Source organism: Miniopterus natalensis, chromosome 5, assembly GCF_054644295.1.
Source record: "Miniopterus natalensis isolate mMinNat1 chromosome 5, mMinNat1.hap1, whole genome shotgun sequence".
NCBI classification, from domain to species: Eukaryota; Metazoa; Chordata; class Mammalia; order Chiroptera; family Miniopteridae; genus Miniopterus; species Miniopterus natalensis.
In genome coordinates this window covers 35,845,453-35,989,631 of record NC_142085.1, presented here as the reverse complement: position 1 = coordinate 35,989,631, position 144,179 = coordinate 35,845,453, and the positions used below count along the sequence as shown (strand labels likewise).

Below are 144,179 nucleotides of genomic sequence, written 5' to 3'. Positions count from 1 at the left end.
CTGGGCAGGGCATAATATGATTTTGATATTAAATAAATTTAGAAAATCTGCATAACTCAGTGAAATATTATGTTCCAAATGACCAATACATCATGTTATAAAATAATTCATGGGTAAAAGATCCAAAGTGCTAAATAGACCAATGGACTGTAATGTAACAGAGTACAAAAAGTTCACCGATAGGTTTAAAGATTCTGCTTTGGAACATTAAGAAATTACCACCTGCTGAGTTTGGGTAAAGGATCAAAGAAGAATATACTGAATTATCTGAAAAGGTTAAATTAATACTTCCTTTCCCAACGATCTACTTGTGTGAGGCCAAATTTTCTTCAAATGCAACAAATTGAACACATAAGCAGATATGACAATCCAACTATCTTCTATTGAGACAGTAAAGAGCTTTATAAAGATGTCAGACAGTTCCACTCTTTTCACTAACTTTTGTTTTTGAAAATAGTTATTTTTCATAAAATATGTCATTTCTGTTAACATGCATTTATTAATTATTGTTGTTTTATTTTACTTATTTTTTAATCCTCACACAAGGATTTTTTTTCCATTGCTTTTCAGAGAGCAGAAAGGGGGGGGGGGGAGAGAGAGAGAGATCAATGTGAGAAAGACATTAATTGGTTGCCTCCCGCACATGCCCCAGCCAGAGCCTGGGATCAAGCCTGCAACCGAGGTACGTGCCCTTGGCTGGAGTCAAACCCAGGACCCTTCAGTCTGAGGGCCAACACTCTAACCACTGAGCAAAACCAGCTAGGGCTAATTATTGTTGTTTTAAAACGAATTAAATAATTTTTAAATTTTAACACAGTAAATACTGATAAATAAAACCAAATACATAAAATTTTTATGGTGTCCACAATAATTAAGAGTGCAAAGGAGTCCTAAGACCTGAGATCTGCTGATCTACATAAAACCTTATGAAATCTTTTGCTAGGCAGTTCACACTCTCTAGTCCTATTCACAATCTAGCGAGAGTAGGGGAAAATGAAAGAAGATACACATCACATAACCTGTGATAAATATTATAATAGAAGTGTAACTCCAAACAGTAAATTTGGAAAAGCTTCTTTCAAAGATTTATTCAAGCAGGTACTGAAAGATGGGTAAGACTGACTAAAAGAAAGTGTATTTCAGACAAAGGTCTGTCTGAGTAAAACCACAGAGATGAGAGAATGGGGACACGTTTGAGGAACAGGTCGGTCAGCAGAGCTGGAATATAGTACAATGCAAAAGAGAGCAAGGGCTGAGGTGGAAAAGTGGGCAGAGAGATTAGGACACAAAGGGTTTCAAATCCAACAATAAATGTCTGGGCTCCTGAATGTATTAATGAAGGGCCAATGTGGATTCTTACTGAGCTAGAGAATATTACAATCAGATTTCTACTTTGAAATATAACCCTAATGGCAATGCACAGGACAGACTGTACACTGAGGAAAGGGGTCAACTACAGGGAAATGTGTATGGAAGGAAAAGTAACAAGGCCTGCTTTGGTCAGAGAGGGTAGAAAGTGAAGGATGACCTCCCAGAAGCAAAAGAAGGTTTGACAACTGACAAACATGCCAAGTGAAGAGGGAAAACAATGAGTGAAAGTTCTGAGCATGAAAAACAACAGTAATGAGAGTATCATAAGGGAAACAGAAGAAAAGTTTCTAAATGGAGGTGGATGTGATGGGAATATATGCAATTTTAAGATATTTGTAGAGCAGATTTTCTTTTTTCTTTTTTATTTATCTTTATTGTTGAAAGTATTACAGATGTCCCTCTTTCCCCGCACTGATCCCCTCCACCTCGCATCCACCCCACCCCCAGGCCTTCCCCATATCAATGTCTGTGTCCACGGGTTATGTATATAAGCATATAAGTTCTTTGATTAAGCTCTCCCCACCCACTCCCCCACCCCCACCTTCCCTCTGAGATCCCTGATTCTGTTCCATGCTTCTATGTCTCTGGGTCTGTTTTGTTCATCAGTTTATTCTGTTTATTATATTCCACATATGAGTGAGATCATGTGGTGCTTATCTTTCTCTGACTGGCTTATTTCGCTTAGCATAATACTCTCCAGTTCCATCCATGCTGTCCCAAAGGGTAAAAGATCCTTCTTTTTTACAGCTGCATACTATTCCACGGTGTAAATGTACCACAGCCTTTTTATCCACTCATATGTAGAGCAGATTTTCAACCTTTTTCATCTCGTGGCACACATAAACTAATTACTAAAATTCTGCAGCATAACAAAAAATATATCTTTGCCAATCTCACAACAGGAAATAGATATCATCTTGATTCCTTCACATTGAACAGCTATTGTAGTGGCTGTTGTCATTTTTTTATGACAATCTAAGGGAAAAGAAGTCAGTGCCCCTAACCAAATAGGTATTGCATGTTTTAAAATTTTTTGCGGCATATAGGTTGAAAATCATTACTGTAGAGTATCAGTTTAGAAATGCCGGTCAAGATGATATAGAAAGAAATTTTGTAGAAAATATGCATACAAATAAGAGCTGGAACCACAGGGTTGGTAATAATTATCAAAAATATGGACAGTGAGTAGAGCAAAGAGCAAAGTGCAAAGTACAGGATTTTATGAGACATGAACAGCAAAGGCATAGGCAGAGAAAATGAAGCAATAAAAATAAGGAAGGAAAAGTCAGACACCTGAGAGAGTGCATGACCACAGAAGCTAAGAGGAGAGAGATCAAGGAGAATTAGTTGGTCAGTAGCTGAAGAAGTTGGAAAATAATAATGATCTAAAGGAGGCTCCTGGATCTATTAATTAAGAGGTTACAGAGTAGTCTCCGTTTAATGTTTAGGGACAGAACACAGATTACAATGAAGCTGCATTCATGGCCTCATTAGCATGATATTAGGTAGAAGAAATAAATATTTTACCCAGGGCTACATGAAAGTATGTTTTCCAAACAATAGTTTGTCTGCTTCCAACTATAACAATTTTTAATAAAACTATATCTCTAAAATTTGTGTTATTTTCAGAGGATTTATTTCAGAATAGTGTAAAACACTGATTTAAGCATTTAAATGGAACACTGGCATTAATTTACCTAATAAATTTTGTGACAAAAACAATTTACTGTTGTGCTATATATTAGACCCCAATCTATCACTTAAAAAATTATTCTTAGTATAGATAAGGTTACTAAAGTACATTTTAGTGCAAATCCAACAAAAAAGCATTTCTTTAAGAAAAATACCTATTATCCAATCCCTTTTTATTAATAATATCAATCAAAATATAAACTCAAACTTAATTTAGGAATATTATATGAAATGTGTACACAGCCAGACCTATGTTTATGTAAAGGTAATATGTACGATAGCCATATTATTAGTGTAATTTAGAAAACAATCATTTGTTTTACAAAAAGAGTCTTCCCTTTGCAAAAGGAATCACTATTGGGATTCTTTAAAAAAATGTGAAGTTTTCCCAGGAAAATACAAAGTTACAATTTAATTCTTTATTTAATTTACACAAACCTTTACAAAAATACATTTGTTTAAAGCAAATTTATGAAGTATGAATTAAAGTGGGTAGTTGTTACGGGGTTTGAAAACCATAAGGAATGGTTTAGGCTCTGCATGCCAGAGGTCTCCCTTCTCTCATCAACTGGCAGGGGAAGCTGGGGAACTGCGGAGAGCAGAAATCGGAGTGTGAGGAGAAAAGGGGGTGCCCCAGAGGAGGGATCTACCTTAGACTTGAAAACGGGCAACAGCTGCATGAGTGTCATGACGTCATCATGCTTGATTAGGCACTGAAAGACTCCAGGGTTTCATCTCACTTTAGTTCCAGAAGCACACCTTTAATAAATAATAGGCCGTTTCCCGACACAAACATTCTGCACGTAGCCATCAGGCTCTCTCCATTTTTGCTAGTAACACACTGAGTCACCAAATTAAACAAGTGGTTTATATATTCCTAATCTGTGCTGTACCTCCCCTTCCAAAAGGCAAACTTATCAGCAAAATATATTTCTATGAAATACAAAATTCTAAGTGAAATAAAAAAAATTTTCTGGTTTCTACAACATCTGTAGTGATAACTGGTCATATATTCAAACGCATTCAACACCCCTCCTCCTCCCCCCTCCCCACCACACCCGTTAGAAAAATCCTTCTCAAACTAATATACAAGTCCCCAGTTAGCCACTGAGCACATGATGACTGGTTTTACACCTCACACTCATCCGCTGTCTCCACTGTCTCCACGGCAGGCACAGCCAGTGTTGTCTGAAAGCTCACGCACGAGCACAACGGCTACTTCAGTCACCTCGCTCTTCTCGTCGTGAGGTGGACGAGGCAGGCAGGAAAGGCAGAGGCGGGTCCGCTCCCCTTCAGAGCGCACACACACGCGTACACTTTGTTCTTCCCCAAGACACCGAAAGGGCAGCAGACAGCAAATCATGCCCACAAACCAAAACACAGCTATTTCATCTAATTTTAGAAAAAGAACAACAAGAAACCAGAGAAAAGTTCTCTCTGGAGTAACTCAATCCTCCAATCAGGGAATTCAAAGAGCATAACATGGAAAAACCAACAGCCTCCACTCTCTCCTGCGGGATACGAGTTCTGTCAGCGTCGAATCAGAACGAACAATATGTTTTTAGAAGATACCGCAAAAGTCTGAAATCTCTCCTTTAAAAAAAAAACAAAACCCCCCACTTACATAGCACATATCTAAATGTCTGAATTCCAAGCACAGGTGCTATTTGGTTGTTATGTATTAGTCGGACATGAATTCAAATTCACTTGCTCATGACTTCAATCGTTGTTTTAATGCACTTGTTTATGACGAGACCAAAAAAAGCTGTTTCTAGAAGTTGTTTTGATAGAGTTGCCATCATCTGTCTCATCTGTTGCCGTCGAGGGGCCCCACTGGGGAAGCAGCCATGGCAAGGGGACACTTAGACCATGGTGAGAATTTGTGAGGACTATTGGGAGGGTTTGAGGCTGGGCAAGGCAACCCGTTGCTGACATCAAGAGCCCCCTGAAGACCACTGGGGCATTAGCTCCTGTCTGGGGGAGGCAGTTCCTCCTAGACGGCCGTGAAAGCCGAGAAGCAGCCCAGGGAAGACCGTGCTGCTCATCCACAGGGGAGCACGGTTCCCTAGCAACGCGCCCCAGCAACCAGGGCAGCCGGGTGTCAGCTCCACTGGCCAAGCCCTCTCTCCTGAGTGCCGCCTCACGTAAAAAGGGACACCTCACCTAAAGTTGGACTTTATTCCTTTCATCTCCCCTTGCCTGGAACAACCATGTACTAACCTATCATTTACTTTATTAACATATTATTCTATGTTAACTATAATTTTTTTAAGTGACATTATCCTGTATGCTGTTAGCTTATGAAATTCAGTGAACCTGCGTTAAACAAATTGCTGCAAGGACAAAATCAGTCTCTGAGCATAATTTTGCTACCCAAAACAATACAAAGCATTGGCTTACTCCAAACCTGGTTTTTTTCCCCCACCATACTCTTCTAAAGACAAGATGAAAAACGTATTTGTTCAAAAAAAAAAATGACCCAATTACATTTACATCTAGAAGCATCCTTTATTTGTCTGTTAAAGTCTCATAGCTTGGTGTTTGTTATATGATTAATTTGCTCAGCCCCAAACAATATGGTTCTTCCTTTTCTGGAAGCTGTGAACAAGGCCCCGTCTAGCTGCTGCTTAATCTGAGCAAAACTTTGTACTTCTTGCCTGGAACCCTCGAGAGAAGAAAAGACAAACCATAATCTAACCACTCATATACTAGGAATCTTCATACCTTCTCTTTCCTTTAGTAATCCTCAGGAATCTGTCTAAAATAAAGGGCATGGATTTAGACTTTGAACCAAAATTCAGGTTAACTAGGTAAAATTAGCATTAGCAAAAGACAGCTGAATAACAGCAAACTGCAACAGATCTATACAAAAATTTAACATGTCTTTGAAAAGATGTGGGACTAGGAACAACTGTTTCATAAAAGTCTTATTTAGTACACCATGCCTGTGTTCTGGGGTTTTTTTTTTTTTGCTATCAAGAGTCCAAGTGAATAGAAGCATAAATTCCAGAAGGCAAAGGACTACTCTAGCCAGAATTTTTGAAACACAGTCATTAAAAGATTTTTTAATGAAAATCAGTTATTCTATCAAACCAAGACTACCCAGTGAAGAAAAGTTCAGAAAACCTCATTAAGGCCTAACAATATATTAAGAAAAACAAATTGTGTTAACAAACCTAAAGTATGTTTCTCATTGGGTAATACAGATCACCAAAAGTTCCTAAAATAATTCTTCAATTAAATGAGAAAATGAATAAACTATCTCAAGAGTTTTTCTGCTGTATCACAATGCTAAAAGCTCTTTTAAAAGCACCAAGGAAATACTACAAATTCCCAAGGGTTCTAATCAACGTCCTAGTTATTTTCCACTTGCTCCACAGCACCCCAAAATCCCTTCTCTGCCCTGCTCCTGCCCAGGGGAGGTTGAGCCTGCACAGATCATGACCCAGGCTCCCCAACTGGGTCCTAGACATGGAAGACCCTGGCAGAGACCTAAAGAGGGAAGAGAGGTCAGAGAGCTTCCCCTCCCTCCCCGCCTGCCTGCTGCCTGCCTGCTGCCTGAAAGCCACGGCTCCCCTGGGCCCTCCTCCACAATGCCAGTTCTCTGCCCTGGTAATCTCTGGAGAATTAAGGGCTTCTTGCTGCTGCTATTCCCTGGGTGCTTCCCCCATCCCTTGTTTGTTCCCTAACCTCTACAATCTCTTCATTTGCACCACCAAGGATGAAATTTCTTTTCTTGTGGGGACTTTGTGTGATGCAGCTAACAACCCCAAGTCTGGTTATTCAAAAACAGTTCATTGTCTAAAGAAATCCAATTTAAAAGTTTAAAAAGGTATTAAGACCTATATGAACATTATTTATATATTATTGCTATCTGTATAATTATTTAAAAATTAAATATAACTAGCTTACTTCCACGGGAAGCTGGTTAATAAGCTGAAATATTCATTACAATTAAATTCAGGTGTGTAATTTAACACTCCATTGTCCTCTCAAGATAAATGCAATAAGCCTCAAACAAGCTCAAAAGAAAGAAAAAATCAATGAAGGGATTCTGGTAACTGATATTTCACTCCTATCTACCTGGTTAATCCCAGCAATTTTGTTGTTGTGGTTGTTATTGTTGAAGCCCTCTCTCAGCACAGGTTTAAACCAGTAGTTCTCAAATCTTGGTGTGCAAGTAAACAGACCGAAAAGCTTATTAAAATGCTAATACCCAAGCCCCGCCCACACCTCCCTGATATGTGTTTTTACTAGCTCCCCAGGTATTTCTGATGCAGACCTAAATTTTAGAACTACTTCAAGATTCCACCCAAATTTCCAATATATTGCTTTTTTCTTTTGAATTAACATTCCACATTAAACATGGCAAAAACAAACCACAGTAACAATAATAATGCACACTAACTAAATGCCAGCGTGATATGTGCTCCACATGTAATATTATCTAATTCAGTCCTCACAAGAACACCGGGTAGGTAATCTTGTTGCCTCCATTTTACAAATAAGAAAACTGAAGCCCAGAGAAACTAAGTAATCTGACCAAAGGTAATGAGTGGCAAAACCAGGATCACCTAAGTCCGACTGTCCTCTCACCCAGGAGCTGGACAACCAAGCACTCATGCATTTAAGGATTAAGCCTGAGGGCCAAGCAGCTAGGCAAACAATAACCCTCCCTGTCCCCTCCCTCCTCTCAACTCCAACCACTCACCCAACAAGCTCTCCAGACTCTCCCCACCCATCCCTCACTCACCAAGGTGTTCCACCTACATGGTGTGCCACCACATAGTGGTAGAGCGGGGAAAGTCTGTATAGATACCAGCACTCTTTCCACATGAGTACCTACTACGTGCTAAGTACTATAAGGGATCCAAATTCCAGCTCCAAGTATTGAGCTTGAGCAAATTTAACATCTCTGGGCTTCAGTCTACTAATCTGTAAAATGAGGGTCATCATGCTAAATGCACTGAAATGACATAGTGATTAACTGAGCTAATGAGTTAAAGTGCTTGTCTGACATAGGACCTAAGCAAGAGCTCAACAAACAAGAGCTGCTATTAAAATTATACTTTGCCAACCACCTCTCTTATAAAATTCAACATATCAGTACAAGGTCTCATTTATTTTCTCTCGGCTCTGTGTCCTGCAACTATGAGAAAAGATAGAACATACTCTTATTTTCAGGAGTAGACTGGTAACAGGGTATAGTAACACAGTGAACTGAAGGCCAGAAGTAGAATATTTTGGAGCAAATGAGTCTTTTAGTAGCCCTGAAACTGTACCACTTTGACAACTATCTATTTCCCATCTTCAGAGTCAGCACTGTTGATTACATACTAGTATAGAGTCTATAATTAACTCAATTCAAAACAACAATAAAATGTCACTCAGTACAGGGAATTGGTCTTAATTTATCACTGTATCATCAGCACTTTGAACAATGCCTGGCTCACGGTAGATACTCAAATATTTGTTAAATGAATGAAGGTATAAAAGTACCAACACAGACACACCTTAGTTCATTAGTGAGTCTTTATAAAAACAAATATAATCATCAGATGAATACCAATGTGCCAATAACTTGTATGTTATTTTCAAAATTCCCCCAGAATATTCTTCTTCTTTCTTTTTAACTGTTGACTTTTCTTTAAAAACTCTTCAACTAGAAAAGTTAATGACCAACCTTGGTTCCATTACTCTATTAAAAACATTGAAGTGGTTCTATAATACAGCACACTCATCTTCTACCTGACATTTAAAAAAACCCCAACTATTTAACAATGAGTATTTTAGTGACCCTAACTTATCAGAATTTCCTGAACCATACGAATTCAAGCCATAAAATGAAATAAGCACTGCTAAGAGACTAACCCTAACTAACATCTTGGAGATGGAGAACTGCGGGAGGAGGGATTTACTATGGGAATATACAGATAGAAGTTCCATTCCCAGATATGCTTTTAAGCAGCCACATATGTGTCCCTGAACAGGTACTTAACTTTGGTCTCCATTTACTCATCTGCACTACAGGAATAAGTTTACCACATCTACTTCATCAAGCTGATTTAAGTTCCAAATATACACAAAATAAATTCCAAAACAATAAAGCACCATACAAAGGTATGTTAACCTTTGACATAAACATCTTCAGATTTTAAATGAATGTTTCTACTATCTTTCTTTTTATGTCTCTGCCACTCTATTTCCTAGATCCAAAGATCTGCCGGTACAGGGAAGATCCAGTTCCCACCTCTAGTCATACTGCAAACACTGTAGGCCCTCAATAAATAGTGATTGAAAAAGATGCTCATCCACCTCTAATAGAAATTTTAGATTCTGCTATATGCAATACTTTACCCTCACCTTGTAAAGTTTAAGCAACAGGTTGCTTTCAAATAAAATACTAAATGACATCACACACCTAAAAGATGCCTGTGGTTTTGTCCGGAACATCGCCTTCCTTTGCGTACTTTATTCAGTGTGAATGTGAACATGAACCTATGCAAATGTCACCCAAGGAATGTGCTTCAGTATTTTGGTTTCACTGCATAGGAAAGGACACCCCTCTCTTTAACATGAGCATAAGATTTCTAAAGATGCCAGATTTGTTCTTCCGGGTTTACTTCTATGCTACAGTACTCAGAGGGAGGACTTTTGGTGGACTTGTGGTAACTTTTCAAACCATTATGTCATTCTTATAATACTCAATAAGAAAAAGTTTAGTTTTGAAAACCATAGATAGATAGTCTAGTACTTATATGTTAAGATTATTAACAGTCCACTATATTTGTCAAATAAAAGCATAACCGCTTTTAAATGCAAAACATTCTGGTTCCTCGGAACACTCTACAATGCCTCAAAAATAAAATTTAAGCTTATTTAACTTTAGTTAGTTCTTGACTATCTACACACGGGCACATACTTGCGCGCACACAGGTGTCCTACAGATCCCCCTTTAATAATTTATATTAAGCCCTTGGATGGTGGTTTTCTATTTACAGTTGAATATCCCTGCAACATTGAGATACAACTGAATATCCTTAAGATACAAAATTCTTACTAGTTCAAACCAAATAATGAAACACCTGTAAAAGTAGCCACCCAACTCAGCCTTCCTATCATTTTTCTTCCTATCATTTATACAACTACATTCTGCTGCTGAAGTGACTCCTACTTTGTGAGGAGTCCAAAAGATGGGCTGCGTGTGCTCATTTCTGTCTTTATGTCTATGATAGCTGAAGGGACATTCCTGAAATAAACATGGGCCATACAAAAAAAACTGTCCAAATAGTACAGGTGACAACTTAATCATAATCTGAAAACAAGTCTTTTTCCCCCCTAGGATTAGAGAGTTATGTAACATTTAAAAGACAGCTACTGCATTTACAGGCAGCAATCTGTCTAATTTAAGGAAAAATTTTAAGTTCTCTCCTAACCAGTAACATTATACTATTCATTTTAGCTACAATGAAAACCAGCGTTACATTACAGCCTAATTCTAGTTCCTATAAAGCCATCAAAATTAATAGTGCACTCTATGTATAATATTCTGGAATTTACACCAGAAATGATAAAGCAACATCATATCACTGTTCAGGGCTGTCATCTTAAGAATTAAGCAAATGCATAATTCAAAATTAGTTCCAGAACCACATTCCTGGCCTATCTCATCCTCACTCCTGTGTGCCTTCTTCAAACCTCAAGCTACATTCTTTTACACAGTATCAGTTCTGCAGATTTATTTGAACAATCTACCAAATGCACTGAGATCAAAGCAACCTGGTCTGTTGGAAAGGACGGGGGTTTCAAGGTCAGAAGACTTGGGTGTGAATCCAGCCTTTGTCCTTCTGGTGTTTCATGACCTTGGGCAAATATTTAATATTTAGAAGTAAACCGAAATTTCCTTGTGTAAAAGTACAAGACCACCAACCTTGGATTATTTTGTAGGTCAAGTCCCTCAGTTAGTGTTCTGACTATGGCAGATGCCTAATAAAATGAGCGACAGTCTTACACCACTAAAGGGCCAGTTCACAAATTATGAAGTGTTTCATTAAGGCTTGGATCACAATTAAATTGTATGAAATTTATTAAAGTTGTAATACTTTTTTGAATCACTTACTTAAAACGTTTTAATATATAGAAATGAAAAATTCACAAAGGTTGAAAATCCTTTTTAAACTAACATTTTACATATCAAAGATGGAGCTTCAACTATCAACAGATAATAAAAATTGGTTAATTTTTTAAAAAATGTTTCGGGTGCTTCCATGGTCAAAAGTTTTAAAACTTTCTGAAGAAAGTTGTATTTTAGAACCCAGCGACAGCCCAGTTATCTAAACAATGGGCTACATGATCCACCACAGTCTCCAGGCAAAGTCACAACAGGATGAGAAAAGAGCCTTCGCCTCTCTCAGATTTCCTGGCCACTGTTATTTTAAAACTTGATCACATAAACATAAACAGAGGGAAAAAATCCATTTCAGATAAGCCCCATGGGTTATGATTTATGATCTCTGTTTTTAATACCTTGTATTAATTTACATTAAATACTGCAATAGTTTATTACATTTTACTTACTCATATTTGTACACAATAATGAAAAATATATTTGTTATATACAGTTGTACATATTATATATTTAGAGTTTTTAATCATGATCATCTTTTCTTAAAGTCATTCACTTTTGTAACTCCCTTTTAAAATTAGTTTTTGCAAACAAAAATGTAGCACAAAAAGATGGAAGAACAAAAAATGGCATGTCACACACAACATACAAATGCAACGGGAAAATCTGCATAGGACTAAAATGACTTCTGTTTACCACTGAGCATGTAATTCCTGTGCCACTGAAATACTCAAAATGAACTGGATATTTAAAAGTCAATGAGTTATTTTGAACAGTTGCATTGTTTCGAGCTCTGGCTATAGCTCAATTTGCGGTGTTTCTAAAGTGAATGATAAAAGACACCAAGGTAATTTTTTCACTAAACAATTTCCAATTGGGAAACCACAACCCAAGACATCTATGAAGTTTAGTTAATTTGTACAGAAATGCCGTTTTGCTGCCAACCTTTGTACCATGACCACTGCTAGCACAAGTTCAAGATTCACATTTTATGGTGTGCACAGTGTCAGCTAAATCTTAAGAGTATTAATTTTTAAAACTCTCAAACCCTGACTGTATTTAGATATACTGCATCTACACCACCAGAGCGTAACAGCAAATGAAACTTTAATTTAGCATGTACAGCAGTCTTTCAAGCTGGGGCAGTGTTTCCAGTTCCTCACTAATACCTGTGGATTCTAATTGAAACAAACTTTGTGCCAGGTAAAATGTAACGTTTCTGAAACTAAATGGAAATATTCCTGACCCAGATGTCCTGGAAGTAACTCTATCAAATGATTTCCTACTTCAAAAATCCCAGAACTGAGCATTTTAATTGCGTTAAGGAGTTTTTGTCAATTAACAAAAACGAAAAGCTAGTGTTAAGTAACATATACAAATTAACATACTCGAAGTCCTGCTCCACCTAAAATACAGATTCAGACCGTCCCAGCCGGGGCTCCTACGTGATTCAACTATTAGTAGATGCTCACGTCCCAGGACGAACAAACGACCCTATTCCTGCCCTGAATTTCAGGCTTGTTTACGAAAGAGAAAGCTGCCACGGAGTGTCGAAGCCGGGGTCGGCCACCTGAGCGACCCGCTGCCACCCGGGGGCCCAGCAGACACACCGGCATCTGGGCGATGACAAACCCGGGAGAGGACACGCACCGTCCCGTGGGAACGAGGCGGCCCCGCGCCCCGGCGCCCGCCGCTGCCCGGCCCCCCGCCACCTGCTCCACCTATGCGGGTCCGCGGGCGGGGAAACCAGCCTGGGCGTCCCGGGCGACCCGAGGGAGGCCTCGAGCCGGCACCGGGGAAAGCGGGGCCCGGGGCTGGAGCCCGCGGAGGGGCCCCGGGACACTCACCTGTGCGGGCACGAAGGCAGGTGCGCGCCGGCCGGGCTACCTGTGGCCGCGCAGGCTGCAGGGCGGGTGCGAGGCGCTGCGGCGAGGGACGCGGCCGACGACGCGGACGGGCGCGGGCTCGGGGCGGAGGCGGCGACCGGGCTGCGGCTCGCTTCCTGCTCGGACAGATCCCGGGTCCGTCTCCGCCCGCCGGCCGGCGCCCCACCGAGTCCCCGGCCCCGCCGCGCGCACGTCACGGCTACGGAGCGCCCGAGGGGGCGGGGGCGCCGCGGGCCGGGGCGGGCCGGCCGGGCTGGCGGGGCGCGGGGCGGCGATCCGGGAGGGGGCGCTCGGCGCCGGGGCCGCCCCGCCCGCGCGCCCCGCCCCTGCGCTGGCCGGGCTCCGGGGCGCAGAGCTCTGCGCGCGGGGTGGGCGCCGCGCGGGGAGGGCCGCCGCTGGCCTAGCCGGGGCCCGGTCCTCCCGCGCGCGGCCCTTCGCGGCCGCGGCTGTGTCCAGCCCTGCAGAGCGGGCCCTCTCCGGGCTGGGGGCGGTGGCTGTGCGGTCCGGCCACGGGCGCTGTCGGTTCGCGGAGGGCGAACGCTGTCCCCCGAGGGGGCGGGGACCCCGACTGGCTCTGGGGGGCGCGCGAGGCGACGCGGTGCCGTCCCGGAGGCGAGAACCGCACGGACGCGGCTGCAGCCCGGCGGCTGGGGCTGGGCTGCCCCGCGAGGGGAGTACCCTTCCTGCGCCACAGACTTGGGCTCCTGCTTTGGGGAGCAGGGGGTCTGAGATGAGAATGTCTCCCGCCCCCCGTTTGCTTATTAAAGCCCCGATCTCCTCTGTCGTTTGCATTTTATTGTTTCTGTAAATGACATACCTGTGAGTCATATTATAAAATTAAATATGAAGTAGCTGTGCAAAATCGAAGGCTATGATGAAAAGGTGCATTGCCCTTACGACGGAAAGAAGCTTCTTTTAAGAAAATAAAGCGGTAATTTACTGTAATGCTAAAGGTCTCCGCTGGGAAAAGCTAGCGTTACCTACGTGGAGAATTCCACTTTTTCCTGCAACATTTCTGAGTAGCAGCTAGAAAACTTCAGGAAGTCTACAAGACTCTGATAAGTGACAAGTTTCAGGTATTCAGATGTTCCAGTTCTTTTGATGAAAAAGTGAAGTTATGATATCTTAGCATACAGCCAAAACCATAAAACATTAACCAAATAGGGAAGTAAGAAAAAGAGAAGCGAAGAAGGGAAATGATTTACAGCAATCTCGGAAATCTAATTTCAGATTGCCAGGAGGTAAATCTCAAGTGTATAAAATTAGATTTTTAAAACGAATTGGGGGGAGCGCAAAGAATAAAGAGAGGACAGTCTCAGCTCTTCGGCTTCATTCTGAATGTAAGAGTAAACGCTCTGACAAGCCAATAGAAGCCTGTACATTTTATTGTAATGACTGAGATTTTTTCTTCTTTCTCGCCTTTGTCCCACGCTTCTGAGCCACTGCTGAGTCCCTTTGCTTCTGGGTCCTTACTTCTCTAGTGTATCCAGTTCCTCTTTATAGCCACTACCATTGTCTAGCTTCAGGCCACCATCATTTCAGGCTTCGCATCCTGTTCTCGCTGTCTAACCAAATCTGAGTTTTCCAGGCTGCAATCTGGTCCACTTCCAATCCAGTCTCTACAACGCCACCAGGTTTGTTTTATAAAATAAAAGCCTGACTGTGCATTCCTCCTTTTAAACTCCTACAGTAGCACTCCACGACCTTAGTATAAAGTTCAGACTCCTTAAGATGTCTTACACGCCCCTCCGGCTGCTTCTGTTTAGCTGGCAGAGCAGGGATCTCTTAAAATACAATTAAATGTGAATGTCCTGTGATGGTTCCCGCTCCGTCACTGTCCGAAGCCCCACACAGCTGTCCTAACCAGGCCTCTTCACGCAGTGTGACCTGCCTGCCTTTGAAATTACTTGCATTGTGAACCACTTCCTTAGCCTTGCTTATTTTGACTCCGCTCTCATTTCCACCCACTGCCCTTCTCCGTTTCTTGTGCTTTACGTTCAAGCCATTCTGAAGTGCTGACGTGTCCAGAACAGGCAGCATTACTATTATTACATCGGAGTGCTGCCAGGGGAAATCCAATTAGTCCTTCAGAACAAAGCCTTTTTTGCTCCTCCAAGAAGTTTTCCCTGACTCCCTTATTCCAAAACTTAGGTGCGGCCTGGCGCCCTTCCCCATCTCTCTCTCAGCACCCACCGCACGTCTGTTCCAACACGCGTTTCATTATTGCTGCTCTAGCTTACTCGTGTCCTCCAGCTAGACTGTGAGGTCCTGGAGGGCAGGGTAGGGGGCTTGTCTGTCTTCGTGTCCCCGGTGCTAAGCATGATGGTGTTCACATGGTAGGTACTCATTAAACAGCCTATTACTATTATTATTGAATAAATGGGACAGATGGGTGAACAAACAGCAAGGGAATCGACAATTTGGGGAAATTGTAGATGCTGTTGTTAAGCATGGTGGATAGAACTGTGTCATATTTGCTGCCAAATCGCATCTTAACAATTTATTCCACATTTACATTTGTAGGTTTTTCTAATTTATTGTCACCCTTAAATATTTGTAAGACTCTTCTCGGAGTATCCATGTGCTATACCCCCTCTGAAACCATATGCAAAATTTTGTGATTTTGTTCCTTCATTTTTATAGAAATCTGTATCATAGGCATTTTATTTTTTAAGATTTATTTATTTTTAAAAATATATCTTTATTGATTTCAGAGAGAGGAAAGGAGAGGGGGAGAGAGAGAGAGAAACATCAATGGCGAGAGTCATTGATCGGCTGTCTCCTGCACGCCCCCAACTGGGGATCGAGCCCACATGTGCCCTGACCGGGAATTGAACCCTGATCGGTCTGGATCCTAGGTCAACGTTCAACCGCTGAGCCACGCCTGGCAGGGCCATAGGCATTTTAAAGAGTCTCTACACTCTCTCAGGCTGAGACCCACTTTAACAGCTTCAACTGAATCTGTGTTACCAGCTCCTAAAGTAAGGTGGGCTGAACACCCCAAAGAAACTCATTCGCTTTTCCCTTCCAACTGCCTCAAATGATCCCCTTGCCAATAGGCCCTATTATGATTATGGTATTGCCAGTCACTAGTCTCAAGAAGTTGTGGCTTTTAAGTCACCCAGCACTCCTTCCCTTCTTCACTCCTAATTCTGGAGTCACTAAATTCAGTTTATTCTATGTCATAAATTATTTCTGAACTGATGGTTCTGTCTTCCCTTAGGCCATCTTTTTATCTGAACTCCCTCTCTTTTTTTTTTAATCATCACCCAAGGATATTTTTCCCATTGCTTTTCAGAGAGAGTGGAGGGGAGAGAGAGACAAAGACAGACAGACAGAGAGAAACATTGATGTGAGAGAGATACATCTATTGGTTGCCTCCCACACGTGCCCTACCTGGACCAGAGATCGAGCCGCAACTGAGGGCCATGCCCTTGGCTGGAATAGAAGCCGGGACCCTTCAGTCTGAGGGCTGAGTCCCCAACAACCGAGCCAAACCGGCCAGGGCTGTCTGAGCTCCAGCTCCTGACGTTGCCTCTGCTCATTCTAGTCCATTCTTTCACCACTCCTAGAGTGCTACTCCTCCCTCCAAATCTAAGTACGTCATCCCCTATACCAAATCCTGGTGACTTTCAGATCCATTAAAACTCACTTATGCCCGGCCGGGCATGGCTCAGCCGTCGAGCGTCGACCTAGGATCCAGGAGATCATGATTCGATTCCCTGTCAGGCCTCAGGCCCAGGTTTCGGGCTCGATCCCCAGGCCGACCGTGCAGGAGGCAGCCGATCAATGACTCTCCCATCATTGATGTTTCAACTCTCTCTCTCCCTCTCCCTTCCTCTCTCTGAAATCAATAAAGATATATTTAAAGAAAAAAAACTCATTTATATGATGTACAGAATCCTTCACAATTCTGAACCTACTGGTGTCATAGGAATTCAAACATAACAAGCCCTTCACGGTACTTCTGTCAGTCTTCAAAACTCAGTCTATTTTCTCTGTCTTGACTCTGGCAGAATTGGTTTTTCTTTTCCCTACTTTCTAGAGCACCCACTTCATACCTATATTGCAGCACTTAAGTGATTTTATAATTATGTATTTATATTTGTTTGCTCAGTAACAACTCTCTAAAATACTGAGCTTTTAAAGTTCTGCCCTGTTATTTTTTATCCCTAGAGATTAGCACATTGCTTGTCTCATTGAATTAATGAGGCTGAAATTTATTGAATGCTTACTATGTGCCAGCACTGTGCTAAGCACTTTCCATATATCATCCCATTAAATCTTCACAGCCCTTTGAGGTAAGGTGCTGAGCATTTGCTTTTTGCCTCTCTAGCTTCTGAACTCCCATCCCATTTGTGGAGAATTCTTAATTTTGAATCTTGGTGGGAGCAGGGCCCACCTTACACTTTGGTAAGTGAGTTTGGGCAAAGTCCTTCTCCCCGCTATCTGGCAACTAGGGGTTAATTAAGTCCATTGGATGCTCTCACCTGAAACTTGGAATCTGGACAAATTGATACAAAGATGCAGAGATAGAGATAGTGATACAGACACAGATAATTTACAGTGGTGTGGATAATTGTAGCTACCAGGGTCTGCTTGTGCCAATGCCAGCAGCGATATTCTAAACGATGGCCCTGCACGTCTTACACACCTAGTTCACCACCATCCTCAGTGATTCTGTGAGCTACATGGATATTCTGCCCATTCATTCTTTTTCTGGATAATTTAGCCAGAGTTTGTTCCTGTTATCTTCAACCAAGAACACCGGCTGACACAGAAAAGTTCTATCATTATTCTCATCTTACAAAAGAGGAATGAGTAGGTGCTCAAGTGTTTATTTAGTGAATAAATAAGTGAATACTTACGTTTACATCTTCTAAAAGAAGTTTTGATCATTGCCTCAGTTATTCACAAGTTTACACTAATGGTAACCATCTGGAATTTATAGGGAAATAAGTGACAGGAAAATAAGCAGGTCCCTAAAGAGATAGTCATGATTTTTTCCTTAGTGTATTATATTAGTTCATCCTCATACACCACCACCACCGTCTGCATCTCCCATACTTTATTTAAAAAAAACAACAACTGTGTCATGTAATCACTGTAAAATCATAAATTATTTCTGTAAAATGATTGAGTGATGTTTTAAACATCATTCCTGAATTTACTCTAGAAAGTAAGCTAATATCTATTTAAAATATTTTCAATATAAAGGACTCAAATTAAAACTGAAATATCATTTATCAATGATATTTTTTAAAAACAATTCTTAACCAGATCACTACACATCTCATCATTCTAGCTTCCAGAAATTTCTGTACCTATAGTTTCTCTTGTTTAAACTCCCAGCTAATTTTTCCTGAATTGTCATTATAATTAAAATTGAAACAACAGCAAAAGTGTAACCAAAGATCACTTTAAATACTTTAAACTGTCAAATGTCTTTAAAATAATCTTTTGTGTAATTTGCCATATCTTGTGATCTTCAGTCCGAGTGAAGTAATTTGAAGAAAGGCAGAGAAAGCTGACTACTTTTCTCAGACATAAATGGGTCAAACTGTAGATATTAAAAGAAAGCAAATGAGTGAAGGCCATTCTGAAGGTGCAGAATTGTATTAAAACTTATGTAGTATGAAGTGAATAGTGTGAGGAGAAACCAGGTTCCAGGCCTGACCGTCCAGGCCTGTGACCTGTATAAGTCACTTAATCTTGCTGAGACTCAATTTACTCATCAATAAAATAGCAATGATAATAATACCTCCTCCTTAGAGAAAGGACTAAGATAATGCAAAAATGAAAGCATTTTGCAAACTAAAACAAGGTTTATAAACAGCATATTATCAACCCCATGTACAAATAATGTAAACAAATGCTTTAGAAAGAATACATTCACATACAATCTTGAACTTGTCCCATGCTGGAAGAGTTTGTAAATATATTTGAGCAAGAAAAAAATAAATCTTTAAAAATAAAACCAACGATAAAACATTTGAAATTAGCTTTGTTTTAAACAGAGATTAATACAAGAAGTCAATTATAGAATTTCTTTTTATATGCAGTTTTGGTGAAATTTGAATATTAAAAAACTCATAGTAACTTATATAAAACATAACTTCTAAAAATGTTTCCTAGTCTAGAAGCCTTTCTGCTATAGCTCTACTACTTCTAGAAATATAAGGAAAGTTGTTGACTATTTTTGTTACATATTATGAATAAATGATCAGTTGAATTTATAGATATCACTTAATTTTTAAAATCAAATATAAAATAAAATTTAAAGAAGCTTTGAGAAAATGGAAAAACAAACTTGGATTAACTTCAAGAAAGAAAACCATAACATATTTATAACATATAAATATATATGTTATAAATAGATAATTTGCATAAAAAATTCTGTAACAATTCAGAAAGGTCACAGCCTGCATAAATAGTCCCGAAAATACAAGAAAAAAATTAACGGTGTTTGAAATCTGCAAAATTATATTTTTACAAATAAATCCCAAATTAATAACAAATTAAAGTTAATTATTTTTAGTGATTAGTTTACCCATATTTAGATATTAATATCACAAATATAATTCAACCCTCAGATTGGATTTAACGTCTACTGAAATATCCTGTGCAGATCTATATGTTAGCACATTCCCTCTTTTGTTGAACATTTTATTTACATGTCTGGGAGCTCGCTGAGATCTTAACTATCTCTGGACACCCAGAGTCAGCTGGCACATAAAACACATGCACTCAGGAAACATTTGTGGAATGGAACTGAGCTGAATGCATTTGAGCTTTGCCAGGTCCATGTTCCTGACAGTGGAGGTCCTTTAGAACTGAATATCTTTTGAACATTTTAGAGCGTTGTTATAGGAGAGAAGGGGATTTGCCCAATTCTCCATGGAATATAAGTTTAAATTTAAATCAGTATTCCACAGGTAATTCAATATTTATAAAGATTTACCTCATTTTCTAATATGAATTTTCACAATATTTTTATTTTCACCAGTTATCCTTCAGTTTCATCTCAAGATTATGAATGAAATATTCAAAGTTGATACTATATAATACAAAAATATAATATTTTAAAACAGGAAAAGACTGGATATTGGGGGTACTATTTAAACAAATCAGTGATACACAACATTCTCCAGAAAAATGGTTGTTAAATAAATGTAAAGATCGGTAGTGGTTGATTTTCCTCCCTTAAAAATAGTAGTATGTTAAACAGGTCAAAGGGGTATCAAGTAACCACTGACCAGGAAGTGTCTAAATGTGTGGCAGAGTTAAATATTATCCTACAGTTAATAACCGTGAGTCTGAATGTATTCACAGAGTAATATCCTGAGTTCATTCCCTTAGGCTTTATTGAGATTTACCAAATGATTATTATGTTAGCTAGCCTTTGCTGTGTAGCCAATAAAATCTCAATGACATAAACATAAAGCATTTATTTTTCTCCCTGGCAACTATAGGTCTCTGGGGGTAACTCTACTGGTAAATTCAGGCTACTGGTAAATTCAGGTCTGGTCTGTATGTCTCATTCTGGGGTTCAAGATAAAGGCCCAGTTACTACCTGGGGTATGTTCTTTTGGTGCCAGAGATCAGAAACATGCTATAGCCCTTCAAGCCTAGGCTCAGAATTAGCACATTGCTAGTTCTGCCCACATTCCGTTAGTCAAAAAAAGTCAGGTGACCAAGCCTAGCCTCAAGGGGGCAGGATGAATAGTCTTTTATGGATGTGTAGGTAGTGAATGTTTGCTGAACAGTAATCTAATAATCTAAATAATCTATTCTACTGTACTTGTTCAAAACGATATATTAAAAAGGGTTGGAAGGTAAAGAAGAGGCATGTGAAAAGCTTCTGAGATGCTGATAATTAATGTTCTATTTTTTAACCTGAGCAGTGTCACACAGGTGGGTTCACTTGGCAATAATTCATTGAGTTATATACATTCAATTCATGTTCTGTGTACTTTTTATTTAAGTAAATTATACTTCAAAAAGAAGCTTATGTTAAAAAATGCTCTAGTTGAGACTTTCAGTATTTTTTTAGTTTTCTGAATTTTTACTTTCTCTTAGAAGAGTCAGATTAAAATGAATGTCATGATTCTTGAATAGGAAAGTCCGTTTTTAAAAATTGCTGTGAGAAAACCTGTGTCTTTCCAAAGAAATAATATGTATTTCTGAAGTGAAATAAGTACTATATTTGCATATTGATTAATAATGTGAAGATAACCAGTCTATGTTAATTAGGCCATACAAATTCATAAAAGTGTCTAAAGTCAGTTTTGGGTAAAATCAAAAGTTTTAATTTTGCTTTTGGATATTTAAAACAAATGTTTTTAGAGAAATGTATTGATCATACTATTTTCATCATGCCCATAACGATTATAATAAACAGAATTAGAAAATAATCTGCCTCAATATATATCCCCCCAAATTTCCAAAATTCATGATTTTCAAGTAAGTGTGACATATTCCTGAAACGTTCAGTTCTGTGTGTGAGAGCCATAGCGGGGGTGCGAAGTAGGGGGAGGCAGAGAGGGAAGGTAGCGAGGGAGGGGCTGTACAGACAAGTGGGTTTTTACATGGGGGCAAGCCTAAAATATATGTATCAGTGACGTCATTGTCAAAAACCCTGACAGACAGGAAAAGCCTGACATCCATGCTCTCTCCCAGAAGGGACGGAGTCTCCAGCCCATGAGCCTTGACTTGCCCAGGGCTTTTAGGTTCCTTGGCAACTTGAGAAAATCATGAACAGTTTCTCCCCAGGAGTCTTGTGGTTATCCTATTTACAGCCAAGTGTCTAACGGTTTAAGGATTAAAAACAAATGGACGGTTATTATAACATGCTCATTAGTACTTCAAATACTGCTGAAATGACAAGCAGCAATTAATTTACTCCAAAGTCACAACCTAAATGAACAGCAGGCAGAGGGGTGGTGACAACTGGATTTCTGGCCTCCTTCAGTATTTGCTAAATCCTTCTCACCCTTTATGTTGTTGGGGTCTCTGGCCCGTGGTCTTACCTGTCTCCTCTGCCTCAGTCTGTTTTTGTGTTTTTTTTAACATACCTCATTCTGTCTTCCTCTCCAGATTCTGTATTATTTACAGTGGCTTTGTCAGACATTCTGATTATCTCTTTTTCCGACTCAACTCAGGCATTTTTCTTTTATATAAGCTTTGAGATTTTAAAATCTAAAACAGTAACACTACTGGAATTATATAAAATTCAATTACAGTGATATATTAGGAAGGAATTGAGGTTTTTACTGTATTAAACCTTCCCATCAAGAATGGGATTGTCTCTCCATTCCAGCAGGTCTAATCAATGAAATAGTGTCGTTTTCTCTTTCAGGTCATGTGCTTTTGTTATTAAATTTATTCCTAAGTACTTTATAGTTCCTGGTCATTCTTGGAATAATCCCCCCACCACCACACCCCACCACCAATTTCTTTTCTAGACGCTCACTGTGTATTTATCCAGGCAATGTACCAATTTTTTTTCTTCCTTTACAACAGGCTTCCTAACTTCTCTAGTTATTTCATCACCTACTCAACAAAAACCATTATCATTTACCTCTTATTTTCCAAATTTTACCAGTGATTTTCTTGTATTATTACATCTGCTATAAGTGTAAAAACAATGTTGAATAATATGAGAGACTGTTTAGTGCTTGATATTAATTTAATTGGTTTTAAGTGTTTCACCGTTTAGTATGTTACTAGGAAGTTATAGTCAATATTATTTTTTAACAGCTTCCTCTATTCTCATTTGAAAATTGTTATGAAGAACTGAATTTTTTTGTTATATAAATTGCCTTTAATCTTTGATGTCATAATTACTATATTTTTTGATACTGAATAACCTTGAACTTGGTCATAGGGTATAACTTATTTGCTATTACTGGATCGTAACTGCCAATATTTTTAGATTTTTGTCCGGAAACATGTTACATAATCTGTTAGTTTTCCTTTTTGACACCATCTTTACTAGAATTTATTAAAAGTATGCTGGCCTCCTAAAAGAACTGGGAGAGGTTTTCACCCATTTTTATGGTGTGGAATAGTTGACTGTTAGTCAATTTTTAAAGCCTTTCTGTATCAGATGTGTCTCCTTTCTCCTTTTTATTTTTTCTCATTGTCTTTTCTCCTTGATCAGGCACAAGTGTTTTATCTAATTTATTTATCTTAAAAAACAAACAATCTTGTGGGTTGTTTTGTTTTTGGACAGGGTATGGCAGTGTGAGGAGTAAGCTCTAGTTCATTAATTTCCGTCGTCCTTAACTTCTTCCTAGTTTTTAAAAATGTATTTTATTGTGCTGTTTCTAATTTCTTAACACGAGGTTTTAGTTGCTTTATTTTTTATCTTTGGGTTTAATAATGAAAGTGTCTACATCTATAAACTTCCTTTGGGTACAGCTTTCACTATGTCTTATAGCTATCAGGCAAAATGAACCAATTAAAGAAAAAAATTGAAATTTCAGAAATAACTATTAGTAACATAATTTATAAAAAAGATATTATTTTAATGCCAAAAAGTATTTTTTTTAAATCCTCATCCAAGGATATCTTTTCCATGGCTTTTCAGAGAGAGTGGAAGGGAGAGAACCATCCATGTGGAAGAAACACACCACCTGGCTGCCTCCAGCACGTGCCCCGACCGGGGCTGGGGATGGAGCCTGCAACCGAGGTCCATGCCCTTGGCCACAATCGAACCCAGAACCCTTCAGTCCGCAGGCTGACGCTCCAACCACTGAGCCAAACCAGCGAGGGCCAAAAAGTATTTTTAATAAATGATGCTGACACAAATGACTCTCTTGAAGAAAATTAAGTATATAACATCCACATCTTTTGTCATACACAGAAGTAAGTTCCAGTTTGAATAAATTAAAAAAAATACCGCACTTTGTAAAGTACGATTGTCTAACCACTATGCTGTACACGTGAAATTAATACAAAATAATACTGAATGTAAACTGTAATTAAAAAATAAAATTTAAAAAAATCTTGCAAGTATGTGACTACTATCATGAGTCAAGAAGAAGACTCTTAACTGATTGAAAACTCAGAAAATACATAAAAATAAGAATTTTGGTACGGAAAATATACTATAAACAATGCCTACAAATACTGGATTATGAAAAGATAGTTAGATGATGATGTAACATGCAGAAGGCTTGAATATTAATAGAAGAGGGGAAAAGACAACTACCAATTCAATGAAAAAATGGACAAATGGTAGGTACATCTGTCATGAAATTTAAACCAAAGATAAATTTAAATCAGAGATAAGGGAAATGCAAATCAAAGTAATAATGAAAAGAACCTGACATGCACAAGACTTACAAAATTTAAAAGAGCTATAATACCTATTGCTGCTGGGGATGTAGAAAATTTTGTATTAAAAAAAATGGTGGAAGAAATATATCCTTTTAGAAAACAAGGTGATAACATCTGTAACAATTTAAAATATATAGGCTCTTTGATCCAGCACCACCTGGGAATCTATTCCAATGCAATAAAACTACCACCATATAAAGAAATCAAAACAGAGAAATATATTACGTGCTCGTGTTTACAAAAAACTGGAAACAAAGTGAACGCCTATTAGTAGCGTGGTAGTCACTTATGTTGCTGAAAAATATTTCTCCCCTGAAAGCACAATGAGTGAACTTTCCTTTGTTCCTTTTGCAATCAGGAGTGCTGTGTGCCTAGGTCAGGCCAGCGCAGTGTGAACGGAAGCAATGAGCCCCTTCTGGGTTGAAGTTGAGTCAATGTGCTGCTCACCAGGTTCCCTTCCCTCTGTCTAGTGGCCATGAACTTCTTGTATCAACCTAGAGCTGGATCAGTCTGGATAGCTGAGTAACTGCAGCAGGGCTTCCCTGCTTTCCTCTTTTGGACACGTAGCATGACCACACAAAAAAACCAAAACTTTTTTGGGAGGGTAAACCACTGAGATTTTGGAATTGTTACTATAGCATAACCAAGCAAATCAGGACAGAGTGAGGGAATGGCTAAATAAATTGTGGCCCATCATACCTGATGGCTTGAATTGATTTTTCACAAGGTATTGCTGAGATAAAAGAATCTGAAAAATGTTTATATTATCCCAGTTTTTATAAGAAAAACAATACATCTTAAACATATATTACTATAAAGATCATATGAGCATGAGGGGGGATATCAAAGAATACATACAAAGTTGTTAAAATAGGTTATAAAGATAAAGCCAGATTATAAGTTAAAAAAAAAGCAAAGTTGTGTGGTGTGTTTACATGCCTGAGTTATTTACATGCTTAATTATAATTACAAATATTGGATACGCTAAAAGAATTTCATGCAGTACTTTACCGGATCCATGATTCTTTAATGCTTGGTGCTTTCTCTTATCTGCATCAAAAGGTTCTCACACACCTGGCCAAAAATGCTCCTAAGGTGAAATACATTGGTGGTTCTCAAAAGTGTGACCTTCCTGGGAACTTGTTTAGAAATGCCCATTTGCAGGGCGCACTGAAAACAATCTTGAATTAGAAATTGGGGATGGGGCCCAGTAGTGTTTTATCAAGCCTCTCAGGTGATCTGATGCAAATTTACTGGGTAAGGTATAGCCTTAATTCAGAGGTTAAAATATATTTATAAAGTTTATCTTAGAAATAAGGTAACTTAGTAGACTGTCATTTTAAGACTGTCCTCTCCTTTCTCTCCTACATCCAATTTTCAAATATTTCTTACTTTCAATATAAATTCCCAATGATCAGATCTGACTAGCTTTCTTTTTTTAAAATCTTCTGGGTCCTATCACTACAAACTAACTTTCTGTGAGGTCAGTTGTCAATCCTAAATCCAATTAGCTGTGACAGAGGAGACTGGGATGGAGAGGACTAGCTATGCCACAGCTGTTTTGGGCAGTTTCCCTAAGACGTGTTTGGGAATCTCAGGCAACAAATGATCTAGTATAACTGGTTTAACTTTACATTGATAAAACACTTTTTCTGTGATGGAATGTTGATATTTCAGCCTATTTTATACTTTATTATGTTTTTTAAAAAATGTAATGCTTTTCCTTTGGTAAACGCACATGTTTCATAATTGTTTTAAAAATCAACTGTCAATATCTTCAGTTAATCATTTCTTGTCCAATTTTCAGCTATATATTACTTACTTTAAGTATCTTTGACAATAACTTGTTCATTAAATAAAAAAAGGAAGTTCTGAGGCAAAGGAACATTCTTTTCTGCTGCTGCATGTTTTTAAAAGGAACATCTCATATGAAATATCCAAATTGTCATTTTTTTTAACATCCTTTAATGACAGGCATAATTGTATCTTTTACCCTATGGTAATTCCTAATTAAATTACCATAGAAAAGGCCTGCACTCATTCTTGCCCCCCTGTAGTGCTTCCATTACTGCAGTTGCAGTCTTTATAGCATTCAGTCGGTCATGTTATTCCTGTTTGAAATGTGTCAGGTCACTTGACTTATAGGGTAATGACCAAAATCTTGAACATGGCGTCCAGGCCCTGCATGATGAGGCCCAGCTTACCTTCCCATCTTACTCTGAGCTCCAGTTACACAGGCCTTAATTTTTTTTTTAATTATGAAAATGTTTAAACATACTATAAGAACCCATACAACCATTTCCCATAGTCATCAAGATTCACCCACACTGCATCTCTAAAAAAATATGTACATCTTATTTCCATCTTCTTTTATCTAGCCAGGTTAACCTAGCTTCTACGGTAAGGTGGTGTGTTCAGCGCCCAGCCTTGCTGGAGAAACTATTTCTTTGGACCTCAGTTTGTCCCTCTGTAAATTCTGTAATAACAGATGTCTCATATTGTCATATAAGAAATGAATTCATATATTCAAAAAGCTTACAACAGCCTGGCTGGCATGGCTCAGCGGTTGAGCACCAACATAGGATCCAGGCAATTGGGGTTCGATTCCTGGTTGCAGGCTCGATCCCCAGTCAGGGGCGTGCAGGAGGCAGCCGATCAATGACTCTCTCATCATTGATGTTTCTCTCTCTCTCTCCCCTCTCTGAAATCAATAAAGATATATTTAAAAATAAATATATAAAAAATAAAAAGTTAAGAAAAAGCTTACAACAGTGTTTGGCATACAGTACATACTTAACAAGTGAAACCATTATCATTTAGGAAAAGTCACACATCTCCCTCCCTCAGAGCCCTTGCACACACTACAAACACAATTCTTCTCTTGCCCTTTCAGACTTTGTTGAGTTTCTCAATACCAACAGTTTAAGTGTCACATTTTCAGGGAAGATTTCCCCAGCCTTCCCAGATTAGGCTACATTTTCTGAATACATGTTGTGCTTTTCCTACATGGCAGTTATTTTAAATTATTAATTTGTGAGGCTGATTAATGGATATCTTTCCCATTACACTATAAGGAAGCACCATGAGGAGAGAAAATGGTATGTTTGACTATTTTATTTATTAAATTTATTGGGATGACATCGGTTAATAAGAAGTTCTGCTTCACTGTTTTAAATTTCTAGCACCTAGTACAAAGTGGGTACTCAAAACATTTATTCAATATTTAAGGATCAATTTCTTTTCAGCTAATGTGCTTTGGATCAAAATCTTTCCTGTCAACATGTATGTAGCTAATTATGATAAATTTAGTTTCACTTGCTTTCAGTTATTTGAGGGAATAAAAATATTGAAAGTATCCCTGGCCAGGGTACTCGGTGGTTTGGAGTATCTTCCCGTCACCAAAAGGTTGTGGGTTTGACTCTGTGGTGGCACATACCTAGGTTGTAAGTTCGATCCCTGGTCGGAGCGAGTACAGGAGACAACCAATTGACATCTCTCTCTCCCCCCCCCTTCCTCTAAAAATCAATAAAAACATATCCTTGGGTGAGGATTAAAAATATATATAGTTTGAAAGTATATTCAATTAATAAAGTGCTGTTTTGCAAATTTCTTAAGAAGAAAAAAGCTTCTAGGTATAAAGTTCATCTGCTGCAGTTTAATTCTAAAGGGTGAGGGCATGGAAGTATGGAGAGGGGTAAGCTAGCAGTTAAAATGGGAAAAAAGCCTCTAGATAATCCTTCAATTCATATTCATATTTTTGCACAATTTCTATTTGTTTGTTTAGGTGATTTAGCGACAAAAGATCTGTATCTTCAAATCTTGACTTTTTTCTAGAAGAATCCACTTATATACAAGAACTAGACTGGTAATATTTTCATTACAATGGTTATAGAAAAATGCCTCTATAAAACTTCATTTTCCCAGGACACTAGTCATTTACTTTCAGGTTTCCAAATCACATACCCAACTATTAGTGAAATAAAATGTAAATAAATAACCAACCTCAGAAAGGTTTCAAAAGCATCTTTTAAGTTCAGTTCACAAACACACCCCAAAAAGTTATTTCTGTCTTCTGACGTGGAGCATTTATATAGCAGTTTAGAGAATCAGTCCAGAAGAGGAAGATACGGCCAAATTCTATTATCTATCATGCTGTGTTCTGTAATTTCCTCTTGTTAAATCATTCTGCACATCAGCATACTAAAAGCTCCAAAAAACCTGCTTAACTTGGTTTAAATATTTTACCAACTTATTTGACCAAAGAACTTATAAATATCCCTCAAAACTAGAGTTATCAAGCACTTAGAGAATTGCTAGTCCGGCTGCATTCTAGATTGACTAGACCAGAATTCTATTAAAAACATAAAACAACCTTGACTGTAGTGGTTCCGTAACTCCTAGTGACCATTAAGAGTTCACACACCATTTAATAATTCACTTTAGAATCTTATCAAGAGTTGATGTGTTTTATGATTTGCAGAATCTTTATTCCTTTTGAAAAACAAGATTTATCTGCTAGTTTCTAACCTTTGAGTACCTTAATAATTTTCTTCATAATTTATCAAGGCTTAGTAACAGCAACATAATAATTCCTTCTATCAAGTTCTTAATGAGAATTTGGGGGGATGAGAGTAAAGTGGTGTCTAAAGCACTTGAAAGAAGAAAATGCAGACAAGCTTTATGACCTCTGGGACTGGCAACTTAAAAGCTGTCAGGGACATATATTGATCCTTTCAGATAAGTGGCTTGACAAAGAAGATGCAAACCAGAATTACTTGAGGAAATATTTGAAAATACATGGCACCACTGGGGTTAAGACATGAGGTATGTGTTTTCTGAAGAGCATCCCAGGTGATGTTGATGCATATTTCTAGATAAAAATCATTGTTTTGCATAATATGCTCTTCATTGTAAGCATTTGCAATAAGGGCAACTTAACTGTTACTTCCAATAAAGATAGTGAAGACCTGTATGTTTTTAACCTTTTTTCTTTCTGTTTCAGGCCATAGGTCTACGGTATTTTCCTGAGTGTGTTGCACTCTGATTTCCTTAATAGTAGTTTAGGGTATCCTACCATTCCCTTGATCTGGCTTATCAGAATTAAGATGGTAGGACTAGTTCCCTCCAAGGTACACATTTCTTTGGCTTGATCAACCAATTCTTTCTGTGATTAAATTTAAGTTCGGAAGAGCAGTTTTTATAACCCTTTTTCTTTTTCCTGACAAAAATAACAAAGGTACCAGAAAGTCCTACTGGAGTCTTTCAGCACATTCTTAGTAGATTACATTTCCCAATGCAGTCAGGTGTTGCCCGTGTGTTGTCTTACTGATAAACTACACATTTACATTCACTTGGCTAGGCAGCCTGTAGTATGCCTCCAAAATAATCTCCTCTCCCTCTTTTTGTCCTCAAAGGAATCTCTAGAGCCAACCTTGTTATCTGTATCTCTTCTAAATATACAGCACTACACTACTTTATCTTTTAAGGGTTCTGTTTCTGCTAAGTTGTTCCTTCTGTCATATTCTAGTAGCTTTACTCCACCAACTCTTGATCATATATATTTATATATTAAAATATATTCTTGGCTGGAACTTGCCATGGGACAGACTGACAAATCTCAGAGGAAAGGCAGGGGAGGAAGGGTGGGTGGGGAGAGATTAACCAAACAATTTATATTCATGTTTGCATAATCCATGGGCACAGACAATACTGTGGTGAAGGCGGGGAGTGGTGGGGTGGTGGAGAGGGTCATTTGGGGAAAAACGGGGACATCTGTAAAACTTTCAACAATAAAGATAAATTTGTGTGTGTGTGTGTGTGTATACATATATATATGTGTATATAATTTTTTTTTTTTCCTTGCCCAGCTGGAGTGGCTTAACTGATTGAGCATCATCCTGTGCATTGAAAGGTTACCGGTTCAATTCCTGGCCAGGGCACATACCTGGGTTGTGAATTTGACTGGGGATCACATAAAGGCAAGGCAACCAATCTATGTTTCTCTCTCACATCAATGTTTCTCTCTCTGTCTAAGCATATCCTTGGATGGGGATTTAAAAAAAAATTTAAAAAATATATATATATAAAATTAATTATTCCTGTTCAGTGACTTGTCTGCAACTTTAAGTTCAATTTGTGATGTCTGGGAAATTAAAGCTGTTATTTTTTTTTATATTGTATCTTACAATCTTCAGAGATCATAGATAGTTTTTTAAAAAAGAAGAATACTGAATTCATTTTGGTGACTTAAAACAAGATATAATTTAGATAATTATTTACTCTTTCAAATAAAACCTCCTACATATAAGTGACTAATAGTTTAAGCACAGGTTACTCTGCTTAACTGATTTAGGTTTATGTAAGCTTTAAATAATACCATTAACTTTTCAGCTGTCTTAGCAACACAAAAGGGAAAGAACTAGTTAAATGCCAACTTTGCTCCTAAACTACCACGAGCTAAAACACATACAAATTTTATGGCACGTAATCTAAAACTCTTCTAAAAATGATTAACTGTTATTCTATCCAATGAGAAAACAAATACAACAGATCTATCTAATTAGTTAAGACACCAGATACTCGTCATGCAGTTTCAGTGTCTAGTAACAAACCTCTAAACTTTAAAATTGTTTCACAACTTCCAAGTACTAATGACACATTTTAAAAGGCTGATAGCCACTTTAAACTACATATAGAAGTACCACAGTACACAATCATCAAGTAAATGTGCATATACACCAAAGACTCTCTCAAGTCTAGTTCTGGAGCTCAACCTCGAAGTCTCCAAAGGTTTTAGTATATTGATTTCAGTATATATATGTAAAACAAAGCCATTAGCATAACTTTTAAAAATAGAATTTTACATGGAATGGGAGAAATACCAAATATCTGAATACTCTACCTCTAGAAAGCTGACAGGCATCAATCTATATTTTTCATGTTAAAATATGATTTGAGATGGCCCAAAGGACAAGTTATATTTTTCTCGTATCAAGAATTAAGAATACAAAATGTAACCATTAGAAATTAAAACAAAAACAAATAAGCATTTTAGAATAGTTTTTTCAGTACCTTCAAATTCTGACAAAATACAGTACATTTAAAAAATTAAATATATCAATTTTGTTTACTGCTATCAGGCATTAGAAAAAACAATTTCCATTTTTTTAATTCATATTCAGTAAATAACAAAATTAAATTCTTATTTTTTCACATCTGGGCTAATAGCTCTAGGGTATTTCTTAAAAAAACAAATAATGTAATCAGAAATAAAAAATGTTAAGATAGTTCAAAGCAACAAAACTATAATTGATAGCACTAATGATGACCTTCCCTAAGCTTACATTTTAAGATTTCCCTTGATGAGTGTGTCTCAGTAGATTTTTTTTCAGCTGTTGTTAATTAACAACACCTCCATCTACCCCAGAAAATAACCTAAAATGTTGGTCACAGTGCCAGAAATGGCCAGATTAAAAATAAAATAAATGCTGATGATAAAAATGGCCTTCCTTTTACACTCAACTATTTTTTGTTATATTTGCATTTTTAAATTCATTATTTAACAAAAAATGACTTTTAAAATATATATATTTCAAGTCTCAAAGTTAATTCAAAAGAAATGTATAACATTTCATTTGAAAATAATAGTTTCAGCAGATATATGCAAGATTCCTATATGAGTTGTAAATCTGTCATCAAAACAATCACATTTTAAGAATTTAAAAGGGGAATTCAAGGTAAGAGATTTTTTTTCCTGCATTAAGCAATTGATTAGATAGTACTTTCACATGTAAAAATAATTTACACTAAAAAACTCATGTGCAAAGTCTGATACTTTATCAAAATAACAAGAACAAAATGAGCAATGAAAAAATAGCAAAAGCCATTATAAAAAATAGTTAATTCCTATTTAAATTGCTGTGTTCACAGATTAAAAATGTTTCTCAATTAACTATATCACACAGATTGTAGAATATTTTAAGTTATAATATAGAAAGGTAACATGGGATATTTGAAATTCGAGCTGCACTTACCAAAATAGTTTTAACCTGAGTCTTAGACGTCTTCAGAAATGTAGTTGACAATAATATATGATAAAGTATAGTTACTATTTAGTAGTATAATTCAAGGTTCTTATTCTTTGAATTACTGCTTCTCCTTAAATATTTATGTAAAATTATAAATATTTATTCCATTTTGGAGTTCTCTGGACATAAGGGAATATATGAATTTAAAAGGCTGTTATTTTTTCCCTGCTATACAAGCACATAAAGATGTCTTTCTTGTTCAAAATGTCTTAAGAGTTCATCTTATTTTCATATTTCAAGTTGTTTTAGAACAAATGCAAAAGGTCAAAAGATTATCATAGATACTTGAATATTCCCATGAAATATATCACACACAATGAGGATTTAATACAAATTCACTAAAGAATATCAAATTAATCATTTCCTCCTATAAATATTTATTTATTTTGTGTTTAGAAGTTGCAGTTCTCAGTACTATTAACAGAAAATACATAACAAAAGCTTCCTAATAAGTGAAAAAAATAATTATAAATGCTGGAAAAATTGGCCTCATTAACATATTTACAGACTTACTTAATACATACTCCATTGGAAATTAATTATATGACATTTATACAAGCATTAACATTTTCAAATCACTCTGAGTAGTGAGCACTTCAGTTCTTTACTGTCTGTACCCAAAGGTGAAAGTCACTGAGTTTCTCAGGACAGCACTGACAAGAATGAGAAATGGTCAATCTGAGATACTATCGACACTTGGATCAGTTCCTTCACCTAAAGATGTTTCTGTTGAGTAAGTGTCCTTATGCTTCTTTCTCTCTTTGCTCTGCTCTTCCTGCAGCTTTAGAATTATATTTCGAATTTCTTCTCTTTTTGTTCTCATTCTTGGGGGAGGAAACCAGTTTGCCAAATTCATAGGTAGTTCAAAATTGAGAATTGGATTCTGAAAATAAAAATGTCAAATGCATATTAGAAAATTATACGAAATAACAGTTCAAGTTAAAACATAACAACATTCCAGAGTTAAAAATTAAAAATTAATAACTCATTTAGTACATTTACTCATTATCTATCACACGCCAGGCATTTTGCTGGGCACAGGAGACCACTTCCACCCACAGATCTTAAAGTCGAGACCAGGGTTCAGCAAATTGCAGCTAGCGGGCCAAATTCTGCCTACTGCCTGTTTCTGTAAATAAAGTCCTGCTGGAATGCAGCCACACTAACTTATTTACATGTGGTCTGTGTATGCTTTTTTACCACAACAGGATAACTGAACAGGAATAGACACTGTATAGCTGCAAAGCCTAGAATACTACTTAGTATCTGGGCCCTTTATAAAAAGGTTTGTTGACTCCTGTCTAAACAGACAGATAACAAAACAATGATTATGACAAATATGATGGAATTAGAGAGCCTTATGAAAATACATATCTGGGGCTTAACACAATTCCAAAACGAAGTAATGTTTAAGCGAAGGCCTGAAATTAAGTAGGAGTTAGCCAAATAAATGATAGAAGCAACAGGAAAGAGTATTCAGCTAAAGAAGTATGCATCAAGGTCTAGAGATGAAAAAGCACACAACACGAGAAACTGAATGACATTCAGGTGGCTGGTATATAGAATGCTAGAGAATGGTAGGAAATGAGGCCAGGAGCTTGGACGAGAACTGAATCACGCAGGCCACATGAATTTTTCTTTAATCCAAGAGCAACAGGAAGCCACTATAAGATTTAATGTAACATAATTAGATTTGGGTTTTTTTAAAACAACTGTGAGAAACAGAAGGTAGGAAGCAGTAGTTTAGAATACTGATGCTAGTTAATGAACTTCAAAAGTGGCACCAGGAACAAAGACCTGAACATATTTGACATGAAATGATAAAATTCACAAGACTTAGTAGTACACTGGATGGTGAATAAAGAAAAGGGGCCATAACTATAAAGAATACCCAAGAGAAGTATGCGTGGTATTGCACCTCTCCAGTCAAAGAAAGAGTGTTATGAGGAAGAAATGGTCAGTGTCAAATGTTGCTGATAGGTGAGGAACAACTTCAATGTAAGAATGAGGGTCAATCCAGATTACAGATATCTGAGAAGCAGAATTTGTGGAAATGAAGACAGTGAATATAAATATGTCTCCAGATGTCTCCAGAAATATATCTGTGAAGAGGAGAAAAAGAGTGAGAGGCCGTCGGAATCATGGGGGAGATTTCCTAAGGTGGAAAGAGCCAGTGGAAGGGGGAGTTGATCAGCGACAAGGAATGAGGTCACAAGCCTTGGATCTGATGAAGTATACAACCTTTCTATGCCGTAAACGTTCTCCAATTTGGAAGTTTTTTGCTTTCTGGAATAATTTTTGAAATGATAGCTTTTCAAACTCTTTAAAATATTTACTTGTTTTTATACTAATAAGGCCAAAAACAGTATTTTATTATTTATTATCTCATAGCCAATAAACTGAAACCCACCTCAAAAAAGCTCTCTACATACTGCAATACGTATACACCGCAATCACTGAAGTTATTTTGCTGGGGTACTTTTGGATTAGAGCCTTTCATAACATCTTTGGAAAAACTTCTTTTGCTTCCTTTTTTAACTTCCCATTCCACCTCTAAATACCTGCAATAATGAATATATAGTAAGAATATACATATATAAAAATATATATTCCTTACCTTGATTTAAAATAAAATTCATTAACTAATATATACATTCCTTTATTTCCACCAGAATACAAAGTACGAGGTACACTTTTGAACTTACTCTCTTAGAATTTTTACAACATTCGATCGAGAAGGGCCTCTGAGTGAGTCCATCAGTAGAATACAAGGTCTGTGGGATAGAAATGACCAAATGTTAACACAATAATGTTAAAAGGGCATAGAGATGTTCATTAGCAATAAAATTTAAAAACTTCAGTATTCCCTTTGCAGGTCTCAGTAAAACTTGCAGGGAAAAATAAACCTCATAAACATACACAGCCTAATACTACTTAACTATCCATTGTTAAGTACCGAATCACAGAATGCTAATTTAAGCATATTTTAGTTATCAATATATATCACGAAAGTTCCATAGTTGGTTTCTAAAACTCCTTCAAAATTTAGTAGGTAGTCAAAACCATTCTGAAAATTTGAATACCCCATATTCCAAACTGCCAGAAGCAGGACCATGCAAAAATAGAAGAAAATAATTCCATTTTTAACTAAAACCTATTACAGATAACAAAACAGGTAACCATCACATACAAGAATTAGTTTAGAACCCAGTGATTTCTACAAGATTCCACTTTGAACACACACTATAAATAAGACTCAACCATCAAAATTTTGTTATAAACCCAAGTAAAGGTGAGGAAATCTAAAGCAGTGCAAATGTCCTGGAATATGTAAAGGTCTAGGTTCTTCCTGGCTAAAATCTTATGGGATTTGGAGCAGATCTCTTAACTGCTCTAGGTCTCTATCTTTTCAAAACCCGTTAACGGAGTTTCAGCCAACATTTTCTACCAAAAAAAAAAAAGTAAAAAAAAAATGAAGTCTACAAATAAGCAACACTTCATCACCTAAGAAGTTCAGAGTCCCTAGAGAGATCTCAGAATATATTACTTCTGAAAGCCAAAACAGACTCACTCTCATTTGGGGTGGAAATGTCTGTGTGTGCACACGCACATACATAGAAAATGGGAAAACAGAGGACTGAATGATTATTCTTTCTTCCCATTTGATTCTCAGATATTGGGCACAACCCAGTTTTCCTCACTAAACTTGACAGTCTGTGACTTTTGCTTAAGTGCTTGTTTAAATAAAAACTGTCCAGTCATGTTTTTTTCTATGAAGATATATAAATTATCATGTAGTTTATAAGATATATAGTTAATGCTTACTGTTTACAGATAGTAGGCTTTAAATGCCACTGTCCTATTTCTGAATTGCAATTGTCATCGGCAAGGAATCCATCATCACTACTATCATCCTATAAAAGAGAGCTTACTGTTAGTATTGAAAATACACAATCTAAATAATATCCTAACAAAACAGAACTACTGAGGATAAAAATCTTTATAATGTAAAAAATATTCCAAGTCAGGTGATCCAACACTAGAAAATTGGTATGTCACTTGATTCCAATTATCTGATGCCACAACACAGACATTTTAATGAAACTACAAATCAGAGGTCTCTGAAAAACTGTTACATCATTTACTCAAACTAGAATAACTTTTTAAAAACTGAATATATTATAACTGATTCTTTTCCAGTCTAATACTACTGCTCTGATTTTAGGTATTTCTACAAAAATTAAGTTAGTTGGCTAAGACAACTGTTTCACAATAGGACATGAGTGACTTTTATTTATTATTTTACATAATTTTTAAATCAGAAATACTTCAAGGGTTTTTGGAAACACTGTTTTCCTTAACAAAACCATATATCCACTTCACTTGAGAGAAGACAACATAATGATACCTTGAATGTAAAACAAACAAGGTTTTTTTTGCTCTGACAACCTTATGAACGAAATAACTGCTTTGATCAAAGAAGCCTGAGTGCTCATTATAGAAGTTAAATGTAATCCATATATGTTGGAGAGAAAAACTTTATTTTATAGCTACACATTGTAGATTTTTCAAATATCACCAAAAAAAAAAAAATGGCTTTTGCTCACAAGAGGATTAAGCAAGATGGAAAAATGATGCAGTCAAAGCTATCTTCACTACTAGATAAATTCAGTTGGCCCTAACAACTAAAGAAAGGTTAGAGAGCTAAAGAAAAGGTATGCTGTAGGATTCTTGTAAACTTTCCTGTCAATATAAAGCTCTTTTAACTAAAGTTATAAAGTATTTCAATAATATACTTTATTCGAGGTGTTAGTAAAGTTTATTAGAGCAAGTGAGACATTAAGTAAATATCAGAGTTGACCTATGTTACTTTTAACTGATTATCTGCTGCTGCCATATATACTAAATTGGACACCAAAAAAAAAAAAAGAAAGAAAAAAATCACTGGAAACATGGAAGAAGTAATATAATAAAGTCATAATATAATCAAACCTAACCATTTGCCTTTTGAATGTCAAGTTAGACCAAAAGTTAAGTATGGCCAATAAATGATTTAACAGAGGAAGAGAAAGGGGTGGTAGGTAGGGGAGATGGCTGTTGGTGTGAAAGAATTTATTGCATATTAAAATGTTCTGGTGGGTATTATTTCATCCACAAAGGGGGGAAAAAACAACTCAAAACTAAAATAAAACACCACTAATACAGTTTACCCTAGCAACTTCTGAATTGAAAACCCAAGTCCAGATGCACGAGTTATTGGTTAAAGGAACTACATAGGACTCCAAGGAAAAACATTTAATTAATTAGATAAAACATTAGAACTTTTTGCCAAGCAGGTTTGACCTGGTTATCCTGATCTTCTGAGAAGTCGATGAGTTCATCTTCAAGCATTTTACTAGCTTCAGCTGATTCATCACTATAGTTTAGCCTGATTTTGCTTAAGCCATCTGTATTAATAAGAAACATTATGTAATGAAAAAGGCCATGCATATAACTTATGGTATACAGGCTATGTTAGGCAAGTAATCAATAAAGGATATAGTAATTAAAGATATAAAATCTACCTTAGCATGTAATATCCAAATATAAAATAAATTACTTTTAATAAAACCCTGGGTTGACATGTCAATTACAGAGTAGTTTCTATTATTCAGACACTAAAATTCATTAAAACTTAAAAACTAGGTATCAATTATATGATTAAATATAAATGTATATTTAAATACAAATATGTATGTATATACATATATATGTATATACATAAATGTTTTTGTGCTAGGTATGTCAGATATCTTTAACTAATAATGGAAGCTACACTAGTCAGAAAACAACCTAAATGTATAATAATAAGACAGCAAACTGTAGAACAGAAAATGAAATACTGTACATTTTAAAAACTAAAACTGTGAAAATGAAAAAAATTTACAATACAGGGTAAAATATAAACATGATTAAAGTTAAGGAAAACAGGCTTGCTTTTAGACAAATAATAAAAAGACAAAAAATGAAAATAATCTTCGTGTTAGGATAGTAGTTACAGATGAGTACCTCAACTCCGTATATTTATCCTTCATGTCTGGTTATATTCACAGACTTTTCAATAAAATAAAACAACACAAGCCTGATGTAGATGCTGGTAGTACAAAAATAAATGACTCATAAAAAATTTAAAATGAAGAGGTTTAAAGATCCATTTCAAGAATCATTTTAAAAATAAATTATTCTGCTGAAAGAAGCTAATCATGCAAAATGTTTCAAAAGAGCGTATGATTCGCATGAAAATAATGAAAACCAAGTCAGGCACTTTAATGCCAACTATACCAAAGAGCATACTGTTTCCAATTTTAAAAGCATAATTTTAAGATAGGATAAAATTTATTTTAGCATACAACTTTAACATGGAATTAAGAATAGTAATCTATGAAAGATGGGATGAGAAAACAGAAATAGAATGTGCTCCTAAAAAGACATATAAAAATGTAAATGTGATCAAAAACATATTACTTAAAATAACTAATAAAGCACTATGGTAAATCCTTTAGTTATGCAAAAAATAACTTTTAAAATTTATCTTTTCACCAACCTGTATTTTATATTTGAAGCTAAAACAACTATATTTAAATAAAATTTGTTCAAATCCTCAAGCAATTCAGAATTAGGCAATTACAATTAAGTTATTCTAGCAGCAAATTATTTCTACCTACAAAACTGTCATATAAATATGAAGTTTATATGAATTAAACTGTATGAGCATTTGAAATGAAGAACAATAATTTAAATAGTGTGGTCAATTCCTTCAATAATTTCATTCAGTAAACAAATGCCCTGATATAAACTGAGAGGTGATAACTCCATCAGCTATTCTCTCAATCAGTCCCAGTTCCTGAGAGCTTCTCAGTGAGATCATTTGAAGATGTTGAGTGTGAGTCTAGAGATTAAACATACACATTTTTCATGTTCTATACAACTATTTCATGTGATGCCCAATTGAAAAAACAGCAAATGAAAGTAGTGATATCACATACTTTCCTACAGTTGGCCTTTAAGAAAAAAAAAGAGAACCTAATTCCTGTGATGATACAATACCACTTATTTACTACAGCATGTTATCTGACATCAATAGACAACACTTCTGACTATGTATGATGGTTAAAATTATATTAAAACTGTCTAAAACGCTTCATTAAATCCTGCCAACTATACTCCCAGCCCAAACAGAAATCAATTACTGAGATATTAATCATGTCACAAAAATTTTTACAAGCTTTTTGTATCCTAATTTTTAGTAGTCATCATTTTATATAGGATAGACTGCTTAACAATCCTCTCTGAGGTAGTCAAGTTACCTCAAGAGAATAGTCTTATTTAATGTGCTTCTTAGTGAATGATTCCTTAGAAACATCTGATGAAAGCTATGGGACCTCATTCCTGAAAATTGCAGACCCTCTGTAGAGCACCAAATTTCAAACTATGGGACACTATCATTACTGGATTAATTTAAGCATTAAAAAGAATAGAAAGTATCAGTGTATCACACACAATAAAGGTAAATTAATTTCCTTTAAGGAAGATATTACACATATACTAAAAAAAACAACAAATGCACAAACTGTAATAAAAAAGAATACCTAGAGTAAACAAATATTAAAAAGGCAAACTACATAAAACAGATTATTCCTTACTGTGGTCTTCACTATGTTTGTGAGACTATTTACCCAACTTTAACTGGCTTCTACAACTTTAACTAAGGACTGGAACATTAATTTGCAGCAGAAGGCCACTAGGAATTTCTGGTTTGTGTATATGAAGCCCTAGGTTTTTGTCTCATTGCTTGGTTTTTAAAATCATGCACTTTTAATTCATTTTTAATTTGAATTCACATTAAAGTGGGTGAAATTACTGATCAAAGGGGAGCTTAAAAAAATAGTTCAATGAAGATATACTTCATATACCATTCCCCTTTCTGCCTCTTATCTTCAAAAGGGCACAAAGGTCAACACTCTAGTGCTATTATTAGCTTTATGCAGCTTAGTATGTCTAACTAAATACAAAATAAAAATATTTTTATGAGAGCTCAGCAACAGCTTTCTGACTTACTAAAATAAGCTGGTAGAAGTACCAAGAATATGTTCACCATAACAACTTCTGATATTCTGAATTCACATATGTTTCTCTATGCCTTATACTGACCTTTTTCCTCCAAAGAAAGTATATTAGGACCTATTCACAGTTTAATAAGTTTACAAGGTGTATACTATAGCACGTTATGGGTTTAATGGAGTAGACTATTTCACTTTGGGGTTGGAGAGGAAATTATATAACCGACTTCACATGAAAGTTAAGTATTTGAACAGAAACCTCAGATTTCCATAACAAGTGCTAGAAATATGGAACTGATTCAAGAAAAGAACTAATTTATTAAAACTGAAGGGAAATAAAGAGAGGCTGGACCAGTGCCCTTCTTCCCACTAAAACAATAAAGGAGAGGGAGGAAAAAGGAACTAACCTTTAATTTCAATGTCAACAACTATATAGGAGGAGAAAGCTTTCATTTCCGCCTCTGGCCACTTTATCTCCATTTGCCTATCTGTAAATTAAGAATACTGAACTAATTCACCTTACAGATCTAAGACTGTGCAATTACTGTTTATCCTGAATATAGTAAATTTCCTATGAAACAAAAAATCCAAGATCCGATCGATCAATGGAAAATGCAGACCTTGTACTACAATTTTAAAACTGCACTCTCTGTAAAGGTGAGGGGAGAAGACTGATTGTACGAGGGAATTTTTTTTGAGTGATGGAAAGTTTCTAAATCTTGTTATAGTGATTACATAACTATACACATTTATCAAAGCTCACTGAACTATACTTACAAAATGAAATGTTACTGTAAGTAAATTATATTTCAATAAATCTGACTTTTTTAAAAAGGTGTACCCTGGAATCTTAATCCTGTTTATAAAAGAAATCCAATTTAATCTGAATTCCTTGATTCTTTCAAAACATTTAGAAACATACCTGTATGGTGCACAGAACTTAAATATTCACTCTGTAGGCCATTCTCACTTTTAGTCCTATCAACAACTTTCTGGCATGCAGATTCTCCTTTATTTGATTCTTCATTTTCACTTGCAGTATGATTTATTTTTTTCAGACTACATTTCACACTGCACATGTTTCTCCGATAACGAGGGTCACTTTCTTCCTGTTCAGCACTTGAATCAATTACAGCTACGCAATGCTTTTTGTTTAGCATCTTCTTAATTACAGGCTTGGCAGAAGAGTTTTGTGAACAACTGTCCATTTCACTGGCTGAAGGAGAAGAAATACAACTGTCCTCTACAGTTGAACATTTTTGCATGGCTGTATTTTCATGGTAATGAGGATTAGGTTCATACTTTGGTTTTTCCAAACCAGGGAAACAAACAACAGCCAAAAACCAGTGTGCACTGTAAAAAACAAATGAAACTACTGAATATATTATTAGAAAAGTTTATTATATTTGGCAATAAATATCAGTTGAAATGTTTTTCTAAAGCTTTTCTGAAAAATTTATTAAGCATGCCCAATTTTTTCAATTCTCAAATTAATCCATTGTTTATATGATCATTGACTGATTAACAGGATAAAATGTCCAGTCAAAAATAACATAAGTTTGGTTAGATTTTTGTAGCCTGTATTCACTTTTGCAAACAATCCTTTAAACCTTTTCTTGCTTGTAGAATAAAAAATTTATTTTTTCCCCCAGGTAATTTAACAAAATGTAAATTATATCATTGCAATTCATCATTCCCATTGACCTTCCCTTTGCCTTATTTATGTCAAAGGAGAGAAAACTATGTAGTTTTAAGATTAAAATGTCTTCAGAAATCTAATCAGACTGTGTAATTGTGAACATTTTCTAAATATTGTACATATATAGCTTTTTAAAAACTTTAACCATGTCTGTGTTTTTCTTAGTAAGGTAGGAACTGCTTAACACTGAAAGTACCAAATAATCCTTTGTCTCATGCTATGAAATGTAAATACACTAAAATGAAATAAAATATCTAATGTAATCATGTAACAGAACTTAAAGTATTAGTAGAGTTCCAGCTATTATGTAGATGCTCATGATATAGCTGAATTCAGACACTACAGCTCTCAACAGTAGGATATAAGCCATGAGTAAGAAGCTATATAGCTAATATTGGCTAAAAGTCATTAATCTAATGAAGAATTTTATTAAGGGCTTACTATTTGCTAGGTAGTGTTATGTGCTGGGATAAAATGAACTGGCCAGAGATGTCGGAGAACTTAATAGCTTGAGCACAATATCTGTCATATAGTAAGATGCTCAATAGGTATTTTCTGAATGAAAAAATGAATATAGTGATGTGGATAGAAGTTATGCTACATTCTCATTTCTGTAAAATGTTAAATTATCCCAAGGTAATACTAAGAAACAACACTGTCTCTTCACTGGACAGCGTAAGTAGAAGGATCACAGGGGCTGGCTTCATCCTCAGTATTGTAAAGGGCAGATGGAGGCATGCTTCTCTCCTGTTCTTAATTATTAATCCTCAGGATCCTATGGACTTAGGTCAGGCTAGGGTGGTAGAAACAGCAGCACACCCACTTCCTCACTTCAACTCTAAAACATAGCTGACTGTAAGTCACATCTCAATTTCAGAAATGTTAAAAATTATGTCTTAAAATTGACTAAATACAGTATAATACAGTGACTCTCAACCTATAACTGTAACCTAAGTTTATCACAGGTTTTAATATTTCTTAGTTATGACAATGTGAATATAAGCCATAAATTTTCTAATGCCTCACCAAAAAACTAGGAAAATTCTTTCTTCACCTAGCTGAAAGGAGAAAGCTGAAAGAAACGCCTGAGATCACTTTCAATCTCTAAGAGCCAGGGTTTTGCTTTTACGATCCTTTTAGTAGCAGCTACATTGAGCTTAAATCGCCAGTGGGACAAAAGGCTAAAACAGGTAATTTCACTTATCTGAAGATGGATTAGATCCAAATATCAAGTTTCTGCCCCTTGTTAATTACTGTGACAATTTTTAACAAACAGCTTTTAACCAGAGAGAAATTAACATCACCAGGAAAATTGAAAATAAAACAGATGACAAATATATGGCAGTCTATGTAATCGAATCAGTGACTAAACAACTGTGGTTTACCTCTTCAAAAAAACAAAACAAAACAAGACCAAATGACCCCTCATGATTTGGAGGCTATTCTTCCATCCACAAATGGCACAGTACCCTTGCAGAATCCTTTTCGGACTTCACATCTTTATTCATTCTCTACTTTTCATCAAGATTATTGGAAGCACTGATCATAGTTTCCATCCACACCAGACAGAGTGACTAAGAAGAATGTGCCTCTATTGCTAAATCGTGTGTATCTCAAATTAAATTTTTATTTAAAATTTTAATAATTCATTTCTGACAAATGGCTTTCTATGTATATATTCTCCATTTCACCTAGTAGGCAGATCACATATTACTTTATATAACAAATATATGGCAAGAAACCTTATTTAGAGATGAATGAAGAAACTGAAGATTAGTTTTTAAACTGTTTGACTTTGACTATATATGGCTTTGAAAAAGTTGGGCTTTATCACCATAAGCAATGTTTTGACCTAGCCTACCTATCTTTAGAGAGCACAGATCTTATAATTAAAGCAGGATTTTAAATAGTTTGATTACTATACAGTGAATTTGTTTTTCATACTGAGAAGAAAAAAAATATTCAGAAGCTAGCATGGCATCGCTAAGCTTATAAGACATAAACAATCTCGCAGAATACCAATCTCAGACAAGGCTATTCTGCAACCATAATAAAATAGGACAAAGCAAGGCCATTTCATAATCTGTCTAAACAGAGACAGAGAAGGTCACAATACAACCCCTAAAACATCAAAATCCCCCTTTTTTTGCTCAAGGAGTGAATGCTACTTCTTTACCCAAGCAAACTACTGCTTCTTTAGATCTTCCCCCAAATTACCAAACCAAAGCCCAAATTCTGTTACAGGCTCTTTCACACACACTTTCACTGAGAGGCTCCATGGCTGCCCATGGTATGTATTCTACACTGATACAAGTAAAGAGCCCAAAGTTATCCAACCACAGGTGTATTCCTGGAGGTCTTTGACTGGAGGGCATAGGAAAACAACAACAACAAAAGAAATACAAACACACTTAAGGCTAAGTTGTATAATAATACTGTCCTACACATTAATGCCTCTTTAGCCATTGGGGGAAAATAACACAAAATGTTTAACCATCCCCTTTTACTTAGAAAATAGCTTTGAGTAGTCAGCATGGTTTTCAACTTGAGAAAATGGCATAAACCTCGCCATCTTTTCTTCTTGTTAAGAGCCAAAGTATGTTTTAAACTAAAAACTCAAATTCTTCTATGGGACCTAATCATCCTCCTGTATAAAATAACTTTTTCTATGGGATGTTTGCTAGACCACAAGCACCGTTTTTAAAACCGACATTATTCTACATGGACCAATAAAACAAAATTAGAAAGATCTCTTGTCTAGTGTTTGTAAAATTCAGTATCTTACATGATTTACTAAAAAACTGCATTAATTTTCATAAAATAAGCAGTATAAATATAGATATGCATAACAAATTTCAAGAAGTTTAAAAAGGATGAATTCTTCACATCCTGAACACATTTTCTAAAAACTGCCACCACATTTAAAGAAAGGGATTTCTTACTCACGCTTCATTAAGGGGTACAAAAATAAAATCCTTCTCAAAAATATCTACATGCCGGGTCCATGTTTTTACTCTCCCATGCCGCTTTTGCTGTATTCTGTAAGGCAAGAGATAGACTATCAAGTTTCTGAAATGTTCCTAGTGTTTAAGCTTATATGCAACCATTTATAAATTATGAATATTAAGATGTTAACAGATCTAACAGTTGTATAAGATGGTTTAACAAGTTGGGGAAAGAAAACAGAACATCTGAGATAAAGCTAGCAAGGCATGAAACTGTCCATCACTGAATCTGGAAGAAAGGGATATTTGATTCCTGCTACTACATACCAGGGTAAACCAGTGCTAATATTGTTTATTATTGCAGAAATGGAACAAGCAATCAGATTGAGAAGCAAATCAGATCATGACATATGATAACTGTGGAGGAGAGAGCAGGAAAAGTGAGCTTCATCTTACAGTAGATGGAGAAGAATACACTATGACCACTGGTCAAAACCAATCAATGTCATCAACTCTAAGATGCCAAATTAGGAATCAATGAACTAGTGGATAATACTATTTGTATTACACACATCAGCCCTCAATTCAAGACATTTAACAGCACTTCTGACAAAAATATACCAACTCTCTGTGTGTATCTTTTGACCAACTACCAACAAGAATCAGTACTGGATGTGATCACTAAATGGAGAAGAATTATAAACAAATATCCTCAGGCCTTTCAGGCCCAATATGTAGAACAGTATTCCTTAACTTATCTGAGAAGAATCATCCAAAGAACTTATTAAAAGTACAGATTCGCAGATTCCTCTCTTAGATAGTACGGATGGAACATCTAGGGTAAAACAGAGCAATCTGTATTTAATAAGTATCCACGTAATTTGTTTTAAACCATCAGGCTTATTTGGGAAATACTGATGTAGATATTACATCTAAAACCTTTATGAATTCCACGTATTCTTAAGGCTTTTGAATATTGATCCACATTTATATTGGATCCAATCCAATATTATGATTTTGCTAATTGATAACAAATTATGTCGCCGCAATATAAACAAGTAATTTTTACAAAAATGTTTTTATTGATTTTAGAAAGAAAGGAATGGAGAGGTGGAAAGGGAGAAACATCAATCAGCTGCCTCCTGAGGATTGAGCCCACAACCCAGGAATGTGCCCAGACTGGGAATTGAACCGGTGACTTTTTGGTCTATGGGACCCTTTTGGTGCATAGGACCACACTCAACCAACTGAACAACACCGGCCAGGGCACAAATAAGTGATTTTTTTACTAAGTTAAATTTGAGTAACTTGTTATATCTATTAAATATTTTCAAAGAGCTTGACTTACGATAGATTAGTTGTTTCATGAAGACTTCTCCTCTCTCTCTGATTAAGGCGTTTATAGAAAAAAGAACTGAATATATGAATTCGGTCAGCATCTTCTTTCTTCAGTTTTTCAAGCACCAAATATCTATTTTATAAAAGATAATTCCAATATAATGAATATAGTAGTTTACCTCACACTAAAAGCAATCAGGCAGTAATTAAATATCTATTTAGCCACCATCAATCTCACTCCTTAGAACAGAAAGCAGCAAAGTTTACTTCTATTCTAAACAATAACTACCAGATAATTCTCAAGTAATGAAAAGTATGTTTGAGAGTAAAACTGTGATTTGAAAGATCTAATATTTTAAAACAAGGGCACATTCACAAACATTCATAACAACATTATTTCTAATAGCCACAAAGTGGAAATGCCAGAAATACTCATCAACTAATGAATGGAAAAATAAAATGTGATATATCCATACAATGAAATATACTCAGCAACAAAAATAAAGTACTGATACATTCTGTAACACTGAGGAATCTTGAAAACACTGTGCTAAGTGAAAGAAACTAGTTAAAAAGGAGCACATGCTGTATAATTCCATGTATATGAAATATTCAGAACGTGCAAATCCAGAGACAGAAGAGACTAGTAGTTGCCTAGAGCTGGGACTGGGGTTGGAGGGAAATGAGAAGTCACTGCTGAAGGGTATTGGGGTTCTTTTGGGGGATAAAAATATTCTGAATATTGACTGCAGTGATGATTGCACAACTGTGAATATACTAAAACCACTGAACTGTATACTTTAAATGAGTGAACTGTACATTATGTGCACTATATCTTAATATAGCTATTATTTCTATGTGCTGCTTATTTTAAATAGTTCAGTTAGTAAACCATGAAGACCTAGCCATATATTACTTTTTATAAAAACAGAAAATAGAAAGAACCTATACAGTGGTGAGGTTGTAACAATGATTCATTAAAGTGGCTTTATATTGGTTCTAATTTTTCCTTGCTTTAGTTTTTTCTTTAGGTCTTCATCAAAACAAATAGCAATTAGTTCCTTGATACATTAAATTTGTTTATGTTCCAAATCCTCCAAGGAGCTATGTAAAAATCAAGCTCATACCATATTCATTTCATTAAAATGAGGATAATCTGAAAGCCTTGTGAAATCTTACACAGAAACAGCAAATGTCCCAGAGGGAACACCTTGAGACATGTCACTTATCATAATATTTGATAACTTTAAAGCTCAAGTTCTGATGAAAAGAACTTAACAAAATTTCTTGCTTTAGGGCAACTCAGTGTGCCCCTACAGAAGAAATAAGACAGTGAGTGAGTCATCTCATGACACAGTGTAAATCAATCACCGTATTTAACAATAATATACTCAAAACAGAGCATGCAGTACTCTTACCGGTTTGGCTCTGTGGTTAGAGTGTCGGCCCACAGACTGCAGGGCCTTGGGTTCAATTCTGGTCAAGGGCACCTACCTCGGTTGCTTGATCCCTGGTCTGGTTGGGGCACGTGCAGGAGGCAACCTGTCTCACACTGATGTTTCTCTCTGTCTCTCCCCATCCCTTCCACTCTCTCTAAAAAAAAATCAATGGAAAAAAATATCCTCGGGTGAGGATTAACAACGAAAAGGGCATGTAGTGAACTAGATTTCAGTTTAGGAGCTGTATGATAATTAGTGAACCCTGCATCTTTCACAAGAAACGTAAGGTGTCCCTAAACTATAGGATGAAGTCAAATCTAGTTTTTACTTTGTAAAACTGAATCAAATAAACAAAGGGATAATTCAACTTAAAAAAGGAAAGTTATTTGTGATTTAAGAAAATGGATTCTCAACTTCATATATAAACAAATCCATGCCTTGTAAAGTAACTAGTTTGTTTTTCTGATCTGATATACATCCACAAGTATTTCTGTGACTATATATAGTTGTTCTTTTAATGTACATATGTTTGAACTAGTAACACGTCTTTATTTTAGAATTAAAGGGAAAATTCAAGTTTATTGCAAATATCTTGTGGGAATTTCTTCCATTTGGATACTTTTTTTTCTTTCTGTATAAATCACTTAAATATTGAATGTCATAGCAAAGCTGTTCACTTGGTATTTCAAAAAGTGAACAAGCTAACAATCAAATCATGACTTCTTTAACTAGAGGATGAAATTAAAAGACTATTTTAAGGTTACTCTATAACTCTATGTGACTTTGAAAGTAATTTTTATTCAAGTAATTCTTTTCATCTCTGCATTTCATTAACATTCTCTAGATTCAATGCCCTTCTACTTCCTATAATATCGGCAAACTTCGTTTAAAAGTTTGCTTCTAACTTGTAGAGTCAGAAATAGAAAAGAATGAGCAGTTTCAGTAGCAGCCAAATAACTGATTTAATAGTGAAGTTTAAAAAAACTTTCCAATTTAAAATTCACTTCTAAGAATGTCACAAGACAAATGTAAGGTGTCCCCCAAAATGTATATGCACACTTTGAATAATTATAAAGGCAGTATTTATTAAAATACATTTCATTTTCAAAATTGAGCTATCAGCTGTTAATGTATACATTTTTTTTTGGACCCCCTGTATAAACAGATTTTTTTTTAAATCATGGATTTTGTTAGGTTTTCTTTTTTTAAAATTTGGAATACTGATTTGCATCAGAAAAGACAGAACTTGTAGATAATTAAGTTGACTGTTTAAAATTTGTTTTAAAGTTTAACTATTAAATGTCAAGGGGCCTCCTGAAAATATAAAGAATTTCAAGAGTATAAACAAATGACTACAAAATGTCTACTGTAATATAAACATTATATTATATATGAAATGGAATAAACTAAAATATAAACAAAATATTAGGAGTTCAACTTAGTTTTTAGATCCATCTATATGCTTTCAAAAACAAACCATTTTAAATAAAAAGCAGGTTAAAAAGTGAACAGGTGAAGAAATACGTACCATGTACACATAAACCAAAAGAAAGCTAGAATAGCTATATTCATTTTGAACAAAGTGGGCTTAAGAACAAGGAAGATTATCAAGAATAAAGAGGAACATTACATAATAAAGGGATCAATTCTCCAAGAAGGCATAAACGTGTATGTGCCGAACAACAGGGATTCAAAATACATAAGGCAAAAACTAATAGACTTAAAAGGAGAAACAGATGAATCCATAATTATAGTTGGATATCAACCACCTTCTCAATAACTGATAGAATTAGTTATGTGGAAAATCAGTTAAGGGCAAAGATGAGCTGAATACATTGTCAAATAACTTGACCTAATTGACATTCACAGAACAATTCATCCAACAACAGCAGCATTGTTCTATATAGCTTGGTTTGTTAAGTATACAGCAGGATTAAGAGATAACATTTTTTAAATTATGGAAAAATATGTAAAATTTGCAATCTTAACCATTTTTAAGTGTACAGCTGAGAAGTGTTAAGTGTATTCTCATTGTTGTGAAACAAATCTCCAGAACTATTTTTTTTTTTAAATCATCACCTGAGGATTTTTTCCATTGCTTTTTAGAGAGAGTGGAGGGGGGAGGAGAGAGAAGAACATCGATGTGAGGGAGACATATCAATTGGTTGCTTCCCACATGCACCCTGACCAAGGCCAGGGATCGAACCTGCAACTGAGGAATGCGCCCTTGGCCTGAATCGAACCCAGGACCCTTCAGTTTGGGGGCTGATGCTCTAACCACTGGGTCAAACCAGCCAGGGCTCCAGGCTTTTAAACTTGCAAACTGAAACAAACTTTATATCCATTAAAATAACAATTCCCTGCCCCTGGTAACCACCATTTACTTTCATTTTCTATAAATCTGACTACTTCAAGTTACCTAAGTGGAACTACACAGTACTTTTATTTTTGTGACTGGTTTATTTCACTTTGCATAATGTCTTTTCAGATTCATCCATGTTGTAACAGCATGTGACAGGCTTGGTTGTTTTTTTAATCCTCACCTGAGGATATGCTTTTTAAAATTTTTAGAGAGAGAACAATATCAATGTGAGAGAGAAACATCAATCATTTGCCTCCTGTACTCGCCCTGACCCGCTATCTAACCCACAACCCAGGTATGTGCCCTGAGTGGAAATCGAACCTACAAGCTTTTGGTGTATATGGGACAACGCTCCAACCAACTGAGCCACCTGGCCAGGGCCTTTTTGCTTTTTTAATCCTCACCCAAGGATATGTTTCTTTTGTTTTGTTTTTAATTGATTTTAGAGGCAGAGAGGAGGGAGAGAGGGGAGGGGGAGATGGAAAACATTGATGTTAGAGAGCAACATCAACTGGTTGCCTCTGTATACATCCTGACCAGAGATTGAACCTGAAACCTAGGTATGTGCCCTGACCAGAAATCGAACCTGCAAGCTTTTCGTGTATGGGACGATGCTCCAACTAACTGAGCAACTCGGCCAGGGCTCCTTCTTTTTGGGGGGGAGAATAATATTGCATTGTATGTATATACCACATTTTGTTTATCCACCAATCCATCAATGGACAGTTTGGGTTGCTTCCACCTCTTGACTATTATGAATAGTGTTCCTACGAACATGGGTATGTAAATCTCTCTTTGAAATCCTACTTTCAATTCTTTTGGCTATATACCCATAGATGGGATTGTTAGATCATATATGGTAGTTCTATTTTTAATTTTTTGAGGAACTACCATACTGTTTTTTGTACTGGCTGGATCATTTTGCACTCGCACCAGCAGTACACACGGTGTCATTTGTCCACTTTATTTTTCTGTACGGTTTTTTTAAATAGTTTTTTTTTAATAGTTGTCATCGTGATGGGTGTGAGATAACATCTCATTTTGGTTTTGATTTACATTTCTGATGATTATTAATGTCGAGGATCTTTTCATGTGCTTATTTGTCTATTTGTATAAAATAACATCTTTTGATTTAGCTATTAAAAACTGTTTGAGCCTGCCCAGGCGTGGCTCAGCAGTTGAGCATGGACCTAGGATCCAGGAGATCATGGTTCAATTCCCGGTCAGGGCACATACCCAGGTTACGGGCTCGATCCCCAGTCAGGGGTGTGCAGGAGGCAGCCTATCAATGACTACTCTCTCATCATTGATGTTTCAATCTCTCTCTCTTCCTCTCCCTTCCTCTCTCTGAAATCAATAAAGACATATATTTTTTAAAAAATAAATAACTGAACTTTTAATTGAATGACTGTTAGGTCTCAAAGGGGTCTATATCTGCAAAATTAGGCATTTAAAATCTATGACAGTTTCTCTTGCCAGCAAATCTATAACCCATTTGTAATTCACTGAAACATATTTCATCACCATTAACTCTGCAAAAGGAAAAATAATGTCCTTGAAAAGGGGGTACAGTTAACATAAATAGGAATATAATGTTACCCCCAATGTTAAGTAAATCCTGTCAGTTGATAGTGTGGTCGCATTCTTCTGTATCCTTGTTGACTGTTTAGTTGTTCTATCAACTTCTGAGAGAGGGGAATTAAAGTCTCCAGGTATATTTGTGGACTTTTCTGTCTCTCATTTTAGAGCTATCAGTTTTTGCTTTACATACTTTGTAGCTCTGCTGTATGGCACATACCCAGTAAGTACTGCTAGGTCTTTTTGGTGGATTCACTCATTTATCACTATAGAACGTCTCTATCTGATATTGTTAAGGTAACTTCTGCTCTCTATTAATATTTGCATGCTATATCTTTTTCCATGCTTTTCCTTTCAACATATATATATATGTGTGTATATATACATATATACATATTATCTTTGAAGTGAGATTTTTTTGTAGGTAAGACATAGTTGGGTTGTGTTGTTTAATCCACTCTGCCAACAAATTTTACATGTGTTTATAATTGTTCATTAAAGAATTTTTGTGATGGATGCTTTAAAATCTTTGTCAGATAATTCTAATATCTGTGTCAACTATCTATTGATTGTTCTTTCTCATTCAGTTTGAAATCTCTGTGGTTCTTGGTGAGACAAGTAATTTTAGGTTAAAAACATTTTGAGTATTATAAGACTCTGGATCTCATTTAATTCTTATGTTTTAACAAGCTTTCGCTGGTACCACACACTCCAGTGCTTGAAGTGGGCAGCAGCACCTCAATACCCAGGTGGCGATGGAGGATCAGGTTCTCCTCTCGGTCACCATTACATGGAGGGGCTCCATGTTACTGATGGATAGGGGTGGAGGGCTTCCCACAAGGCCTCCAGTGGTACCACCTCCACTGGATGAGGATGGGGAACAGTACCTCATTATCCCCTACGGACCAGGGTGAAGTCTGACTATATACTGACCCTAATAAGCCCAGGGTAACTCTGACCTCAAAATTATTCTTAGCCTTTATCCCCCTTGACCTCTGCGGTACTGAAACCATGTAATGTGCCCTCCATTAAAGCTTTCACTTCCCTTCAATTTTATGACATCATTCTCTCTAGATTTTTCTTACCTCTCAAATTTTACCTCAGAATTTATTCATGGGACCCTCTTTCCTCCATGTTTGTCTAACTCTACTACTCTCCAGGTTCTTCCTTATAGCTCTTTTTCTCATTTTGTACCCCTACCTAAACAATTTGATAAATTCTCGTAATTAAACTACTATTTGCAAAGTAAAAACTCCTAACTCCCTATGTCTCCAGCCAGAATTCAAATGACACCCAGAACCATATATTCAACTGTTTATTGGCACTGTCCCTTTTGTTGTATCAGACACCTAAAGGGATATCTTCCCCTCCCCTACTCAAACCTATTCTGCTTCTGCATTCATTGCTTCAACGGCAAAATCATTCAGCAGGTCTCCCTAGTCAGAGAACTAGGAGTTATTTGGCACCCATTTCTATCCTTCTTAATACCCATTCAATCAAGCTTGGGGTCCTGCTGAACAACTCTACCTCTTAAAACACATTTTTTCCCTTTCCCTCAAACAAAAATGACTTATTTAGGCTTCTCACATCACCTTAATTAAATTTCTTTAAATCTTCTCTCTTCTAGATGTCCACAATAAAAATGCTTGTCAAAATGATCTTAAGGAAACTCAATTATGGTATCACTTCTCTGATCAGAACTATCACTCTTTATAACAATGTTTTCTTTCCCCACACAGTGGATTGCAACCATTAGTAGGTTATAAAATCATTCAGCAGCTTTCAACAATCAGGTTTTTAAAAATCATTTTGTTTTATGAAATACATTTGAATAAACTAGAAAGTATTGTAGAACACTAGGCACACTGATACTTAAGTTGTTTTGTTTCATATATACACCATTTTATATCACAAACCAATAAACACATACAAATTTATACATGTATAAACACACTGCACATACATGTATATGCATGTGTATACTGGGTCATGATGTAAGCTCTTCCAGGAAAACTCCTTGATCCCTCATATTTCCCCATCTCTAGGGAGAATGAAGCATTTTTTTCTACTTTGTCTTCTATTAATGCTTTAATCCCATATTTGTGTTCCCTACAAGACCATAAACTTCTAACACAGTACTTTGTATACAGCTGGTACTTGGTGAATGTTTACTGAAGGAGATGAGTGAAATCATACTTTTGTGCTTGCTCAAGAAATTATTACCTAACCTAGGGTAGTAACAATTTTTAAAGGCTTAAAACACTGTAAAAATAACAACATAATAAGCTATCATTTATTAAGAGCACTTTGTATGTGCCAGGTATTTTTCCCAGTCCTTAACATGTATTATCTTATTTAATCTTTACAATGCTTTTAGATACGAATATTCTCCCAATTTTTAAAATGAGGAACCATAGGTAGAGACATTAAATAACTTCCCACACCAAGTGGCAATGATCGAATTCAAAGCCCAAAGTTTTGACTCTAGAAAACAAAGGTACACATTATAGAATGTTAAAGATTTGCTAAAAGGTTGGTAGAAAATTAACTTACTTCAAATAAAAGTCTATAATAACGTCATTTAAAAATTCTCCTTCACTTAGACAGTGCAGGTCCTCATTAGTAACGGAGATGCCTCCCTTAGCTGGAGGTGGTGGATATACTATCAATCTGTAACAAATTTAAAAAACAACAACAGATTATTAAATATGTGTGTGTGTGTGTGTGTGTGTATATATAACTGAAATGTAATAAAACAGAGAAGAAATTTAAGAGTGTTGCAAATGTAAAGGAATTCTCTCACTTTTCTACAGGACCCATAAAGATGGTGTGACCTTCTCCAGTTTCTTCCTCATCATCATAAAACCGAAATTCTTGTTTGCTTCTAAGTTGTATTTTAGATTCCAGGGGCACCTGGAAAAGGAAATTAAATGATCAATTCAAAGACAATTGGGAAAATTTTCAATAAAAAGAGCAAGCACAAAGAAAGAATACTTTTCAATGAAAAAGGATTAAAAATATAAAACAAGAAAAACTAGGGTCCACTTTTTAAAAAATTTATAATTTCTGGTACAGTGATACTCTTCAATTTTTGAAACAATGGCCTCCAGTACCTTGTCTAAAATCTCTACTATCCATATTAAATTAGATTATGTTAGTAAAATCCAAAGAACAGACACAGTATTTTTTTCCTCCAGCAGTGGAGGCCTACCTAAGTTCGGCCGCTAGCGAATCCATAGGACATGGAGCAGAGGCAGAGGGAACACAGTTCTCCAGAGTTAAGGAGTTAAAGGAAGAGCCTTCTGTGAGCCCACTGAAGCTGCCTCATGGCTCTAGCTGCTTTTTTCCTCCAGAATTATCTTCTACAGATAATTTTGCAAAAGAAGGGGAATGATTCCCCTTCCTTCTTCTGTTCTTTTCCTCAACTCACTAACTATATGAGTAGCTCTTCTCTCATGAGGTCTTGTCTTTACTAAGACTATGCCTTGGATAGCCCTATCTCTAAGTGTGTAGCCAGGTTGAAAGATTTTTAAGTGTTCCCAATAAATTAACTCAGTAAAATTCAGTTGCCGTGGTAGGGGACAAATTTAGAGTATTTAAATTCTATTTGCATTATTTAACATTACACTGCTTGTTACAACAATTCTGTGCCTTTGATTCAGGTGACTTCAGAGTTACCTACTATATTAGTTATTCTAGAACTGGATACCTATGTTGAGAGTCAGGATGGTAGGTATTCTTCATTTCTTAAGTTTTCAACCATGTATGTACATGTTACATATAAATGTACAGCAGGTACCAAAATTCCTTTATTTGTATTGAAGCCAATGGTATCACTGGAAAACACCAGCAAATTTAAGAAACAGGGTAGTAACAGACTGGAATATATAGCAGTGTATGCATATGTATGTTGAAAGTCAGAAAAATAAGAAAAAAAGATGAGAGAAAAAGAAAAGGAGATGAAAAGTAAAGACAAGAATAGAGTATGGAAAGGAAATAAAAATGCTTCTAAGACCTGTACCAAGAACTATGTGTCACATGTCACCTATTCACCATTATATTTTGACACAAGATAGTTTGCAAATTGCATATAAAAGCAAATAATTCTGAAGTGGAATAAAAAAAAAAAATCTAACTCTGAAATGAATAGTGATGTAATAAAACATATTTCCCTTTAAAGCTACATGTTATTTAAAATTATATTTAAAAAATTAAAACACATAATTACATTTTTAATTTTGTTTTCTTTTTGCACACAACTGCCTTTGATGTTCTCTTCATAGGTTTTTGTACAGGCAACAAGTCTGCTATTGGCTTCTTCAAAGGGAATTTTCACAAAAAAGTTGGACACATTATTCTTTATACCAATTTCAGTAATGATACTTTCAAATACCGTATTTGCTTGAGGATCAAGGCCAGTTTGAAAAATTAAAATTATATACTGTTCTTCCAAACCTGAAAAGAAATCAACATAACTATAAGTCTAAAAGAAAAAAAAAAATTTAAATAGGAAGCTATTACAAAAAAGAGTAACAACTAGTTATTCCAAGACTATCACCAGAAATCTTGGTATCAATGTTCAAAACAGTGTTTGGCATACAATGGATATACAATAAATATGAAACAAAGACCAATGACAGTGTTACCTGACAATGTCACCTAAGTTATTAAGAGAAAGGAATCAGAGCACATTACTCTAGCAGTAGCTCGGGAACAAATCTACTCATGGGTATGACTAATTTACTTCATCTAATAGGATCGAAATATATTTACAGTTTTAAATATATATCAAATAAAATTCTTATCAAACACAAATAAGAAATTTCCAAGTGAACTGATAGTATCTCTAGAGACTTTAATTGTAAAAAGGGCTATTCACTAATGTGCAAACTATTGCAGCTTTAACAACAGCTATCATTTATTCATCATTAAGCTAAAGCAGCAATTACTGCTGGAAAGTATTTATTTTACAACTAGTCATGCTATGCCATAAATGTTAGAGGTGAACACAAACTGGAGAACCACATTATTTTTTAGAGATTGGAGACACATTCTATGAACTTGCAAACTTCCTATTCAGGCTAAGTTTCAAGGATTCTAAATTTATATGGCTGATTTACACTTAGTACCTATGAGTGCATTAAAAAAAATCATTTTATCTAACCACTATGTTGTACACCTGAAACCAATACAAAATAATATTGAAAGTAAACTGTGATTGAAATTTAAAAAAATCACTTTACTCAGATAATACAGGGTTAAAGAGTGCAGCAGATCTTTTCAGTTTTAACCATTTTAAAAACTTTCTCGATGGGCTAACCTGTGTTTTTATCATCAGACCTTCCACTTTACATGGGCTTTGCCTCATCTGTAAAATGGGAAAAGTAGTATCTATCTTATAAGTCCCTATAAGGAATACAATATAATGTAAGATAGTGTAATATAATGTAATCTAAGGGATCTACTAAAGTGTACTCACATTCTGCTATTCAATGAACTATGTGTTATTATAATCCGTTCTACGTAACTTACTTGTTAACCTATTTATTCCTTTACAACTACTCCAAACTTTATCATCCATATTCAACTGCAGCTGCATGCTCAGCCTCTGATAAACTGCTGGTATCGTCTGAAGAAACACTACTGGTAATTTTCGGACATTACACCATTCACATTTAGTTAGATCAGAGGTATTTAAAGTAATCCCTACAGGATCATTTTCTGGTTCTGGAGGAAAACAAATGGAAATGAAAAATGAATCAATCCTTAAAACAGCAATTCACAAATGAAAAGTGTGAGAAAATACAAGTTTAAAGTTAAACACATTTATTATGCTCTGTAAATAGTAACTTCTAGTGGAAAATGAAGAAAAATCTTTACAACTATCTTAAAGAAGCTTCTGCATTTTTTTCCCAAATGAAAAGAGGGTTCTAATGAAGTATACTTACAAAATTAAAGGTAAGTTTTGTGCTGTTACAGAATTAACATATTAAGATATATGCCTTTTGGTAAAAAGATGTAGTAACTAATCATCTTAATGAATTCTATAAATGTCATTTAATCTTTTATTCCTGTAAAGTGCTTTAGTGTAAACAAAGCTTAAGTGAGTAACAAGATATATAATAGCTTACCTTCTAGCTGTATCTTGATAAAATCTAAACAAAACTAAAAAAACAAGACAAATTAATGCCAATCTAGATTTATGAAGACTTTGCTACAAACACCATAAATGACATTATTTGGCACCGAGACAACAAAGGGCAGAAGAACCGAATCATCTACCATGTACTTAAATATAAATGTAAAATAAGAGATCCTCCCCACTTCCAACTTCTCTCTCAGAAAGGCAGGCTTCACCTTTTTTATTCAAGTGCTGAGAATATTCTTATACTACTGATTTATTTCTCATAACTTCAAAGATAAGCTGACAAAATATTACAATAAATACTTGAATACTCATACCCAAATTCACTGTTAATATCTTCCCACACCTACTCATTCTATGTATATAGTTATTTCCCATTTGCTAAACCAGCATAAAGGCAGAGGTTCATTACAACAGCTAAGAAAATTAAAATTAACTTCATTCAACATACAATTCATACTCAAACTGAGTTCTTATTCAAATATCCCCAACTGCTCAAAAGTGTTCTTTATTGCTGCCTTAACTTTTCCCCAATTGATGATTCTGTCAAGGTAACGTTACATCAGTCTCCTTTGTCTACTCCCGTCTAGAACAGAAAGAAACCTCCCTCTGTTCTTCATGACATGCCCTTTGAAAAATCCAAGCTAGGTCCTAAAAATGTACAATACCCTGGACTGCACCACATCAAAAGGAACATGATGTCAGGCAGCTCCACTACTGATACAAGCTTACTCACTTGTTGAAGGCAATGTGTCAAGTCTTTCCACTGTAAAGATTTTTTTTCTATTTGTAATTAAATGGTAATCTGTGGAAAGATACTTGAAAGCCTGTGAATATCCTGTTTCTTAATAACCTTTCATTCAATGACTTTAACATCTATGGAAGATCTTGCCTAAATTAGTTATTATTAGAGGTTATAAAAAGTTGATTTGCTAACTATTTTCATGTGGAGAAGACATATTAAGCCTGATACACCCTGAATTAATAAACATTTTGAGTGTTTACTTAAGTTAAAAGAATCAAAAAAGGACACAAGAACTTAAATGCATTAAAAAATAAGCTGGATTGATACACAGAGGGATGAACAGATACATGAAAAGCAAATTTAGTAAAATGCTAATGGCAAAATCTAGCTGGGAGTTTTATGAGTGTTCACAGTAAAATCCTTTCAACTGTTTTGTTTGAAAATTCTCACAGTGTAAAAAAGGAAGCAAGAAAATACAAAATAAATTTAGTTACTACAATTGCAAAGTCCAGAATGTCACTAAAATACCTTCTAAAGATGATGTTTAAAAGTAATACATTAATTCGTTTCACTGGAAAGCAACACGTTAATTAGAGACATCAAGAATAGGTACCTGTGGCATGGGAGACATTCCAACAAACATAGAAGCTGAAGTTATAGCCTTTAGAAAAGTGTGTCAGATGACTCAAAAAGTAGTAATAAGAATGACATAAACAATAAAGTGGAACCATTTGAATAAAACTGTTGCCTGAGATATCTGCCATTTAAAAATGTGTATAACTAATTATTCAAGTATTAATATATAGTATTCCTAACAAGCCATTTTCCTGTTAAATAAAAGTACTGACTTTTAAATAAAACTAGCACTTCTACATGATGCCAATTCTAACACTGAGTGAATTTAAAATAATTAAATTACCTAATAATGTTATAAAAATGGATAAAACATTTAGAACAGAAAAATATTTAGAATCTGTTTCTCAGATTAATAATGACATGTCAGATAAACTATTTCAGTGCAAAACATAAAGTTCAAAAAGAAAATGACAGTTCAAAAAAAAAGTCAAATCATCTTTTAATACACTATCTGAAGAAATTACAGATCCACCATACCTTAGCAAAATGGTACTTTGGGAAAATCCCACAGTACAAGGAAGATTAGTAACAGATTGCAAACTTCCACATTATAAGCATAACTACTTTTTGGCTGAAATATTTCATTTAGCATTTTAACTTTTTAAAAAACCCCTATATAGCAACACATTTTATATTATACATACTGCCTTTTATTTTTTAAAGTAAAGTCACAGTTTTTCTTCACTAGATCATATACATATTAATCTGTAACTTTCATGTAAAAAAATTTAATTCAAATTTTGATGTAGTTCTTGCTAGATAGTCTTGAGACAATCCAACTTTCAACTAAATTATCAGCCTTAATTATCATACCAAGGAGTTCTGAATAATGGTGCTCTGAATAATGTGAGGAAAAGCCATAAAACCTAGAGGAAACTCCTGGAAATTTCTGAAGTATAAGACACAGAATAACATTTTTGTTACCTGACAGTACCAGGAAAGATAATCTGTATCATGAAGGCTTGCCACAAAACAGGAGCTTCATAAATCCCTGAAAACCCTGATGTATAACAACGCTACTGGGCAATAATGAATAGTCTATACATAATTTGCTTTAAATCTCTAGAGTACTTAACATTCTAGTTTTTAAATCGCGAGAAGAGTATTTAACATTCTAGTTTTTAAATCATGAGAAGCTGGAGTTTTTTGATGAAAAAGGAAAAACATTTGCTGGTTTCCCATACGGCTTTTCTCTCGTAAGAAATCAGGTCTACATTTCATTTTCTACTATAAACTAACCTATAAAGTTTCCCCCCCACTTTTGATCGTATTTATTCTAGAATCATGAATTCTAGAAAATAAATAGCTATTATTTACCATAATTTAGATAATAATAAAACCACCTCTTTCCTGATATAATAGAATGTGTTTTCTTAAAGATACTGCTTTAAGTATAAAGAACAACACTCAGAGACAGAGTTCAAAAGGTTAGAAATGGATAGTCAGGCACATCAAGTTAAGGAATTATAAAATAAAGGTTTACAAAATAGTGCAGTGCTAAAGGAAGATTAATTTACCAACAATGTACAGAACATATCAGAAAGAAGAAAAATGATGACCAAGAAGCCTAGTAAAGATTACACTAAAATTTCAAATAGAAAATGCACATTTGAATTGGGTAGCAGTAAAATAGTAAGAAAACAGGTATGACAGATAAAAGGACTATAGAAAGTCCTTTGGGTTTTGTGGACACTAAACTAACTAGTCCAGTGCCTTCTAGGTGGCTATTATAGTCCAATAATCCATTTCTAGGAATCAGTGCTGCAAGACATTTTTCTGCAGGCTCCAAAACTTTTGGATTTTTCTTTGTCGTTATATTCTTTAAAATACTCTTTTCATGTATTGAGCTGGCATTAAGAATTAAATAGTAAGATATTGGAGAGTTTTCTAACTCAGTGAAAATACTAAGTATCTTCCCACAATGAATATGTCACTACCTTGAACACTCAATTATGAAAAAGTTTTTACTCACTGATTTTTATGGTGAGGAGTTATTTATGGTTGTTTATATACTCTTACATAAATATAAAATCTTAAAATAATTTTAATATGCTATTAAATATTTTAACTTTCAAATTTTAAAGTATTACATATTAGTCTTAGCCAGAGAATTTTGGATCTTTTAATTGGTACAATGAGCATTTAAGGATGTACTTACAATTACAGGCTCTGTTAATAGCCGAAAGAGTGTTCCTACTCGTATACTTCGACATCGTAAAATGACACTTCCAAAGGAATTTTGGCAGCTTACAGGTACAGGATCAACTGGAGTTTCTTGAGAAATCACTTTGCGACGTTTCTGAGGTGTGTTGATAATAGAATTACCAAACTGAAAAAGAAAAAAAAAATCACTTAGTAAGTTACTAAAAACAAGGCTGTGAACTAAGTATACATATGAAGACCCAATATGAGAAATATAATTATCAAAACATAAGATTAATTTTACTTCAACGGTGTTAGATGAAGTAAAAATTTACTGATTTTATATAATAGTAAACCCTTCTATTTTATATAGCTATACTTTATCTAGTTATTACTCAAAATTCAAATAATAGCACAGCAGTGAAAAATGGTATGCTAGGAATCAGACTGCTTGGCTTCAAATCACAGCTATACCATCTTTTAATGACCAGATTTTGTAAATTTAATAACTCTGTAAGTTTTGATTTCCTAAACTGTAAAATACGAAGAGTAAGAGTAACGACTCAAATGAATTAATGCCTATAAGCAGCGTAGCATAGTGATGCACAGTAAAACACTAGATAAAAGTTAACTAGTAAAAGTGGTAGTGGTTGTAGAACTTGGGATTAAAGCAACAATTCTTTAGAAAACAGGTAATTTAGGAGTATGGTTATTTGCATTAAAAAAGGATGCTTCTTCATATATTTAATTTTTTAAACTACTTGATTTGTTAAATATTTCAGTCATGTCCTACCGCAAATTAATTATAATATAAAATATTTTATATAACTATAATTTAAATTAGTTCTGTTAAAAACTTTATTATTGTCACAAGTATAAAACATCTTGATAAAAAAACAAGAGAAAAAAAATGTCCAATGCATAGAGGTAGGCACTATTTTCATTATACCTGTAGAGACATTTCTGTGATCTATGTCACAGGAAAATATTAAAACAAAATGTGACACAAACATATTTATTCCTGTAAACTGCTCTTTCAGGCTTATTAACAGATTTATCATAAAGATTTTCCCACATACTAATAGAAACCTATCAGATAGGTTTTAAAACGTTTTTTAGCATTAGAATTCTTTCTTCAAATGAGATGTTACTAAGTTCAATAATAAAATAGATCATTAAGAACTGCTCCAGCCTGGCTGGGCATGGCTCAGCGGTTGAGCACTGACCTAGGATCCAGGCAATCAGGGTTCGATCCCTGGTCAGGGCACATGCTCGGGTTGGGGGCTCGATCCCCAGTCGGGGGTGTGCAGGAGGCAGCCGGTCAATGACTCTCTTCAGTGATGCTTCTATCTCTCTCCCTCTCCTTTCCTCTCTCAGAAATCAATAAAGATATATTGGGAAAAAAAAAAAAAAAACAACTGCTCCAGCTGAACCTATAGTAGTAAGACTGAGTGTAGAACTAGGGTGGTCCATATCCTCTCAAAGAACCTCTAAAAGATCTCTGAGGAACCCTAATTGTTCAGTATGCCAGTTTGAAAATGGTCTCACACAAATTCTATCATGTGAAAATCCATTATTTATTTAACTGAATTCTCCTATGCTGACACCTGAGTTATTTCTGACCTTTTCCCGTGACACACTATTCTCCAAAAAGCATTTTTGCAGCTAAATCCTGGGATATATATAACTATTGCCAAATTGCCCTCCAGCATAATTATTTTACCCATTTACACACCGAACATTCCATTTCTCTGAACATTAACCAAAATGAGATACTACTGTACTTTAAAAGCTTTTCAGTAATGACAGTTAATAAAATGTGTTGTTTTAATTTAATTTTCAATACTATTATTTTGAACTCTGTTCATTTCCATTACTCACTTTCCTATGATTTGCTTCCATTTCTTGATTTTTAAGAAATTAAAAATATATAAAGGACCAACTCACACTGTCATACAGTTCACTATTTTTTTCTTCATTTGCATTTACCTATCAAATTATGTTTACGATGTTTTGCTACATGGTTCTGTACTTTTCATTTAATCAAATATATTCCTCTCTTCGTGCTAAAATGTTTGGAAAGGCATCCTTCAAGAGTGCTTTAAAAATATTAATCCACATTTTTTATCCATAGAATTGCTTTTTAATTTTAATTTCTTATGGCTCCCATCTTAATAACCAAGTATGTATGTTTCCATACTTATATCTGTACTCCTACAATCCCTACAGGTACGTGTAAACCCACATATAATTTCTTTTGCATCCTCACCCAAAGATATATTCCTATTGGTTTCTTTTTTTCTGAGAGAGAGGAAAGAGGACAGAGAAAGAAACATCAACTGGCTGCACCCATCCCCCTCAACTCGCCCCAAAAGGGAATCAAACCTGCAACCTTTTTGGTGTACGGATGATGCTCCAACCAACTGAGCCAACTGGCCAGGGCCCCATATAGAATTTTTTTACAGGTCTTCTATTTTTTTTTAAAGTTATTTACAAAAATAAGAGAATATGCACATATTTCTGCATCTTGGTATTTCCATTTAACAGTACCATGTAGAAATCCTAAGTCATTAATATAACTTATTTTTTTTGTCAGTGGCTGCACAATAGTCCATAGTGTGTATATACCATACTTTTTTCATCCATTTCTGTATTAATGGGCAATGATTTTCTATGCAGTAGTAGGCCAAGAATCATGTTTATACATAGTCTCACGTACTGGAGAGGAGGGATTCCTTTGAAATTGAGTCTAAGGAATGAATTATTTGGTCATTCAGTATGCATTTAAAATTTTTCAGTAGATACTTTTACACTGCTTTCCCAAAGGTCATAACAACTTTCTTTTCCATCAACAAATTACAAAAGTACTCTTTTCCTCAGATTCTTGCCAAAAGTATATATTAATGGATTTTTGTATAAATTTTGAAAGTCTGCTTAGAATATGGTTATATTTTATTTTCCTTAATTGACACTCCCTTACTAATTTGCACTTTTCCTGTGGTAGTCTATTATCTAACTTTTTGTCTATTCCCTTTTTTTTCATTTTCATGTTTTCTTCAACCTTTAAGTTCTTAGTCTATTACAGGTATTAACATAGTGTATGTCATCTGCATCATAAATATTCCCCTCTAGATCTATTGTTTGTATATTGACATAATTTTTATCTTTTCCATCTGAACACTGTGAAAATTTTATACAATAAAACATAATACTCTGGTTTCTCTTCAGATTGCATAAATCTTTCACCTTTTACAATAAAACATAATACAGTAGAACAATGATGTAGTTGAACACAATCAAGTTAAAAATGACTTCTCCCTGTCCCCAAATTATATAAGTATACTAGTTTATACTTACATTTGCTATAGCAATAATAGTTTCTTCTTGCTGAATATTTTACACTTTAAGCTGCAATTTAATGGACTGTTCTTCCAAATAATCTTCAAGTGGTATTTTAAGTCCCACTGAATGAGTAATTCAACTTTTTCTCCTATTAAAAATGCCAAATTATCCTCCCAACAAAACATCCCAAAGGAGACACAGAATCTGAATAAATGTCAATAAATGTAAAAAGTACCTGATCTTTCATTCTTGCTTTTCTTGGCAACGGAACTGTATTTAACTCTGAGTCTGCTGGAATGCTTCTTAGTTCATGGTCTCCTCTACAGGTATTTTCATTTAGTGCTGCTTCTACTTTTCCAGTGGATGGTGCTGGGGAAGAACATGCTGAATCAGCAGGTTGAGGAGATATGCTCTCTCTTCTGTTAATCCTGTCACTGTCATCATCATCATCACTGGATAAAATGACTATAAAAAATGTTAAATACTTCATGTATTTCATTTCTGGTGGTTAAAAATGTAAATATATTACCAAAATGGGGAATATACCAAATTTGCTTTGGATCTCCTCCAGATCTGAGATTAATAAAAACAAATAAAGAAATAATCCACTCTATCTAGTGAAAAGTTAAATTTATAAAACAAAAATAAAGCATCAGAACTGACATTTTTTTTACAACATACAAATACGAAATTGATTCTATAGTCCATCATCACCCACAAAGAAACATACACCAGATAATGTTTAATCAGTAGGTCTATTTCAAAATTCCAAAAAGCTAAAGTATGAAGATAATCTGCACACAAATTGTTCACAAAATAGCATGCATTTTAAATGTGTGTGAAAATTCATGAGGCCAATAATTTTATCTCTAAAATCACTAAAATCATAACTGGTCCTAGGGAGAACTTGGACTAGTGCCCAATGCTCAATTAATCTTGTTGAATAAATGAGCATGGGCAAGAAAAGACATTATGAAGGTAATTTACTTTTTTTATTTTTTTTATATATTTTTAAATTTTATTTTTGTTTAAAATATTAGTAATTTACTCTTATACCTTGTACTTACTATTAAATTTTATCAAACCCATCTCTCTATCATAATTCCCCAGAGCCACCCACACTGCACTAACTCCTTACTCTGGTTTATAAATGTACATAATCTGGCCCTTGCCCATTTCTCCAACTTTCTTACACTACTCCATTTTTCCACTTTTATGCTCCAGACAAAGTAGCCATTTATTCTGTTCCTCAAATACCGCAAGCTTGTTCCTGTCTGGATTGCAATTCCCCTAACGCTTTGTACTTTTGTCATCAAGTGTTAGCTTAAATATTATTTTCTGCTTGACTATGCAATCTAAAGTAAACACACGGGAACTTGCTTATTCACATCAAGTAATTTAAATTCTCTTTTTGTTGTGCATGTTTACTTGCCCATTTGTCTCTTCCCACTACATATAAACTATGTCCTGTCCACTACTATATTCCAAAAGTCTAAAACAGTGCTTGGCACAGAAAACGAATACAAAAATCATCTGTTGAAAAATGCATAAACTTCTAGGAGCAATTTTCTTATCTAGTATCCCACACATAAAGGCTTAGGTGAGATTTTCTGAGTAATATCAATGTCCCCAGCATCTTTTTAATTTTGCTGTCTAGTCTCAGGAGCAAATGCTAAAGTTGGATCATTTTCAGAACTGCTGCTTTATTGATAGAATACCTAACAGACCAGATTAGATGGTCTAAGCAGATTTACACATATTCGAAAGTTAGGGTTTTGCCAAGTACTTGCTATTTGAGCTTTTCCTCTCTGTAAAATGAGAATACTGGTACCTATTTCAAAGGACTGTCACAAGAACATATGTAAAAGGCTTATTAGCACATTGCCTAGTATTCTATCTACAATTATTTTTATGGTGCTTTAGGAATACTGAAACTTCCATATCTACTATATCAAAAACTTATTTTAAAGCCCCAATGCTGCAACAGGTAGACCTGTACTACATAGTTCTTGTTTTACTAACTTAAAATAAATGAGTTGTGCTCAATGTCATCATATTTCCAAAGCAAATGGGGAGTGTACAATGTTATATAGTTAAAAAGCTGTTTCACAGCTGCTCTAATTCTATATAAAATATATTCTAATAAATATCTAAGATTCTTTATCAGTATGTGCCACAAACCGAACTGTGTTTCCTTAAAAATCTATGTTGAAGCCCTAATCCCCAGTGTGACTACATTTGGAAATAGGGTCTACAAGGAGGTAATAAAGGTTAAATGTGATCAAAAAGGTAAAGCCTTAATCTGATAGGACTGGTGACCTTAATAAAAGAGAGGATGCCAGAGGTCTCTCTCTGTGCATGCACAGAAGGCAACATGAGGGCACAAGAGAAAGGTGGCCATCTACATGCCAGGAAGAGAGGCCTCACCAGACACACCCACCCTGATGGCACCTTGATCTTGGACTTCCAGCCTCCAGAACTGTGAGAAAATAAATTTATGTTGTTTGAGACACTCTGTGGTATTGTTATGGCAACCCAAGTACACTAATATACGGTCTTTGTATTTATATTCCAAACTTGTTCCCATAAATGTCAGCATGTCTTCCTCCTTCATTCTGGCTCAGTTCAAAAGTTACTTTATCAAAAGTGCCTACTACATCATCTATCTTAAATAGCACCCTTTCTGACACCTTACAATTGTCAATCTCTATTCCCTGGACCTGCTTCACTTTTCTACAAAGAATTACTACCTGAGACTGCGCATTTTATTATTTGACCACCCACAACATAATAAAAGCTAGATAATAAACTACTATTTAAATAGAAATACAAATTTAAGAATGATTAAGTATATAAAGAAAATAGACTTTGGAACCAAAAAAATGTTTTTTAAAATCTACACTCCAGCCTGGCTGGTGTGGCTCAGAGGTTGAGCATCAACCTACCGATTACTGGTCAGGGCACATGCCCAGGTTGTGGGCTTGACCCCAGTTGGGGGCATGCAAGAGGCAGCCAATCAATGACTCTCATCATTGATGTTTCTATCTCTCTCTCCCTCTCCCTTTCTCTCTCTAAAATCAATTTTAAAAAATTAAAAAAAAACACTACATTCCAACAGTCCATATGTATATATTATTTATTTAATCTCAAGCCTAGATTGCTTTATTTATAAAATGGGATGTATTAGTGCCTCACATGATTGTGAAAACTAAATTAAACAGATTAGTGTATAAACCTTTACCAAAAAGCAAGGAATATAAGCATGCAATAAATGGTATCTTTTGTTATTAATATGAAATGTTCTTAAAATAGAACATAATTTTTTTCATGTACGACATGGGAAGTACTTAGTCTTTTAAATAAAAAAAAATTTATGTTTTATGGTTTTAATTCATGGTTGATACTGTTAAGCTCTGAAAAGTGAACTGTTTAATACACTGTGTAAGAACCACATGAATTTATTTCCTTATATTATCAGCCTACATGGTTAATGCAGACATAGTATTTATTTTGGATTTTTTAGCTTATCAACTTGGCCTTATTAACTTCTCATTCCCCTTATCTTGGAAACTTCCTCAGAATGCTAAGTTTCCTATATAAAGCTTGGCTCTGTAATAATACACAGTAACTGCCTAGTAAGAGTTTTCTTCATATCTTACCATTAATAAAAACATCACGATTAGAAAAGATTAAAACGAATTAATAATATTTAATATTATACTGGTATAACACTAAAATGTATCATAAAATATTCATCAAATATCAACATTATCATATCATAACAGAGCATAGGTGCACAGCTATCATACAGTATCTTTTTAAAAATATGTTCTGAGAAATAAGCTAATGTATTGGTACAAGCTAAGGTTTTTATATTGAAATAGAACTTTACATTTCTAAGGTTAAAAAAAAAAAAAAAAAAAAGCTTATTTTCCCTTTATTTACCAGTATTCAGAGTAATGATTAGGAACCTTATGCAATCTCCAAAAGTAACCAATGGAGTTTTTCTTTTGGGGGAAGTTGGGGGATATAATTATAAATGGATTGACTTTAATATATTTGACATATTTCAAAAAATAGTAGCTATGATTCTGTTTGTGACCCAAGTATCCCCATCATTGGTCAATGAGAACTCTTTCATTTTAGCTCCTGTGTCCTTTGACATGTCCATAGTAGTTTCTGACAGCTTCCATGCTTCCTGATATGACCAGATGATCTAGGTTTATTAATACATGTGTGCTCCAGACCGGGAGTAGGAAATTTCTCTGAGGAACTTTGGTTATTTTTAGTGGGAAATGATATTCAAAAACACAAATACGGGAATTTGGGTTGTTTGTTTCTATATGAGGGTCACTTAGTTTCTAAGCATTTTCTATGGGTAAAGCTAGGAAATACTTTTCTATTTAAGAAAAAATATACAGTAAGTTCATATTACCTCTGATTCAAATTCAAAGCTACAAGATATTGATTACTTTGATTTTACCTTTGTATTCCGTTCTCTAACACTGAAAATCTTGGTTTCTGGAGACAACAATATAATTGCTTCTCTGCTTTATCAATGTGTTTTAAAATCCCAATACCAATAATATTAACAACAATATTAGTAACTACACTTAGGATTTCTTTGTAGTTCTGTTTGACCTTAAAATATCTCACATTAGGATGGACAGCTACAATATTATATTAATTTAAATTCATCTGAAATAATTCATCTGTGTGTTCAAGCTACCAACTAGATATATAATGACATTTCATTTCATTTTAGTTTTGATTTTGTTTTTAAATATTTGCAATTTTACTCTCTTTTATAATCATGTAAAATGTTTACATGGTTCCAAAGTCAAATATATAAAGCAAGTATGTATGTAGACATCTAGCATCTATCCCTGATTCCCACGCTGTTTCCTGCCCTTCCAACCAACTACTTTTAAAATCAGTTTCTGGTATATCTTTCCATTTAAAAAAAGAACAAAAAACCCAAACACCTACATTCATTCTCTCACCCTTCATAAACAAAGGGTAGCATACCATACACTGATATTTACTTTGTTTTACTCATATGTTAACAGGTCTTGGAAATCACTTACACAATACTAAATCATATCTTTCTCCCCTTTTACAACTACATATGTTATAGTTTATACAACCAGTCCCTGATGGTTTCAAGTCTTTTGCTATTTATTATAACAGGGCTACATTCCATATACACACACGTATGCACGTGTCTAAATATAGGAAAAAAGATTTAGGGGAGAAAGAAATTGTAAAGAAACTAATTTTCACTGCATTCTTTCTATCTGTCAAATATTTTATTGCGCTATACTAGGCACTTTACATGTTACTTTATTTACTCCCTCAAAAACACTGTCAATGAGCCTGGCCAGCATGGCTCAGTGGTTGAGCATCAACCTGTGAACCAGGAGGTAGAAGTTCGATTCCCGGTCAGGGTACATGCCTGGGTTGGGGGCTTGATCCCCAGTTGAGGCGGATAGGCGGTAGCCCATCAATGAGTCTCTCATCAGTGCTGTTTCTATCTTTCTCCCCCTCCCTACGTCTCTCTGAGATCAATAAAGACATATTTAAAACACAAACAAACAAAAAAACACAGTGTCAACGAGGAAATGTATCCATTTACAGGTCAGAGAGATTAAATTAACCAGGCCAAAGTTAGAAAGCTGGACATACCTGGAACCTGAACTTGACCTAGAGCTGAGGCCAAGTTCTGTGCTTTCATTATTTATGATGTAAAGGATAAGAACAGAGTCAGTTATTATTTTCCAACTATGAGAACAGTTTTAATCATCTACCCATAAAATGTTACATAACGAACACAAGACACATCAAAACACTTCTCAAATATACTCATTTTCACTTTAAAAATATATGTGAAAAATGTTGGACTGATATAAGCAATGCCAAAGGGAATAAAACACTTACTTGGATCATTTTGGTCTGACAGGTTTGTTTTCCTTTCTTTTAGGTTTGTGGTTTTGGCTCCTTTTGCCCTAGGTAAAACGACTTTCCCATTAGTCTGTAAATAATTCTGTCTGTCACCACAATTCACAATAATATCAATTGGAACCTTTCCCACACTGTTGCCATAAAACTTCTTGGGTGTTAATGCTGTGTTTTGTGACTTCTGTCCTCCAGAATTCTGATGATTTGACGTTCTTAATAATGGTCCAGTTGATTCATTTAAAGATATAGCTTGTCTGCAATTTCTCTGCAAATCCTTAGGAAAAAGAATACCACAATTTTGGTGTTTAGTCTGAATTTCTTTTTCTTGTCCACATTTTGGACAATATTCACACTGTTCAGAAAACTTAAGTCCAAAAAAAATAAAAGACTTTGGCATTTTATTTCAACATCATGGAACAAACACAAAATTTAAAAATTAACACTTTTACTCCCTATCATCATCACCATGTCTACCACAGAAATCCTAAATATGTCATTTTAGCTAGAATTTAGCAGCACAATGCTGAAGAAATTTTTGAGACCTTCTGGTCCAGTAGTTTCCAAACTGGACTATGTATCCAACGCAATGGCTACATGAAGATTTTAAAAAGCATTCAGGGCATAAGTGATCTTAAGGAAATCAATATCTAGATTCTCAATTTCTACATACAACCTTTCCAAAAACCTAATATGATTATGCTTCTGGTGTCAAAGCATCTCCTGCCACAACTGCTCTTCTCCTTTAAAAAAAAGAATGCTAAACCCATCCTCTGTTTAAAATGTTACAATGGTGTATTTCCCTGGGGTATAAAAACCACCAAGCCAAACCAAAGGATAATTTTAAATGTTGAAAAACATAAATAAATTATAAGTACTGGTTAACAAATCTTTGCAAGACAACTGATTGCTAACATAGCGCTTCAAAAATATTTACAGGCAGGCCCCAGCCTGTTTTGCTAGTGGTCAGAGCATCAGCCCATGTACTGAAGGGTGCCGGGTTTGATTCCAGTCAAGGGCACACATCCCATTTACAGGCTCTATCTCAGTTCCAGTCAGAGGCCTGGGGGAAGCAACCAATTGATGGGTCTCTCTTCCATCGATGTTTCTCTCTCTCTCTCCCCCTACCTTCCACTCTCTCTAAAAAAAATCAATGGAAAAAATATCCTCGAGTGAGGATTAACAACAACAAAAAAATTTACAGGAAGGCCTACTCTAGGTTACAACTGTGAGATTAAAAAATGTTTTTTGACAGTAGAGTATCGTGTGGCTTGGGGCATGTAACTCAGAAGTTCAAGGTACTGAGTGATATTTATAATATAATTCTTTCCACAGCCATGTACTTATTTATGTGAACAAGGTTCCTCAGAACTTACATCTATAAGAAGGAAACACAGGAATAGATGTTGAATCCTGTCACGGTATGTAACATATATTTATCCATGGACACGTGAAGTAATTGAGAACAAGTCAATGGATCTAATTAAAAGATGCATTTCCAATAACTTTATGCCAAATAATTACTTATTAAACATTGTAACAACTTATAGTTTTAATCTATTAATAATTATTTTTATATGTTATATGTATTTATACTGTTCTTTTTTAAAACTTAAGTATAACTGGTGTACAATATTATATTAGTGTCAGGTGTATAATATAGTGATTTGATATCTAGATACCTTACAATGCGATCACCACACTAATTCTAGTAATAATCTGTCACCCTGCAAACTTATCACAATATTACTGACTATATCCCCCTTCACCTTTTTCACCCATCATTCTTTATTCCTCCACTCTGGCAACTATCCATTTAATCTGTTTATATGAGTCTGTTTTTGTTTTTAATATTGGAAATAATCTAAAAGACAATTTTTTTAATACTCTGAACCTCATATCTCAAGAAATTAAGTGAATAAATATTTTTTGTGACAATTAAATGATAGAATGAGATAATTATTAAGACCTACTGCATTTGGATGCTACTAGGTCCATATATGAGGAGAGAGATCTAACCATTCTATTTCAAAATTACTTTCTGTGAGACCATTTAAACTTGGGATGAAAATGTTCAAAGTCAATTTAAAAATACCTAAGTAAATACATAGTTATTTAAAACTCTTTTAAATCTTTTAAAAGTGACAGAAGTCATCAAGTGGTTGCAGGACTGACTAGTAGGTGGTAGCTATAAGAAATTACATGTGTATATACAAGTATCAAAATTCTTTTAACTGAATGTTTAAATCTTATACATTTTACGCTATGTAAATTTATAAGTCAAAAATATAGAAACTACGCAAGCAAAAAAGTCTAAAGACCACTGCTCCAATCTTATCTCCTTGTTTTAAGTGTGAAAAAACTGACAAAGGAATTATTTACCTTGCCTAACAGATCAATAACAGTGCCCCTCTCTTAAACCACATTACCTACTCAAGGATCTACCCCAGATAACAAAAAGAAATGAAAACCAATTCCTGTCAAGATGGTGGGTAAACATGGTACTCACCTCCTCCCACAACCACATCAAAATTACAACTAAACTACAGAACCACCATCATTCAGAACTGCCTGAAATCTGGCTGAATGGAAGTCCTACAAGTAAGGAATTAAAGAAGAAGCCACTGAGACTAGTAGGAGGGGTAAAGTTGTGGAACTGACTAGTCCCACAACCACGTGTGGCAGTTTAAAATTGTTGGGCTACTCGGCTGTAGATCCAGGGGTCCCAGTGCCACACCAGTCCCCCAGTTCAGAGTTGAAGTGCTGGAAAGAGAAGTCCCCATAACTGCGGGCTGTAAAAACCAGCAGATTGAGGCTGAGTGACACAGAGGCTGCTGGAGCCCAGGCATTCCTCTTAAAGGGCCCACACATGGACTTACTGTGACTCACTCTCTCTGAGCTCCAGCACTGCTTGAAAGGAACCTGGAACTTTTGGTGAGGAACTAACTTGTATGGAAACAGGGCAAGAGCTGGCGGGGGAAGCTTTGTCCCAGGCAGAAGTGCTTGTAAAGGCCATTTTTCCTTTGCTGAGCCTTCCTGGCCATAGAGCCAACAGGCAGGTGCCATATCTGACTTTCCATAACCTGGCTCATACTTTTCGCCCCTCCCTACATGCAGGCTCATCCAAGCCATTTCCAGTGGCTTTTCCATACAACTGGCCTCTCTTGCCTCATGATTCAGACTTTCCTAAAATCTCTCAAACAAGCGGCAGCTGACCTCAGCGTGCCCTGTACCACTCAATAAGTGGCCCCAGGCCTGGCACTAGTGGCAGCCCTCCTTGGCTTACAGCTTGGCCTCTCCTGGGTACCTCCAAGCCCAACATAAGCATCAGCCATCTGCAGATCGCTCTGTAGCTTGTGCCAGGTATCCCCAGCCAGTGACTGACACTGACTCTCCCGGGAGGCCCCAGAGCCAGTGCACCTGGTGGTTGGCTTCAGACCACACTGGAGTACAACCCTACCAGATGCACGAGCAACACTCAAGGGGCAGACTCGGTGAAGCAAATCCCCACTGAAGCAAATCCTGCTCCACAAGATCAACTCCTGCACAGCAGCTCTTCTGCTTTAGTCATAGCCGATCCTCAAAACCTACTGGCCTCTCTCCCAGTGACACCAACATCAACCAAGGCTCAACTACAATAGGACAGTGCACACAGCTCACACAGGGGTGCAGCTAGGGGTGCCCAGCTCAGATGCCGGGGGAGACTGAGCCACTGGGCCCTACATGACACCTATTACACAAGGCACTCAACCAAGCTTGGGAGACATAGCAGATCTACCTAATTCATAGAAACAAACACAGGGAAGCAGCCAAGATAAGGAGACAAAGAAACATGTTACAAATGAAAGAACAGGAGAAATCTCCAGAAAAATAACTGAATGAAATGGAAGCAAGAAAACTACCAGATACAAAGTTCAAAACAATGAATGCTCAAGGAACTTACTGAGAACTTCAAGGAACTTAGTGAGAACATCAACAACATAAAAGTGGACCAGTCAGAAATGAAGGATATACTAAATGAAATGAATAATTTACAGGAAATCAAAGGTAGCATAGAGGACACCGAAAATCAAATCAGCAATTTGGAATACAAGGAAGCAAAAAACACCCAATCAGGACAGCAAAAAGAAAAAATCCAAAAATATCAAGACAGCGTAAGGAGACAACTTCAAGAGGCCCAACATTCACATTATGGGGGTGCCATAGGAGAAGAGAAAAGCAAGAAATTGAAAACCTATTTGAAAAAATAATGGCAAAAACTTCCCTAACCTGGTGAAAGAAATAGACATACAAGTCCAGGAAGCACAGAGAGTCCCAAACATGATGAACCCAAAGAGACCCAAACCAAGACACATCATAATTAAAATGCAAAAGGCTAAAGACAGAGATTCTTAAAAGCAGCAGGAGAAAAGCAGTTATTACCTACAAGGGAGCACCCATAAGACTACTGGATGATTTCTCAACAATTAACTTTGCAGGCCAGAAGGGAGTGGCAAGAAATATTCAAAGTGATGAAAACCAAGGACCTACAAAGCCAAGATTACTCTACCCAGCAAAGCTATCAATTTAGAATTGAAGGTCAGATAAAGAGCCTTCCCAGACAAGAAAAAGCTAAAGGAATTCATCACCACCAAACCAGTACTATATGAAATGTTAAAGCGTCTTCTTTAAGAAGAATGGGGAAATAAAAAATATGAACAATAAAATGACAATAAATACATAATCTACCCATAGCTGATTCTAAAAATCAAAATAAATGGACAAGCAGAACAGAAACAGACTCATAGATACAGAGAACATTTTGATGGTTGCCAGATGGGAGGAGGTTGGGGGCATGGGTGAAAAAGGTGAAGGGACTTAGAAGCACAAATTAGTTATAGTGTAGTCATGGGGGTATAAACTATAGCATACGAAATATAGTCAATAATATTCTAATAACTATGTGTGGTGTCAGATGGGTATGAGATTTTTCAGGATGATCACTTAATAAATTTTATAATGTCAAATTACTGGGTATACACCTGAAACTAATATAATATTGTATGTCAACTATAATTGAAAACTTTTAAAGTGATTTTCAAAAAAAGGGATAAAAACCAAATTTCAACCAGGGCAAAACTGAACTTAGTAAAACATCAGCTCACCATCTCAGCATATGTGGGTTATAAAAAAAAGATGTCTCTTTCTCTGACAGTACATGGGAGAATTCTGTTATGCTATTTGTGGAATAAAGGTATAAGGAAATTATTTTTCTCATAGCACTTTCAACAGCGCCCTATGTATTTAGAATGCATAGGTAACAGCTAAACTACACATACAACTGGTTAGACACAAATATGCGACAGATGATCTAACTCATATTTAGCCTATTGCCAGAGAAAGAGAGAAAAAAAGTATATTTAAATGAAATACAACCATGCAACTGGTTAGCCATGTCTCATTGCATAAATAAAGGAGTAGTCCCTACCTACATACTATCCTATGATGAAAAGGCTAATCCTCTAAGAAAAATCTAAAGCCCACTCACTATTAAACACTGCCATTTTCATGATAAGCAAAGGCATGTTTCCATCTCTAGCTAGGCTTAAAAATATTGTTGTATACCCAAAAAGTTCAGAGACATGCATTTATGTAGAACATAGAGCCCCATGTGCCATGATGGGAGTCAGCTATATATAAGCTAACTCCTGTCTTTTAAGAACCTAAGGATATGATCAAGCTCATTACTATCTCTAATACTTATTGTCTATAATAAAACATATTTTGATGAGAAAAAAACAATGGAAAGAGATACTTTCAGATATTGCATTTTATAAAATTGTTACTGAAGTAGAAAAAGCATATCCCTACCATTAAAATTTCTAATATTAAAATAAAGAAGAAAAAATATTGTGAGTTATTACCATACACCTTCTGTCAGCTAAAAAACACATTTTGGAACTGTATGCAATAATTAGGATTAAAATGCAGATCTGCTGAGCTGAATACAATATTAAATTTTACATGATAAAAATTAGAGACTAGAAATTTTTTATCAACCTAGCAATCTAAAAACTAGATTTCAACACCACTCAGTAACTTTTAGTAAGGTATGTGTAAAGTAGCAAGTTTTCATAACAATTTTATGTTAAGTATAATTTCTTCTGGAAAACCATGATTAATTAAAGACTTACAAAATAAAATAAATTCAAATTTCGTATCACATACTACTTGACAGGCTCTACTCATAAATAATAACCAAATATATTTAATAAGAATGAGTCTGGCCCTAGCCAGTTTGGCTCAATGGTTAGAGTGTTGACCCATGAACTGAAGGGTCATGGGTTCTATTCCAGCCAAGGGCATGTACCTCCGTTGCAGGCTCTATCCCTGGTTGGGGCTCGTGTAGGAGGCAACCAATCAATTTGTCTCTCTCACATCAATGTCTGTCTGTCTGTCTCTCTCCCTTCCACTCTCTCTGAAAAGCAATGGAAAAACTATCCTAAGGTGAGGATTTAAAAAAATAATAATTAAAAAAATAATGAGTCTGTCTTTGATGAGACACCACTAAGACGTCATTTTTACTAAATATCCTAAATACGTACAATCTTATTAAATATCAAAGACTCTGTTTATTTACAACCAGTACAATGTATGAAATTTCAAACTATAAATGGAAAGAAATAACACTACTCTTGTTAAATAATTAAAAATTACATAAAGGAACGGAAGACAATCCAATTAAAAAATGGGCGAAGGACCTGAATAGACACTTCTCCAAAGAGGACATACAGATGGCCAAGAGACATGAAAAAATGCTCAAAGTCACTAATCATCAGAGAAATACAAATTAAAACGACAATGAGGTACCACCTCATACCTGCCAGAATGGCTATCATCAATAAATCAACAAACAAGTGCTGGCAAGGATGTGCAGGAAAGGGAGTCCTAGGTAAACTGTTGGTGGGAATGCAGACTGGTGGCAGTTACTATAGAAAATAGTGGGGAGCGTCCTCAAAAAATTAGAAATGGAACTGCCATTTGACTCAGTGATTCCACTTCTAGGAATATATCCTAAGAATCCTGAAACACCAATTAGAAAGAACATATGCACCCCTATGTTCATAGCAGCGCTATTTACAATAGCCAAGATCTGGAAACAGCCCCAGTGTCCATCAATGGATGAGTGGATAAAAAAAGCTGCGGTACATTTACATAACAAAATACTATGCAGCTGTAATAAAATAAAATAAAAAAAAGGCTCTCTTACCCAATGAAACAGTAGGGAGGGACCTTGAGAGTATTATGCTAAGCAAAACAAGTCAGAGAAATAAAAATATGACAATCTCACTTATATGCGGAATCTAATGAACAAAATAAACTGATGAACAAAATAGATCCAGAGACATGGAAGCATGGAACAGACTGATGAATCTCAGAGGGAAAGGGGGAGAAGGGATGGGAAGAGATAAACCAAAGAATGTATATGTATATATGCATAACCCACGGACACAGACAATACTGTGGTGAAGGTGGGAGGTGGGGGGTAGTATGGGGTGGAGGGGGTCAAAGGGGGAGGGAAGGGGACATCTGTAATATTTTCAACAATAAAGATAAATTTTTTTAAAAAATTTACATAAAGTGTGGCTACAAACTATTCTTTCTCTCCACTAAGAAAAAAATAAGAATTGGCATGAGAGTAAAGGAAGGTTTATTTTAGATATTAAAAAAAATAATAAATTCTGAGCTTTTCAGTGGAGAAAGGATAGTGTGTCTGGTGAGCTTTCCTCTTTTCTCCTTTACCTGGGTCGTAAAGTAAGCCAAGATATGTAGGGATGCCAGTATGGTCTACACCAAGCTTAGGCATGCAAAGAGACTAGTCACATAAAAGGCAACTGAGCAAATAAGTAAATACAGTGAAGACGATCAGGTTTCTTACTGTCAGAGAAGGGAGTTACAAACATGCAAAGTGGGAAAGGCTAAGATAAACATTGTGGTGTTGAATTAAAATGATCAGTGTGAATTCATAAATTTTAATATGTATTAAATATTCACACACACACATTTCCTAGCTCTGTACACTGATAGGGCCCATAAACATGATACCCCATAGCAAGGAGCATAACTAGTGCTCAAATACATTCCCTCCACTTACAGGAACAATGGCTCCTTAGAGAAATTATGCCTCTGAAGTTAAGACAAAGCAAACACAAAAAAGTCTAGACCACCCGGTTATACCAAAAAGTAAAGAAGTTCTCAAAGAATGATGGAAATATGTCGAAAACAAAACAAAACAAAACCAAAAAACCCAAGGAGCCAGAGTAAGAAATTCTCATGGGCCAAGTCTGGGGCAATTTGAGCATAAAAATAAATGATAGTTACAGAATATATAATAATTTATGAGTAAATTCTTTATGGGTAAAATAAGAATTTGTGTCTATGTTAATATAAAGGAATATAATATAAGTAAATAGCCTGTCTTACAGAAGTCTTATTAATAAATGAATATTGAAATATCCATTAATTAACTTTATAATCTAGAGAGTGTAACTGAACAAGGTAAAAGTATCAGTAACGTGAAAATCAACATTGTATACCTCCTGATAAGAATACAATAATACAATTACAGCATCACTTCTGAGGATTCTTGAAAAAACATTTAAATCATGAAGAAACATCAGACAAACCCAACTCAGGGTACAAAGCAAGTTGCCTATACTCCTCCCAAATATCAAGATTAGGAAAGACAAGAGAATACTAAAGATGACCAAAGATCATGAAAATTAAATGTAACACCTAATCCTGAGTAGAGCCCTGTACTAATAAAGGACATCGGGTAAAATGTGAATAGTTTGTGATTATACGGTAATTTCAAATCCATGCTAATTTTTAAATTTTGATAGTTATATAGGAGAATGTCTTTTTGTTTTTATATTTTTAAAAAACACACACACTAAAATATTAGTTATAAATAAGCATCATGCCTGTTTCTAATGCTCCAATGGTGCAGAACAATATGATGACATGCATATAGAGAGTGAGAAGGTAGAAGAAGGCAGGCAGAGGAAGGGAGAACAAAGCAAATGTGGGAACAGCAATCTGGTAAAAGGATACGTGAATAGCTTTTCTACTACTATTTCAAGTTTACTCTAAATTAAAAATAATTTCAAAAAATTTCTGGTCAAGGCCCTGGCTGGGTAGCTCAGTTGGTTAGAGCGCCGTCTGTATATACCAAGGTTTATCCCCAGTCAGGGCACATCGAAGAAGCAACCAATGAATGCATAAATAAGTGGAGCAATAAATCGGTATTTTTCTCTCTTTCTCACTTAATTAAAAAAACTTTCTGGTTAAGAGCAGTTATTTGGAGTATGTTGCAGGGAGGCACTGATATATTCTTTTCAGGAAAAGACATTCTAGATTTTGGATAGTTAAAAATGATGTAGTAAAGGCAGAAGAGTTTGCCTAAATAACTTTTCTGGGTCTCTTCTAGTTGTATGAGAAAAGGTCACCTACAGTTAAAAGTTCTAAAAAAATTTTTAATAAAAATGCCATCTGATTAACACTAAAGAATAATTTCTCTACCCACCTCTAAATCAGTTAAACATTTTTTTGAGGCAGGAGACAGAGGAGTAGACTGATATGCACTGTGACGTTTCTGTGATACTTTCCTTTTAATTTCAGACTCCAAATGTGATTCAGACTCTTCTGTTTTCTTCATTATACGATCTACAGGAAGGAGACAAAACACAAAGTACTAAAATGAAATTTTATAAATTCCTCATGATATTTATTATGAAAAAATACTAATTTATATTATCAAATTGTTTTAGTTAAAATGTTTCAACATATAAAACAAAGAGTAACCAGAACTTTAAGTCAATACAATTACATGATACAATATTATAACATAGTTTAACAAAACACAATTTTGAAGCTATAACCCAGCTAATATTTGAATATTGAATTTAACAAAATATTCTAATAAAGACTTCAAATTGTAATCACCTGAATGTGCAGCCATTCCATGATGATTTCATTCAAAGTTAAATAAATTCTAAGATCAGTATAAAAAATGGTTTTCTACATATTTCTATTTATTACACCTTGGAATTCTATTCTAAAGCCAGGGTCATATCTTTATTTCTACCTTTCATACAACTTCTTAAAACCCTTTAGAGATGTAACAGATAAAACTGAATACTTACCAATACCTTGGGGCCGACTTAACCTTATAGGATTACTTTCAAATTTTTGGACATGAGGTGGATATTCTTTCCTATAAAAGGAAATATATATAGGTTTATTCTAACAGAAAAAATATTTTTCAAAATGAAAAAATTGAGGAAATACATTAAAAGCAAAGCATAGCTTCTTTGCCATATAAAAGCAGTACTATAAAAATAAGAAAACTATATTACACAAATATACTAAAGCTTAATAATACATTGTAAGAGCCCTAAAGTCAGTGACTATTTTTTTTATTTAGACTGTCAATCTATCGAGCCCATAGCAGGCATCCAAATTACTGTCCTTTCAAAGTAGTTCCCCAAATGCATAAAACTTTAGAATTTTTCTACAAAAAAACTCGTAATGATTCATTGTGACACATTTTTGGGTTAAAAAAATCTTTCAGCTTAATAATACTCAATTTGTCCAATTTTGTTGTAAGTGTTTCTAGTTGTTTAAAAACAAATTAATAAACAAAAGAATACATGGCAAATAAGATATTGGCCTTGAGAATTCCAAAATCAGTACAAAACCAACAATTATGGAACAAGTATTTTAGTTTTGTAATATGACTACATATGGGGATATAATTATATTTTTAAAAATATATTAAATTACATTATCAAATTTCACATACAATTGATTTTCAGATTATGAACATAATCCTTAGTAAATAAGGTTTCTAAAATACCATATGTAAGTCCAAATATATACTAATTAGGGGGGAAAGCAAAAAAACCTATAGCTAATTGTGGGATAAAAGCATTAAAGGAGGAGATCTGTAAAATACAATACACTAGAGAGCTATAATAGCTACTTTACCATCCTAAAAAAAAGCTTCTAAAAATATTCCGATTTTACTTAGCCAGGGAATTAAAAATAAGAGGCTATTCTATTATGTGTAAATCCATTCACACTAGTGATCAATAACAAATTAAACAAAAAACCCTAAAATTTCCTGTGAAGATTTAATACTGTATTGTAAAAGTCAAACCTCCTAAATTGAAAACAAAATATGAAAACGATCTAAGAAAATAGTAAGAGTAGTGATAGTAGTGTATTTGTAATAGCAGTTAGCAAATAGTGAGCATCATGTGCCAGGAACTGTTCTAAGTGCTTTCCATCTATTAAATGTTTTAATTCTTATAATAATCTTATAAAGCATATACTATTATTAGCACTTTATAAATGAAGAAACTGAGGCACAACAGGTTAACCTGCCCATGGTCACACAACTATTAAATAGCAACACCAGAATCTGAATCCTGATAAATTGCATTAGTATTGATGAGTAATGGTGTTTTCATCATTATTGAGCAGCATTTGATACAACTGGGCAATTTCCACCCAGCCAAAATTTTAATATTTGTGAGGATATGAGCTGCAAAGATGAGAATAAGCCTTAGAGATAAGTAGTAGTGCTAGAGCTATAAAAAAGGTAGGTTTTTCAGCTCCTTCCTACACTATATTTAGCTTAAAATATTATTTTCATATTCCATACACTTTCACACTAGCGAGGATATAATATAGTCATATCTTTAAATCACATAACTAATTTTTTAATCTCTAACTTTTATAATTCTACACTTTGGAAAAATAAAGATACCAACTTTAAAATGTAACAGAAGCAATGATTTTGAAGCAAAGTATGACGACACTAATTTTGAAGTAGTAAACTTCAAAAACTTTGTGTAGTATATACATTTTTAAATAGTGGACAACACAAGCAGATGTTCTTAAATACTAAGGGTTCTCAACAAGTGGCAAAAAATCTGAAAATACAGATATTCTGAGGAATGCTAAAAGCACGTTTATTTAGTAGTGACTAACATAAATGATCTGAGACAACAAATCATAAATGTGCATTGATTGATGAAAATGCTGCATTAATACACTGTGCCAAGTACTGTTCATGATGTGAAGTTTTCTTTATGTAATCATGTAATACCCATGACCTTATCATGTACTGTAATTTAATGTTAATAAACTATTACATATATTTGCCCACATTTCAGACATTATGGCCACTCTATATCTAATACTTGCTACGTTTCCCTATACAAACAGGGCAAACTAAGTTGCTTTGAAAATTATAATAATAAATAACTACAGAAATAAAAGTATGTCTAAGGTTTAACACAAAAATATTAATTCTTAATATAAGAATTTCAGGATAAAAGCATTAGCTTGAAAAAGTAATGAACTTTCTAGCCATAAACTATCTTGTGTTCTTTAAAATTTAGTTTAGTTTTAAAAAAATTTTTGTTAGGTGAAAAAAATAAAATTTTATGTTAATTTCTTGGGTTAAGGTTTCCATCACTCTGCAAATACTAAAATTTCAAACTCAAAACTGATGTGAAGCTCAGTTTCTCAGTGGATATTTCTTTCCCATCTCAAACCAAGCAGAAGCAGAGAAGCTTCCCTGCCATGCCAAATACAAGGTAGGAGGTGTGGGGGCTTCTGAGGGTTTGTGTTTTGCATAGAAGTTTTAGAGAAAACTTCACCTCATGGACCAACATTTTACAAGCAGCATAAAATAAATTGGGAGAGCTTTTTTTTCCTTCTTTGCAAAATTGATTAATATCAGAATGCTCTGTTCATTAAAGGTTAGACAGCACTAAATGTTTTAAAGATAAACTTAATTTTATTTATTTTATTCTTTTAAATATAAATCTTTATTGATTTCAGAGAGAGGAAGGGAGAGGGAAAGATAGAAACATCAATGATGAGAGAGTCATCATTGATCGGCTGCCTTCTGCACACCCCTGACCAGGGATTGAGCCCGCAACCCCGGTAGAACCCTGACCGGGAATCAAACTGCGATCTCCTGGATCCTAAGTCAATGCTCAACTGCTGAGCCATGCCTGGCCGGGCAATAAACTTCATTTTAGAATAATTTTTGATTTGCTGAAAAGTTTAAAAGACAACTCACAATCCTCTTACATCCTTTACTGACTTTCTCCTAATGTTAACACCTTCATTACCATCATACATGTCAAAAAAAACCCAACACTGGTACACTAATAATAACTCCAGACTTTATTCAGTTTCACCAGCTATACCACTAATATCTTTTTTCATTCCAGAATCCAATCCAGGATCCACTGCATTTAGTCATCATGTCTCCTTAGTCTCCCCTTTGTTTCCTAGTCTTATATTGTTTTTCATCATCCTGACACTGGAAAAGAACTGATCAGCTATTTTGTCGAATGCGCCTCAACCTGGGTCTGCCTGATTGTTTTTCTTCTCGTGATTAGACTGAGGTAGCGAGTTTGGGGTAAGAGTATCACAGAGGTGAAGTGCCCGTCTCATCACATATCAGGAGGTACATGATATCAATGTGATTTTATCACTGGTGATGTTAACCCTGATCATTTGGCTAAAGTAGACCATTTACCAGGTTTCTCCACTCTGAAGTTATTTTTTCCCTTCTACACTCTGGAAGCCAGTCAGTCCAGTCCAGCCCACCAAAGGAGTGAGGATAGTTAAGCTCCACTTCCTGAAGAGGGGGCTACCTGCACTTTTTCTTTTTTTTGAATTCTGTAATAAACAGTTGTCCATTTCCCCAACTCATTTTACTGCAGCTTGTATAATCCTAGGATAGTTCAATAAGTACATTTATTCAATCATTTATACCACTCATGGATATTTTTCATACTTTAAGATGATAATCCCAATTATTTCAGTTTGGGCCCTTGGGAGCTTTTTCAGGTGGCTCCTGTGTCCTTTTCATGTGACCGCGTTCCTTTGTTTTGTTTTTTATTCTGGTAAAATATAAGCAACATAAAATTTACAAAAATATGGACCGTTGCACTATCTGCATGTCATCCTTGTACAGGGGCCATGAAAATCTTCTCCCTATTGTTCCAATTTTTGTATATATACTGTTGAAGCAAGTACCCTTTTGTTCTTTTGGGTTTTTTTTTACTCCTGCTTGGTTTCTGACGCTGTAAGATGCTCCACTCATTCTGTGCTTTCCCCAACCCATCCCTAGAATCAGCATTTCTCCACATTCCTTTTATTAGAATGGTATTAGACACCAGAATCTGGGTGCTGGCATTTTTTTGCTTGGTTTTAATGACAACTCATTTTTATCAGCCTTTCCATTGCTCTGATCTCAAAAGATGTAAATTTCTATAAAATAAATCAATGTATTCATTTTACAATTAAAATCTCTTATTCCAAACTCATGTTAAGCTTATAAATTAGTCTAATTTTCAAAAACATGTATTAAAATCTCCCACAGGTGTACTCTAACTGAAAACTTCCTGCATATTTTATTTTAGGGGAGTATATTTAATTACATGACAACATTTAATTGTTATACTCTTACAGACTGTGTCTATTATGAAATGTGCTCCTTTATCCTAATTCCATCTCATTGTTATTAAAATTCTACTCACGTTTTCTTTTTGTTTGCATCTCTTGTGACTTTAAACACCCCTTTACTTACAAATTGTTATTTTATGTCTCATTATAAACAACATAGTAGCTGGATATAACCCAATCACTTTGTCTTTTAAACTAATTCAACCTGGTCACAATTATTATAACAACTAACAGACTTCATGTTTTCTTTTCATCTTACTTTATTAGTTAATTTTTATTTTTCTATTTATTATTTTATTGTTTCCTCTTTTCCACTATTTATACTGGTTTGCGCAATTGCTATTGTCATCCCCCACCCCAGTTAATTTAACAAATGACTAGTTACTCTCTCTCTTCAGGCTTTATTCCAACTGCATATTTCCATTCATTAATATGTTATCAAGATTCCAACTATTTCTTCAAGCAAAATGTTTTACTGCATCCCTAATAAGATGAAATCTTTAAAATTACTTTACTCCTCCCACCCTATTCCTCCCAATCCACTTCCCAAGAAAAGGCCTTAAAGACTCTGTTCACTTGTGCCCAACCTCCCCAACTCCTAGACTTTGCTGGGATAGTTCGAATACTTGGGTCAGACTATTTCTTTTCTTTTGTAGAACATCTCTATTTGGAAAGTGGAACATGCTTGGCCTTAACTGAATGCCACTGAGTTAGTTTGTGTCAAATTATAAATCATATACAAAATATTTATTTTAAATCTCCACGATTTATCAGGTAATGACACTTCCCTACCTAAAATGCCCTGAAGTCTTCTACTCAGTGCATTAATATAAAACCCAAACTCTTCAGATCATCTTACAAAGCATTTTGTAATTTGGATCCTAGTTGACCTAACCAAATTCACCTCGTAACATTTTCCCCTTTGCTACTCAAGCTCCAAACATACTGGCCCTTCTTTCTGTTCTCTGAACATGCCAAACTCATTCCTGCATTAACATCTTAGTACCACCTCTTCTCTATCTGTAAAATCTATCTCTATGATCATGGCTTGTCTGACTCCTTATTTAGTCCTTGGTTAAATGTTTGCTTCACAGTAAAGAATTTGTCTGAACATGTAATCCATACTGTCAAACTCTATCACATTATCCAATTATACTTCTTTACAGAGCACCTATTTCATGTTTACTTGTTCATTGTCAGTCTGTGCCCATCAAAATTAAACTACAGGAGTGCATGGATTTTGTCTGTTTTGTTCATCACTGTACCCTTATGCCTGAACATAGCCTGCTAACTGGTACGTAGTTAGAATGAAAAAAAATGTGTATATCTAAATGGCAGAATGTAATTAGAAATGTATTTATCAGGTCAAATATTTGTACAAACATTGCTACACACGGATGGCAATGCTGTCAAAACTGAACCACTGGCCACAACGCAGAGCCATTATACACTACTTCAAAATATTAACTTGTCAGTCAATGTACAAATATCATAATTCAGGCATCTGAAAGGCACTATAAACTTGTTTATTTTATTGATTGCACAGGTTGGTTGGAAACTGAATATACCTGGACTCTCTAGTCTCTTTACTGTCTAGCCTATTTCTAGTATTTTCATATTCAATCACTGTTTTCTTCACAATATCTTTTATTATGTGACAAGTCATTCTTCCTTTCCCCTATTTATTTTTCTTTGAAAAAAATAAGTCTGTTCTTCTCATATATTTATTCTTCTAAATAAACTTCCGAATTGGTCAAATTTCTTAAAGTTGCTGAGATTTTTACTAAAACTGCATTAAATGTACTTAAAGGATTTATACATACTATAATAATATACACAGTAGTAATATATTTTATTTATATTATAAAGTAAATAAATATAAACTTAATTTTATATTTATTTTATGTAAGGTTAATACCGAAAAACCAACAAAGAATATATGCCCCAGATTACGTTCTTTAGGTACATTTATAAAGATGTTATGCATCATTAATTTTATTACTGAATATTTAATTTTAGTTGCTAGTGTGAATGAAAGTTCAGTCTTTTCAATATATACTCCAATTGATCAGAAGTAAATAAAGAAAATCATTCATACTATTAGTCTTGTAGCCTATCATAATGTTCGACTAATTATTTCTAACGTTTCAGGTGACTCTTACAATTACAAGAAAGATAGTATCATCTGAATATAATTTTATTCTCAAATACCCTGAGACAGCAATTTATAATGCTATTTATATCTTGGTATCACCTTTCTGCAGAACTTAGCAGTGCTTATCAAGAGCATTAAAAACATTAGTAATCTAGTCCCAAGAATCCTTTCCCAGAGTTGTATCTTACGAGATGCATTTAGAGATTTATACACAAAGCTGTTTACCAACGTGTCACATATAACAGTAAAAAACAACCAGAAATGGGCTAAGGGGCAAATAAATAATTTATTTGCAGGACAAGCTATTATGAAATCATTTTAGAAGCCAACTTACTGGTAGGGAAAAATGCAGGAGCATACTGTTAGGTAAAAATCCAGAACACACAGCTATATTTTATTATGAAAATTCAGAAGACACAGCCATATTTTATTATGTGTTAGGTATATTAAAAGGTTATTAGAGAAAATGACTAGAAAGAAATGCGTCAAGATGCTAATAACTTAATTTTTTAAAAAATTATAAAATCTGTAATTATAATGCTTGTCTTTTTAAACACACCCTTTATGTAAACATTTCTAGTATTTCATATATATTCTCTTATTGCATTTTTCACCTTTGTACCTTTTTGTTGTTTCAAAATTCTCCACACTATGCACTTTTTACAATAAAAAATAATAAATATTTAAAATTTTTAAATTTGAAAATCACTATGTGCTTCAATTTCATAACGGGTTAATAGAATCTTTACGTATGGAGGGGAAAAAATGAAACAGTTCTAATACCAGATTAACTATTCTAACTTCCTGGTGCTGCCACATGTACACTGTATTCATAACCCATCTGTCTATGAGTGAGAAAGAAATGTGAGTCATTCAAGTTGTTTAAGTCACCCACAGCAAAGTAACTGGCAGCAAATTTTTTGTTTCTAAGCTCTGGATCTTAATAGTTACCTATTATTTATTATTTATTCCAACTTGACTTTACACTTAAAATACACATCACTGTGCCCAGTACATAGTACAAATGGAAAAACCGTGGGAAAGATTACCTTCCACAACTACCTAACTTTTGTTTATTAGATTAACCATCCTCTTTTATAAGTAAATCATTTTGTTCAGAAATTTATAGTCTCTCATGTGTTAACGGGCTCCCATTACTCTTGAAAGATGAGACAAAAGATGTGGCACAGTGTTCACAAGGGTGGAAAGGGCTTATGTGAAAAAATTTACAAAGTAAAATCTACTGACACCAAAGTTCTTCTCAGTTTTTCTCTGACAAAGCTAAATGCAAAATAATTTTAGGTAAGGGTCCAAAGGATTAATGGTCTAAATTCAACCTAACAGTAAACTAAGCTACTGAATAAGTCATTCAGGTGTACAGGTATTCCCTATAAAGTATTTTAGACACAGTTGTTGCTGCATGTCTAGTCCCCGGCATTAATTTTAGTAAAAAACACTGAGAGAATTTCAGTATCTATTACTATTACAGGAATTTCAAATTTTACAGTGTATAAGTCAGTTTTAAATAATTATCTGATTTGTTCCTCATGAATCTCCTTTAAAGTTGGGCAAATATTACCACACCCATTGTAGAGTAAGTTATGTACCTACTGCTAATGCTGGTTATTTAATTCTATATCTGACTCCTATTCAGAATTATTCCAACAAGAATGTAAGCTCCAAGGATAGGGATTTTTGTCTGCTCCCATAACAGTGCCTGGCCACACACAGTCACTGAAATATATGCCAAATGTATCAATGAATAAATATCCTCTACAGAAATATGCGTAAGAAGCCAAAACAGTGGTGGTGGTGGGGAAATAGCATAAATCCTCCAAGGCTATTGTGAATAATCTAATCTTATAGGGGAGGGGTGTGGAGGGGACTGAAAGAGGTTAACCAAAGAATTTATATGCACAGCCCATGGACACAGACAACAGTTCTGTGAAGGCCTGGGGTGGGGTGGGGTGGAGGCTGGGTGAAGGGGGCAAAGGAGGGAGGAAGTGGGGGACATCTGTAATACTGTCAACAATAAAAAATAAATTTAAAAAATAACCTAAAATTTTTATATTATTCTGAACATGTAACAATAACTATATTTTCTCTATGTTATGGTATAGCATACAGGAAAGAACGTTATTTATATAAAACAAAAGTCTGTTTCAATATGATTGTTTTAAGAGTTAATGTATATTCTTTAGCAATTTTATTAAAAACATCTTATTAATAGCTTTTCAAAACATATATAGTTGCTTATGAGTTAAAAATTTTAAAGATATAAAATGACTCATCTGTATCTAACAATAATGATTAACGCAAAAACAAAACAGACACAAGTGAGGAAATAATTTTTCTTTCCCAGAAGATAGGTAGTAAAATATTTACACAACCCACTCATTCATTTAAAACAAGTGTCTGTGATGTACTTCAGAGTTATAAAATAGGCCCAAAACTTTTACTGACAGGATCATCTTTAGATTTATATTTCAGAAACCTGGTGTTCATGAAGATGGAAAATATCTTTTATAAAATATTGCAAGTTATCTTCTTTGCCCTCTCTATACATTAAAAAAAAATTATATAGTTAAAATTATATAATTAAAATCATAGAATGTCCCTTTTAAAAAAAAAAAATTTTTTTTTATGTTTTTACTGATTTTTAGAGAGAGGAAGGGAGAGGGATAGAGAGATAAAAACATCAAGGAGAGAGAGAGAAAACATCATCAATCAGTTACCTCCTGCAAGCCCCCACCAGGAGGTGGAGCTGGCAACCCAGGCATGTGCCCTGATCGGGAATTGAGCTGTGACCTCCTGGTACCTGGGTTGACGCTCAACCACTGACAACACGGGGCCGGGAGAATGTCCTTTCTTTTGATTTTCACCAATTGCATGAAAGTATTTGTTTAATATAAGGATTGTTAACCTGTTTTTAGGGTAGAGAGTTTATAAAATGCTTTTGAAACTCTCAGGAAAGCAAGAAAAAAAATATGCACATGCATAAAATATTCTACATACATAGAGCGAAAAGCTATTCTTATGAACATTTGCTTTAGAAGAATCACAACCATTTCACTATTCAAAGAAATATGTGTTCTTAAAACTTTGTTTCCATGTTATTTACATTATTCAACATTGCTGCTAAAGAACAGTGTGTTTGCCAGTGTTGCTACAAAGGGAACAGTAATCATAAAATTCTGTTACAAATTTTTGGGTTAGAATAGGAATACATTTGATGTTAAGAGTTTTAACTCCAAGCTTAAGGTATTCTAATTTCACTTTTCCCTTCACTCTACTGAAGTGTAAAATATAACAAGAAAGATTTTAATAATGGAACTGAAATCAACTTTACTACTAAGGCACTGAAACATTGTATTTTTAAAAGGAAAGTAGTCAAACATGAGCATAAATATATAATAACCATTCATGGAAAAATGTTATATTAAGAATTATGGCGAAACACTACCAACATAGTCAAATATCATGTTGTGCTATTAATATATTTCCTTTTATTAAAATAATTTACTAAGCTTTAATGATGACTCTAATCAATGGATATTTTTCAAAACATATAAATCATCTGATATTTACTATGATATCCATGCTCTAATTTCATCAATATTAAGCTTACCTTTCCTTTTGGTCCAGACTGCTTAAAACATGAAAAAGAAAAAGAATGTAAGAGGCAAGACCTCATTTTTGATATATCATTGTAGTTTTAGTAACTGTAGTCAATAAGGCAAAACTCCAATGTGATTAATTTGTTTTAAACACATTATATATGTTACATAGTATGTTTTGAATTGTCAGATAAATTGTTTTTCAATTTCTTTCAATACAGAAAATACTTTATATTTAAACATATTTAAGGAAGAAAAAACGATGTACAAAGACATGAAAAGTTCTTGAAAGCCTTAGTTAACCACCCAACATTTGAGGATATATGTTATTTTAGAGCAGTTATGTAAATAAGTCTTCAAGGAACAATATAATTTCCAGAAAGTTATAAAAAGTTTTAGTGGTTCCAATCCTGTGATATGATTATTTGCTTGAGTAAAAAATAAAAAATAAATAAAATTTTAACGTTGAAACTCCAAAACCTTAGCATACGATTTGGGATACAAGGCAAGGCCTGAGATTTAAAATCATGTCCTCTAATCAAAAGCCCAATGTCCACCCTTCTCCACAGTTCATAGAAAACCTAAAAAGCTATCAACACCAATTACTTAAGAGTAAAATTATAAAACTCTCAGTTTAGAATACGGTTCACATTCTAGAAATATTTCCCTTTATTATAAAAGGAACTAAATATTCAGAATTAACCCCAAGGAAAACATAGTTTACAAAATCCTCAAGTGCCCATATTAACTCTTGTATTCCTATTATGTGGAGCACACAAGTAAAATCAATTTAATTCCAGAAAAAAGAAAAAAAAAGAAATATGGTAACTTGGTTTTACAAAAGAAGTATTAAAAAGAAACATTATTTTTTTAAAAATATTTTCAATAGTAAAAAAAGAATTACTATAAATTTACATGCCACATTTCAAATTTTACCTGTTTTTGTAACAATGAGATAATCTGTGTAAAATAAGTTTGTGTTGTATAAATGACAGAAAAATAAGGGAATATTATTTTTACACCACTATTAAAAATGAAACAAAATATAAACGTAAAAGTTTAAATATTTATTTTCATATTTATATTTTCTTATGGAATTATATTTACAGGAAAAGTAAAACGAAAACCAAAAATTAGGTATTAATGCCTAATCTAGCCATTTCCAACTCTACACTCTTGTGCCCAAGAAATGGGAAGAGTTTAGTAGCCTCTTATTTTTTTGGTTTTTTCCCTAAACTCACCTGTACAGAGTAAAGAAAGAGGCAGAAGACCCATAGAAGAAAAACGTTTGGTTCTTTCAATAAACCAAGGGAGTAAGAAACAAAAAACAAAACTATATATATACACACACACACACACACACACATATATACATATATGCACATATACACACACACATGCTCATCTACTGTAATATATCTAATTTATAAGTCATGGCACATCTATAATATCCCTCATATGTGTTTATTATCAAGTCCCACCCTAGAGGAAGGAACTTACATTTAAAAAAAAAAAAACTCTTAAAAAAATGGGGAGGAAAGCCTAATTAGTAATGTAGGACTTTGTAAAAATGTCAACTTACATTCTTGTTGAGCTATTTCATCCTTGAGCTAGTGTTATACCAGTGCTCTTAAAATTTTAATGAAAAAGAAATTAAAAAGAAAGGAAAGAAGCCTGACTGATTGATTCTGGTATCCATGACTTGATTTAGGACTTCAAAAATTCATTCGAAGTAGTGCTTTTCATTAATGATTAATCTGAGCCCATTTTCCCATTTATGGTGTACATATGCTGTTGTAGACATTCATTTTCCCCTATGGCCTTACAAGTCTTTTTACCTATCCTTAATAAAAAACAAAAAGTGAAATGTAAATAAAACATAAACCAGTAAATGTGTTCTTGTAGCAAGTCTGATTAAAGTTAGGGGTGAAGATGGTATAGAGTTATACACATTTTTTAATTTCTGCTTTTTTCTATACCAAATACTATCATCCTCCTCCATCACTATTAGTATATAAACCTATCTTTTAATATGACTTAAATTTACATTTGTAATAGCAGTAAGAATATAGGCTGGGATGTAATATTCTCCTAAATAGTAGCTAATCTGATCTGATACTTCACTAATCTTCATTAATTTCTTTTAGATTAAAAAGCTGTGGCATACTTGTTCCCATATCTTACTGAAGTACTATAAATTACTCAAAATGCAGGTCTGATTTACTTGAGGGACAAGTTATACCACTCACTCCAAGAAGAACAGACTATATGTGTAAATTACCAACTGGTGGCATTTCCTTTCATTTCAAATTAAGAGTTGAGAAAATAAAATTAGGAAGCTATAAAAGCCAGTATGCTCACCCTTATCTGTGGCCTGCACTAATTAAAACCAATGAGTATGCCCAGCTGGGCGTGGCTCAGCGGCTGAGCATCCACCTAGGATCCAGGCGATTGGGGTTCGATTCCTGGTCAGGGCACATGCCTGGGTTGTGGGCTCGATCAGTGACTCATCACTGATGTTTCTCTTTCTCTCTCTCTCCTCTCCTCTCTGAAATCAATAAAGATATAGTAAAAAAAATAATAATAATAAAAAATAAAACCAATGAGTATGCCTTAGCCAGTTTTGCTCAGTGGTTAGAAAGTTGGCCTGCAGACTAAAGGGTCTTGGGTTCGATTCCAGCCAAGGGCATGTACCTTGACTGCATGCTTGGTCCCGGTCAGGGCAAGTTTGGGAGGCAACCAGTCGATGTCTCTCTCACATCGATGTTTCTCTCTCCCCCCCTTCTACTTTCTCTGAAAAGCAATGGCAAAAAGATCCTCGGATGAGGATTAAAAATAAATAAATAAATATAAAACCAATGAGTATGTAGCAACCATCCTTTCTTCATGACTCTGAAGATGTGCATGCAGTGTTCTCCTCTAGCTAGCAGACTCAGAAGTTACTTTAATACTTTCTTTGTGGATTTTTTACCCCTCCCTTTTCTGTGAACAGTACTACATATACTTCGTATATCTCTACTACTGCACTTTCCATGTAATCATTTGCTCACTTGTCTTTCTGACCTCTACCTTAATTGAACTTAAGCTTCGAGGCAGGGACCCTGTCATATTAATCTTTGACTACTCTATACCTCACCTATGCCTGATATGTAGTATGAAATGGATGTTTTTGAAGGAAGAAAATTGGAAAAACTCTCAATGACTTGTCTTTGAATTTCAAAATATTTTTAATGACAGTCACATTGCAACAGAAGGAATAAGAAAGGTTTATTCTGTGAATAAGAAATAAAAGTAGAATCTATCCTGCTGGCATAACTCCAGGCTCTCCTTATTTTCCCTAGTTGTTCTTGTCAAGTATTTTCACTCAGGATTGTTTCTTTAAATACAAATTAACTCAGGTTTTTTTTTGTTTTTCTAAAGAAACATTTTACTATTGAATACCAGTTCCTATTAACAGAATCTAATCTTTTATGCAGATGAGTAATGGTACGCATGCAAGGTATAATGGCTGGGGAGCCAGAATAAAACAAAACAATTTCCAGACTGAAGTCAGCTTTTTAACATTACCAATGAGGAAAGGGGGATAGAGAGAACAGGTCACAGTGCAAATAAATCCAAACTGACAGATAACTTCAAAAGCGATCATAATTTTGGTTATAGACTATATCACTTGATTATAAATTAGTATTTCAACTTAGAGCATATTTTCAGAATATCAAAAACACAGATCTTTATTAGCAATGGATTCTATCAATGTGATCACTATGTGAGAACACTATACCTCTCCTTTTTCTTTCCCCCTAATTAGTCTCCTTTTCTTATTTATTCTCTTGTCTGTGCCACATGTAGGCCAGAGAGCTTGATTTGTCTGTGTACTTTACAGTAAAGCAAGTCAATTTTTGGTATGTGCAGTATTTTCTTTCTTTTTAGTTGAATTTCTCAAATATTTTATGTTAAAACTATGATTAAAAAATAATATATTTTAGTAAAAAAGGTTTTTTTACTAACCTAATACATGAGAAAAATTTAAGATTATCTTAAGTCAAAGATACATGTTACAGCAAATCTATACAAACAGTAAACACAGCAAGGGTTTCTAAGAGTCAGGACACTGTTTCAGAATGAGTAGCAATCTAGATTGGTATTAAATAATGAAGAACAGCATCTAGCATATATACCAAATCTTTAAATTTTACTAGTTATAAAAATATTTTTATGCAACAATTCATAATGCAAGAAATAAAGAGATTATTTAATTGTTGCCATCCAAGAATTTTTTAGTAGACCGGAATTGACTCAGAACTGGTATTTCATAACTATATTTGGATGGTTATAAAAAACCTCAAAAGCATTTAAAACACCAAGCTTTCCCCACTGTTACTCTCATTATTTCAAGATTCAAGTAGTGTTTTCACAACTAATGAGAACATCCAAATCTATTAAAACTACTAAAACACAAAATTTTCTCAAACATTTAAAACTAATAATGTGATTTACTTTGATACTATGAAATCCTATGAACCCTACAAAGAAAGTAAGGTAGTAACTGTAGTTTTATTCATCAGAGCTAACTACCAGATGAAGATTTCTCTGTCAAATGCTCTAAGTTCAATGTTGTAAAATTAGTGTAATTTAACTGGAATATAATGCAATAGGAAGACTTTTACTTTAAAAGTCCCTATTTACAGAATGTGATTTATTCAAAAGCAGATATAAAATAATAAAATTTCTAGGACATGAATTATTTCAGAGACATGAATTTATCTTTACAGACAACAGAAACACAGTAAAATTTCACAAATTTTAAAAAAAAGTTGAGGGAAAAAAAAGTGAAAAACTCCTATTAAAAGGGATGGTATATATATACTAAACAAAGGCAATTACAATCCTTACCTTTGGGCTGCTGTTTTTACTATTGGTATCTGTGCATTAGCATGATGAAAACATCTACCATCAATAACAGTTCCAGAACATAATGATGCATTCTGTGTATTTTCGCTGCAATTTCAAGAAACAAAGAATAATCTGAACAAGGGAAAATGACATACACGTATGCAAAATAAATCCTTTAAAATCTGAGCACCTGCACAAAACCACTTAAAAATGTTTACAGATAAAGCTAATTGGCCATGTTAAATTTCCCATTAGGAGTTATCCACTTTCTGAATTTATCTCTGAATGTTTCCAATCCAGTTCATGAAAGATGATAAAGAGCAGAACACTAGAATAGAAATCAGAAATCCTAAATAAATACTTTGTACTATAAGATTTCCAGTAAATTAATTCAGATATATTTTCTCTCTCTATTCTCTATTTAAAGACTGTTATAAAAAGTTTTAAAATCATGAATATTACAGTTTTCTTATATGCCCAAATAAAAATGTTAATTGTAAAAAAATAATGAGTCCTAGATTCTATTTCTAATTCTGCCACTGACTCAAAAGTTATTTAGCCTTTATGTACCTCAGCTGTCTGTCTATAAATTGACAAAGCAGAAATGAAATAGTGATTTTCAATCCTATTTCTGGAAGATGTAACACCCCAATCGTATCAGTAACAGTGGTTCACTATAGCAATCTCTAGGAAAAATGAGTTATATCTAGGAGAGAAGAAAAATAAGAAATCTTCAAAGTAAGAAAGTCCCTTATTGAGATAATCCTGACAAAAATCCCCTAAAGGAGACATGACACCTACCCTACGATGCTTTCTACTTCTAATATCATGACTGAGGTTTTACTACCTGTATGAAAGCAAGCTCATCTTATAAAATCCTAGTCTCCTGAAAATTTTCTTGCAATATGTTTATTTGGAATCAAGATATCACTGAAATCAACCCCATTCCCAAGATTCAAAGCAAAGAATCCACACACTGGGACCACTTATCTTCTTGGCCCTACTGACAAAGATGTAGGTTGAGCAATTCACAAAGATATATAGTTTTAGTGTCAAAGCCTTTATCTTTTGTGTAGGAATGTGTGGTGAAGTATTTATACCTCAATTTCTTTTTGTTGCTCGACATGTTAAGTCCAATTGGGTTGCCTTTTAAAGGTTTTGAATTTTCAGTCTTGTTTCGTCTTGCACATATCTTCCAAGAATCACCAGAACAAGTAGCAACAATTTCAGATTGACGATTTAACTGTAAAAAAATCCATAAATGTTGAAGAAACAATAAATACCATAATATGGCAATTTATCAACAACTATTTGAAAACTCATTTATTAAAAAGGTAGTAAAAATGTACTAGCTATTAGGGAGGGGTGGGAAGGATGACAATGGCATAAATCTGAGAGTAATTCAACTAATACTTTTTTTCCCTATAGACAACAGAAACATATAGGAACATGGGTATTTATAATATTATTTTCTTTTCATTTAAATATCTCCAAAGATATTTGAGAAAATTAAAAGAAAAACAGGCACATTCTCCCTCTCAAGAGCACGCCTGCGCCTTTCCTTACTCCCTCTAATTCCCCCCAGGTGTGTTACCTTTGCTTTTTCTCTCCTAAGTTCCAAAGGCCCTTCTTTTGCTTCTATAACTTGTTTTCTAAACCTATGCAACCCAGCTGGCTCACTTCTACTACCTCTGTAACTTTCTAAATAAACTTTCTCTTACAATTAAAAATAAAAATTAAAAAATAACAGAAGGGATGAGAGTATAGGATCTTGAGAACTCTTTCCCAAAACCAAAAAAAATAAACATTTCCCCTGCTTAACAGGCCTTGCTGCTATGTGTAGGGCAGTATAGCCAAATATGGCGATGAGCTGTCATTTCAACTTGTACAATGATTTTGGCCTTAGCATGAAAGAGATGTTTTCATACTTTCATAGTTCGCAAATGATAATATAAACATATCAATAACAATCACTACCTTAGGTAGATCACAGTATGACGAGAGAATGGCCCATTCCTTGGGAAACTCTTCAAAAAAGAAATCTACTTTTATTAAATTCATTGCACAAGACATTTAAAAGCTGCTTTCAGACTCAAGACAAAGGTCCTCAGTTCTTAGTGATAATTTACCCAAAACAAGATTTTAAAAATCATCCTTCTATCCTTTAATTGCATTTTTGAAACAACAGTCTAATCTTTTTCACAAGAAAATATAGTCAAAAGAAGATAGCAACTTGCCCCTCCATGCCAATTCTCTCTATAGAAACTTAAGTTTCCTAAAAAAATATCAGCTACAAAAAAAATCCTAAGGAGAGAGTTCACTGTGCCAGCACCACTCTTGTTTTCAGGAATATCTACATTACAAAATTCCAAAAAGACCTGTTTTTGACATACTACTTATTATCACTTTCTTCTCCTTGAGACATTTTTACTCCCTAATCTTTTTTTTTTTTTTTTTAATTTCAGAGAGAAAAAGGAAAGGGGAGATAAAAACATGGATGATAAGAGTCATTGACCGGCTGCCTCCTGCATGCCCCTCCTGGGGACCAAGCCCAAAATCTGGGCACGTGCCCTGATTGGGATTCGAATTGTGACCTCCTGGTTCACTGGTTGATGTTCAACCACTGAGCCACAGCGGCCGGGCAACTTCCTAATCTTATACAGCCATGTACTTCAGACTCCTTTCCTTCACTTCTGGTAATAGCATATTAAGTAACTCAGATCTCTTCCCTTTAGTCTCTAAAAACAACTAGAAACACTGGACAAACTACAAATTAAAAAAGAAACAAAAAAACATATATACATATATGTCTATGTATATACATGTGCATGTGTTTCAGGCATCTGAGGGCTACCAAGGCAGTGAAGTATTAAGAATTAAGATCGGGAGGGGCTGGGTGGGCTGGGTGGAGGCAGGCAAAGGGGGAGAAAAAGGGGACATCCATAATAGTGTTAACAATAAAAATTTTAAAAAAGAATTAACATCAGGGACAAGAAAACTCAAAATCTAATCCTACATTCATATTTTTCCCTGAGGCATCTTTTGATTCCAGAAGATGCGGCAGGGAGGCTGAGAAGCTAAGATGAACTTCCGAAAGACTCAAAAGAGCTAAGGAGACAAAAAGTGGATCTACCAAGTATGAAGGGCCTTGTAAACACCTCAAAATTTGGGTTAGGACTATATAGTCTATGAATTAAGAGTGAATTAGGCCTGGCCAGGCATGGCTCAGTGGTTGAGCATCGACCTATGATCCAGGAGACCGTGGTTCAATTTCCGGTCAGGACACACGCCCCCGTCAAGGGCTCAATCCCCAGTGGGGGGCTTGCAGGAGGCAGATCAATGACTCTCTCATGACTGACGTTGTTTCTATCTATCTCTCTGCCCCTCTCCCTTCCTGTCTCTGAAATCGATAAGATATATTAAAAAAAAAAAGAAAAGAAAACGAGTGAATTAGAACTATAAGTCCTCTGAGATTGAAATCTAGGTGCTAATCCTCTCAACCTCCAGTTCAATTAAGAGTAAATCAGAATTACCTGGCGGAGGAAGAACAAGATGGCAGCGCAGGTAGCAGCTGTACCCGTCACCTCCCAAACCACATCAAAATTACAACTAAAATACAGAACCACCATCACTCAGAGCCTCCTGAAATCTGGCTAAAGGGAAGCCCTACAACCAGGGAACTGAAGAAGCACGGAGACCGGTAGGAGGGGTGGAGACACCGGCGGATAGGGGCTGAATCACAGAGATGCGGCGGAGGGCCCACACCCGGTGCTGTGGGTTAAACCTGGGAGGGAATCTCAGCAGTGGGAGTTTCCCGGAAGAGTGAGGGGTCCTAGCCCCACATCAGGCCCTCAGCCCAGGGCTCCAGGGCCAGGAAGAGAAATCACCACAGCTTCGGGCTGTGAAAACCAACTGGACTGTGGCTGAGGGTCACGGAGGTTGCGGGAGCCCCAGGCAGCTCCTCTTAAAGGGCCCGCGTACGGACTCACTCGGATGAGCTTCCTCTGAGCCCAGCGCTGGGCAGCAGCTTGAAAGGACCTGGGACACTCGGGGAGGAACTAACCTGCCTGAAATCCGGGCGAGAGGTGGAGGGGCAGCTTCCTCCCAGGCAGAAGAGCTGGCAGAGGCCATTGCTCCTTTGGCGAGTCCTCCCTGCACACAGCTGGCAGGCAGGCGCCATATTTAAATCACCAGCAGGTGACTCACACCTACTACACAAAGCCACTCTACATATCCCAAGAGACATAGCAGCTCTACCTAATACATAGAAACAAACACCAGGAAGCAGCCAAAATGTGGAGGCAAAGAAACATGTCACAAAGGAAAGAACAGAAGAAACCTCTAGAAGAGGAACTAAATGAAATAGATCCAAGCAAGCTGACAGATACAGAGTTCAGAATTTTGGTTATAAGGATGCTCAACCATATTAGTAAGAGTATGACAAAAATAACTGAGAAAAATCAATGACATAATAAAGTGCCAATTTGAAATGAAGGCTACACAAACTGAAATGAAGAATAATTTACAGGGAATCAACAGTAGAGTAGAGGACACTGAGAATCAAATCAGAAATTTGGAACATGAGGAAACAAAAAACACCCAACCAGAAGAGCAAAAAGAAAAAAGAATCCAGAAATACAAAGATAGTATAAGGAGCCTCTGGGACAACTTCAAGAGGCCCAACATTCGTATTATTGGGGTGCCAAAAGGAGAAGTAAGAGAGCAAGAAATTGAAAACCTATCTGAAAAAATGACAGAAAAGTTCCCCTACCTTGGGAAAAAAATAGACTTACAAGTCCAGGAAGCACAGAGGGTCCCAAACAAGAGGAACCCAAAGAGGCCCACAGCAAGACACATCATAATTAAAATGCCAGAAGTTAAAGACAAAGAGAGAATCTTAAAAGCAGCAAGAGAAAAGCAATTAGTTACCTACAAGGGAGCACCCATACGACTGTCAGCTGATTTCTCAACAGAAACTTTGCAGGCCAGAAGGAAGTGGCAAGAAATATTCAAAGTGATGAAAAACATGGAACTACAACCAAGATTGCTCTACCCAGCAAAGCTATCATTTAGAACTGAAGGTCAGATAAAGAGCTTCAGAGATAAGAAAAAGCTAAAGGAGTTCATCACCACCAAACCAGCACTGCAGGAAATGTTGAAGGGTCTTCTTTAAGAAGAAGCTAATGGATAAAAGAATCTAACAAACTAAATAGATCCAGAGACATTGGCGCAGGCAACAGACGATCACATTTCAGAGGGAAGAGCGAACGGGGGTGGAGGGTGGGAAGAGATTAACCAAAGAAGTTATATGCATATATGCATAACCCATGGACACAGTTAATAACGGGGTGAAGGCCTGGGGAGGGGGTGGGAGCGAGGTGGAGGGGTCAATTGGAGGGAAAAAATGGGACACCTGTAATACTTTCAACAATAAAGATAAATTAAAAAAAAAAAATTACCTGACTCAAACTTTGAGTAAATAAAAATTACCTGGGTAGTTTGTTAAAACAAACTGCAGTGCCTGACCCTTACAGTTTATTCTGATTCAGTAGGTCTGGGGGGGCGGGGAGGCGCTGAGAATTCCATTTCTAACAAATCCCCCGATGATGATGATATTGCTGACCAGGGGATATTTGGAGAACCATTGGATTAAGGTGATCTGAGATTGCTAATGCTCCAGTTATTATCCAGAAGTAAACATATATCCCCTTTACAGGAAGATAATATTACCCTAGGCCTCAAATTATCTACCATCATAAGGCGGCTCATCAAAACAAAGGGAAACTACTGAAAATAAGAACAGAATTATAGGGGATGAAATAACAAGGTTATCACACTCTCATTTACATTAGTAAAGAACAGAACCACTTAGTGATGAAAAAAATAAAAATTAAAAATACCGCCACTTCTGCATTTGGTAACCTTTTCTTCAGAGAAAACAGTGTTATCATGGAAAGGTAATAATTTAGAAATCAAATAGACCTGTTGTCTCTTTCTAGCCACATAACTTTCCTTGTAATCATGGGGTTATGAACAAAATACATACACAAATTGCCAATCCCTGGAAGGGGCAGATAGGAAATCAGTAACTATTAGATCCCACTCAATTAGAAACACATATATCTTCAAATAGATTGCTCATAAATTATTTTATCATAAACAATAATATTAAGCTGCATTCAGCCAAGAAAAATTAGACCTATCCAGTCATTTTGATCTAGGCCTATTCCCTTGCTGTTTTTTTTAATGGCCTAAGTCAATGTTTCTTTAAATGTGGTCACTAGATAAGCAGCATCAACATAATTTGGGTACACTTTAAAATGCAAATTTTTGGGCCCCACTCCACACCTCTTAAATCAAAAACTCTGGCAGTGGGGTCAAGCCATCTGTTTATCAAACCTTCCAGGTGATTCTGATGTACACTAATGTTGAAGAGCCACGGCTCTGGATGGTTTTGATATATATCATGTTAAGAATCTTGAAAGCAAAAAGTTTCCATTAAAGACTGTTCATCTAAATTCATTCCTCTATATAGTTAATTACAACTAATATTTATTGAGTGTCTACTATAAATAGGCATTACATTAATTACTTTATGTTCAATATCTCATTTAATCTCCATATTCATATTTTATACATTTCAGTAATTCTTCAGAGGAGGATTCAGCAACTGTACCTGAAACATCAGATCAATTAATTGATGCTACTGAATGACGGACAGGATTAACACCCTCAAATTTCCCTTTTTTTTCTTCTCAATAAAATCTCTCCACCACATATCATTTAAACTTTATTGAAACCCTATCCCTATGTTATGGTTACTGAGCTTAAAAAGCAAAGTAACTTCTCCAAACTAGTTAAATGGATTTGAACAAAGGCTGATCTGATTCCTGTAAAGTACAGCACAGGGGATATAGTCAATAATATTGTAATAACTATGTATGATGCCAGGTGGATACTGGAAATATTGGGGGAACACTTTATAAAGTACATGATTGTCTCACTAGTATGCTGTACACCTGAAACTAATACAAAATAATATTGAGCGTAAACTCATTTATGTATTGTCTTTAAAAGTTGGACCTTTATATATTTAGCTCATTTAGTCTACGGAAAATGTCTGCATAGAAATTACTAGATAAGGTTAGTTCACAAAGACCAGCCAGTCAATTAAATCAGATGTAATATTTATATACAAAAGTCTATTTTCATTTTTTATTTCAAATATACATGTTAATTTCATCATGACAACCATTTCACTTCAGAATCCTAAGGCAGAAAAAGATGGCCTTGCTTTTGGCCTGAGTTTGTTACCTGGTTGTAATAAGTCACAGGAGATTTCAGTCTTTTATTTTATTTTATTTTTATACTTTTTATTGATTTTTAGAGAGAAAGGGAGAAGAGACATCAATGTGAGAACATAACATTGATCGGCTGCCTCCTGCACGCCCCCTACTGGGTATCAACTGATGGTACATCAATCAATGGTACATCCAGTCACTGGAGTACTAGGTAGCAATAAAAGGAAGATCTCTAAATACTTTGCTATATAAATTGATCTACAGTCTGTAATGTTAAGTAAAAAAAAAACCGAGGTGCCAAACAGTGTGGATACTATAAGGAGAGTGGTATATTCTTATAATTAAAATAAAATAAAAAACAATGGAAGGTGAAACCACAGTGGGTTGCCTACAGTAGATGAAAGAGAAAGCAATGGAGCAAATCAGGTCAAAAGCTAGACTTCTCTGTAGATTTCACTTTGGAAACACGTGAATATTTTTTATATGTATAGAACTAATTAAATTAATTTTTTTTTTTAAAACAAAGTTAAAAAACAAAAAACAAAAACCTAGCTCTCAGCCAGCTGGTGGAGTGGAATAAATAATTTCAACACAGTAATTTAAATATACATTCCTAGTGGGATACACCTGGTAGTGCCACCAAACAACAAGGAAACAAACAGAATAAAAAAAATTTGAATCATTTTATTAGTAATTGTATTTGTATTGGTGGTGTAAAATTATTTAAAGTACCTAATAGGACAAAGCAAATAAACAACGAAGTTATCATCATTAGGAACCAAGACACTAAACCCAAAAGACACATATTTCACAACATAATACATTTTTTCCAAGGCAATAACCACCAAAAGCAAAGACAAAAGAAAGACTAGTGAAAAAAACTGCTTTAAAATATTAGCAACTAGTACCAAAGCAACATGCCAATGTCTCCAAAAAATGGTATTTCATCAAAATAAGAAACCCTTATAATATGCATCATTATTGTATGTACTAATATGCAAAGAAATTTTTTAAATTAAACTATGTCATGCAATTATAATATACATCTAGATAGATTTCACACATCAAAATGTGAATAAATGTGTATCTCAAACTCAATATAAACAGAATTCCTATGAATCAACAATATTCTAAAGATCAAATAGAAAAATAGGCAAAGGATAATAACTGACAGTAATAAATAAAAAAATGGAGTACATATATTAAATGTGTTCAATCTCACTCATAATAAAAGAAATGCATATTAAGACTGCATTGAGATATTTTTCACTGGCAAAAATCAAAAGATTGATAACACTCTAACAAAAGTTTGAGGAAACAGCACTCTCAGACATTGCTGATAAAAGTGTAAATCAGGTATAACAAAATTAGAAATGTATCTGTCCTAATACGGCAGCTCTACTTCTACACCCTACAGATATACTTGTATGTTTGCAAGATAATCCATACAGAAGGCTAATTTACTCAGAATTATTTTAAGGGGAAAAGGTTGATAACCATAAATATGGTGGTATTGGATAATAATGGTACATCATAAAATGAAATACCCCTAAAAAAAACCTGAGGATACTCTTAATAAACTCTCATGGATGGTCTCCAGATACCTTAATTTTTTTTTTTAGATTTTTTTTTTTTTGGTGGGGGGGAAGAAAGAGATGGGGAGAGAGAGAGAAAGAGGAACATGTGAGAGTGAAACATCGATCGGCTGCCTCCTGCACACCCCCTACCAGGGATTGAACCTGCAACCCTGGCATATGCCCTGATCGGGAATCGAACCAGCCACCTTTCGGTACATGGGACGATACCCAACCAACTGAGCCATACTGGCCAGGGCAGATATATTAACTTATAGAGGACTAGAAAAAGTGTGTATAGGATACTACCAATTATGTAAGTGTAAGGGGGTGAGACAAGAATATACATTTTTGTCTTAACACAACATATCTGATGGGAAAAACAAGAAACTGGGAACACCTTGCCTCAAGGTAGGAAAGAGAGAGGCTGGGACTTACAATTTAAAAATGTTAACAATTTCTTTTGAAATATTCACTTTTAGTATATAAACTAAAAATATTTTTAAAATTAAAAAAAGCAACACTTGCCTTTTTTCCTTTTGAGGTTTCAGAATCCTCATCTTCATCTACACTGAGTAGATTTGCCTCACTGCATAGAAAATAAGGGGGGGAAAGACCTTAAGTGGCAATTACAACCCATACATTAAATTCAGAAAAATAATTCAGGGATCAGCAAACTTTTTCTGTAAAGGGCTATAGAGTAAATATTTTAAGCTTTGCAGACCATATGGTCTCCATATCAACTACCCATTTTTTCCATTATAGTATAAAAGCTCCCACAGATTATATGTGTGGCTGTGTTCCAATAAAACAATTGATAAAAATCCAGTGGTGGGTTAGATTGGGCCTATGAGTCATCGTTTGTTGATCCCTGCCATAACTGAATATTTGTTTTCTTATATGTGGATTTCATATATGGTCGCTCATTTTTACTTTCAGTCTTGGATTTAAAATTAGGGGGAAAGGACAGAGAAACAAATAGAGAAGAAATAAAATAAGAAAACGTTAATTAATTAAAAGAAAGTAATTCCAATGGTATTACTACAGTAAAAGAGTTATACCTCTACCACTCTGAAGGAAATAACCCTTCACAGAGAATCACTGGCCTGAGATTCTAAAAGACCAGACTGATACATCTATTAATAAACAGTTCATATTCATCTCAACATGTTCAAAAAGGTAAAGTCCCTGAAAATCCACTTATAAAGATGAATCAAAGAGTATGATTCATAAATGAAACATACAGAACAGGGAGCACCTTAAAGGACAATTTTTTTACATACCCATGACAAATCTTCTCACAAAGAAACTCAAAATACACCCTTCTGAAGACAAGTCTACTAAGCTATTTTTAGTAAAACCCTAACTATAATAAAAATGTAAAAGGTTTGTTTCATTACTGTTTATATACATCCCAACTTTTTTAATACTAAAAATTCTCTCCTTCCAAACATTTTACAAAATGTTTAAAAAGTGGTATACTTTCTACTCAATTTCATTCTAATTTTTCAAAACTACATAGATACTAGATGTAACAAAAAACTATTTTAAATTAAAAAATAATCAGAAATGAAAGACCCTAAAATACCAATTTTAGGTGAGAAAATTACCAGTTCTAAGCTCTCCTTCAAATAAAACTTCACTTCAGTTCAACAGCTCATAGGTGAAAACACATAAAGTGGTAATGATGAATGGAGATGTTGCCCAGAAAGAAGTGAAGCATTTACAATATTCAGCCAATATACTCTGAATGGCTTCTTATATAAAATTTCTAAACATATTTATAGTTTTGGTAGAACTTAGTGTATGTATTTGTGTTTCTCTAAATTTGCTGTTTGTTCTGGTTAGGGGCAAAACCAGATCAATAAACCAAGGAACGAATGGCAATGCTGGATTTGTAATAGAAATTCTGCACGATGCAAAAGGTTCTATTAAAGCCATTATTTGAAATTTTTTACGGAAGTAACTGCAAGTACATTACCAAGTAAGCAAAGTGTTCATTATAACTTCTGTCTGGGCCAACACCTGTGTTTATCATTTATAGTGTTTCTGCTTTCTCTGGTGGTAATCTGATCTAAGATGGATGTGGTGGTTAAGGGTGCAACTGGGAAGAAAGTTGCTATAGGACTTAAACTTTCAAACAAAATTCAGGGATCTTAATCTGGGCTTATTTTTTTATTAAGGAACATTTCTTTAGTTGGAAATCTGTAGTATGGTTGATATTTAATCATAAGGTTACATAAATTACATGCACATATTTATACACTTCAAAAGAGAGAAATATAGCAGCAAAATTATTTACCAATAAAGAATTGCCTTTTCTTTCCTTAATGCTATTATAACAGTTCAATATTTTCTTAAGAATACCATACTCTTAAAAATACTTCCATGGAATATAAATGATTTTTCTACTGAAAAGTTTCATTCTTATAAAATATCTGAGGGGAAAAAAGTCTTACTCTTTATCTGTATCTCCTTCACTTTCTTCTCCATGATCAAAGCTCCAATTATTTTTAAAACCTCCATCTCTCTTAGATTCTGATCTAGTCAAAGCTGGAATAAAAACAGAGATAAGTATTCATTAATACAGCTATTAACTATAAAATAGAGCACTCCCCAAGCTCTTTGCTTAGTCTTATTTTCTTTTCACTTGCTTATCTTTGACTTACGAACACCTTATTTCCTCTAAAGAGAAACAGAACACTTTAATGTTATTTATATGTGTGAGTTTGCTAGAGAAAGATGTTCAAATTAGTAAAATGTTTTAAAAAATGGGGGGGATGCATGAATATGTATGAAATATTTAAAAAATCAACCCTGTATCTCTATAATTGACCACTGATTCTAGAAATCAGTGCCTTTAGTTTGCTTGCCTTATTTATGAGACCCATAACCAGACCACTTTTTTTTACCTCCATCATCTCTGCCTTTTAACAAAAGAGAAACAAATCAAACATGTCAGTGTTGACAATGTGGTGAATCTGATTTGTCAAAAAACAACAAAAACTCTCCATATCAGAACACCAAACACACTCATCATGAGTTTTAAAATTTTTATAAGTGCATAGCTGAAATCCCTTGAAGCTATAAACAACTGGAAAGTAGGAATCTGGAGAGAGAATTAAACTTCTGAAGTTGTCACTTGAAACCATGTGGCAAAAACCTGATGGCCCAGACCAGAGCCTGGTTTGTAAGATCAAGTTTGCAGCCACAGAGCCCTGGCCAGTGTGGTTTCAGTTGGTTAAGCATGGTCCCATGCACCAAAAGGTTGCTGGTTCGATTCCTGGGGTCAGGGCACATGCCAGGGTAGCAGACTCAATCCCCATTAGGGGGTGGGCAGGAGGCAGCCAATTGATGTTTCTCTTTCACATCGATGTTTCTCTCTCTCTCCCTCTCCCCCCCTCTCTTTCTAAAATCAATAAAGACATACAAACATACATACATACATATGTGTGTGTATGTATATATATATGTATATATATTTTTAAAGTTTGGGGCCACAGCAAGATGAAAGGTCAGACCAAATACCAGAACACCTGAAGGGCAACACACTGACAGGGTGAATTAGGAGAGAAAAAAGTAATTCACTGAAGAAATCAACAATGGGAATATTAATGATATCCTGTCCTTGGCTTTGGATTTTTGGATTGAACTGAAGACAAAGTGTATCCACCCCATGGTTAGGGAATTCCTAACCATAAGCTCACAATTACTCAGATTTGGGACCAGAAGTTTCATAACTTACATGGCCCAAAGAAGTCCATAATTTTAAGTCTACAAGAAAAGATGCTCAATGTCACTAAACATAAGGAAAATGCAAATCAAAACTGTAATGAGATACTAGTTCACACCCATTAGGATGACTATTTAAAAAGAAATTAAAACGAAATATAATTAATTAGTATTGAAAAAGATGTGGAGAAACTAAAACTCCTATGCACTGCTGGTGGGAATGTAAAATGCTGCAGCCACTGTGGAAAAAGTTTGCCAGTTTCTTAAAAAATTAAACAAAGAATTACCCTGTGATCCATCAATCCCACTTCTAGATATATACCAAAAAAATAACTGAGGGCACGGACTCTGACACTTGTACACCAATGTTACAGCAGCATTATTCACAATAGCCAAAAAGTGGAAAAAACCCAATGTCCAGCAACAGATGAATGGATAAACAAAACATGCTCAGCAAACACACACAAATTCAGCCATAAAGGAATGAAATTCTGATACATGCTACAACACGGATGAACCTTGAAAGCATTACACTGAGTGAAATAAGCCAGACACAGAAGGTCAAATATTGTATGATTCCATTTCTATGAGGTACTTAGAATAGGCGAACTCAGAGACAGAAAGTAGAATAGCAGCAGCTAAGGGAAGAGGAGAATGCAGAGTTATGGTTTTCTTTGTTGTTTTTTTGTGTTTTTGTTTTTTACTTTTTAAATTTATCTTTATTGTTGAGAGTATTACAGGTATACCATTTCCCCCCGCAACTGACCCCCCTCCACTTCGCTCCCACCCCCTCCCCAGGCCTTCACCCTGTTACTGACTGTGTCCACGCGTTATGCATATATGCATATAACTTCTTTGGTTAATCTCTTCCCACCCTCCACCCCCCTTCCCTCTTTCCTCTGAAATATGATCGTCTGTTGCATGTGTCAATGTCTCTGGATCCATTTAGTTCATCAGATTCTTTTGTTCATTAGCTTCTTCTTAAAGAAGACCCTTCAACATTTCCTGTAGTGCTGGTCTGGTGGTGATGAACTCCTTTAGCTTTTTCTTATCTCTAAAGCTCTTTCTCTGACCTTCAATTCTAAATGATAGCTTTGCTGGGTAGAGCAATCTTGGTTGTAGTTCCATGTTTTTCATCACTTTGAATATTTCTTGCCACTCCCTTTTGGCCTGCGAGGTTTCTGTTGAGAAATCAGCTGACAGTCGCATGGATGCTCCCTTGTAGGTAACTAATTGCTTTTCTCTTGCTGCTTTTAAGATTCTCTCTTTGTCTTTAACCTTTGGCATTTTAATTATGATGTGCCTTGCTGTGGGCCTCTTTGGGTTCCTCTTGTTTGGGACCCTCTGTGCTTCCTGGACTTGAAAGTCAATTTCTTTCCCCAGGTAGGGGAAGTTTTCTGTAATTATTTTTTCAAATAGGTCTTCAATTCCTTGGTCTCTTTCTGCCTCTTCTGGCACCCCAAAATTAAGAATGTTGGGCCTCTTGAAGTTGTCCCAGAGGCTCCTTATACTATCTTTGTATTTCTGGATTCTTTTTTCCTTTTGCTCTTCTAGTTGGGTGTTTTTTGTTTCCTCATGTTCCAAATTTCTGATTTGATTCTCAGCGTCCTCTACTGTTGATTCCCTGTAAATTATTCTTCATTTCAGTTCCTGTAGCCTTCATTTCAAATTGGTACTTTACTATGTTACCGATTTTCTCAGTTATTTCTCTAACCATCTGCTTAAACATCCTTATAACCAAAATTCTGAACTCTGTATCTGTCAGCTTGCTTGGATCTATTTCATTTAGTTCCTCTTCTAGAGATTTCTTCTGTTCTTTCCTTTGTGACATGTTTCTTTACCTCCACATTTTGGCTGCTTCCAGGTGTTTGCTTCTATGTATTAAGTAGAGCTGCTATGTCTCCTGGAATATGTAGAGTGACTTTGTGTAGTAGGTGTCCTGTAGGGTCCAGTGGCTCAGCCTCCCCAGTCACCTGAGCTGGGCCTTCTAGGTGCTCCCGTGTGGGCTGTGTGCACTGTCCTGTTATAGTTGAGCCTTGGTTGCTGTTGGCGTCCCTGGGAGGAATTTACCCCCAGGCCAATCAGCTGTGAGGACCAGCTGCAACTACAGCCAAAGAGCTGCTGTGCTGGAGACACCTCTATGGAGCAGGATTTACTTCAGTGGAGCTCTGTTTCACCAAGTGCACGCCTTGAGTGTGTCACTCGTGGATGTGGTAGAGTTGTAATCCAGCCTGGCCGAGTCTGATCACCAGGTGCACTGTCTCTGGGGCCTCCCAGGAAGTGCAAAGTCAGCCTCTGCCAGTTCCTTGCCCAGGGCCACCCAGCATGAGCTACACAGCAAACTGTAGTTGGCTGCTACTTGTGCTGGGCTTGGAGGTGTCCAGGAGAGGCCAAGCTATGAGCCAATGCAGCTGCCACTAGTGTCAGGCCTGGGGCCACTTATCAAGCCGTATGGGGCCCGCTGCTGCTTGTTTGAGAGATTTTAGGAAAGTCCTAACCATAAGGCTCGAGAGGCCACTTGCACAGAAAAGCCCCTGGAAATGGCCTGGATGAGTGTGCAGGTGGGGAGGGGCGGGGCCTCGGGAATCACGGGGCAGGGCCAAAGGTGTAAATCAGGTGCTGGCGATTCCAATATGGTGCCTTCCTGCCAGCTGTGTGCAGGGAGGACTCGCCAAAGGAGCAATGGCCTCTGCCAGCCCTTCTGCCTGGGAGGAAGCTGCCCCTCCACCTCTCACCCGGATTTCAGGCAGGTTAGTTCCTCCCCGAGTGTCCCAGGTCCTTTCAGGCTGCTGCCCGGCGCTGGGCTCAGAGGGAGCGCGTCCGAGTGAGTCCGTGTACGGGCCCTTTGAGAGGAGCTGCTGGGGCTCCCGCAGCCTCTGCAACCCTCAGAGACAGTCCCCGCTGGTTTCACAGCCCGGAGTTGTGGGGATGTCTCTTCCCAGCCTGGAGCCCTGGGCTGGGGGCCCGATGTGGGGCTGGGACCCCCTCCCTCCTCCAGGAAAACTCTGCCGCGGAGATTCCCTTCCGGGTTTAAACCATGGCACCGGGTGTGGGCCCGTGGTCGGGTCTCTGAGATTTAGCCCCGATCCGCCCGCGTCTGCGCCCCTCCTACCAGTCTCGGTGCTTCTTCAGTTCCCTGGTTGTGGGGCTTCTGTTCAGCCAGGTTTCAGGAGGCTCTAAGTGACGGTGGTTCTGTATTTTAGTTGTAATTTTGATGTGGTTGCGGGAGGCGGCGGGTGCAGCTGTTATCTACGCCGCCATCTTGTGTTTCCTCCTTTCCAGAGTTATGTTTTAATGGGTACAGTTCTTGTTTAGAATGAAGAAAAAGTTCTCGAAATGGATAGTGAAGGTAACTGCACAACATTATGAACATACGCAATACTAATCCACACAACTGTACACTTAAAAATGGTTAAAATGGTAAATTCTATGTTACATATATTTTACCACAAGAAGGAAATGTTTGTAAAGGGGGAAAAAAACCCCCCACCAAATAAAAAAACTTCTAAATGACTAACAGAATTAAATATAAATCTTCTCTTAATAAATATAAAACTTAGGGGGTTGAGGGGAGGTAGAAGAAGGTAAAGGGGGGGATAAATGGTGATGGAAGGAGACTTGGTGCAGTAAACACACAATACAATATACAGATGATGTATTATGGAATTGTACACCTAAAACCTGTATAATTTTATTAACCAATCTGTCTCCCACTTTCCCTCTCTCTCTCTATATATAAAATATATATAATTTCAATGTAAGCCTCAAAAGTAGAATTTCAAAAAATGTGAGTTCAAAACCAAAAATATCATTAAAGAGGAATTAAGTCATCAGGGGTAAATCTGAAACTTCTTCATATGTATACTGGAGTTAGACAAATAAGTAAATATATAATGGAGCAAGGTTTCTCCCTGTCAGAGAAAGAGGTTATAAAAAAGCAAGTGAGGAAATCTAGAAGAAACAGAGTCCATTACAGTAAGAGGTATCAGTATGAGCTCATAGTTATTTGATATATATATATGGACAGCTAGATACAGAAAGAAATGTAGATATGTATTATACCATGGTAGTATACAGAGCTAAGGCTCTGTCCTCTGAGGTCTAGGAGCAGTGACACCCCAGTACAGTAAGAAAACCTACAACCATATCTTGCTTTCTAAATACCATTCTCCAATAAAAGAAATCAGCACTGCAAAGAGAAATGAATGATTCTAGGGAGAAGGCAGAAAAAATACAAGACAAGCCTGGAGTATTTTTTCGTGCCAGAAAGCAAGGAGGTGCTTTAAAAAAAAAAAAAAAAAGATGGGGGCATGTGAAAAGATTAAAGGAATCAATCTGAAAGAGCCTCCCAATAGCTAAACAATACTCTGGTTTCTCTTCAGATATAAACCTTTCACCTTTTATCAACAGCTAAATAAAAGTGAAATAATTTTAGCAAAAATAAGTAACAGTATTGGACGACAACCCCCCAAAATAAAATAAATACTCATGAGTCCATACTGCTATAAATAAGTGAATAAATAAAAGGGGAAGACAGACATGTCTTCCTTACAGAAGAATCCAAATAATTTATGTACAAACTCTCTCTTCTAAGAGATGAAACTTAATTCCCCTTCCCTTCAGTATACACTGGACTTGGTAACTCATTTCCAAAGAGTTAACAATAGAAGGGGCAATAAAGTAAATTGACACTGAGAAACCTGACAATCACTACCTCAGCCAGGTATCCAAGGTATGATCATCAAAAGTGATGTCTCATTCATAGCATATGCAGTCATGCACTACATAATAAAGTTTCGTAAAAAACGAACAGCATATAATATATGAAGATTATATATGTATTAAAATGTAACTGAAATATTCCTATCACTTAGTGATGTCATAGCCATCTTAATGTCTATGCATTACACAAATAACATTGTGTAACAATTGCCTACAGTATCAGTACTGCTATATAGGTTTGTAGCCTAGAAGCTGCAGGGGAACAGAATTTGTCACTCCAAAATGTGTGTCTTTGGCTTAAGGATTAATTTAGGTTGGTTAACTTTAAGAAACAGCAGACATGGAAGAAGCTCTGAAAACAGAGAGGCAAGTTAACAAAAACAGCCAGTAGACAGTGAAAAGTCAAGAGACATTATTTTATGCACTAAAAGAACTGGGGTTCTGTACACACAATTCTAACAAATCTAGTCATATGATTTCCTAATTGACAGCAGATAAGAATCTATAAATTAAATGAAAGACCATAACCTCAAGAAAGTGGTAACTACCAGTGAGAAAAAACATAAAAAGCAAACAAATTTTAAAAACAAGTTTAGAGCGACAAAAACTTAATCCTCAAAAGTCCTTCAGAGTATCACATTTCAACATGCTGCTATGGCTGACATTTGAAATGAGAGTGGAAAATTACATTCACTATACACCACTTACAAAATTCAGAAAAGAGAAAGATAAACCTTGAGAGAGCCCAGATAAGTATCACAAATCAAGTATATGCATTTTTCTCTATACCCTCACTAAAATGAAAGGAATGAAAGGAGAGGAAAAAGCAGAAACCCATAAGAACAAAAGAACCCAGAAAGGGAGGTTAACAGCAGATGTGCAATGTAACTAAATCAATGAAAGATGGAAATTGGATGGATGGGTAAGAACTGTCTTAGTTAACTAGAGAAAACAAACCTAAATGCCTATGAAGGCACAAACAGAACCAAACTGACAAAAGAAAAAGAAGATTTGAACATTGCTGTATCAATAAAAGAAATGGAATTCATTATTACAAATCTCCCCATAAAGAAACTCAGACCCAGAAGGCTTCTCCAGTAATTTCTTGAAAACTTTTAAGAAACAGGAATAGCCCTGGCGAGTGTGGCTAAGTTGGTTGGGAACCGTCTCATGCACCAAAATGTTGCTGGTTCAATTCCCAGTCAGGGCACATGCTTGGGTTTAGGGCTCAGTACACAGTGGAGGGCATGCAGGAGACAACTGATCGATATTCAGCTCTCACACCTCTTATGTCCACACTAAACTTATGTCCACACTAAAACCTGCAAACAGATGCTTATAGAAGCTTTATCATAACTGCCAAAACTCAAAAGCAACCAAGATGTCCTTTAGTACGTGAATGGATACTGTGGTACATCCAGGCAATGGAATATTATTTGGCACTAAAAAGAAATAAGCTATCAAGCCATGAAAGGACATGAAGGAAGCTAAAATGTACAATACCAAGTGAAAGGAGCCAATTATGAAAAGGCTACATACTGTACGATTTTAACAACCATTGTCCCTTAGTCTCCATGGGAGATTTGTTCCAGGATGCCACTCGGATTCCAAAATCTGCAGATGCTAAATTCCTTATATAAAACTACACAGTATTTGCGTAAGACCTACACACATCCTCCCATATACTTTAAATGATCTCTAGATTACTTATAATACCTAATACAATGTAAATTCTATCTATGTAAATAGTTGTTATACTGTACTGTTTAGGAAATAATGACTAGAATAAAGTCTGTACCTGTTCAGACACAACCATGGCAGGCCTAACCACAAAGTACACACCAGCAACAATGCAACATTTCCCCCCCAAATATTTTGACCCATGGTGGTAGAATCTGTGGATGCAGAATCTGCAAATACAGAGGGCCAATTGTATATGCATTCTGAAAAAGGCAAAACTATGGAGACACTAAAAAAAATCAGTTGTTTCCAGAGATGAGGTGAAGGCAGGGAGGAGCTGAGGGATGAATAGGTGGAGCACAGGTTTTTATGGCAGTGAAAACACTCTGTATGATGCTACAATAATGGATGCATGCCAGTATACATTTGTCCAGACCCATAAACTCTACAACACTAAGAGTGAACCATAATGTAAACTATGGACTTTGGGTGATTATAATGTAATATAGGTTTATCAATTGTAACAAATGTACACTTTGATGGGGGATGGTGATATTGGTGGAGGCTATGCATGTGCAAGGATAGGAGGTATATAGGAAATCTCTGTATCTTCCTTTCTACTTTGCTGTAAACCTAAAAAAATAAGAAAAATGTTTGCATGGTTAGGAAAAAAATGGTACTCTTTTTCCAGTTTTATTGAAATATAATTGACACACAGCACTGTTTAAATTCAAAGTGTGCAGCATAATGACTTGACTTACATGTATTGTGAAACGATTACCACAAGTTAACATCCATCATCTCATAGATACAAAAAAAGAAAAGAAAAAAAGTGCTTTTTCCTTGTGATGAAAACTCAGGATTTACTCTCTTAACAACTTTGAAATATACCATATAGGAGTGTTAACTGTAGTGATCATTTTATACATTACATCCCCATTGCATTACTTATCTATCTTATAAAAGGAAGTTTGTATCCTTCGACCACCTTCATCCAAGTCTTCCACCCCCATCCTCTGCCTCTGGTAACCACAAATCTGATCTTCTTCTAGGAGTTTATTTTCTTTAAAGATTCCACATATCATACAAATTTGTCTTTCTCTATTTGACTTATTTCACTTAGCACAATGTCCTCAAGGTCCATTCACATTGGTACAAATGGCAGCACTTCATTCCTATGGCTGAAAAAAATCTTTGTGTGTGTATGCATGTATATACATTACATCTTCTTTATCCATTCATTAGTTGATGGACACTTAGATTGTTTCCATGTCTTGGTTATAGTAAATAATGCTGCTAGGAACACGGAAGCGCAGATGTCTTTTTGACATAGCGTTTTTATTTTCTTCAAATATAAGTGGAATTGCTGGATCACATGATAGTTCTATTTTTAATTTCTTGAGGAACCTCCATACAGTTTTCCATAGTGGCTATACCAATTTGCAATCCCATCAACAGTACATAAGGGTTTTCTTTCTCCACATACTCTCCAGTATTTGTTATCTCGTCTTTTTGTTGACAGCCATCTAACGGGCCTGAAGTGATATCTCATTGTGGTTTTGATTTGCATTTCACTGATGATGAATGATACTGAGCACCTTTTAGTGTATCTGTTGGCCATCTAAATGTTTTCTTTGGAAAATGTCTATTCAGGTCCTTTGCCAATTTTTTAAGTTGGATTATTTGATTTTTGTGTTGAGTTGTGTGAGTTCTTTATATATTTTGGATATTAACCCCTTATCAGATATATGGTTTGCAAATATTTAATAAAGTCTTTAAAATATTTTTTACTGTAAAGACAACATAAAGCATATACTACAAATAGATTTTCAAATTGTTACCACAGCCTGCATAGTTGACTGGCACTCTCTTACTGTCATAAGAATTAAAGAAATGAACAGTAATTAATAAAAACCAACAACAAAAGTTATAATGCAAAGTACCATAACACCAAAGCATTTCCTGTCTTATGAAAAGCAGAAGACATTAAGAAAACAACAAATGACTACATTAAAAAAATTCTGCTCATAAAAGTATTCTATTTATTTAAAAAATAAGTAATTTCATAAGACATGTTCAATCCATATAATTCAATCAAGATTTACTATCCAGAGCATATGAAGAACCCCAACATTCCACCAGAAAAACAAAATGGGAGGAAGAAAGGAACAAGCAATTAAGAACAGAGGAAACACACACACAAAACACAAAAACTCATTGGGTGCTTTTGTTTAGTTTACATATGAATCCCAAGCACACAGAATAGAGATTAACTCTAGGTTGGCACTAAATATTTTTTGAATATTGAACAAGAAATGAACATTTTTTAATGCAGCAATAAAAATACAGTAAGTTTTCACTTAACATCATCGATAAGTTCTATGACTTTAAGTGAAATGACATATAACAAAGCCATGATATAATTTTAGCACATATCATCACTTTGGCTCAAATAAATGCATAAAAATTTTAAAAAAAGAAAAAAAAAAACAGTTAAGTTCCTACTGCATCTTATCAACATAATGCAATGACACTGAAGGAAACACTGTTATTCAAGGACCTGCTGTACAGTTGCTCCTCAATTTATGAGCGTGTTATATCCCAAAAACCCCACCCCTAAATTGAAAATATGTCGAAAATGCACCTAACCTTCCAAATGTCACAGCTTAGCCCAGCCTACCTTAAACATGCTCAGAACACTTATATTAGCCTACAGTTGGGCATAATCATCTACAATGAATACACTGTAGAGTAACAGTAGTTTACTCTTGTGACTACATGCCTGACTGGAAGCTGTACTCGCTGCTGCTGCCCAGCATCACCGGAGAGTATGGAACAGCATGTCATGCCTAGGAAACGACCAAAATTCAAAGTTCAAAGTATGGTACCTACTGAATGCATATCACTTTCACACCACATAAAGTCAAAAAATTTTAAGTTGAACCATCATAAATTGAAAAACACCTGTATTCCCCCCCGCTATAAACCAGAATATTAGAAATTCAAAGAACCGTCTGATAACCCCATCAGATTGGCAAAAACTAAAACATCAGATAATATCAAATGGGTAATGATGTGTATAAACAGGAAAGCTTAAAAAATGCTAGTCAAAGAACTTTGGAGATCAATTTAGCATACCTAGGTGAAGCTGAAATTGCACATGACCCAATAATTCCATTGCTAGGAGACACTAGATGAGGTGTTAACAAAGTACAGCCTGCTGACTATTTTCATAAAGGCCATGAGCTAAGAATGGCTTTTATATTTTTAATTTTTACATGGTTAAGGGAAAAAAATTATTAAGAATATTTTGACACATAAATTTTAAGAAATTCAAATTTCAGGGTCCAAAAAGTTCAACCAGCAAACCACCACACCCATTTGTATTACCTATTAGGATTTCCTTGCTAAAATGGCAGCACTGAGTTATTGTGACAGAGACTGTTTGGACTGCAAAATGTAAGATATTTACTATCTGGCCCTTCATAGAAAAAGTTTGGTGACTTCCGCCCTAGATAAACACACAGGTACACAGGAAATAAACTTTTAAAAAAAGTTAATAGTAGGAATATGAGATATACTAAGATATTCCTAGTAAAACATATATAATAGTAAAAAGTTGGATACAACATAAATTTCCACAAACGAAAATTTATAAATAAAATGTATATTCATACTATGAAATACTAAATAATAATGAAAAAGAAGCACTAGAGTCCTGGCCGTGTGCTCGGTTGGTTGGAGCGTCATCCTGCACACCAAAAGGTTGAGGGTTTGATTCCCAGTCAGGGCACATACCTAGATTACAGGTTCAAGCCCCTGTCAGAGTGAGTATGGGAGGCAACTGATAGATATAGATATCGCTGTCTCTGTCTCCCCCCTCCCCCCAGTTCTCTCAAATCAATAAACATATCCTTGGGTCTCAGGCGAGGATTAAAAAAAATGATTTTAATAAATAAAAGCACTAGAATCACTTATCAACATTATTTAATCTCTCAAACAATGCTGTAAGAATGGAAAGTTGCAAAAAAAAAATAACAGAGATGATTTATAAAATATGCAAAATAATTTATACACACACACTTCAGGGATATACAGAGTAAAATACAGCCATGGCCAGTGTGGCTCAGTTGGTTGGAGAGTCTGGAAGATAGCTGGATCTATTCCCAGTCAGGGCAAATACATAGGTTGCAGGTTTGATCCCAGGTTGGGACACGAGCGAGAAGCAACAGATTGCCATATTTCTCTCACATCGATGTTTCTCTCTCTCTCCTTTCTTCCTTCCTTCTTTCTTTTTTTCTCTTTCTCTCTCTCCCCCCCACCCTTCCTCCCTCTCTAAAATCTTTTTTTTTTTTTTTTTTTTTTTTTTAAAAAAGAGTAAAGTAAATGAAAACTACCAAATGAAGGATGGTGCTTACCCCTGGAGAGGAGGTAGGAAGATGCCAAAAGGAAAGGGTTTACCCCAGCTTCAACTATATTGGTGATATTTTCTTTAGGCTAGGAAGTAGAATGTGAGTTGGTTTTTAATATGTTTTTTTACTGGTTTTAGAGAGAGAGGAAAGGAGAGGCAGACAGAAACACTGATGAGAGAAAGGCGCCACACCAGCCAGGGCTAGAATGTGAACTTTTAAATATATTACTCTATTTCACATATATTTTACATATATGTGAAATAGAGTAATATATGTGAAATATTTCCCAATAATTTTTAAACTATTAAGATTTTACAATGAAAAAATAGGACAAAATTTTTTTGAAGGATCACTGAGACAGAAGTTAATTTCTGCAACTTAGAAATATAAAAGCAGCAAAAGAAAATATACAGAATTAAATGCAAATATAAGAAAATTCCAGTAAAACAATTTTAGGTGCCTCTGTAGTGTTACAGACCCTCTCTTTCTTAAGAACCTGTCAAGATTCTCCAAAGGCAGTCTATTGGAGCCCTGGGCCACAATGTTAGAAGTTTGAGTACCCTGATGCAGAAACCACATAAAGAGGCCTTTAGGCTCTAACTTTCCATACTTGCCAGAGGTCACACATTTGAATAAAGCCATCTTGGAACCTCCAGACCAGCCAAGCTACCACCAAATGACTACCACAAATGCTATATGAAGCAGGAAAAAAAAAAAAATCACACAGCTGAGGTGATTTTCTCAAATTCCTAATCCACAAACCTTTATCCCTTGGTACAGAAGACAAATAGATTGTCAAATACTACCTCATGATGAAGTCTGAATATATTATATTCTTGGGAGAAATTAAATTAGAATTCTGTGTGAGTCACCAAAACCCCAATATTCTTTGCCTCAGGATCCAGCTATTTATTGTCAGTGTTTTCTGCTTTATTAACTTCATTCCAAGACTTCTATGGACCTTTCGGCAGGATACCAATATGCAGTTTAGTTCTATCCAAGGCTATCATAAGGCAGAAGTCTGGTGCTGTTGGCATTGCTGGAAGCTCACTGATCCTCTATGGAACATGAATATCAAGTGGCATTACCTTATCCCAAAGTAACACAGTTGGTTCTCAATTTTTTAAAATACAGTTAGCTCAAGCTGATGCACACAAAGTTCCAAAGCTAGAAAATCAACAACTCCGTAATGATTGTAAAAGCCAAGTGGCTCCAAATGTTCTTTCAGCTGTACAAGAGGAGGACCATCAAAATGACAGGGGAACTCAGCACTCAGTGAGACGGGCCAATGAAACACTTTAATTGTGAAAGTGCAAACGCATAGCTTGACACGGAGAAAATGGACAGTTCTATAATAAACTTAAATTAAAAGATCAACTTGAGAAACTGTAAAGCCTGGAAATAGTGAAGACAAAGGAGACTCAAAAGCTGATACTCAGCCTGGCTGGTGTGGCTCAGTGGTTCAGCGTCAACCTATGAACCAGGAGGTCAAGGTTCGATTCCCAGTCAGGGCACATGTCCAGGTTGCTCAATCCCCAGTAGGGCATGCGCAGGAGGCAGCCAATCAATGACTCTCTCTCATCATTGATGTTTCTCTCTTTCCCACTCCCTTCCTCTCTCTGAAATCAATTTTTTTAAAAATATGTTTAAAAAAAAAAAAAGGAAATTGGGTGTCTTTTTAAAAAAAAGAGTTGATACTCAAACTTGTGAAGAAAATGCTCAAGATTCTCAGACAAAAACAGCAACAAAAAAGATTCTCAGACTTAATTGCTATTGTGACAAAACTAAATTATTCTTTGATATTTCCTGCGATGATGATAGAGAATGGAGACCAAAGTGAACTCAAGAAAAAAGATTAAATGGCCAAAACATTGGAACTTTTGGAAACCCAATTGGTCCAAACTGTGGCCATTGGAGTTACGGAGGCAGAGAAGATATTGATTTCCATGGAGGAAAGTCAGCCAAGGTCATAATGTCTCCAATATTTAGTGGCAGATTGATATTCACGGTTGTAGGGGCAGAAAGTTTACAGATTCTTGAATAGAGGAAAAACAACAGGTTACTTTACAGTCTATAAACAAGTCTTGGAGAATTTCTAGCTCTTCATGTCCTAAAAAATGGCCTCAACTTTTGCACAAAATGAAATTTACTGTGCACAAGACCAGCCCTATTTTTTCTCCCTGCTGTTTCAAAGATTGTAATACAGTTAATATGGGGGGGGGGGGGGACACGACCCATATTCAAAACCAAGGACGAAATGTTATTTGAAATATCAAAAAACCTTCCAAAAACAAGATAAAAATATGGCTTGTTGGGTTTTTTTTATATACATTACTTAAGCCTTTAGTTTCACATAGCCTCAAGGTAGTTGATAACTTGGGACAAGGCAGAATATCTACCAAACATCCCAATTTGCCTGAGACTGTCCTAAATTTTGGCAATGGATGTCTGTATCCTCTGGAAACAAGAGGTCCTAATTTTTGGTGATAGATGCAAAAGGTCCTGGGAAGTACAAAACCCTAAGGTAGCCCCCAAAATAGGGGCTAAAAGCAATACCATTTTTATTTTTAATCCTCGCCCAAAGATATGTTTATGTTGATTTTTTTTTTTTTAAATATATCTTTATTGATTTCAGAGAGAGGAAAGGAGAGGGAGAGAGAGACAGAAACATCAATGATGAGAGTCATTGATCAAGCCCGCAACCCGGGCATGTGCCCTGACCGGGAATCGAACCCCGATCGCCTGGATCCTAGGTCGATGCTCAACCGCTGAGCCACGCCCGGCCGGGCTGTTTATGTTAATTTTTAGAGAGAGAGGAAGGGAGACAGAGAGGGAGAGAGGGAGAGAGGAAGAGAGAAGGAGGGAGGGAGGGAGGGAGGGAGGGAGGGAGGGAGGGAGGGAGGGAGGGAGGGAGGGAGGGAGGGGAGAAGGGGAGGGAGGGAAAGACTGAAAACAGACATTGATCAGTTGCCTCCCGAACAACCCAGGATCAAACCTGAAACCTTCTGATGTACAGGATGCCTCTCCAACCAACTGAACCAACAGGCCAGGGCAAAGCAACACCATCTTTAGTGTCAAATGAATACTGCATATATTATCTATCCTAAGTACTAATGGCCTTTTTTAGCTGATGATGGCAATTTGCAGCTGATAATAGTGGATCGTCCATTGTTGCATCACTCCAAGTAATGTGACTTAAGTGTACAACTTAAGTGGGTTGTAACTGTGATCATTAACAGTTTGACTTTGACTTTGTAGAATAACTATTGTGTTTTGTACTGATGTAGTCCTGGGGGTTTCCTTCTTAGTTTTTCTTTTGAAATTTCTCTTTTGTTTTTTTAATTAGTTTTTCAATTACAGTTGACATTCAATAGATTAGTTTCAGATGTACAGCATACTGGCTAGACATTTATGTGACTTACAAAGAGATCCTCCCAATAAGCCTAGTACCACCCCCGGCACCACACATAATTACAGTATTACTGACTATATTCCCTATGCTGTACTTCACATCCCCATGACTATTTTGTAACTGCCAATCTGCACTTCTTAAACCCTTCATCTTTTTCACCCAGTCCCCTAACCCCCTCCTCCCTTCTGACAACCATCAAAATATTCTCTGTATATATGAGTCTGTTTCAGTTTTGTTCATTTACCTTGTTTTTTAGATTTCATATACGTGAAATCATATGGTATTTGTCTTTCTCTGACTTATTTCACTTACAATAATACCCTCTAGTTCCATTCAAATGTCGAAAAGAGTTTTTTTTATTTTTATGGTCAAGTAGTATTCCATGTTCCACAGCTTTTTTATCCACTTATCTGCTGATGGGCACTTAGATTGCTTCCAAATCTTGACTATTGTAAAGTATGACACAATGAACATAGGGGGCATATATTCTTTCAAATTAGTGTTTTGGGTTTCTTCAGATATGTTCCCAGACATGGAATTGCTGGGTCATAAGGCAGTTCTATTTTTAATTTTTTTGAGGAAACTCCATACTATTTTCCACAGTGGCTGCACCAAACTGCATTCCCACCAACAGTGCAAGAAGGTTCACTTTTCTCCGCATCCTCGCCAACACTTACTGTCTGCTGATTTATCGATGATAGCAATTCTGACAGGTGTGAGATGATATCTCATGGTGGTTTTAATTTGCATTTCTCTGATAATTAGTGAGGTTGAGCAACTTTTCATTGGCCTATTGGCCCCTCTATATGTCCTTTTTAGAGAAATGTCTTGATACAGTGTTGATTTAATATTTACTACTGTAAATAGTGTGACTATGTTTTCTATGAGTTTACGTTATGAAAATGAAAAATATTACAGTAACAACTCCAGCATAATACAGACATCATTAAATGAAATAAAAAAGAAAAAGTTTCTAACATTCTTCCTCTTTTCTTACTTATACTTGCCTCGCTTCAGAAACTCTTGAATCAGTCCTTGATCAAAGGAAAGTAAAAAATAATGACTTTATGTTGTTACTTATACCTTTAAAACAAATTTCAAATTGTGTGGCCTACTTTGTTATTTTTAGCTTCCTCAACTGTCCAAAAATTAGAAACTTTTGAATCTCATAAGAACTGCCATTTTCAAGTTTAAGAAATATTATGACTGTTGAATTAAAAACAAAAAACAAAAACCACATAGGTATGAGAGAGTAAAGATGGCTGTGTAGATTAAAAATAGCTGCGTATTTTTTGTCACTGTTCCCTTTCAATGGTGGGGTCTAATTATCCCCCCCTTGAATCTGGGCTGGCTCTGTGACATTTTGGCCAACAGAATGTGGCAGAAGAAATATTGTGTAACTTCTGGGGTTGGTCCTTAAGAGATCTTTGGCCCAGAGTCGACCTCTGAACCAGGAGGTCTCATCAATTCCCTGTCAGGGCACATGCCCGGGTTTTGGGCTCGATCCCCAGTAGGGGGCATGCAGGAGGCAGCCAATCAATGCCTCTCTCTTATCGCTGATATTTCTCTCCCCTTCCTCTCTCTGAAATCAATAAAAACATTTTTTTTTTAAAGAGAAATCTGTGGCTTCTGCTTTTGCCTTCTTAGAGTTTTGCTTCATCAACAAGTGATAAACCCCCATAAACCCCTATTATTTTGCCTTCTCTTGTCCACCCCTCCTCCCAAAGGTAAAGCAGGTAAGAGGAAGATGTGGAAGCAAAGGGATAAAGACGTGAGGGAGGAAGGACATGCTGACGGAGGCTAAGGCTGTAAGTCAAGTCCCAAGTTCCAATTCTGATTTTCCCACTAACTTGCTATGGGTCCCCTAACAGAAAACTGGCTAATACCTAGAAAAAAGGCAGTAAGTGAAAGAAAAAGAATAAAAGCTAAAATTCAAATTAAAAAAGAGGCAAGATGGAGAAGGAAAGCAAAAAAAAGATGTTCTTTTCTCTACCTGCTAAAAAAATAAATATAACACCAACTAACACATAGTGCTTGGGATTACAGGCCTGGAATTGTTCTAAGAATTTAATATATATTGACACACTTAACCTTCATGGCAACTTTATGAGGGAACTACAATTATTATCCTTGTTTTACACATATGAAAACACAGTTTAAATAATCTACCCAAGATCACACAGCTAGTAAGTAGTAGAGCTGGATGCTGAATTACAGTATCTGTGAAACCAGGAAATACATATACTTATGTAAGGAGTAAATAAGGAGTGGCACCATGATGTAGTTTTTAAAAGTGGTGCCATCAGAAACACTGAAGCACGCAACAGAGTGACGAATTTCAGAGGGAGTGGGGGGTGAGAAGAGGTTAACCAAAGAACTTACATGCATCACCCATGGGCGGGCAGACAGTGTGTTGAAGGCCTGGGGGGTAAGGACGGAGGGGTCAAGGTGGGGAAAAGGGGGTGTCTGTAATACTTTCAACAATAAAGATAAATTTAAAAAAATAATAATAAATAAATAAATAAATAAATAAATGCGGTGCAATGAAAAGAAAACAGAGCAGGGTTATATGGAGAACTTTGTGGTGTGTTCCCCGGAGCAGATGGAAACTAAAGAGTTTGTGCATATTCATGGAATGCCAATCATCTAGGAGAAATTGTGCTTTAATTAAGAGGTACTGTGAAGTATTTACTGTCCCCAGTAAAAGGGACAAACTAACTGGGTTGAACTACATTTATATGCATTTATAACCAAGTAATATGGCTAAATATGGCTCAGGGGAAATGGAAGACACTTCTCACTTGGAGACAAAAGCAATTTTGCTGGTATAGAGGACAACACTGCAGTCTTTTCAGCCTACTGGGCAAAGTCCGCAAAGGGAGATGAGCCCAGAATAAATAGGAAAACAAACAGAGGTGTGTGTGTGTGTATGAAAAGGGAAGGCAGAAGGAAATGGAAAAAAATATTGATTAAGCAATTATCTGGGAGAAGAAAAAAGGCAAAGGGAAAACAAACCAGATATGTGTAAGAGCAGCATGAAAAAGAAGAAACGAACGTGAGAGGAAGTAAACTTGTCAGAGGTTCCAGGGGAGAGAAGGGGCAAGTATCAGGAGGTTTCCACGACTGAGCTGGCTAACATCACCTCTGCCCTGTATGCAATGGTGTCCTAATGCTCTCACTGATAATCTTTTGCTCCCCTCTAAGCTTCGTCTATGTGGCAGCCAGTGGCCTCCTTTAAAACCAATTTGATAACGGTACAGTCCTCCAAGCTTCTCTTGTACTCCTCTCCTTGCCGGCACCACACTGTCCTCCCCTGGGCCCCCTACACATGGCATGCTCCCTCTATTTTATTCCCTCTGACTGCAAAGCGCCATCGCCCCACCTCTTCTTCTCTTATTCACCCGTCAAACTGCCCTGATTAAAGCAAATTCTCATTATTATGAATAATCCCCTTTTGCTGCACTTGATAGTTATAATTTTACATTTACAAGTGTGACTATTTGAGCACTGACTTTTCTCACTGGACCAAAATCTCCATGAAGCAACACTTTCCCCCTCATCACTGTGCCTCTCAGCGTAGCACCTACAACATTACAGTTGCTCCATAAATATCTGTTGAAAGAATGAAGAGAAACCTGCCAAACTACCACAACTGAAAAGGGGGATAAGACAACCTTAGATAAATACAACAGAATGAATCGAGTCAAAGAAGAGAAAGAAAAAAATTCAACACAAGCTGTGATCTAATTAAATTCACAAAATAAAGTACAACAGTTGACAGTAAGCCTCCTTTCCCCTAATGAAGCCAGAAAAGGAAATGGTTGGCAACAGCATTTACTTAATGGGTATAGGAATGTAAAACATAACTTAGAATAAAGGCATCTCAAACTCCACTTGACCAAAGCAGAGCTATAAACTTCCCGTTCCTCTACCAGTCCACTCTACCTCAGTAAATGAAACTACCCACCAACGCCTCAAATAAAAACCTGGGAGTCGTCTTGGATTCCTCCCTTACTCGGACCCTCAGTATATCCATTACAGTCTTGCTAGTTCTGCATCCAAACCTATCTCCAGTCCCCCACTCCTCCTCCCCAGCCTTCACTGCTACTATCCCATACAGAGCTCTATTCTAATTAATATTCTATCTCACGTTCCTGCTTTTACTCCTGCTCTTCTCTAAGTCATTCCACAGTGAGCAGTCAGTGATACTTTTAAAAGACAAACCCTACATCATGACACCCCTTTGCCCCAACTCTTGAATGACTTCTCACTTCTCAAAATGAAAAAAAAATTTATGATCTTATATGATAGATCTGCTTCTTTCATATCACTCTCTCCTTTGCTTGCTACATGTCACCCATGACCTTTTTAACAAATGGGACCATGTATTATCATCTCAGAACCTTTACACACATCATCCTCTCTGAAGTGTCCCATGGGTAAGGTGTTACCTTAACTCAGGTGTCACCGCCTCACAGGAAGGCCTTTCCTGACTTTTTAACACTATGTAAAATGGCTTCCCCATTCTTTCATTGTTCCATAATTATCATTCTTTCATAGCCTTTATCGTATTATCTTGTTTATTTCATTAACAACAAATATGTTCCAGGTGTAAGAAATATGATGGTGAGAAAGCAAAGTCATTGCTTTCATGGAGCTTATTTATATTAGGACTGAAAAACATGTAAACATACATTTATCATGAGATAAGTGCCAATATGAAAATAAAATAGTAAAAGGGAATACCGTGTGTTTGTGTGTGTGTGTGTGTGGCAGTGTGACATTTTAAGTAGGTTGTGAGGTCTGAGCAGACCTGAATAAAATAAAGAAGGGAACTATGTGAAAACCTGGGGTAAGATTGTTCTAAATGGATTAATGTATAGTTATTTATTAAGAGTACCTCCCACTAAAATGTAAGTTCTATGAAGCCAGGGGCCCTATCTTTTTAAAAAGATACATGTTTTTATTGATTTTTATAGAGGAAGGGGAGGGAGAGAGAGGGAAAGAGAGAGGGAGGCGGGAGGGGGGGAGAGAGAGAAACATCAATCAGCTGCCTCCTGCACATCCTCTACTGGGGATCGAGCCAGAAACCTGGCCATGTGCCCTGACTGGGAATCAAACCGGTGACCTCTTGGTGCATGGGGAGCACAACCAACTGAGCCACACCAGGCCTTAACTACCTTATACACTGCTACAGTCACCTTGGTACAGTGTCTAGCACAAAGTAGGCTATAAATACTTCATGAGTGAATGAAAACCTACATCAGTTTTTCAAGAAGCCTACTGGCGAATAAGGAAAGTATACCATGTACGTGTTTAAATATTAAATCTTAAGGGCCTACAAGAAACATTTTGAAAACATGTAAACATGGTAATACGAAATGTATGGCAAGTGTAAAAAAAAAAAAGAATCAGACACAAAAAATACAATTAGTGAATATTATTCTATTTATTTCAAAAAATTCAGTACAATATATGAAAACTCAACAAGAAACTGAAATCCTTGCTTTCCCTTATGTTCACATTCTAAACACATTACCATTTGCTTTCTTTATGAGAATGCTGAAGGAGACATGATGACACTCAAATTTATCACACCTGGACATTCACAGGCCCTTAAGTTAGAATAAACTAAAAGCAATAGTTTGAAATTCACATCTGCCCTGTATCTGTTGCCTTTATTTGTACTCTTTCTATCCCATGTTCATACAGTCAAAACTTAAAACTGAATCAGAAGCATACAGAAGCCCAAAACTTAACGCAGCACAAAACTACAATCATCTGCATACAGAACATAACAAGCATCAGTAAGCTATCTTCTGAGGTTCCAATACCAAGACAAAAAAAATGATGCACACAGCACCACCTGTTAACACAAGCTGCACCACTATCAGGCTCTAATAGCACCTGTTCTGCCCAAACTAGAATAAAAGTAGAATGGATGTAACATTAAATGAACCCAGAAAAACATAAGCTTTCCACATCTTCTTACCAGGAATCTCCTATCAAACTCGCATCACTTTCAGATAAAGCGTAGCTTGCAGAACTAGGTAAGAGTCCTTTTGCTTTGGTATATACTCATGGAAGAATAATTAAGTAAATGAAGGCTTCTTTTCCCACCTACATCTATTAGTGCCCATTCGTTCATTAGACTAATGTTGAGTACCTACTGTGTTGCAGGCCATTAATAAAACCATAAACAAGGCATACCCACCCCTTAACACCCTCTTAAAGAACCTGTTACTACAGTTAAGTGGTACTTTAATTTAGAAATGTTTCTAATTATTTTTTAAAAAGTATCACTTACACTGTATATGAAAATCATCTTATGAATTACCAGACTTTGTAACAATCCCTGCACCAGCAGATACATTCATCTTCCTAAACGCTGTGTGTGTGCTCAATTACCAGTGTAAACAATGAACCCATAACCAAACTAAGCAAAGTGCACATTAACGTTCTTGGTCCACAACTACAATGAATTTAGCTGTATTTTGGCAGTCCTTGTGTACTATATGGGCAAAGAGCCAATACTGTTACCCATAACCACCATTTCCAACAATAACTAACATACAGTTTTTCTTAGGACTAGCTTTAGTCCACCTACAGCAAATGTTTAACTTTCCCTCACAAGCGACCACAAATGGAGCCATCCAAACTTTGTCTATTAGCTTTGGTGAATGTCCCCAAATTGAAGTTGTGACCCTCATTCTCTTTTTTCAGGTAAATTATGAAATATTTTTAGCAGAACACATTCCGTAAGAGTATCCGAGAAGGCCAGGCCTCATCTGAATGCTGGCTGCAAAGGGAAGCCTGAAGCTTCGCGAAAAAGAAAGACCGGGGGTTATAAAACATACTCAAACTACCTCCCCCCTCCCTACTGAGGTTGGACCCCAATCTCACCCAAACGTAGCATTTTGAAACTTTCCGTGGACACAAGACCTGAATGCAATCTCCTCTCATCCTTCAGGCCACCACCAAAAAGAATCCAAAAATGTCAGGTTTGCGCGTGCACTGCCGAAGGGCGCCCGCCAGGCCCGCCTCGCAGCCCGCTCCACCCGCGCCCTCTCGCGCGCCCGGGTCCAGACCGAGACCCTCGCACCGACCGACGGGAACCCAGCGCTCTCGCCGCACATTCCCTCCCCGCCATCACCACGGCCACCCCCACCCCCGGTGCCTCCACCGCCACCCCCCCAAACTACCCAGCGCGAATAACCGAACACCCGGGATCCGGGGCCACATTTCCCCGTATTTCCCTTCCCTGCCCCACCCCCGCAAGGGCAGACATAGATGTACCTTCCAGAAAATTAATCTCCCCGGTGCTGCCGCCGCTCTTGCCAGCCGCCATCTTCCTTCTCCCACGCCGCCGCCTCCTTAATCCATGGCCCGCACCGCCGCCGCGCTCGTCGGGATGAGGGGCCGCGCCGCTGGAGGATAACCGCCTCAGGGTTGCGGGCCTAGGGCTGCGCCGCCAGGCGGGGGGCGCTCCCGCGCCCAGACGGGCCTACACAAAGAAGGCCGGGCGCTCCGGGCCTATCCGCTCCGGGCTTCTCCTCAGGCGCCGCCGGAGCAGTGAGAGCGGCGACGACGACGGCGGCGCTTCCCAGGCCCGGTTCCTCTCGGCCCACGACTCCCCATCCACCGCCCACCCAAGCCTCCTGAGAAGCTTCCCCGAGTCGCGCGCCCCCAGGAAGAGAGGTGGAAGGCGGGCACACACACACGCCTCCCCTCGTCCCGGGCCGTAAAAATGGCCGCACCCGCCGGCTGGGGCGGCGAGGTCTCCGCTACCGTCAGGCTCCCCCGGGCGCCTCGCTCCTTCTGCAGCCGCCGCCGCCGCCGCCGCCGCTACGGCCGTCCGCCCACCCCGCCCAGGCGCGAATGCATCAGCGGAGGCCTCTGCGACTGTCCATGTGGACAGGGGTGGGTCTCAGCCCCCGCCTCGCGTCCGTCGCCACAGCAGCTCGAGCCGCCGCCGCCGCCGCGCTCCTCCCCCACGGGCGCCGGAGCTGCCGCCCGGCTCCCGCCCCCGCCGCAGCCCCCCGCGCCGCTCCCCTCCGGAGCCCCGGCCCCTCTCCCACGCGAAGCGGGCGCGGCGCCCGGAACGCCGACTCGGGGAGCCCCGCACCCCGGTTCTCGGCGGGGCTGGCCCTGCGCGGCGCCAGCTCGGCCTAGACGGGATTAGTCCAGCCCCCGCCGCGGCCGGGCAGACCCGGGGCGCTGCCCTCCCGCCCCGCGCCCGCCGTGGGCTCTGTGGCAGCGCGACTGCCCGTGAGGTGTTGAAAGTTCACTCCTCTGCGGAGGCCTTGGGATTTAAACCGTGACCAGCGACGCAGGAGAGGTAGCGTGAGGCAGTGCGAGCAGAAGTTTAGAAAGTGACTTGTGGTCTTCATTCATTTTTAAAGAAGTTTTCAAAATAATTTATCTGGGAAGACTCTACAGTACGCTTCGAGTGATTTTTGTTTTGTTGTTGTTTTTTTAAAAAAAAGCCTGTCATTTATATCCCAGAGACTTCAAAAACCTACCTTACAAGTCAGGCCTGTAATTAATTGCAGGTGGCTACATCGTGTTGTTGTTTTTTTCTTCTTTTCCTTTCTTTTTTCACGTTATAAAAATAAGACCTGGTCAATAACGAAAATTGAGAAACTACAGAAAAGCTGAAAGAAGTAATGCCTAAAGCAAGGAAACGGATTCCCTCCTAGAGCTTTCAGAAAGCAGATGCCTTGATTTAGCCCAGCGAGACAGATGCTGTACTTCTGACCTTTCAGAACTGTAACATAATAATTTTTGTTAAGTTGCTAAATTACTATTTGTTACAGCAGCCGTAGAAAACTAATACACATGGACTGGGAAACAAGGTGGAGTGATGTAAAAGACGTATTTTAAGCAATATAAATTAGTATCTTTCAGGCCAAGTCATTGTTTTGCTTTCCTTATTGATTTCACCTAATCTCTATGGAACTCCGTAATTCCACTTTTTAAAGGGAAGTACGGATTAAGCCAATGGTTCGCCAGCTTTAGCCTGCATCAGAATCAACTGGAAAGGCTTGTTCAAACACATTGCTCTCTCCCACTCCTAGAGTTTCAGTGGGTCTGGAGTAGGCCTGAGAATTTGCATTTAAAAAAGTTCCCATGTGATCCAAATGCTACTTGCTGATCAGGGGACCCACACTATGAAAACCACTAGATTAAACAATCTATGAATTCCTTTCTAGTTCAATTATTAGTCTATAAATTTGCACTTACAAGTGAAATTAGCATTTTTCATATTCGAGTATAAGATTAAAGATATTTTCATCTAGTAAAGGAATGCTTTTTCTCTTAAAAAAAAAAAAAGCGCTTGCTGAAACCACTGTACTTTCACATGAATATGATCAACTAAGACTTGATAGTATCATATATTCGGGGCCCAGAAAACTTGGAATTTAGGACATGTCCCTGAAACTTAGATGTACTTAATATATATACAAATAAAGGGTGTCCACAAAATGTATACACACTTTGAATAATTATTAATTCCAGTGGGTTAAATCTGAAAGGAAAGAAACATCAATTGAGCTATTAGCTGTTAAGTGTGTATACATTTGGGGGTCACACTATATATACTTAGTATATTTACAAATATTCAGTAGCCCTCCTTTATACATACATTGTTGAAGCTCAAAGATGTTACTGAAAATGTCCCTGAATTTTAGAAATATGACTAACTACAAAACCAGTTCTCTGAGTTATATGTTTAATTTTTATCAAAAGTCTAGCATGTCTTTATTGTTTAAACTTAGCAAATTCCAGTCAGGTATCAGCTAACCTTTAGCTGTCATATTAAACACAATTTAATTCTGGCATGAAAAATAAATATAATAGAGAAAAGTTAATTAGATTCGAATGGAAGGGTAATTAATTACAGTGGATAGAATAAGCTACTTTTTGTTTTCTAATTATATTAAAATTTGGATGCCCTAGCTAGTTTGCTCAGTGGTTAGAGCATCAGCCTACGGACTTAAGGGTCCCCAGTTCAATTCCGGCCAAGGGTCCATACCTCGGTTGCATGCTCAGTCCCTGACCCTGGTCCGAGTGGGTGTGGGAGACAACCAGCCAATGTTTTTGTGAAAAAAGCAATGGAAAAAATATACTCAAGTGAGGATAAATAAATAAATAAATAAATAAATAAATAAATAAATAAATAAATAAATAAATAAATATGCATATCAGATCAAAGCACTTGTTTAAAACCATTCAGATTTCCCTGGCTCTTAGGGAAAAAAATCCTAAATCTTAATTGATCTACTAGCTACCCTCACCACCGCCACCGCCACACCTACTTCCCTAGCCTCATCTTGCAGCATTTTCACCTTAATTAATCCCCAACCACTTTGTATTTCTTTCAGTTCCTCAAATACTTCATCTTTTTTTTTTTTTTTTACTTCAGAGGCTTTGAATGCATTTCCCTCTTCATCTTCAATGCACTTTTTGTCTAGAGCCTTGCACCAGTAGGTTAATGTTTACCTGCTGAATGAATAAACAAACGAATACAACATATTTAAAATAACCTTTCGCAAGGAAAATTCAGAATCAAAGAATTCTAGAGCCCAGACTTCTTAGAGATCATCTAATACAGTCTTCTGAGAGGTCCAGAAAATGTCTTTGCCCCAAGTAACACTGTAATAGAAATCTAGGAAAGATACCCTAAAAAGGATCAGCAATCCAGGGGGCAACCTGGGACTTGATTTTGAAGATTCCAATGCTGAAACAACTTGAGCTGTTTTGAGGAGGCCAGGAGGAAGACTTGAGTTGGTAACAGATACATAGTAGCAAAGCTTCCTCTCTGTTTACTGCTACAAATTTTTCCTTTTTATCATAGCTGTTGTTTCCTCTATTTTAGCCAGATTTAAAATATTCTATATAAAACTGCTTATATAAACAATTTTAGTACATTTCTTTGAAACTGCAATTATCAATCATGTTCTTTTAAACACTACACTTAGAAGCATATAGCTAGGCCATGACTAAATACAAATTTCAGAAGACAACAGCAGGTTCTGCAAGTTATGTCTGGTTGATAGTTTTTTGAAGAGCTAAGTACACTTGTGTAAGGTGAAATGAACAATATGTTAAAAAGAAACAATAGACCTGAAATGGAGTCACTTATGGTAAGCCTAACCAAAACTTAATACCTAACCTGATTTCAATTTCAGCCTCTCCTTTCAGTTCTTTTAGTCAATGCTTTCTGTCCCTCTTTCACATCACAGTTTTTGTTGGTTCATTCATTTATTTTTAATCTTCACCCAAGGATATGTTTTTGTTGAATTGAGAGAAAGAGGAAGTGGGGGGGGGGAGAAGAGAGAGAGAAGGAGAGAGAAAGAGAAATATCCCCCATCCCTGTACACTCCTTGACAAGATAGAATCTGAAACCTTCCTGTGTGCAGGACAGCACTCCAACCAGCTGAGCCACCAGGCCAGGGCCAGGATTATTATTTTAAACCAATCAATCTGGAATTTCCTGGTCAGCATTTGTGGATTATCTGCCTGATAAACTCACTGCTTTCCATGAAAGAAGGTAACCTTGCCTGAAATAACCCACTTTTTAACTTTCTGCCCTATTTTTACCTATGAAAGCCTTCTGTTTTGTACAGCTTCTCAGAGAACCTTTTTATTTATTAGATCTGAAATTTACTAGGTTGAATTTTTGTTTTTTAACAAGTGTTATATGAGAATAATATATATGTTTCTATTATAAGTAGTCTATGTGTTTCTGTTTTAACGTAATTTATACATTATAATATTGCAGTTAACTTTCAACTTCTTCTTTTTTTAATCCTCAGTCGAGGATCTTTTTTCCATTGCTTTTCAGAGAGAGTGAAGGGAGAGAGAAAGAGAGAGAGAGAAAGACTGATCATCGATGTGAGAGAAACATATCGATTGGTTGCCTCCCACAGGAGTCCCAACTGGGCTAGGGATGGAGCCTGCAACTGAGGCACCGGGCTAACGATGGAGCCTGCAACTGAGGCACATGCCCTTGACTGGAATCGAACCAGAGACCCTTCAGTCCGAGGGCCGACCCTCTGACCACGGATCCAGATCAGCCAGGGCAACTTCTGACTTCTTGATGAACTTGTTTTTGTTCATGTTTAATACTATCATGCTTTATGCTCTTTTTAAATTTTTCAGTTCTTTTAGTCAATGCTTTCTGTCCCTCTTTCACATCACAGTTTTTCCCCTGATATTTTTAGTGGGCAGTTTAGTAACTAAAATTCTAATGTTGAACATTTAAAACTTTTAAGTGCAACTCAAGCTAATATTTTTTAAATTGTAAATGAACATGTCCTCAAAATAACCCACATTTCTTATAATAGTTCTTACCAGACACCGCCGGTGCCAACGTTTATTAATTTACAGTCAAATTTTCAGGTATTGAGGGCTCAATTAGGACTTTCTTTGCCATCATGGTGTCCTTCCTCCACAAGAAATATATTAAACAATTTTTTAGCCAAAGTTAGAGTGCTATATACAAAACTATATTTTAAAATTTTTACATTAGTTAATTTTAAAGCTGCTTTAGAATAAAGATACAATATAGGCTGGATTCATTATTATATATTTATTATTATCATCATGTTAATTTTTCTTCTGATTTTAAAAGAAGCAACATTAAGACTTTTTTTTATAAGACTTTAAAAGTATCATGGGTCCCAGGCACTGTGCCTCCTCTGCCTAATGGTTGTGTTAACCCTGTAGATGGCCTCTGGATCCTTTCATGTTCATTAATGGAAATGCTCATATGAAAACCATGTCTAGCTGAACTCTGAGGCAGTGGTTCTCAAACTTTAACAAGCATAAGAATCAAGTGGAGTGCTTGTGAAACAGATTCCTGGGCTCCCTCTCATACCATCTAATTCAGTACGTCAAGGTAATTTGAATTTCTAAACTCAAAAGCAATGCCAATGCTACTGTTAACACAAAAATGTCCAGATTTATGAAGGATTTTTGTAAGAGTTTATTTGAGCCAAACTGCCAATTGCCAGGAAGCAAGATCTCAAATTCTCTGGAGAATGACAGTTTTGCAGTTTCTTTTATGCATTTGAAATGAAGAAGGGAATGGTAAGGAAGATTACGTGAAAGTTGGAGAGAGCAAGGTGGGGATTAGATTACAGGATAGTTAACAAGATTATGTGCTCTATTGAGAGTGGTTATTTCAAAGGTATATTAACCTATTTGGAGGTTCTGAGCTAGTCACCTCAAGATGTGCTGCTGCGGTTTGTGGATTGTTTTGAGCTAAGGGCAACTTTATCTGTGGGCTCAGGAGAAACTTCTGCCCCTCCACTACCTAGAACAATCTGAATTAGGGGCCTTGCTCATACAGGAGATTATTAGAGATAACCTTTCTATTTACAAAACATCTGCTCTTATTTTGCAATAACCCCTGACCCTTTAAAGCTACCAAGGTATTTTACCTCATCTGTAGCTCAGAATGTCTTAAATCCTCAAAGCACAAAAAATACTTGGGTAACTTGCTCTCAGAGTTTTGGACTTTATTTTTTTATATATATTTCTTTATTGATTTTAGAGAGAGAGGAAGGGAGAGGGAGAGAAAGAGAGAGACAAAGAAATATTGATGTGAGAGAGAAACATCGATTAATTGCCTCCCTCATGCACCCCGACCAGGAATCGAACCTGAACCCTGACTGGGAACTGAATTGGCAGCCTTTTAGTGCATAGGACAGCTCTCAACCAACTGAGCCACACTGGCCAGGGCCAGAGTTTTGGACTTTAAACACTTTCACCTTATTAGGTTAAAAGTCTCATTGGATAACTAGTTTCCTTACACATTCTTCTTACTATTGTGCCATTATAAATATTATGGATGGAAAAGCGGCCGCATACTAAGCCAGACAAGCTCAGGGGAGGCCGGCGGCCTTACAAACTAAGAGACCTAAAATAACCACATAAGACAGTCTGAAATGAAAAATTCTTAACTAAAAGCGAGTCGTGGTGCCCAGCTGGGCGTGGCGCAGCGGTTGAGCATCAACCTAGGATCCAGGAGATCGCGGTCAGTTCTGGGGTGTGCTGGAGGCAGCAGATCAACGACGCTCATCACTGATGTTTCAACTCTCTCTCTCTCCCTTCCTTTCTCTGAAGTCAATAAAGACATATTTTTAAAAAAACAAAATAAAAATAAAGGCGGGTTATGGTGAGTAGTCATGTCCTAGGATGATATATTTCTTGACAAAGATCAATCTTTGCCTTAACTGGGCCTGTCTGTTGTCTTTTTGCATACCTTTGGAATGTCAGAGTAACCCCCTTTTCTACAAACCCTTCAGGACACAGTGTCCCTCCAAAGCAGGGACCACAACCCCCCTCATTGTTACCCTGTTGCCCAAATACCATCTCCATGCACTGTAAATGTTAATTAGCTATCCTATACCTCACCAGTACAAAAGAAGTATTTGTCTTCATTTTACTTTCATTCAGTCTCAGATATTTCCCCCCTTTGCTTTCTCCTGCCTCCGTAATCTACCATCAGTGAATTTCATGTAACCTTCCTTATGCCTTCTCCTTTGATTTTAATGTATAAAATAAACTGCAAAACTGCCATTCTCTGGAGCATTTTCTCAATCCATTGACGCTTTGCTCCCGGGCAATTGTCAGTTTGGGCTCAAATAAACTTATAAAAATTCTCTACAGGTTTGGAGGTTTCTTAAGTCAACAATATAAACACATGAGATAATCACCTCTTTCTCCTTCTATGTGTGTGAATATATGTTACCATTGTTAATTAGCCAGCTATTAATAATAGCAAAGAATCAAAGGGCCGGTCAGGTGTTATAGGCATGCCATTTGTGCAGCTTCACCAGGAAGCTGCAATTCTACACTCCCCAGGGAACACCAGCTTGTTCCCCAAATTAGGGGGAGGGGGTCCAACAAAGAGAACATAGATGCATGCCCAGTAAAGTTGGGGTAACCAGGGAAGGTACCTGCCTGTCAGTCACACCTGGGGACAGAGATGGTTGGCCAGAATGGGCATGGCCACTGCAAGCTCGAAGGCCTTCAGGAATACATAATCCCCTAACAAAGGATTTTGCGCTCTTTTTTGTTGTTATTGTTAATCCTCACTGGAAGATATTTTTTCCTTGATTTTTAGAGAGAGTGGAAGGGAGGGAGGGTGAGAGAGAGAGAAACATCAATCCACATTGATCGGTTGCCTCCCCCACAGGCCCCAGTTGGGGCCTGGGATCAACCTGCAACCCAAGGATGTGCTCTTGGTGGGGAATCAAACCAACCATCCCTCAGTGCTGGGGCTGAGGCTCTACCACTGAGCCACACCAGCCAGGGCACGTTTATGTTCTGTTTGTTCCTCTCTCGGGCTCTTGGTGCGCATGTGGCACTTAGCGCTTGGCTCTCTTGCATTCACCCGTGTGGCCCGTGGCCATGCAGACCCCACACGCAATGGACTAATGCGCTGCAGCAGGAAAACACGGGCTAAGCTGGCCTGATGATGGACTGGACCCCGCTCCAACATGGAAAGGAAACTCTGGACACTTGCTCTGATTTTAGCTCTACTGACGCCCCACCTATACTTCTTCGGTGACTAGACTAAAGGAAATGGGACTTTGGAAACCCAGGGGTGTTATTCCACAGAAATAAAACTTTCTACTATACCACATCCTCCTGTGGGGCCTCCAGAAATGCTTCTTCCGGTGGTGTCCCAAGAACCCCACTTTCACAAACAACCATATCCTGTAATATGTGTGTGTGTGTGTGTGTGTGTGTGTGTTTCTTCTGGCTTTTCTTTCCGTGATTCTTTTATTATTCAAGAACATGGTCTAATACAAACGCAGGCTATTTTCTAAGTTGTGTTTTTCAAGAAAATGCTTTGATGACCTCAAAGTTTACCAAACCTTAGCCCACAATCCAGTGTAAAGGGGCCACAGTGTTTTCACCAATTATACATTATGAAATACATAACAAAAAGAAATATTACGGGGGCAGGTATATGATCAAATACATTATGGAGCTCCCATTTAATAATATGGTTTGCAGCTATTTAAAGCAGTGAAGTAGATCTATGTACTGATCAGGAAAGTATCCACGATTAATTAAAAAGAAAAAGCAAGTTACAAACCAGTTTGATTTTATTTTTATAAAAATTAATTTATAAATATATATAGCTAATCTGTTTAGTATATGCTATTTCAGAGGAAAGGGATTTGAGGTTCTTTCCCTTTTTAGGGAATTTTAAGTAGTTTTGGATTATAGGTAAGCTGCTTTTTTCCTAGAATTTTTCAGTATTTTTAAATAATTTAAAGCTAACAAATAAATGAATCCTTTTTTAATACATTTTCCTTAAAATTCCAAAGTTTAACAGTATAATCTTACTATTTTCTATTTTAAAAATACATTTTTTTCCTTGAAACAAAAATATGGTCATTGTGGACTCTCCCAGTTTGTATATTTTTTTCTCACTTGTCAGGCCCTATCTATCCTTAAGGGTTTAAAATTTTAGCTATGAAAATCATGTAAGTTTATAATCTTTGATATGTGGAAACAAGTTTATATATTGGTCAGAACTGAATTCTAGATTATTGCAGTTGATTCCTCTATTTTTCTATTTATTACTATGATATTTATTAAGTTTATATACATTATCCTTGAAACCACCATGAAATTAGGTGGAATCAAATTAAATTGCTGTTTTTGTAGGTAAAAAACAACATCAGCCAGATGTTGGTATTTCATATACCTCTACTTAACTGTCAATAGTTATCTTGGATTAAGTCATGTGATATCTTTATCTAGAAAATAATTGTGGAAAAATTAGATTTACCTTAACATTGTATTACATGTACATGAAAAGATAACACTGGAAACTTGGTTTATTAAAGGTGTAAAACTTACTTGGTCACTATTAAACCTATAACACTAGCATGTACTACAGCCTTGGTTTCATTGTATTATAAAAGCAAACAGTATTATGTTAAGAATACCAGAATTAGCCATAAAGTGGTAAATTGGAGACTTAGGTTCTTGTGAAATTGTCTCATTTGGGTAGATAAAAAGGGAGATGTGTCAGGCCTTTAATGAGAAATTACTTTAAAAATGTTTATGATTATCTCCTCTTGAGAAAAAGTCATAATTTGGTTTGAAATGCTTTGGGTTGGCATGCATTACATAGTGAGTTAGAGAACATTTGTATTGGTCAAGCACCTCATGCCCATGAAAGTATTTTATTTTCTACATGTTACTGAACTTTGTCATCCTAAGTAAGATAAAGTGTTTAGGTATTTGGTTTTGAATGTGTCTTCACTTGGCAAAGGCCTGCCTGTTATATAACCGTCTTGGTAGAGCAGAGCAAGCGCTGCTTCTGATAGCCCAAGCCAGGGAGCTTTACGTAAAATCTGAACTATAGCTACAAACACTGGCGCCAAGACACTACCTTGCCTCTTTAGCCTCTTTCTTCAGAGAGGACTATGTGGATGACTCCTGGAGGAGCCATTAAAACCATGTCAGTCGCCAGTCATATACCCTGAAAAGGAAACTGGATTGGGAGAGTAGTCTATCTTGAGGCCAGGCATGAAAACATAGGAGAACAGCATGTGGGTGCTATTTTCCTTCTTCCTTCCTGTTATCATGACATCAGCCTAATTGGAAAAAGTTTTAACTACCGACCTATTTCTTTTAAATCATGTGCATAGGTTAGGCTGCCTTTGGTGTCTTTAATAAGATTTAGAAGCTATCTAGAATATGTGGGTTTATAAATGAACTAGTAATATTCCTAAGAATGTTGTGTGGGTTTTTTTTTTGTTTGTTCGTTTTTTAAATCACTGGCCAGGTACCTCAGTTGATTAGAGCATCATCCCAATATGCCAAGATTGTAGGTTCAATCCCAGGTCAGGGCACATACAAGAATCAACCAATGAATGCATAAATAAGTAGAACAACAAATTGATGTTTCTCTTTCTCTCCCTTCCTCTCTCTGTCTCAAATCAATCAAGAAATAAAAATTTATAGAAGACTTTAAAAAATCACTGTAATAATGTAAAACCTCCTGCAATAATTCCATATTGGGAGAAAATGTTTCCTGGCTCACAGTTGAATGTGCTGTTTAGGAAAACAAGTTCTCTAGTATTATTGAGATAGTTGATCCATTTAAATAAAACATCATAGGAACCTCTACCTTCCCTCAAAATGGGTATATATATTTCTGACAGAGAAATAAAATCAAATGTAAAAGTAGATAGATTATTTTCCAATGTCTGGCATGATGTTGAATGTTTAGTAGGTATTCAATAAATATTTGCGAAATTATCTTGTAATTTAAGTACTTTCTTTTTTGGAGTCTGGACATATTATAGATTTGGTGGGCTGTAGCCAACCTTACTGAACTCAAATTTCAGTAAGGGCCAATGGTGCATTGTAATGTAAAAAAATTTTCTCATGTGGTAATAGGATCAGCCCTTGATCATGGACTTGGGCTTCTAACTTCAGTGGCAGTACTCAGGATGTAACTCTGTGGCTGAACCCCTTTCACTAATTGGTACCATTATACCTTGTTTAATCTTTTGCATTTCTTTTTGATGGTTTAATAATCATATAAAATTAAATCAACCTTAGTCAAGTCCAAATCATGAGTCCGAGCAGTCTTCCAAGCTAAGTGGCTTTGTGGTAATATACTAAAACTAGTATTCTTCTGAAAACTTATTTCTTTTTTCTTTTAATCAACCTGGTCTATTTTTAAAAAATATATCTTTATTGATTTCTGAGAGAGGAAGGGAGAGGGGGAGAGAGAATAGAAATAGCAATGATGACAGAGTAGTCATTGATCGGCTGCCTCCTGCACACCTCTTACTGGGGGTGGAGCCCGCAACCCAGGCATTTGCCCTGACTGGGAATTGAACCGCGATCTCTTGGATCATAGGTCAATGCTCAACCGCTGAGCTATGCCCGGCCGGGCTGAAAACTTATTTCTTTAAGAGATTTCTCTATCTTAATAATAAATTTTAAAACACTAGATTGTAATATAGAATAATTTTATATCCACTAAGTACTTTTTTATTAAGTCCACAGAACTTTGCCTAATCCTATATAGATACATGTACCTTATCCTCACAGTCTTAGGCAGGTCATATATTTTGTTTTGGTTTTCTAAGTTAAGAATCAAGTAAGCTGTGTCTTCTTCAAATTTGTGCCAATGTCAAATATAGATTTAGGTCCCCTAGACCCTGAGGGTGACTCAACAAGGTCCATTTTCACTTTGTCCCAATATTTAGCCACCATGGCTTGGGGCTGACCTTAGTTCCAAGGTGTGCTTGATTTGTAAAACTCAATTGGGTTAATCCCACTCACCCTAGTATAGTGATTGTAAAACAGTCTAGTCCGAAAATACACCTTGATAAGAGTGAGACGTTTTCTTTCATATTGAAAAATGTATCCAAAGACCATTAACATCATCTTGACAAATTGGCTAATTTTAGCAGTTTTGTATTTGTGCTAACAAGAAATAGGTTTAGGCTGTAATAAAGAATAAAAAGCAATTATTTGCCTGGCTGGTGTGGCTCAAGGGTTGAGTGTCAACCCATGAACCGAGAGGTTCAATTCTCAGTCAGGGCACATGCCCTGGTTTCGGGGTAGATCCCCAGTAGGGAGCCTGCAGGAGGCAGCAGATTGATGATGTTTCTGTCTCTCTAGCCCTCTCCCTTCCTCTCTCTTTCTAAACACACACACACACACACACACACACACACACTAAAACCATATATATATTTTAAAAAGAAAAAAAGAAAAAAAAAGAAAGCGATTACTTTAGCAAAGGAGGGACTGCAATCCAGGACACAGGTTCAGGTTGCAAACTAACTGTGCCTCGAAGGAAAGAAAGAAAGGCAAGGTTTATAAAGGTCAAAATGTAGAGCTGTTCTCGTTAAGCTCCCTCATATAAATGAAGTGTGTTGTTTAGGTCAGTTGGGATTGGTTAGGCCCATTATATAAGTAGAGGATGCTGGTTGTCAAAATGGATTGGTTCTTTTCAAGGTCAAGAATGCAAATAGTCTTGTCACCATGATGACGAGTGTGTAAAGTTTATTTATGTCCATGTAGCAATCTTTGATCCAGGATGTTTGTTGTTTAGCCATGAGCTGAGCTTAGCAACAGGTCAGCAACTTAATAACAGTTCCAAGAAATAAGACATGAAATGGGCATTGGCCCCACTTTCTTGATGGCCTCCTGACTCCATTTTAAGTGATTCTCTTAGCAATGTTTATTCCATTTTATTTTCTCCATTATCAGTTATATTAGCCTCTGGAGCATGAACTTTATGGCATGCTCCTCTTTATGACTACCTATAGAATAAGTTTGTGGATTGAAGTCCGAGGCAACAGAAATGAAAGTGCAGAAAGATGAAAAAATTTTGGAGAAGAAAAGTCATATAAAAAGAGATTGTTTTAGCTGTGAGAAACTGGTAGCAGTCCTGCTGAGTGGGGAGTTAAGGTGGGAGATTTATTTGGGAATGTGTAACCTTTTATACTTTTGATTTTTGTATCTTGCATATACATGTTATCTAATAAAAAGTAACTTTGATTGATGGTGTTATGATCATCTGAAAAGTTCTCTGGGCATTTCTGTAGTTCTTACTCCCTTCTAAATTGATGTACTGCATACGTGACAATAATGTCACTGAGCCATTGCCCCTAGGTGTTTACTTATTTCAGTTGTCAGTCTAAAGTAATAGATTTGTAATGATGCATGCACATTGGGTTTTCTGCTTGTGACTAACAATAAGCAAAACCATCATTAATTCTCACATTCAAGTTATAGTTGTGCCTCTAATTTTTAAAAACATATCTCAATTCTACTATATTTAGAGTACACTCTCCAAAAATACTCCCTTTTAACATTTTTTGACCAAAACACAGTTGATGCTAAAATAATATTACATTTTATTTTTAAAATCCAGCTTTTATTCTGAAAGGATAATAAAAATGAAGATATGATCAACTGACATCAAAAAGGTACAATTTGAAATAAGCTAAATTGCAAGTTCTTCAAGGACAGAAATTATTTTTAAAGATTTCTCTGTCTTCCACAGTACAGTATCTTTTTTTCTTAATCTTTAAAAAAATATTTATCTCTTGTTGAAAGTATTACAGATATCCCCTTGTCCCCCCCCAATGATCCCCTCTACCCCACATCCCCCCCCCCCAGGACCCCACCACACTATTGTCTGTGTCCA

General features: G+C 36.1%; 1 protein-coding gene and 1 non-coding gene across 5 annotated transcripts; both read right to left on the bottom strand.

Moving 5' to 3' along the window:
- Positions 1 to 30,653: 30,653 nt before the first annotated feature.
- On the bottom strand, positions 30,654 to 130,355 carry SENP6 (SUMO specific peptidase 6). 4 transcript variants are annotated; one of them, XM_016207368.2, is made up of 24 exons: positions 130,259 to 130,355; positions 107,464 to 107,557; positions 105,533 to 105,593; positions 97,230 to 97,372; positions 96,130 to 96,234; positions 91,248 to 91,268; positions 81,114 to 81,184; positions 80,495 to 80,634; positions 70,912 to 71,206; positions 65,210 to 65,439; positions 61,649 to 61,819; positions 58,096 to 58,129; positions 57,497 to 57,691; positions 56,193 to 56,419; positions 54,768 to 54,877; positions 54,518 to 54,634; positions 46,596 to 46,718; positions 45,249 to 45,341; positions 41,526 to 41,956; positions 37,848 to 37,951; positions 36,330 to 36,418; positions 35,210 to 35,278; positions 34,915 to 35,065; positions 30,654 to 33,387 (listed from the first exon to the last, which is right to left on the bottom strand). In XM_016207368.2, the coding sequence occupies exons 1-24, from the start codon at positions 130,308 to 130,310 to the stop codon at positions 33,178 to 33,180; spliced, it is 3,336 nt and encodes a 1,111-aa protein (XP_016062854.2). In that variant the 5' UTR covers positions 130,311 to 130,355; the 3' UTR covers positions 30,654 to 33,177. The 4 variants fall into 4 exon arrangements, with proteins under 4 accessions (XP_016062854.2, XP_016062857.2, XP_016062855.2 ...); XM_016207371.2 differs by having other exon boundaries at positions 65,210 to 65,343; positions 130,259 to 130,354; XM_016207369.2 differs by having other exon boundaries at positions 91,248 to 91,265; positions 130,259 to 130,354.
- On the bottom strand, positions 84,930 to 85,035 carry LOC148093076 (U6 spliceosomal RNA). The gene has a single exon (XR_015714636.1). It is a non-coding gene; the product is annotated as a U6 spliceosomal RNA (small nuclear RNA).
- Positions 130,356 to 144,179: the final 13,824 nt, after the last annotated feature.

What these genes read in the sequence shown, in the direction of transcription:
- SENP6 (XM_016207368.2), bottom strand. Translation starts at nt 130,310, where the DNA reads ATGGCGGCTGGCAAGAGCGGCGGCAGCACCGGGGAGATTAATTTTCTG. An exon ending in AGTCTGGACCAAAAGGAAAG is followed by an intron (nt 81,185 to 91,247) that starts GTAAGCTTAATA and finishes TTCCTTTTATAG; the next exon opens with GAAAGAATATCCACCTCATG. An exon ending in AAGAAAACAAAATTAAAAAT is followed by an intron (nt 54,878 to 56,192) that starts GTAATTATGTGT and finishes TTCCTTTTCCAG; the next exon opens with GTGCCCCTGGAATCTAAAAT.